At 40.9% G+C, this 137,315-nt stretch overlaps 8 protein-coding genes across 10 annotated transcripts; 1 reads left to right on the top strand and 7 right to left on the bottom strand.

Annotated features, from left to right (window-relative positions):
- Nucleotides 1–16,190: 16,190 nt before the first annotated feature.
- Nucleotides 16,191–37,397, top strand: cplx2a (complexin 2a). Its single transcript, XM_084379343.1, has 4 exons — nt 16,191–16,474; nt 17,839–17,923; nt 32,624–32,802; nt 35,680–37,397. The coding sequence occupies exons 2-4, from the start codon at nt 17,893–17,895 to the stop codon at nt 35,869–35,871; spliced, it is 402 nt and encodes a 133-aa protein (XP_084235469.1). The 5' UTR covers nt 16,191–16,474; nt 17,839–17,892; the 3' UTR covers nt 35,872–37,397.
- Nucleotides 37,398–38,410: 1,013 nt separating this feature from the next.
- On the bottom strand, nt 38,411–60,746 carry tmod1 (tropomodulin 1). Of its 2 annotated transcripts, XM_084366750.1 has the most exons (13): nt 60,476–60,746; nt 55,311–55,389; nt 55,104–55,187; nt 54,653–54,789; nt 50,430–50,586; nt 48,658–48,774; nt 46,045–46,134; nt 44,577–44,707; nt 44,174–44,281; nt 43,592–43,735; nt 43,109–43,253; nt 42,439–42,538; nt 38,411–40,978 (listed from the first exon to the last, which is right to left on the bottom strand). In XM_084366750.1, exons 4-13 carry the CDS (start codon nt 54,773–54,775, stop codon nt 40,960–40,962), a joined length of 1,134 nt encoding a protein of 377 aa, XP_084222876.1. In that variant the 5' UTR covers nt 54,776–54,789; nt 55,104–55,187; nt 55,311–55,389; nt 60,476–60,746; the 3' UTR covers nt 38,411–40,959. The 2 variants fall into 2 exon arrangements, with proteins under 2 accessions (XP_084222876.1, XP_084222877.1); XM_084366751.1 differs by lacking the exon at nt 42,439–42,538.
- A 1,130-nt stretch (nt 60,747–61,876) lies between these two features.
- tdrd7a (tudor domain containing 7 a) lies at nt 61,877–75,559 on the bottom strand. Its single transcript, XM_084341445.1, has 22 exons — nt 75,280–75,559; nt 73,725–73,943; nt 73,325–73,469; nt 73,060–73,177; nt 72,335–72,427; nt 71,922–71,962; nt 71,254–71,291; nt 70,532–70,696; nt 69,506–70,240; nt 69,158–69,345; nt 68,741–68,933; nt 68,314–68,425; nt 67,935–68,146; nt 67,536–67,670; nt 65,719–65,802; nt 65,417–65,551; nt 65,121–65,231; nt 64,132–64,315; nt 63,806–63,951; nt 63,370–63,563; nt 62,737–62,897; nt 61,877–62,635 (listed from the first exon to the last, which is right to left on the bottom strand). The coding sequence occupies exons 2-22, from the start codon at nt 73,926–73,928 to the stop codon at nt 62,403–62,405; spliced, it is 3,627 nt and encodes a 1,208-aa protein (XP_084197571.1). The 5' UTR covers nt 73,929–73,943; nt 75,280–75,559; the 3' UTR covers nt 61,877–62,402.
- Nucleotides 75,560–76,100: 541 nt separating this feature from the next.
- stra6l (STRA6-like) lies at nt 76,101–83,847 on the bottom strand. The gene is made up of 18 exons (XM_084373600.1): nt 83,767–83,847; nt 83,470–83,542; nt 81,962–82,062; nt 81,635–81,765; nt 81,407–81,527; nt 81,140–81,185; nt 80,812–80,937; nt 80,362–80,435; nt 80,106–80,214; nt 79,841–79,994; nt 79,531–79,606; nt 79,338–79,419; nt 78,834–78,882; nt 78,606–78,723; nt 78,393–78,512; nt 77,906–78,069; nt 76,671–76,814; nt 76,101–76,373 (listed from the first exon to the last, which is right to left on the bottom strand). The coding sequence occupies exons 1-18, from the start codon at nt 83,790–83,792 to the stop codon at nt 76,132–76,134; spliced, it is 1,956 nt and encodes a 651-aa protein (XP_084229726.1). The 5' UTR covers nt 83,793–83,847; the 3' UTR covers nt 76,101–76,131.
- Nucleotides 83,848–84,341: 494 nt separating this feature from the next.
- Nucleotides 84,342–87,479, bottom strand: LOC311270569 (putative pancreatic secretory proteinase inhibitor). Its single transcript, XM_084375523.1, has 4 exons — nt 87,408–87,479; nt 86,714–86,742; nt 86,423–86,532; nt 84,342–84,509 (listed from the first exon to the last, which is right to left on the bottom strand). The coding sequence occupies exons 1-4, from the start codon at nt 87,460–87,462 to the stop codon at nt 84,464–84,466; spliced, it is 240 nt and encodes a 79-aa protein (XP_084231649.1). The 5' UTR covers nt 87,463–87,479; the 3' UTR covers nt 84,342–84,463.
- Nucleotides 87,480–89,129: 1,650 nt separating this feature from the next.
- LOC311270693 (phospholipid-transporting ATPase ABCA1-like) lies at nt 89,130–90,457 on the bottom strand. The gene is made up of 5 exons (XM_084375768.1): nt 90,404–90,457; nt 90,172–90,278; nt 89,735–89,876; nt 89,430–89,508; nt 89,130–89,209 (listed from the first exon to the last, which is right to left on the bottom strand). Exons 2-5 carry the CDS (start codon nt 90,225–90,227, stop codon nt 89,145–89,147), a joined length of 342 nt encoding a protein of 113 aa, XP_084231894.1. The 5' UTR covers nt 90,228–90,278; nt 90,404–90,457; the 3' UTR covers nt 89,130–89,144.
- Nucleotides 90,458–90,781: 324 nt separating this feature from the next.
- LOC311270733 (putative pancreatic secretory proteinase inhibitor) lies at nt 90,782–93,188 on the bottom strand. Its single transcript, XM_084375855.1, has 4 exons — nt 93,119–93,188; nt 92,888–92,919; nt 92,595–92,704; nt 90,782–90,927 (listed from the first exon to the last, which is right to left on the bottom strand). Exons 1-4 carry the CDS (start codon nt 93,171–93,173, stop codon nt 90,882–90,884), a joined length of 243 nt encoding a protein of 80 aa, XP_084231981.1. The 5' UTR covers nt 93,174–93,188; the 3' UTR covers nt 90,782–90,881.
- A 290-nt stretch (nt 93,189–93,478) lies between these two features.
- Nucleotides 93,479–134,626, bottom strand: LOC311250420 (phospholipid-transporting ATPase ABCA1-like). Of its 2 annotated transcripts, none has more exons than XM_084342097.1 (49): nt 134,435–134,626; nt 130,289–130,397; nt 128,629–128,722; nt 127,147–127,288; nt 126,808–126,926; nt 122,024–122,145; nt 118,183–118,374; nt 116,035–116,124; nt 110,993–111,236; nt 110,762–110,901; nt 110,551–110,667; nt 108,983–109,177; nt 107,238–107,446; nt 106,976–107,152; nt 106,672–106,894; nt 106,169–106,390; nt 105,722–105,926; nt 105,485–105,598; nt 105,169–105,343; nt 104,922–105,053; nt 104,659–104,798; nt 104,374–104,511; nt 104,045–104,274; nt 103,794–103,866; nt 103,493–103,695; nt 103,332–103,383; nt 103,098–103,211; nt 102,696–102,844; nt 102,457–102,581; nt 101,858–101,956; nt 101,549–101,738; nt 101,295–101,389; nt 101,156–101,188; nt 100,942–101,047; nt 100,605–100,679; nt 99,865–100,034; nt 99,575–99,752; nt 99,299–99,414; nt 99,050–99,194; nt 98,797–98,920; nt 98,550–98,679; nt 98,178–98,361; nt 97,952–98,058; nt 97,517–97,658; nt 97,157–97,291; nt 96,943–97,046; nt 96,728–96,820; nt 96,364–96,607; nt 93,479–96,270 (listed from the first exon to the last, which is right to left on the bottom strand). In XM_084342097.1, the coding sequence occupies exons 2-49, from the start codon at nt 130,352–130,354 to the stop codon at nt 96,127–96,129; spliced, it is 6,816 nt and encodes a 2,271-aa protein (XP_084198223.1). In that variant the 5' UTR covers nt 130,355–130,397; nt 134,435–134,626; the 3' UTR covers nt 93,479–96,126. The 2 variants fall into 2 exon arrangements, with proteins under 2 accessions (XP_084198223.1, XP_084198224.1); XM_084342098.1 differs by having other exon boundaries at nt 103,107–103,211.
- Between the last annotated feature and the right edge of the window lie 2,689 nt (nt 134,627–137,315).

Raw genomic sequence — 137,315 nt, 5'->3', positions numbered from 1 at the left:
GACAACAGCAAACAAACACGGCAGATAAACAAAATCCCATCCAGACACACAGATTATCAATTGTTAACTGCTCAGCAACGGCTTTATCTTCCTTCCTTTTAATGTACTGTCCTCTCTTTTTTCTTTGGTCCCCACTTTCTTTAACACTGTTCCTGCTGCATTATTGATGAAGAGATAATGAGGAGGGAAACTGAAAGCAATTGGCAATAAAAGGAAACACTGACAGTCAAACGTTCTTTTTACTAAAGGAGAAATGGTGATTTTGTTCCTTCCTCAGAATCTTATTCTCATCAGGAGATGCACACATGTTCATTATCACATTTGATTATCAGATGGGTCAAGTATAAAAACTGCTAACTCAGAATTACTGTCAGACATTTTTAGAGGTGAACAGCAACTCTGCGACGCTGGCATAGAATGGGCTGCGACTGCTTTCAGTATTAGATTAATTAAATTTAGAAGAGAAAAGAAACTTTAATGATCCCTCAGGGGAAAACTGATCAAGTTTCACAGTACAAAGCAAAGTAAGACAGACCGCAGATAGCAAAGTTTTTGTCCCTTTGGAGCAGTTTGGCATTTGGGTGTTTCGCTGCTATGAGTAAATTATGTTACACAATGACATTTTTAGTAAGCTGTTTTTCAGTGGGGAGTTTTGCTGTAGAGAGACTTCAGATGCTGCCATTCTCCAAGAATCAATGCTATGAAAAAATCACAATACTGTCCATTTGGTGGCTGAATGTTTAGTATGGAATTGGCCACATGCATAAAGGATGTACAGCAAAAAATATCTTGTACCACAAGTTAGTAAAAGTTTGAAAAACAAATATAAAAGACAGAAAATTCCCCAAACTGCCTTATAAAATCTCTCAATTTTGTGAGATGTTGAGCTGATTTTTGGGGAGTGCTGCAGCCCCCTCAGCACCCCGACTTCCCATGTACATGTCTGACTCACATAGTGTTTTCTAGTTCTAGTATCAGACCAGGACAGTTATGAAGATATGAAACTGGCTGTTTAAAAACCAACCCAGTGTGTGTTTCACTTCTTTATTGAAGGACGCCATCTGTATTACCATTAATAGTATTTTGTACATCAATTCCTCATTCAGAGACAGTTTTTCATTGCAGAGAGGACAGATTAAACAGCTTGTATACCAGCATACCTCGAGCCAATAACTGATGATTTATAATTTACAACATCATCTCTCAGGGGATTCCCTCCACCCATATGAACAAACTGTATTTCCATCATACCATGCAAAGAACTCGATGCACTCCTACATGTTGTCCACAGGGGGGCAGCAGTGTGACCAGAGTGCTGCTCTCATTGCCATGACTGCAATGCAAGCCAAGGTCTCTTTCAAGGGCACACATCATATCTGCAAAGTCACATGTAAAGCAGGGAGAGGCTGTATGGGCGTTTTCAGCTGGAGCAGACAAGAGTAATACAGAGCAGGAGAAAAAGCTTTCAGTCTGGACAGATTCGTTAAATAGGTGAAACACTGACACAGTAGTTCACCTGTAGTTGTTTGAGGTTGAAACTTTAAATAAGAGCAGGAAGAAATTATAAGAGCAGACAAGTATAGCCAAAGGGTGTTTAGCAAAACTGCTGGCATGAATGACTTGTTTAACCATATTTTCTGGATGACCAACGGACGTAATGGTTGCTGCTTGTTTTGTCGTAAATGTGTTTTTCGGCCAGGGAAATGGCAGAATTCTCACTGTGCTGTTTGTAATTAAAATTTGTGGGCTGTTAGAAATAATGATGCACAGTTTTCTCAGGTAGAGAGTGTACTGTACTGAGAGCGAGCAAGAGGGCCATCATAACTCTCCCCCAGCCTTACCTTTTTATAGTCATCAAATATGCATGGTCCCCTCCGAGAGTACATATAATGTATTCGCAGATCTCCGCTGCACTGGAAAGCGTGCTATCAGCAGTTTGTGTGTGTTTGCGTGTGAGTGTGTGTTTCTGTGTGTGGGTGCGTCTACAGGATGAGACACAAAACATAATCAATAAACACTGAATCATTGTCTTCTGGAAGAAGGGAGTTACAAAGGAGAGACGGAGAGAGTCTCCTCGGCATGTTCTCATCTGTCCACAATATTGTGTTTTTAACACATTTAAGCCGGAATTAGACACGTTTTTTGTTTTGATGTATCATTATGAAGGAATAAAAGGCTTTAGAGTCATGATGACACCAGCAGCGTTTAGATTGGTTCCCTATAAACCTTGCTTTCACTATGGTGTCTCCGCCGGGCAAGAAATCTCATGGGAAAAAAATGAAGGCTGACTGGTACCATTTCTATCTGCCTTCAGGTCTCCTTTACGACTAAATGAATGAATAAACTCATGTTTTGTCCTGTGTTGGTGGTAGTTGCTACTCCGAGGAAAATGGAGCTGCCTTTGCGATAGCGGCACCAACACAAAAGGTTATTTTCAGATTGCTACCTCAAAGCTATTATAGTCCCAATCATTGTTGGTATTTTTGGTAGTGAGTGTTTCTCTCCCCATAAAAACCTGCCGTTTCTTGTTTCCCCAGGGTCCAACATACATCCAGAATGAAGAAGCACAGAAGTGATTTTTCCATCCGTCTATTCAATCACCGTGTTTGACCATCTGCCAGCCCCAGCAGTGGAGGAAATATAAAGATCATTTTAGTAAAGTAAGAACGCAAGGCAAAAATACTAAATTTCAAGTAAAAATCATGAATTAAAATTTCACTTAATACAACTGGATGTATTACTTACACTTCCATAGCACTGAGATAAGGGTTTGTAGTTTGAATTGTGATTTTTACCATTGTTCTTTTCTTTGGACGGTAGACAGGCCGTTAGCAGTAGCCATATTGCTAACACTGTCTTTGCAGCAGCACTGCCAACAGTAACACCACAGGGAAACACCAGAAGGAGGGAAAATCAAAAAGTCTGCCTTGGTATAGTATAGAAGAAGAATAGACAACGCAGTAGTTGCCCCAAGGGATTACATTGCAGCCGTGTCGTTGCTGCCTGCTGAGGCGATCTACTGGACGCCTCCAAACCTTTTGGTAAGTATGATTCATTTTCACAACAAAACATGTAAATATAGGCCTCAAAAAGGGCTTTGAACATACAGGAATCCCCCCTTAAGTTCCCGATTGCATCACTGTTTATTACATCAAAATGGTGCCTCCATCCAACCACACCTCACTAAATCTTCACCATCGTATGTTTGCCAGCCGACATAACTGTAAACTAAAATACGAGAGAAGCGCTCAATACGGCAAGAAATCAAATGCTTTTCCTTGCTCGCTCACTCCCTCTCTTTCATCCTATGGCAATGGACATATGGGACACACACACACACACACACACACATCACACACACATGGGCACACATTGACACACCCTTTCTCATTGGACACGAGCCATTGGTGGTTACTGCAAGACTGCTCTGTCAGCGCAATCTTTATCACCAAGGGATGAAAAGGCCTTGGGATGGTTGCACCTCATGAAGCCACTAACTGTGACCCGCTGAATATTGATCACTGCACCGAGGTCTACTTTAATCAGCACCACACACACACACGCACACACACAGACACAGTTACCTGTGCCCATTATGTGTATTGCTGATCCAGAGCCTCCTTCTCACTATTATATAAGAGCCTGCAGCTATAGCTAGATAGATAGATAGATAGATAGATAGGTAGGTAGGTAGGTAGGTAGGTAGGTAGATAGATTTAGTTTATTGTAAATAATTACCTTATAAAATAACATTTTCATTGTTACGTATTCTTTTCATGAATAGTAATTTGTATCATTTTGTTTATGAAAGCACTCTGCAAAGATATTTAACATCTCATTATAATGAGTCTCAGGAATATGGGTGCTAATGTGACTAGTTTATCCCGCCAAGTTGGACAACAGAGGGTTTTCTAATTTAAGGAACACCGCTTTCAGCCAAACACTCTCGGCTATTAATTAGGATGACTTCACAGAACAGCCAACAAACGTACGCGCACACACACAAACACACACACACACACACAGACAGAAACACACACAAACACACACACACTTTCCTGTGTCTCTTTTCTGTGCTCTTTCTAAACTTGTTGGCTCTTTCTTTGATGCTCCCTTGGTCAGGGTACACACACACACACACACACACACACACACACATTCATATACGCTTAGATGCACACACACATACACACACAGACACAAACACATACACAAACACGAGTAAGCACTCTAAAAGCTGGCGGTGGTGGGTCTCATATCTCATGCATCACTCTCCAGGCTGGCTCTTCTACGTTTTCTTTTCTCACCTAAATCAGAAGTCTGTTCAGCTCTGCAGTCTGTCCAGCTTTTCTACTCCACCATCGGTTCAGACAAAACCAGGTTGGACACTTCAAGTGTGCTTTTATTTTAGGTGAAAAAAAAAGTCCTGTCTCATTTGTCTCCATTGAATAGCCATGAAAGATAAGATTTGGGCTCAAAAGCTAAAAGTCATCTTTCCTTTTTGCTGCCAAGCTTCCAGTTGCTCTGCAGAATTAACAGAACGCCAAACCTTCCCTCTAATAGGAGACATTTACTGTCAACAAACCTCGCAACAATATCACAAGATGTGTCTTATTTTCACGCTTTTCGCTTTTATCACTGATTGTACAAAATTGTTTTTCCTCTTGTGGAATAAAAGTGCAGACCTTGATCTGTTCAGCACCTTGTGAGCAAACGACAATCACCTCTGCTCGTTTACCTCAAAGGAGCATCTGTTTGGACAGGGCCGACCTGTCAGAGGTGCTCTGCAGGAAACTGCCTCCAGTGCAGTTTGTCTCCGCAGGCGAACACGACTCTTTGGTCCAGGTCCAACTCTCCATGCTTCCTTTGTTACTCAATGGGGGGTGCGTGACAAGAGTGTATCACTTTATGACAATAGGCTAAAGTAAGCATTCACAGCTGAGCGAGCTTAGGTAGATTGCAAATTGACAAAACGTAATTTTAAATTTGTGACACAGTTTTGTCATTTGAGCTGGTTAAAGCTGTGTGTCAAAAACATTGATCATGTGAATTATTGTTTCAGCCAAGTACAAATCCCACGACTTAACACTTAAAGTGTAAGCGCTCTTTTCCTCTTTCTTTTCTCTTTTCTTTTCTCATTTCTTGCATTTTTTCATCAGTTGGCCTGTTTAGTATATAAGTCGTCACAGAGAGTGCTGGAATTGGGAGCTGTCCCTGTGTGACCACCTCCACACTGTAATGAATTGCTGTAAATTTACTGTGGCTTTACAACACTATCTAGTATCTCCTAATAATTATAAAATACTGTTTAATATTCATCCTTTGCAAGTAAAATAACAGTTAATGCAGTGTAGTGTAATCCAGTATACAGTTATATACAATAAAAAATAAATTACAGTAGATACACTGTAAGAAAAGGTGAAATTCTTTACAGTGCAACATTAAAAGCGTGTTTGTTTTTGCTACTATGACGACAAAGGTTGCCTGACAATGGATCTGCTCTACACAGAGGTTAATGGGAAGAACTGGAACATGTACAGTCTATTTGTGTGAAGATTGAAGAGAGCCAGTCGATTGTTCAGTCTGCCTCTGCATTTTATTGTGTCCAATAAAACTGCCATCATGTCTCTGTGAAAGAATTACTAGAGCTATATTCAGGGAAATAAGTGCATCTAGGGACTGATTACATGAGTTCTTAAAATGTGTGTCTTTAGTCCTCCTTCAGATGGGTACAGAGGAGTGAGTTTAATCTGTTTATCAGTCACAGTAGCTTTTTTTGTCAGCTACTTTGGGTTACTAGAGCAGAGCAGTCCCATCTGTTTCAAGGCTGCAGGTTTTATACAAAAACTGTATCTTAAATCTAGTCAGAGAAATCAAAATCACTGCTGCTGCCGTCCACTGCACTACCTTCATGCTCATATTTGCTTGTGTGGTGGGCGTGAATCCAGCTCCCACCGTCCTGTCACGTTCCTCTCTTCCCTGCATTGCTCCGTGACAGTTCTACTGCACAAGCTTTCTAGGGCACGATGCGCTCCGCTCTGGATGCTTTCCAAGTGTTTTTGTAGAGGAGAGTGGGGGGCCCAGCCTCCTGCAGTATTTTATTCCTATTTCAGACAGGTACAGGGGGAAGATACAGGGGAGAGTGAAGGCAGGGAGAGAATTAGTACTGCTCATACCCTGCAGTCAAAATGTGTGGACAGTACAGTCCAGTGTCTGGACCACTGGGGTTACAGTGAGGACACAAACTTGCTTTGAGTCTGGAGCACCTGCATTTAGAGAGAGGTCCAGCCCTGGTAGCGTTTTTCCATCGACAGACGGCACAGACATACCTGCTGCACTGTAACCGTGCTGTGACTCAAGCTCCTTAAGCTGCGCCTTTCCTTTCCTTCCTGTCCCACTTATTAAGGCAAAGTAAGGAAATCTAGTAAAGCATATACAGTAACATCTCACTTGTATGTGTTTTTAAAACACAAGCAAGCATCGTCTCTTCACTCTGGAGTGTTTCCAGTCGTCACACTGAGATGCTTCCTTCACCACCTCTTCGGCCTGCTGTTGGACCTCAGGGAGCGAGTGATCTCTTGACACCACAATATGGCAACCTCTGATGTCACACTTAAGCGAAAACCTGTGATTCTTATATTGAATTGAGCGTAAAGTCTGTATGCTGCTGTGTGAGGTTATGACAGTATCTGTAGACCTGGGATGGATAAAATCTTTCCAAAGACAATAATGTCTGACTCATTCCCCAGTTAAGAATTTAGAGAAAGTACATGGAGGCCAAAGCAGTTAACAAAATTAAAAAATAAGATGAAAACTAAGCTAAGAAATAAAAAGCAGAAATTAAGAGATACCAAGTAATACATTTTGTGATGAAAAAGTTGAAATTACGAGATCAGAAAGTCATTATTATGAAATAAAAAGTTTAAATTATAATATGAAAATTCAGTCTCATAATTTTTATTTGGACCTTGAAATTTTTTTCTTTCATCAAGGCTACGTTTCTGTAATTTTCTTTTTCTTTAACTGGCTGAAATGGACTTCTGTACAACTAAGACCGGACTTTTCCTTGAAATTAGTTTGGACATTTACTCCAAACTGTCTGGAGTGTGCAAGGGTTGGTGACGTCACGATGAACATGATGAATACACACAAACAAAACCCATTTAAATGAAAGAATCCTTTGCAAAAATGTCCACACACAAAAACCTTTTAGGCTTTATGATGACAAAAAGCTAAATCTTATGTAGCAAGACGTGGTGGTGATGGAACACAGCTGTCTCAGATGTGAAAAATATCTTCCATTATTTCAAAACGTTATCAGCTCAATGCATCTAAATGAGAATAAATGACTACACAGGAGATGTTGTCTGTCATTCCCTTCAGCGGCTTTGACTGACAGTGTAGAAAAGGACACAACGCTTCACTGAGTGCAGTTTTGCGTTGGGACACCACGATGTTCCAAGTAAATTTGCAGGTATGAGAGTAAGAGAAGAGGAATGACTGGGATCACAATTCTCAAACACCAATTACACCCCTTGCGCCTTCTTCTTAGCCCTACCCCTCTGTTTTGTGCTTTTCTACCTGGGATTGTTGGGATAGAGGGGTATTAGGGCTAAGTGTTAGGGCTATGTTTCAATGTGTTATTGTCCTTTTCTTAATGACGAGCATAAAGCAATCACTTTTAGTTTTCTGATGTCTTGGTAGCTAACTAGCTAGCAAGGTAACGTTACATTGTTTGAGCATGACAGTTTAACGTTTTTACAGATTTCAATATTGCTCCCCCTTCGATGGCACAAGATGATCGAAATTTAGCTGTAGTCCAGCGAAATTAGGAAAGTAGGAGCACAGTGCCAAAAAACACTATAGTGGCGAGGCAATGAAGCAACGTTTTGTTTTATTTGATGGCTTGATTAAAGCGTGAAGCTGTGAATGAATAAAGAGCATCCATGCTTTTCTACCTCCATCAGATAAATGGCAAACGGCACTGTGATACTACAAGGACACAGTAACACAAGAGAAATCACCACAGCTGAAGACGAAATGTCCGGTCATGCCTGTTTACGTAAAAGTCATCGATGCCAACTGATGATATATGAGGGTCTTGTTGTCCTTCTTCATAGGGGGAGATTGCAATCACTTTCCCGTGTAATTCTGTTCTGAGGGGCAAGGGGGCACTGGAAAACGAAGGGTAGGGGTAAATACTGGAAATGGCATTGGGCCTTGGATTGCTTTGAGGAGCAATAAACTGTAAAGTTAAGGATGAACTAACATAAATGTGGCAATAATCATTCTTTCTCATCAGATGGCTCAATGTAATGGTTTAATATTAAATACACACCAGGTCACTGTGTTATTCTAGTTTTATCCGCGCACAGTTAATTCTCTTGTCGACATGCACGATGGCATCACCTGTGGTGGTTGGAAGATGTGGGACTTACCTGAAAAGCCCATAAAGTCAGCTTGGTATTCAATTATTCTGCAAGCTATTCAGTCATATGGCATTTATATAGCGCACTGTAAATCCTTGAGTCAGTCAGTCAGCCAGTCAGTCGGTCAGTCACTTATTCAGCCTTTCAGTCAGTCAGTCTGCTCACTGCATGAAGCCGTGAAGCTGTGATGCCTTTACGCATTGCAGCAGTACACACCTCCCTCTGTCTGGGACTTCAGAGGTCCTCTACGGGTTGATGGACACACACACACGCGCACACACACACATGCACACACACACACGCACGAACACACACAAACACACAATTACATGCAATCCCTTCGCCTCCCCTCCCTCCTTCTTTTCCTCCCTTCGCCTCCTGCTTTTCCCTCTTTCAGTGTCTCTGGGGACCTCAGAGTGCAGCAGGAATGATGGACAGCCGACTAATATCCAAAGCTAACGACTCCTCCCCTCTGACTTCACAGAATGGCCTGACAGAGGCCAGTGTGCCCTTCACATGGAGGAATATGACCCACAGTGAAGAGGAGACATTGTTGACAATACAGCTTTAAAGCAGCTTCTGTGAAATCATTAATATTGTAATCTGTTATTTAAAATATTAATAATCTGCCTCTGCGTTAGAGACAAAGACATTTGAAATTTTAAAGTCATCAACAGGACATCACGTCACCATCACAGAGAGGTTGAAATGCTCACGTTAAATCGTTTTCACTTCTATAACATCACATCACACCACATATTTTTAAAATTGCATAGTGTTGAGTCACATTTTCAGATCAAGAACCACAAAAGTTTTTTTCTAAAAAGTGACGTGGATCACACAAGCACCAAGGGGTGATGTATGAATCCTTTGTGCTTAGTCTGCAAGGGAACAGGATGAAAGCAGGGACGTTATAGCAAGGATGTTGAGTTTAACCCTGTCAGCTCAGCTTCAAGGACGTTTGTGGAATTATCTTCACGAGCAGGGGAGCAAAGATCAATGCAGTGTGTTCACCTAGTCAGCCATGGGGAGGGTTCATTTGAAGAACAGAACTTGTAAATGATCTACTGTTAAAACAGTGTCTCAGAAAGCAAATAGTCTTTGCCCAAAATGTGTTATGTGAAAGACACATCAGGCAGCAGAATGTTAATTAATTGCAGTGGACAATGGTTCAGATGAATTGACAGATAATGATGGACAAAACAGACCCAGTGGCCTAATGGATAAGGCATCAGCCTCCGGAGCTGGGGATTGTGGGTTCGAGTCCCACCTGGGTTATATGATGTTCAAATATTAAAGTATTACACTGATGATGTGAGCAAATGCAACAACATAGATCAAAAGCAGCGCAGGCTGCCAGTCCTCTGACTGTGTCTACGTGTGAAACTACAGGCTTTTATTTGACAAGTAACCACAGCGCTTCAACATCTGTAAGTGTGTCACCACTGGATACTTTTCAGGAGCCCTTGAGACAATTAAGATTTGTTTGTTGTGACTAAAAACTGCCGAAATTTTGACAGCAGTTAGGACATCTCCATCCATGTTTGTGGTGACTAAAGCAGGTGTGACCAAACGATTTTGCATTTTGCTTTGCATGTCTGGCCGCATTAATAGTTTATTGCTTTCTATTGAAGAACATTTCTTCTTTCTCCTGCAGTCATTAGACAACATGTACACAGATGAAGTTTACAGACACTACTGAGTGAGCATGCGCACAAAGAATGTATGTAAAATAATACGATGGAGCATTTAGGGACAATATTCGACCTTTGAAATTACATAAAGTAGTTCATTCTAATTGAGGTGTTTCTGTGTAAATGTGCACAGAAATAATTTTCAACATTTTTGGTCCCTCGCTGGTCCTACATGTGTGATAGTCAGCTGTGCGTTATTGTATGATTAACGGTTTTTCCACGCATCAGACCTCAAAGGATGTTTTTGGCTGCCGCTGCACACGTAGTTCATCCTCTGAATAATCTTTCTCCGTGTACTTCAGACAATTCAAAGCTTCAAAGTGCCCGTGTCCCCGTGGCTTTCAGCTGACATTCTGCTGGCTTGCATATTACATCACAATGAACGGGATTTGATACATGTCCCTTATATATCCTCGGCAGTTGATACTTCATGAATCAGAGGTGGTATAGGGGCCATGTGGTGAGACAGCTGGCTTTGTCAGCACAACTGTCCTTTATGTGCAGAGGTGACTGCTAAATGAGAGACTGTACACGTTTTACCCTTTGTTTATGGAAAAATAAGATTAAAGAGACTAATATTAGCACAAATATAACAGACAATTCAAGCACCCAGGTTCCAATCCAGAAAATAGGTCTAATGCTATGCCACTAATGGCAGGTAACTTAGAATGCAGGCATTCAAAAGGATTTCAAAAGGATTTCAAAAACCCATTCACCGAGGATCTACTGATGCAGACACCTAAATCGCTGCCTTTTTGCTACAGCCTGCCTCCAGAAATGGCACAGCGGTACTAAGATGCTGTCCTGTGACATAATCCACCTTTCATTTGACTGCAGCAGCGCCGTCAGGCAGAAGTTCAGCATCCAATAGTGTGCTGTATTTCAATATCAGCTCCTCTTTGTCCCGGGGCAACAGATTCAGCAGAGCTGATGCAGGTAAGTATTTCCACAATGGCCATTTGCGCAAATAGAGGGAGGTGAACTAGAAATACTAACCCAGTTGGGAAAAGATCCAGTCTGGGCTTAAAATACATGTTTTGTGGTCGTCACAAACACAGCTGGAAATTGTCTCAAGGGCTCCCTAAAAATATCCACTGGTGTCAGGCTTAGAAAAAGTTGAAATGCCGTGGTCCCTTGCCTGCAACTCCACTACGATTTCATGGTCCTGTCATTTTAATTTCATTGTATATGTGTTTTCTAGGTTTTTGTGGTGTCTTTTGCCCTGTTTCCAGTGTTCTGCTTTCCCTCCTGTTTTCTTGTGCTCCTCATTAGCCTGATTTGCCCTCCAAACCTGTCTTGTACCTGTCTATTTGCCCTACCTGTTCCCTGTGTTCCTCCCCTGTCTGCTCTCCCTCCACACCCCTCTTGCATCTCCATCATTAGCCCAGCCTTGTTCCCAGTGCCCTCCCCATCAGCTCCTTCCCTGTTCTTAGTGTTTTTCCACTTATTACCCTCGCCTGTTTTCTTCACCTCTCTCCACCTGCACCTCATCCCCCTCGTTAATTTAGATTGTATATATGTCCAGCCTTTAGTTTGATCTTTGTCGAGTCATCTGTTGTGTTTTCCTGATGTTTCTTCATGTATATGCCCGTTCCTCGTGTGCTGTGTTTGAGAATCAGCTTCATGAATTGCACTTCCTGCCTGCCGTGTCGGATATTTGGTGCACCTTCTCTGCTTCATTGTGACACACCATCCCCTCCACCTCCCGTCTGGGCTGAGAAAATGTCACTAGTTGCGTCGCCCTAACTTTAGACCAGAGAAAGGAGTAATTTCTTTAGGCTCATGCACTTCACTGGTACAGTGTTTTGGTGTGTAAAGGTGGACTGCTGCCCACCATACTGGTGCTACAAAAGGTTTTTAGCTCCAAAATCTTTATCCTTTCTGTAAATTATCAATTTCATATATGTTACAATTGTATTTACGTCAAAATATTCTAAAATAGATGCCTGAATTTATGAAGAGAGCAAGAAAAACAGAACCACAGCTGTGTTTTCATGTGACAGCAGTGCTATGTTAATTTGCCCTTTTTTGAATGGCATGCAGTCCCTGTGGAGCTCTGCCATACATATTTTGGTATAAAATGCTAATGCGGTTTTCAAATGGCCTTCATTGTAATTGTTTGTGTGTTTCATAGGTTGCCACAGCATCAGTGTATTCACAGTGTATTCACAGTGTGTTCACTGCAGTGGCACGAGGCATAAACTAGTAACTTTTTCTCCTTTGGCACACACTCATGGTAACTCATTACTTGGAATGAGGCCACATGCTGACATGTGGACAATTAAAGAAAAAAACAACACTTTGAGCTCCTGTTGTGAGACTAACAAAGACTGAACAAACAACAATAAGATCAGATCACGTTGCACAAAGGGACGGAACAGTACGTGGTGCCAGATTACCACCTGGCTGTTTGAATACTGTGCTATTAAAAGTGCAAAGTGTCCACAGAGGCGCAGAATGAAATGTTGATAAAATCATAATAGTTTAATGCAGATTTGGAAAACTCAACTTTCTCATTGCCTCATGGGGTGGTCAGGGATTTATAAAGGAAGAGATGTGAAGCTACACCGGGAGAGGGGAATATTTTTGGTCATACTCGACCTCGAAACAATCGTACAGTACATTTGGGTCAAGAGCAAAAATGGCCAACTACTATCCTAAAAACCAAGAGAGTATAAATCATACGCACACAAAAAAATAAACAAAATTATACTGTAGTGATGGTGGACAGTTGGAGGACAACAGCGACAGTGTGTGTGTATGTGTGTGTGAGCATTCTCGTGCTGTTGTTGTTTCCAAGCCTTTCTAGGCCATAAACAAGGTGATGGATGGTTGTGCCAGAGTGTGTTGACTGGACACGGGCTCCAGCGTCTTGATTAATTGATGGGAGATGCAGCAGTTTAAGCTCCCCTTGGTCCTCTCCGTGCTCTCTGCGTGTCTGCCTCACCATGTGTGTGAAGTGTGACAACGTCACTACAGTATGAGGTAAAAAGCAAGGGCATTGTAAGCACTTGCAGGGGCAGGGAGGGCTTATTTTAGAGCCGGGCTTCTAGTCGAGCCTCAGAAACAAGGTTAGGTTAAGTGATTAGTGTTCTTTGTCCCTTAAATGTGTCCTCTATCTGCTGGCGTTGCTCTATTTCTGAACGAGGTAGTTGAATGGTACCGTCGTTAGCTGTTACACCTACCATAGCACATCTGGATTTTCTTGGTGTGAGGTTGTTTTGGAATATTTCTGCCCCCTGGAGGCCAATAACCAGTTCGTCAAGCTTTAAGTATTAAAGGGGACCTTTTATTCTCATTTCCAGCTCTATGTTTTTATTCCGGGACTTCGCTGACTTAGCTTTGCATGATTCACTGTTCAAAAATATTTATTTAATTGGCCCTTTGTGCAGCACCTCAGTTCTGTCTGACACAAGCTGATTTAGCCTCCGTCCCTAAAAGCCTGCTTTCTTCTGATTGGCCAACTTCTGGAAGCCTGCCGAGGGGCAGCACTCATAGATTTTAATAGAACCGAGACAGCACTGCACCGCTCAGCCTTGCCTCCAATTTTGTCCAGGGGCCACTCGCGGTATTGCAGCTAAAAATTCCCCCTGCAGCCCAAAAAACATTCCCCCTCAGCATAAAAGAGACAACTCTAAAACTGTAAACCACTTATTTCCATGTCAAACTAAAGGAAGTTCATCAAAATTGTGTCTTTTAATTGTCCATTAGCAGACAAAAGCTACACGGAGCCAACATTACATAGATAGTTTAGGCCAAAACTTCTGTTTGTTTGTTTGTTTGTTTGTTTGGTTGGTTTTCTCTGTCAAATAAATGTGAGAAATGAAGCGGATCCAAAAAATATAACCCTTAGAAAGGCAGTAATCCTTTAAAAACACTGACAACAGGTGACGCATCCATTTTGGGGAAAATCTAATGCTGCCTTCTGTGGGTAGCTGCAGCATCACATTATATGCTGCAGTCTTCCCCAGCCTGCCAAGAAAATATCTTCAAGGGACTGTTGAAACAGCTGACATTACACCACAGTATCTTAGGTCTGCCAGTGGAAAATGAAATATAAAGGTGTCAAATATCTTACTGTAATATCTTTAACTTTCCATAAACCTGTCCCCCCAGCCATATTATTAAAACTATTTCCAAGCCTTGTCATTGTGACTCATGATTTTAGAAAGAGGACTTGAGGATAGAGATGACTATTGATTGATTGATTTTATTTGAAAGACAGCAGCTCTGCCAGGGCAGGAATTGCTTACATTAAAGGAAAAGTCAGGATAACAAATAAAGCCAGAGGGGTTATTTCCATTAAGTTTCCTTCGGGGCTCGGGGTTTGCAGACGAGGGGTCAAGATGGCAGATGTGACGAGGCAAGAATGACACAAAAGCAATACAATCATTACCGCTGCCCAGACTGCCACTCAGCAAGCTATTAATTGTATTAACAAAGTCAGCCTCTACCTCAGTGCTTCATTTGGCAATACTTGGCACTCATTTAACTAAACTAATTCAATTCTGTACATCAGAAAAATACATTAAAATGTAAGAAAAAACTTCATGACCCCCTTTAGGATTTTATGTAAAAGTATGTACATAATAATTAAAATGAACAAGCTACATTTATACCAAACCAATATCTATAAATAAAATAAAGACACCTTGTTCAGATATAAGATCCTACTCTGAATAACCTCCCAGTCACCTGTCTGACTCCTCAGGATTACAGAAGATCTACAGGATTTGTAGACATGAACACAAATTATAAGTTGTTTTTGTGACTTTCAACACAACTGTCTTTGCGCAGACTTTGGGACTCTATCTCAGGCCTCCTTCTTCTCTTCCAGCGTTTTTCATCTCTTGGTAGTCTCAGCCGTCACAGGGAACGCTGGAATTGGTAGCATACAGTGGTCCAATGCCTCTGGAGGAACCAGAACAGGAAGATCCTGCTCTCTGTGTTCCCCCGAGCAGACAGGACCGCCTCTTTACGGAGTTCTCTGTCCTGATTGGATAAAGTGGGCAGAGATAGCAGAAAATGTCTTTTCTCCTTCCTCTTTTACTGCATGAGTGGGTGGAGGAGAGTCATGGCTTACTTACCAAACACTCTATAACAGCGATTACTGTTGCAATATAGAGCTATTCAATCGTCTTTTAATAAGAAAATAACGCTTATAGCAGCTTTAAGTTAAGGAACATTTTCAGGCTGTGAAACAGTCGTGACATTTGATCTATAGGATTCACTTTGTTAAGGTTAGGGAGAGATCTGGATTTTGGTTCATAAAAGTCTGTTCTGGAAGTACTGAAGAAATGTAATCTTCAGGATTGTACACATAAAACAATTTTGTGCCCATGTACGTACACAAATCCAACACCTTAAATTTTGCCACATCAAACTGCCACGACCTACTGGGTTGTGAGTTAACAACTTCTGCTGAACATGTGGCCAAAACAATCAAACATCGCCGCTTTAAACGCCATGTGTGCGAATATTTTTGTCAGTAGTTTAAGGAGTTTCATGTCAAAAATTGTCGCAGATTCTCATGTATTAATCGCCTTTTTTATCAGCTGTTTTAAGTCGTTCAACTCTCGCCTTAGCGCCTCGCCGCTCCACAACAGTCACTAACGTTAGCTTAAAAATGGAGTCTGCGAAGGTAAACAAACGCCCGGCTTCGAGCACAGCACAGATGCTCCACGGAGCCCCTTTAAACATCATGCCATTTCAACTGCATTTATAAAAACGGTGTGTTTTTCATTTATAAACATTTTTCTTTCCTCTTAGAAAAACCCCCACACATCTTTCAGAAGACAATTAAAGCAACCTTGAGCCTTAAAGGCATGGCTTAATGAGACAAGAGCTAATACATTAGGAGCTGAGAGGAGGGTGCTGATTGGCTGCTTTACATGTTGTCCTCTGTTGTGATTCCCTGCAGTTGCACGAGTTTATTTGGACATTTAAAAGCACTTTTGAGTGTTTATCCCTTGTTGAAACGGTGAAAAATGAACCAGGAGCTCGACTGGAGTGATATCACATTGGTGGGCTCCCTCTCTCCCTCCCCCTCCCTCCCCCCCTCTCTCCCTCTGCATGCTCTCATCTCGTCCTGCAGGAATACACTCTCTTCCTCCGCCGCTGCAGCCCGACTCTGACACAACCGGCATGTCTGCAAACTGAGACACACACACACACACATACAGACACACACACACGCACAGAGGCACAAACCCGCCCGTGAGACGCACAACTTGTGATTTCTTTCACCCCGCTGAAGGAGAAGAAGAAGAAGGAGAAGGAGAGTGGACTGCGACGGGAGCTTTTTTTTCTTTCTTGGAGGGATATAAAGACTTGGAGGAGGATCAAAACAAGGTATGTCCGATCGGGCGAAGACAGGGGTGTTTGTGAGGGGCTTTACTGTGGGTAGCGACGGGACCGGATGGTGAGAGGTTGGTGCACTGGGGTTAAAAGATGCTGATGCTTCCTCACGCAGCCTCCGGAGCAAACTGGCTTCTGAATATCTGCAGTAATTTGACAGAGAGCACACACTGTACAGAAACGCTGCACCGCACCAGTGTCGGTGTGTTAATACTGTAAAGGGTTCATGCGAGGAGAAGATGCTGCTGCTGCTGCTGCTGCAGATGATGATGATGATGATGAAGAAGAGAACCAGGAAATGATTTAAAGACGCTCAGCTGCATGCTGCAGATTCCACTTTGGGCGAATGAAAACGAGTCGGGGACGAAACAGCGACATAATAATGAGTGCGGCAAGTTTTGAGGAGGATTTATTTTTTTTCTTCCCTCCCCTGCTTTCGTTTACTGCAATGGCAGCAGCAGAAATGGTCGATATAAAGTCATTCTTCAGCTCTGCAACTGTCATAGAAATATCAGTGGAATGTAATAATAACAGGAGATGTATTTTTTTTTAAATCATCAAAAAGCATCCTAAAGTCTGCAAACTCAGAGTCCCAGAAGTCATATTATAGAAAGAAATGCAAGATTTCTTCATAAATTGAATCCCTGAGTTATTGAAATCCCATCACAAGTACTACAAGATCATACTAGGGGAGAAAATGTCATAACGCTCATTATAAAGTCGCATATCAGAACTACAGTTGACGTAGAGTCAGGCTGGAAAGCATATTTTAAAAGTCCTTTTCTCTCAGACTGTGTCGAGCGATGCCCTCTGAGGCCCGTCTCCTGACACGAAATCATGCCTCCGCTTGCTCATCCTTGACCCCGTCTTTGTTCGCCCCCTTTTTTCTTTTATTTCCACAAGGACACATGACAGCCAAGCCAGGCAGCGTCAGCATAAATCCACACAAGATGGAGTGTTGGTTGTAAATCGAGGATGCAGGTGCCTCCACAAAAGTCAGGACACCGTGTACTTGAGGGTAAAGCCACCTTAACCCGGTTTAATCACCCTGTTTTGTTCTCAAGAGCAGAGGTGATCACATTCTGGGGCTCAGGAAGTAGAGCTAAAGGGATCGCACATCTGTGACGATATTGTGATTGTCCTAAAAAGTAGAAGAAGTTGTGTGTTTGGTGGGCTGGTTTTGCGGGTCCTTTGTCTGGAGGTCGTTTCTTGTCCGCATCGCTCCTCATCATCATCATCACCGTCCTCCCCCCATCCCATCAAACTCTTGTATATGAAAACCGCTGGAGTGAAACTGCATGTCCTAACAGTGGTATTCATGCAGTCACAGCTTGTGTATTCTGTCCCCCCGGCTGCAGGTCTGTCCCTGATAACGTGACCACTGAAGGAGGAGAACACAGAACTGCTTCATCATGAATTTTGTAATGAAAGCTGCGCTGGGAGGTGAGTAGTGTGCCGGGCTGGAGGTTGATTTAACAGCACTGCAGTGTAAAGGATTTAAAGGGCTGTTCAGCGGCAGAAGTACTGTGCTAGTACTGGGCCGGTAGTGATGGGGATGGTGGGATGGGATAATCCATCCTGCACCAAACTCCTGACTTCAAGCATCAGCTGCGCAGTCCCCCTCTCCCCCTCTCCCTCCCTCTCTCTCTCTCTCTCCTTTTTTCTCTCTACATCCATCTTTTAAAAACCTCTCAGGGCAGGGCATGACTTCTTTAAAAAATAATGTCCTGTGGGTCAAGTCCTTGAATGTCACAACCCGACACGACCAGGATTACGGAAACCTGTTCATGCTTTCTACATTTCTGCTTTTCTAGAAAAGCGACTGATGATTCCCTAAAAGTGTATCAAATCTCTGCCAGAGAGGTAACGACTGCTGCAGATGAAATACGACAGAGGCAGCAGCAGCAGCAGTAGTACGTCTTCTCATGTTCTAACAACAGACCTGTCAAGTGGGAAACCTTGCGTATCCAAAATGACACCTTGTCTTATTTTTAGCTTGATCTTTCACACATTTTTGAGCTCACTCAGAGGAATCTGAAGAGGTGTGTATAAGCACAAGAGGTGCTTAATTTTCTCCTAATCCTCATAATGAGGGAAAAAAAAGCGAGTTGTCACCAGGCAGCCTAAGCAAGCTGTTGGTGTCTTCTCAGGCAAGAGAAATAGAGAGGGGCTATTTTGCCAAGAACTATGCAAGACTTTTTGTCCTTTAAAGCCTCCAGGTATTATCCTTTAGAATATTATCTTAGCTATTATTTGCCCCCTAATTAGTCCTCACTATAACCCTGTAATCCATCCTCCTTGTCAGCTATAGCTTCAAGAGGAACGGCAGGAAAGTGGTACCGGTAGTTATAATGCAGCAGTCACACACACACCGGTCAGCCATGCATGATGCTGAGCTGTTGTTGTCCACGTTACAGAGCTGTTAGGCAGTTACAGTTGTGGGATGTGGAGTTGAAGCTGAGCCTCCTCATTGGGATGCAGGGGATGCCGGCGCTGCCTCGCTCTGCATAGCTGCTGTACCTCGAGTCTGCGCTATGAATTCTTAAATCAACTGCACCGCATTGGATGCTGGTTTCACTCCGCAGAAGTCGGGCTGCGCTCCGCCTGCGGACTTTGGGAATAGATTTGGCAGTGTGGGTGTTTGCCTTGTGTGTGTGTGTGTACTCTGCCTGTGCTGGAGAGATGTTTTATAGATATTGTATAGGACAGAGTGTGTGTGTGTACTGCATCTCCAGGCGAGATGAATTATGGACGCTGCACAGGCCGACTTCAGGGTATAGATTTTTGTGTATGAGAGAAAGACAAGAAAGGGAGAGAGGATGCAAGAGAGAGAAAGTGCTGATATGTGTCTGATAATCAATATGTATGCCTATCGGGGTGATTATTCTGCTGTCAGTACATTTCAGACATCGTTGCAGGAGCCAGAGCTGTCTTTGGTTCCGGTCCATGCTGACTGATTGGGACACAGTGACCTCTTTCCACAGAAGTGTCTGTAAAAATGCTGACGGCGCACCGGATCTTTAAAGCACCCCGAGGGGGAAAGAAAAAATCAGATAATGAAAGAAAACAATTAGCCAGGTAATCAATCTGCTAAGCTATCAATCTGATGGTCAGGCCTGTCAGTCAATACGTCAATGTTAGTGAAATCTGTTAAATCAATTAGGCTGCGTTATTGGGCGTGCCTGAGGTTTAATGTCTAAGCTGCGCACCATGTAACTGTAACGTCCTCGGTTTTAACTCTGACTGTGGACGTTTGATGCATGGCTTTTCCTTCACACTAAAGATTTGTATATGGTTCTCCTGCCGCCACTTTTAGTAGCCACACTAGCATAGCTTTATGGATGGCAGCTTCCTGGTCTACTCACTTGATTTTTTTACCCCAGCATACAGTTTCTTAATCAGTTTATGGTCTCAATCGTTAGTTTCAAGTCTTCTTCAATGAATTATGATCCCATTTAGAGTGAAGTAGGTGATAACCACAGTCCCAAAAAAAACAAGATGGTGACAGCCAAAATCGAGACTTCAAAATGGCAGTCTACAAGCCAGTGGGTGACGTCACTGTGGGTTTACACCTAATTCAGGCTGGAATATCTTGAACTATGAGACACAGAAATCATGAGCTCCAACACAGAAACTGCCAGGGATCAGATGTTATGGCCTGTTGTTACCTTGCTCTTTTCCACCCTGTAACTGTTTTGCTTCTGTTTGGATTTGGATTTGCTACATCGTCGCTGAGTGTTTAGCTGAGCATGTTCGGTGATGAGTGTGTGGATGTCTGTGAAAGAGATGCTGCCAGTGCATTAACTAATCCTCCAAGGCTTCTTTGGTTACAGATACTTGGAAGCAATGTATAACTGAGATGATTCAGCAGGACTCAAATCCAGAGTCATACGTCTGCAGAGTTCAGATGTTTGGTGGATGGTTCTTACTGCAGTAGCCAACAGAGATGATAAAATATTTTATTGTGGGTTGTGATTAAAAAAAAACACTGACAATATGATAATCGTGAACATCCTCACATGAATAACATGAGCTGTCTAGCTCACTGATTAACAGTCCTATATTGGTTTCGTGATTTATTTTGAGTCTACCTAAGCCGGTCACCATGGCTGAGGGCTCGGCTTGCACATTGTATCCCCCAGAAAAACAAGTTAGATCGGATCTGTGTAAATAAGGATTCCAAACTAAAAAAATCATCAGGGAGATGAAGTTACCACCATTTTTTTTTTTTTAATCCTAATCCAAATATCCGTTATCTGTCTCCTTGATAACTAATAATCGTTAATAATCATGAAAAAACACATCGGTCAACCCCTAGTTTGGATTGAAGAGGTCCTTTTGTTCCCATCATCTCCATTTGTACTTTGTGTCATGAATATAGAATAACTAACTGTGTGCTTCACTCCCAAGCTGGCTTTCCCCTGCCCTCTCATACACATAGCACTTTGAGCAAAAGAAGATTTTTGTTGCCAGGTTTTCTCCTGTGCCTTAATTGCTGTCACCGTTTGGCTTTTTCTGAACTAAAATGTCCAAACAAGAACTAACACCTTGCACCTTGCTCTCTTTTGTTAGCATTTCAACAGGCGTAGACATAGGCAACATGTCAATAATGGGCCCCTCGTATATGTAACCACTTGTTAATGTTGACCCAACTTGTAGACAAAGTAGGTGTGAAATTATAATGTACTGTACCTTCGGCTCCCTACATTATATTTTGTGAGTCGCCGCTGTAGCACACAGGTGCTTACCTCCGGAACAAAGATGATTAAATCGTGCTTCATTTTACAGTTGGGATTATTATTCATCAATCGAGCGCTGTTGTTATTATACACAGTGTTTGCACCTTACCTTAAACTCAGGACCCACTGAGGTTTCTTTGTGCATTGATTGCTTCTGCTCCTGAGTGCTCCGGCGCTGACTCAGCACTTGCCAACTCCTTAAACTAAAGTTAGTTTGACAGAATAGAGGGGGGCTGTCAAGTGAGGTAGTCATTATTCCCGAGGTATTGAGCTCAATCAAACCGTGAAGGCCCCAGGCAGCAGTCAAACCCTGACTATCTCAGCAGAAAAGTCAGCGCTATACAGCCAATAAGTTAATGGTAAGGTTCAATTACCAAATTAACAAACATTTAAAGGAGACCTATTATGCTTTTTTCAGTTTGTTGCTTTCCTTCAGTTTTTTATATACCGCAACAGTGGCTCCTCTCTCCCAATGAAAACACTGCTCCTGAAACGTCTCGTCAGTAGTCCCGCCTTTGATTCTGTGACTTTGTGACATCACACTACATCACGGAGTCACACATTTGCATAATTTATGCCTAGCAGCTAGTTCAGCACGTAAGAATTGATTTAGCACAGCTGCTCTGTTGTTGTTGTTAGTGGTGCTGGGTCAGACATTTGTGAGCTGACCAATCAGAGCAGACTGGGTATTCAGGAGGAGGGGCCTTAAAGAGACAGGAGCTAAAACAGAGCGTTTCAGAAGGCAGAAGGGGAATACAGTACTGTTGGACTGGACAGTATTTGAAAACTGATGTGTTTTTTGAGCCTTAACGCGTGTAAACCTACTTAAGTAGTAACCCAAAATTAAAACTATGAAACTGAAAATGAGCATAATGTCTCTTTTAACTTTCGTTTTATGTTTCATTAAATGGTGTGGCTTGGCGAACATTTTTTATACTTTTAAAAACCATTAATAACTTATTAGCAGATACATTTTTAGACATAACGTCGAGTTAAATCTGTTGAGAAATATGTTTGAGCTTATGTTCTTGTGAAAGGGGTTCTTTATGGAGTTCCTCATAGTCGGTGTTGTTAAGACTCTGAAAGCCCCTCAAGGCAAATTTGAGGTTTTGTGATTTGGCAGACATAAGTAAAAAAAAAAATTGACTCAACTTGGATAAAGAGGGGAGACAGTTGTCTCAAATGAAGAAGCAGATATGAATAGGATCACTGACTCATTCTCTCTCCATGCCGACACCAGAAGTGGTAAAATGTATCTGCTCTCTGGATAAGATGGGTGTACGAATGGCTTGTTAGTACTGTGCTGTAGATACTTAAAACAACGTATGACAGTGAGTGGCCTATTCCTGAATTGTTAATCCTAATCTCAATACAAACTCTTGCCAACGTTTTTTGTTTCGCAAAATGATGCAGAAATGATGTGCTTGTAAAGAGCTTCTTTTTTGAGAAGCTTGTCACTGCTGCAACTCGCAAACGATAAAAGACAGAGACGACAAGTGAACTTGAATAGACCCCACTATGCTCTGTGTTTGGCATTATTTTTTAATTGCTGCTCTCCACGGTTTACTACTTTGTAATGAAAATAAAAGGCAGCTGGCTCGCCAAATTTTAGTTTTTGAGTGTAGTCGGGCTGTTCTGCTTGACAAGAAATCAAACAATACGAGTGATAGTATTCTATATATTTACCTAATGTTTTCAAATCTTGTGAAAAGACTAAACGCTGTTCAACTAAAGCCTGATATATCTTACTGTTTTTATATTCATGGTGCCACAGACCTCTACTTTAGAACATACTCTTTTATTTACAACTGATAATAGTCCCTATCAAATATTTACTCCTGTTTGAGAAACCCTAGCTAAAAAAAACACAGTACCCAGCTAGATTAGGAAATTTACTTTTTAAAAATGAAACTATATATTCTCTATATTGTAAACAAAATGGGAATATACTTGCTGATACAATCTGAAGTATAATATCAGTTTTATGTTTTCAATTAGACAGTACTTTCAAAAGTTTACCATATTTTTTTGTGATCATTATTATACCTCCACCGAGCTTCACTTACATTTGATCACATGTCGACATGTAGGCTTAACAGTGTGTCAGCAAGTCCATCAATTCCCTCTAATGGGAGACATTTTCAATGGTTAAGTGTGACAAAGCTGTGTGATCTGAGGTGAAATGAAAACCGAAGACACCTTGAGATGTTCTTCCTTCACCTCTTCTCCTCAAAGTGCAGATAATCACATTTAGCTCACTCTAATGTGATTGGCTGAGGGAATCAGGTCTTCATTGCTTGATTGGTTGCACATGCACGGACGCACGCACTCACGCACGCACAGACACACACACACACACACACACACACACACACACGCACGCACACACACACACACACACACACACACACACACACACACACACACACACACACTTCCCCCTTTCTTGTGCATTACTCCAGCAAATCAAATTCAATTCATCAAATTGACCTTGAGCTCCTCCTAGAGTACAGAGTGTGTGTGTGTGTGTGTGTGTGTGTGTGTGTGTGTGTGTGCGTGTGTGTGTGTGACTACACGTGTGTGTTTGACAGTGTGTCCATAGTCTATAAATAATGCATTCAAACATCTACAGTAAGTCACGAATGAGAGATACTGACAGAGAGAACGAGAGGAAAGACGAGTTGTATTAGAACCCTGGTGTCTATGAGCTTATTATATGGAGCATTTCTGTTAGTATACTACTGGTATACTAGTATACTACTATATAAATACATATCAAATACACTAAAACCTAATTTATCTACAACATTTGACTTCTGATGAAGAAATGCCTCCAGAAAATGAAAGAGAGCAGGTTCAGCACTGATTGCTTTTTTTTAAATGATTGACAGGGCTTATAATGTCGTGACCAAACATGGCAGGTTCGACTAAATATCACTGATGAGACTGAAATTACACTGCGAACAGGAGCCTTTCCCAAACGAAATCGAGAGATAAACAACGTGTAGATAAAGAAATCCGTGGTTAACCTACTCTCTGAAGTGTGTCCTTTCATTTTCTGGAGGCATTTCTTCACCAGAAGTCATACGACGCAGATATGTTGGGTTTTAGTGTGTTTGTCCATGCATCGCCCATAGACTTCAATAAAGCTGTCACCACAGTTGATTCACAAGCTTGCAGCCTTCTTCTTTTCTGCCTTTGTTGGTGCATTGATATGTTTCTGTGCATGTTACTGCCACCAACTGTCAATCAGTGGAATAGCGTAAGACTGACGTCAGGAATGTATAGCATATTACGTTGCCTCCATGCTTGCCTTTGTCCATGTGCAATAAAAACAAAATGTGAACATACTCATGAAAACAGTGGTCAAAATCTCCACAGGGTACCTTTATGCCAATAGCAGTGCAAAAATGACCAAGATTGGCTCACCGTGATGAACCATTTTTCTACCCTGCCAGTTGAGAAACACTGTAACTTATTGCTGCGGTGTCAGCGAGTCCTGTGCTGCAGGGAACCAGTAGCGGTTTGATGACAGTGACTCAGACATTGGACACCATGTTTCAAAAAATAAAAACAGCTACAAAAAAGCAAAAGGCATCTCTCTCCTGCCCTGACACATACTGTGCGTCAGAATATTTAAGACCTCTTTAGGACCACATGTCAGCAGCGCCAGCAGTGGTGAATCCCAAGCTTTGACAGCAGAAACTGTTGGCTGTTTTCACTTTATTACAGAGGCAGAGAGCGGCCATGCTCGCAAATATTCTTTTAATGCTGTTACATTGTGAATGAAGTACTTTGTTATCTCGATATAACGAGATAATCAACCCGTCATCACAAGAAAACACAGGGTATTTTACTCTTATTACCTCAGGGTTGGGGTTCAACAGCAGTGTATTAAGTCCAGTTTTGAATCCACTCATTGAATTCAAGTCCCTTAATGTGTCTTCTAAATCTAATTAGGCAGAAATATAAATATAACGGACCATAAAACTTTGTTTGACATTGAAATAACAAATTCCCAAATTCGAGGACTTTGCATCTTTAAAGTCTTAGTAGTAGTAGTAGTAGTATTTATTTAATACTATAATGTTGCTGCTGCAAAGAAAGTTAATAAAACAACCCATGTGTTTTAAACTGGGTCAGGAGAATGAGCTTGCATTCGTGAACTTCACTCCCATTGCAATATAAAGCTGTCTCACTGCATGTGCAGAGTACATTGTGCAGAGCCGCTCCACCTGAGGGAAATGTAAGCGAACTCAAACAGCCACCAATTATACAGCGTAACAACAGTGAGCACACTTTCTCCTCCTTTTCTTCAAATTTCTCCCTCTGCTGTTAAAATAAGCCGTGTTGAGACAATGGTTTCTGTCCTGAAGGCCAAGCCTAGATCTTTACACTCATCCGCTTTCCCACCACACTCTGGATTTAGAGAGGGATTTGCCTGAGAACCTCGAGTAGGGAAAAGAGCAGATAAGTACTGTTTATCTGATTCTGTCAAAAGTTCAAGCACTGGGAGAGTTAGCCAAGGTTAGCCTTCTTTCCTTCCCTCTCTCAAGACTTTGGATTTAACAAAGATTTGTGAAAAGAACTTCCAGAAGGAAAGGATTAAGAGATGACACCTTTTATCTAAGCAGTGAAGCAATGGCAATTTCAAGTATCGAGAAAAGAATCGCAGTATCACTGTATCTCTGCTGGCAAAGTTGGACGGAGGTTGTTGCCGAGGCAAAAAGTCTTTGGTGGGTGGACAAAAAACTCTCATCCCAGATGATCTGTATGTTTGTTTATTCAGTGGTATCATCGTGTTACATTCATGTGTAGGCAAAACCAGTGTTAAAGACCTCCGAGACGCCAACATAGCATATTAGGGCTGCAACTAATGATTATTATCATGAATTCCTTGTTGATTCTTCTGTCAAGTATTTTCTCAATTAATCAATCAGTTGTTTATGTCAAAAAATGGGGAAAGATGTGGCTCAGTGTGTCCAGTGGTGGACTGTTTGAGGGGCTAGGGCCAAAACAATAAATAAAAAGGTCACCGGCTGTATGCCGTTGGGCACCCCAGAGGGCACTTCATCATGTTTTATTTACCATCGGGGCATCCAAGAGGGCACTTTGGTAGGGTTTTTAGCATTGGGGGACCACCAGTGGGTGTTTCTGAGATCCCAAGATGACATCCTGAAATGTCTTGTTTTGTCCACAAATAGCGGACATTCAGTTGACTCTCATGAAGGATTATTTACATTTATGAAGGTGGAATGAAGGATTTTTTAATTTTTCTTCTAAAATTACTCAAACCAATTAAACATTGTAGCTAATTGGCATTTTATTTTGTCAATAAATCAAATTCCGTACGAATACCTGAGCAATCTGTCGTTGGATTGAAACGATGAAAGTTGTCTCATCTGTTTCAATGCAGATTATGCAAAAATGACAAAAGCAGGGTTAAAGTCCAACCTGTCAGCTTTCCATTACAGGCTTTTATCAGCCTATTATATATTGAGTGTCAATCCGACAACTACTACAACCTAATGCTATATATATGCCGGGATAAAGTGCAGAGACACTTTAATCAAAAACATAGCTCGACACAGCTTATGTGATGCCGGAGAGCTTAATAGAATTATTCTGGTTTGAAAAGACATTGCTGTATCTCTAAAATGGTTCACAAAGCAGGAGCCGGGATCATACATAGCTCAATATAACTCTGGGCTTTGTCTCACAGGATCCTCTTTTTTTTTTTTTTTTCCTTCTTCTTCTTCTTCTTCTTCAAATTTGAACAAAGACAATCTGAATGTGCTAATAAGATTTTGTGAAACCAGACCCAGTTTGTTTTCGTTTGGCAGAATGTAGTTAAAAAGAGGAACTGGAGGGGCTTTTTCTGGGCCGTGCAGGGTAAGGGAATCGTTTTACAATGAGGCTTAGTTGCTTGTGAGTCATCGCTCCACTTACAGGACTCAATAGCCGTGTTTACACGGACTCTGTAGAAGATGTTCAGGTATGCAGATCACAAGCTGATCCTGAATAATGTTTGCAGTGTGTTAGATAAGCTCCTTCTCTGGCCCAGAGAAATCTGAATATATCTGGGATATTATGATGTTGATGAGGATATTGATGCGTGTAAACATTAAAGGAAAAGTTCACCCAAAAAGGAAAATGACTCACGTCGATGGAAAGTCAGGTTTCGTAGAACATTTCTGGAGCTTCACAGCAAAACAGTGTTGCAGCATTCTCTTAAACAAATGAAGTAGATGGGGACTTATCTCCATACAGCTCGTCTGGCATAGTCTAAGTCGCCAGAGGCCCCAAGATCCACAACTGATATGACGAGATGTAATTCACTCACTGGACACATGATTGAGCTCATGCAACTGCTCGAAAAAATGTGCATGCTAACACTTTTAGCTTAGCAGCTACAGCACAGATTTCATCTTTACAAAGGGTGTAAATAACATCTCTTCAAACCAATTTGGGATTTTGAGGCTTCCTGAGACTTGGATTAGGCCGGATGAGCTGTATGGAGCCATTTTATCATTCTTTTCAGTTGTTTAGGAGAATACTGCCACGCTGTTTTGTTGTGAAGCTCTTGAAATGTCCATGAAACTTTGCTCGACTTTCCATCGGCATGGGGGTGAGGAGTTAATGAGTGAATTTACACTTTTGGTTAAACTCATCCTCATCAAGTTTTATTTGGATTTCCACTGTAGGGGCAAGGTTAAAGGAAAGGAGTGTAACAGTGGATAGTATACCATGTCTCAGCTGCAAACACTGATTCTTAATTGGTCCAATTTCTATTCCTCCTCCCGTGTTTGCAGCAGCTGACCTAAACTAGAATGCAAGCTGTTTCCTAATGCAATTAAGATAAAACAGGCTCTATTCAGTATGTGTTGATGCGGGCGAGTGGGGATTAAAGTTGCCAAGAAACAGTCCACAGTAACACTTTAACTGGGATATGAGCCGCTATCTCAGATACCTTTTGCATGTAAATGTTATCATTAATGCAAAGTCACAGCAGATATCGTGCATACATAATGTGCACACACACCCCGTTATACATGGACATACTGCGATATACATGTGCGTTCACACACACATGAAAAGAAACCGCATGAGAACTCATGCGTGAGAGCCTAAAATGGAACCAGGCAATTATTTATGTGCATATGTGCATATATGGACACTCACTGTATATGCTCTTTAGATCACTTCCTCCCCCTCTTGCTCTCTGAGTGTCTCTCACACGCACACCTCTGTAAGAGAGCAGGGATAATGTATCAGATATTGCTATGTCAGCTTCCCTGTGCTGTTAATTAATGCTGATCCAGCGATACCTGAGTTTGCTTTGGATTTCTCTCTTTCTGTCTGAATTTCTTTCTAATCCGTCAAGTGGCTCAATAATGTGATTGATCGCTCATTTAATTTTTTTTCTATTCAGTTTCCATCTTTGGTGCCGAGCCCTCATTGCTGTGATGTGATCTGCACCTGTCCTGAACAGTGGAGCCTGTACACGGCTGTAAACTGCACGGACTGTAGATACAATTTAGATCTCCATTGGTGGCCATCTTCTTTATCTCTTCAGCCATTTTGGCTCCAATGCTGTCCCATTTTTTCACTGTGTATTACAAACTATGGACGTACAGTATTTTACAATGGCTGAAGTATCAAAGACACTTTTGTTTTCAAAATGTGTAACTCCAACTGTGAATGAGGTGTTTTCTCCCTTCTGTTCATGGTGAAAGTTATTTTAAACAGGAAGTCACTTTCAGTACTTTTTCTGAACACCTTTTCATTTAGATTAAACATTTGTTGTCTGCTGTAATCAAAGTAAAAATATAAGAATAAACCTAAAATATATGATATAATATTAGTAAATAATGCAGCTTTTTCTCATTTAACTAGACTAAGACAGTTTTTAATTTGATTTGAAATGAGTGTGCTGCATAGTCACCAGTATAGAAACAAAAGGCTCCAGAAGTTGTAATTGTACAGATCTCATTCTCTTCTTATAGTCTGCAGTTTCCCTAATGTTTTAATTTGTTTTTCTCCCTGTTCATTCTCTCCTTCATTGCTCTCGCACTCATCTCTTCCCACTTCATCCTTTCCTCTCCTCTGTCTCTCCTGTCTTTTATCTCTCCGCATTTTGCTGCAGTTTCTTTTTTTTTTTTTAATGCTGATGAATCAAAATACTAACGATACCTGGGGGCAGCTGCAGAATGAAGGAGAGCTCTGTCTTTCTTTCTTTATTTCCGTGTTGCTTGCCTTCTCTCCTCAGATGCCCCTTGTCTGCCTCTTAACCTCCTCCTCCTCCTCCTCCTGTCCTCACTCTCTTTCATCCTTTCCTTTACACCTATCTTCCTCTTCTTTTCTCCTCCTTTCAGTTTGTCACTTTCCTCTTGACACCCCCTCCATTTTTCCCTCCCTCCATCTCTTCAACCGTCTCTCCCTCTCCCTCTCGGTCCCACAGAAACTGCTGGGTAATCCCACTAACTGGAACAGCTCAGTTAATTGGACTTAATAGTTTCTGACAGATTCTCTCCCTCTCCTCATGCTCCCCTTGTTTTTCTAAATATGTCTGGTTTTGTCATAATTTCAGCAGCAGTATACTGACTCCTTATCTCCCTTGTCCTTCTTCCCTCTTTTCTTTTTTCCCTCCTCTTCACTGCTTATCTGCTCCCCCTGCCTTTGCCCAAATCCTTCAGACCACTGGCTTCTCTTCATCTGTTTCTCTTGTGTTGATGCTTGGTGACAGGTTCCCTCGTTTCTCTTATTCTTTCATTTGCAACAGTCAGCATTTTTCAGCCTTGGCATCACGAGGCATTACTTCATGGGATGTTTAACTCCTACAGGGGGTGAATTGTTGCGTAATAGTCAAAACTCATATTCGTAACGTATGCTCTCTTATCACATATTGCACAGCAAGTCTGCACGTTAATGTGATCTAATTTGTGTTTCTCAGTGCTAGAGAAGTATGGTTAACAATGCATACTGCTTAATCTGATGAGACTCTGCTCAATTTTGAGATTTCAAGCTGTTTTGCCTCCACATGTCTTCTTTCAGCCTAGGGGGGAAAATGTGTCCTAAAACGCACGTTCAGATTCTTATTTTAGTTACGATTTGTTTTCTGAAAATAACCTCATTTGCATATTTAAACATGAAATAATCATGAAGCTTGTAGTACAAAATATAATTGTCTGCAACAAATCAACCCCGCGCTGGAGATTGCCGTGGCCAGAGGCATTATGTTTTCGAGCTGTCCATCCGTTCTATTCTTGTGAATGTGATATCTCGAGTAGGCCTTGAGGGAATTTCTTCAAACTTGTCATAAACATCCACTGTCACAGTTACACAGAAAGTTCCCCTATGCAAGACACACAGGCAGGCAGGTAGTATAACAAAAAGTGAGCTTTAATCAGCTTAATGCCCCAAATCCAAAAGCGCAAACAGTTAAAAAGCAGGCGACGAAAACTGGCAACAAAAGGCAGGCAAAGGAAAAAATCAAAGCAAGACAAAAACTGAAGACAAACCAGAGAACTATGAGGGACAAACCAGGAACACAGGGAACACACAAGGACAAGGGAACAGGCAAGGGAACTAACAAAGAGAGAGGGAACAACACAGGCTTAAATTCAAACTAAACTAACGAAGGGATGAGGTGCAGGTGGAGAGACACTGGGAACAGAGAAGTGCTAACAAGGATGATGTGAGACAGGTGTGGAGGGACAGTCCTGCTGGGGAGGAACACAGGAGGGGAACAGAACACCGGGAACACTCTTATGGTGAGCAGGAAGTAGAAAGTGACAAGACATAAGAGGATATAAACTACGAAATAAATCAGGAAATAACCAACCAAAAACAAAACTACCACATCCACTTGGACTCAAGGTTGAACTGATGAGTTGTTGGCAGTCAAAGGTCAAAGGTCACTAAGACCTCACAAAACACATTTTTTGCAATAACTCACCAATTCGAGATGATCAAGATGATTTTGACGCAATTTCACAAAAATGTCTAACAGGATAAAATGATGAAGTGAAGACATTTTATATCCAAAAGGTCAAAGGTCAACCACACTATGAAATCATAATGTTCTGCAAAAAATGTTCCGTCTATTATTCAACACCCAAGTCTAGGAATAGCAACTTGACTTGTGCGCGGAGGCATACAACTGCAAGGTGGTAATTCTAGTTTCTCCTATTGCTCAAAAATCCCACTTGAACCTGCTAAGATCAGGCTTATGTGTGCAATGGGAGTGTGTACACTCGGCATTTACTCTCGGGTCAGTTGACTCTGCACTGATGTATTTCCCACTGTGCGAAGCGATGGCGCGTTGTCAACATTCGGTGGTGCCGCGTAAATAAGGAAGGAATTTGGGTAAAATGTACAAACCGGTGATCAACATCACTGGCCTTTAGAAAACTTAGTAGTTAAAAAAATATTTGTCTTAAGTCAAGTCAAGTCAAGTCACAATTTATTTATAAAGCACATTTAAAACAACCTCAGTCGACCAAAGCGCTGTACAATTGCAAAAGCACAACTTAATGCACTGATCAACTGGTGAGGTTGGCACAGTTTGACGCACAAAAAGACCTGATCCACACCCCCTCCCTCTGATATCATGGCAGAAGGAAAACACATTTCTTCAGCTAAAGGGCCACTCAGCACCTCAGCGCTCCCCCACCTCCAGTTAGGAAACCATTAAAGCTGTAGCCACCGTTGAGGACACTGAGGTCATGTCTTCATTATTGTTTCTGGCTGTTTTAATGACTAACTTGCATTCAACAACATGACACAAATTACACATTTTTTAAGGCAGATTGCTGAGATGGAGTTTGAAACAACAATTAGACCTTCATGTATACAGATAAAATTCACAGAAATTATATTTGAAGTTAAAGGTAAACCCAAGGTGTGAAATAGATATTAGGTAAAATGTTTGGAGGGTGGGGTTGCACTGCATGGGGGAATGACAGTCTTGGCTATGGCAGTGGAAACCATTTGTTTTGCATGCATGAGTGAAAAGAGCTGCAATAGGCCACTTCTTTTCCAAACCATGGTGGTGCTATGCAGGTAGCAGAGTGGACACTGGGCATGTTCCCAGTATGGAGTGTCTCCAATCAGCCTGTCTACAGGGTGGAGTCACCAGCACGTGTTGAGTCACATATTTAAAAACAGAATCATTTTATTTTTCACACACTGAACCGTACAAGTGGAACGTGCAATGAATGAGATAGTAAAATATAATACAATGTAAATATATGAGGATAACAGATGTCAATTTACCTGCTTGTCTTGTGTCTGTCTGTCTTGTTCCTCTTTATGTGTCTTACAGACCAACTTGATAGTTTGATCCACAGCTGTCACTGTGCCTCATGTAATTCTTGTTTTTTTCACTTCCTGTCTTTCTCAGGAGGACCTCCTGATGTGGGCAAAATGCTGGGTGGGGAGGAGAAGGAGGAGGACCCCGACGCAGCGAAGAAAGAGGAGGAGCGACAGGAGGCGCTGAGGCAGCAGGAGGAAGAGAGGAAGGCCAAATATGCCAAGATGGAGGCTGAGAGGGAAAGCATGAGGCAAGGCATCAGGGATAAGGTATAAGACACTAATACTCCACTGGTCATTTCAAGTTTACATTTCTGCAGTTGTGTGAGACACCGAGCAAACGAGACCAGCGTTTCAACATTTGTGCGAAACCACTGGTTAGTTTTGCACAAGAGACCATCGTGCAAGACAGCGTTTTGACATTTAAAAGCGTGAAACCGCTGGATTTTATTTGATTTTTTTAACAGGAGGCCACTTTTCGAGACAGTGTTTTAATATTTTAAAAAGCATGAACTGGATGGTTTTACCCAGAGACCGCTGTTTGAGATGGTGTTTTGACATTTGCAGACAATTAGCACAGCGTTGTCACAACATAAAAAAATGAAAACTGAACATTAAGAAATGTGAAGATGCAACATAAAGAAATGAACAGTTGCAACGTATCCCTGGTTTGCAGAAATGTACAATGCCAACATTTGTTTTGTCAGTGGGGTCTTTAACCCAACACAAGGAACCAAGTCAGTCAGTTTGCATCAGGAATCCAGCCACCAACACAAAGAAAAACCAAAAAGAGAATACATATAAGATTCATTTTCTAACAATGGATGCTCACAGAAATGCGAAATCGAAAAGGGAGTGAAAGAAAACAGAGAAGCGAGAGTAAAAATTTAAAATTGTGTCACATTCATGTGAGAAGCTTTGATGGTTTTGGATGCCGGATCTTCAAAAGGCTTCACATCTTGGTTGCATGACAGCAAAACTCTTTTTATAACAGACCTGTGTTTGAATAATCGCACTATTTTTGTTTGCTTTTATGTTATTTTTAACTCAGATCAGTGGAGCGGCAGGAAGGAGCTGGAAGAGTAGGAGAAAGTCGTAGATAAACAAAATGAGGAGCCGTGATCAGTTAGAATACATTTGAATGTTCAGACGGATGCGGGTGAGTCAGAGAGAGGGGTGCTGTGAAAACGCTAACTGCTATCCAAGACAACCTTTATGCACAACTTCTTGTTCAGTGAACGCTTTAGGTACAAGTGTAACAACAGGATGTTAATTGTACAATGTGATATTTATGCATCGTGATGCTGTTGTCTTGATATACTTTTTTTTTTTTGCACGTCTTCGAACTTTGCCTTCTCAATCAGCATTAGTACAATGTGTGTTTTATTGTCTCCCGTGGGCGAGGCTGCTGTCAGCGTAAGTGCGTACTCGGACAGTGTTTGCTTTAGGTTCTGCTGTGATTGTAAAGCCTGCAGTGTGCCCACTTCACTGCAGAGCCAGTGTGACAGACAGGCAGTCTGTGGGTGGGGCAGGTCTGAGGGGAATACTGTGAATCAGCGGGATGAAAAGCGTCTCTCCTCCCCTGGCTCCTCACCTCCTCTATTCTTCTCAGGTTCTCCCAGAGGAGAACAAAGAGCGAGGAACATCTCCCAGAGCGCTCGTTACTGAAAGGTTTGCTGTCAGCTTCCTCCACCGCTTTATCCCGTTGTGCCGGATACAGCGAGAAATGTCCATATTATAGCTGAATTCTGTGTTCAGACTAGAGTATGACAGACGACAGAGCGAATAGTGTCGTATGTAAAGCTGTTTTTTTCCAGTTGTTTGGAAATTTAAAGTCACTGACATTGTTAGCAGAGCTGCCACCTGACAAATGAGATCAGTAACATCTTAGTATTTCACTCCACTCCCTAATGCAAGCTGTCATCGTGATATATTATTTCTTTAAAAAGCGCACAGTCTTACGTTTTCCCTCAAATTCTGGCTGTAGCAACGGGGAACGCTGACTCCATATTACCATCTTTTGTCGATGCATCTTTGGCAGCAACAGTTTTCAAAGCTGATTTTTCTTGTGCGCCTTTGTCAAACAAATAAATGCAGCAAAACGTTGACATGCGCTGTCAAAAGCAGTCAAGACATGCGCCCTGCTTTTGACATATTCCAAGCTGACAGACCCAGACAATGAGGGCTAGCACCTACTCAAAAACAAAAACAGGAGAAGGCGCCATGGGATGGATGACTCGCAGTACATGAGCATTAAATCGTAATCGTAATAACGGACTTTCCTGGAAATGCTGACATATCTGACTTGGTGCCTAAAATACAGAATTAAAGTCAAATATAATACGTACAGGGTTATATTGTCATGCCTTAACACACACACACACTTCTGTATTACATCCTCTGCTTACAGTATGATGCTACGAGCAAAACTGTTGGCTCAGCACAAGTTGGTGTCACGCCTTTCAGGTCAGAAGGCAACTCAATTCTTAAAGCTGCAATAATAGATGGTTTTGGTCACTTGGGGAAAGAAGAACAAGCTCCAAAAAAAGACATAAAAGGAAGAGTGCTAGAATATACAGAGTTGTAAGTGCAGGCACTACAGTCAACACTGCAGGTCATGTGACACGCTTGGACTCGGAAAGCAACCACCACATAAGAAAGTGTCAAATGAAAAAAAGATATTTTGAAATAACTTGTTGTGTGTTCCCAGTTTTGGCCATTAGGTGTAATAGAAATTTGAAAGGCATGAACATCTAAATTATTTTCATCACATTCATGTATGCAGGCAGTCAGCTGGCTTGTTAGCAATACCACTTGATAATGTTATTAGCTATATCATTAGCTTAACCATAGCTTTACCTCTGGTTCTGATTACATTTAAGCTTTCAAAATCATTTGTGATGTTCATTTTCTTGCTTACAAAAGCATCATGAACGTTTGCCTTGAGCCCAGAGCTTAATCGAAAATCCAATTGAAAAATCCTGTTCGCTTTTTTCTCGAGGGAACCAGGGCGGTGTTTACTTCCGGGCCGGCCTACAAAAATATCCCTGCAGCACTCAATTATGGTGTTTTTCTTAACCGGCATTTCCTTTGCATTCTTCACTCTTCTAATTTCCAAATATGTGTTTTTTTGTGACCGACTACCAGTACGGCTTAAAAAAGCGCGAGGAGGCTGAAGCCGAGGCCGCAGCCGCCGCGGAGGAGACCGCAGCTGGCAGCTTGACTCGACCCAAGAAGGCCGTGCCGGCCGGCTGCGGTGACGAGGAGGAAGAGGAAAGCATCATGGACCAAGTGATGAAATACCTGCCAGGCCCACTGCAAGACATGCTGAAGAAGTAGGCTAGCCTGCTAGCTAATGCTAACGTTATCTAGCTTTGTTCATAGGCTACATTCACAAGGTTGGCTTAAATCAGGGTTTATTTTCCTGTTCACATGACAGGTATGGACTTTGCTCTGTAACTACATCAAGTAAAGTTTAATCTTGTGTGACATTTTGGTGTTTGGACAAACGGCGGGAAAATTAAGCTGATGTGAACCAGCAGTGTGAATTGTAGCCATTAGACTTAGCTAGGTTGACCAGCCAGGTGAACGTTAGCTTAGACTGAGGTTAGCGATGTTACACAAATGAAGCTAACAGCAAGCAGAGGGGCTAAAAAACACTATGTTAGATGGTTTATCCTTCTAGTCGGAGACGTTTTAAACTCTTTTTCTCTCCTCTGTGATAGCTGCAGAGCTCTCTGGCAGCGCGGAAAAATAATATCCCTGTTCACTCAATTTGTACATAAATACAGTACGTTACAGGCCTCAAGGTGGGCAAACAATCATTAAAATATTATATGAAATTATTATACTAACTGTGTGTCTGTCTCTAAAATAAAAAAAAAAATGTGATAACTTGATAAGCCATATTTTAAAAAGGAAATTTAAAGACTACTGTTGTGTGCTCCTAAAGCTACTGTTTTGTGTTCGACCATGTCCAAATTTTATGTCAAACTTTTTGCACACAGTGTGACACATCCTCTGTCGGACCTGTTGTCTATCTCCCCCACACACTCCCCCGACGCCCAACATCAAAGTGTAACGACATTCATGTAGTGTAGTGTTTAAAAAAAATGTTTCTACTCCCCCTGTTCAGTGCGTCTCCTTCTTATGTCTTGCATGCCATTTGTCTGGTTTGTTGTGTGGATATGTACCAACTCACCCCCCCGCCCCCTTTTATTCCTCTTCTTTATCATGCAAAAAATATTATGGCAATAACTCCTTAGTTTGAGTGTGTTTTCACTACCATGTCGATATAACCGTCAGTAATATCAGTAATTAAAAGAAAATGATATGTATGCATTCAGGAGATTTCATTTACAGGTTTTCTTTTTCTGTTGTCTCGTTGTTTTGATGAAGAATGACCGTGTAGCCGTTCATACAACAGCCAAAACCTTAAGCTTTCAGCCATAAAACCAGAACTTACAGTATATATACTATTACTATCAGGATCTAATACTAGGGAGAGAGTACTGAATGAATCTGTATGAATAAATAGGACATATGTATTTGTGATTTTTAAGCTCTAATAAGCAGTATTAACTTGAAAAGTGGACGACAAGTCTGGATTTTGCATCATGTGAGGAATTGTGAGAAGAGACATCACTCACACAAGCACACACACACACACACAGTCATAACACACACACACACACACACACACACAAAAAGACGTCATGAAGTGATGCTTTATTCAGTTGTACTTATCGTTGGTTTAGGTGTGAGAATGAGCTGCTGAGGGTGATGTGGAATGCCACGAGCAATAAAGGATTATCATGTATGTTTCTGCCTGAGATTCAATAAAAACTTAAAACCTTGTTCACAGACATTAAAGACGTGTCATCTTCTGTTCTCTGTGATGTCCACTACATTTATCTGATAACTTTAATTAGTGGTTACTTTGCTGATTGCTTCCTGTGCCAAAGCCAAAGAAGCACATTCTTAAATTACTTTATTTTTTATCTGCAATGAGATATAATAATAAAAAAACACTGTAAAACAAAACATTGATTCCTATAATCAGAAGAATGTTGAATTTAGGGTCAGGCTGATAATCAGTCGACCCATAGTGTTCAGTATAGCATAGATATATGTATAATTTACTTTTACTTGGACCTTTAATGCTTAAAGGGGCACTGTGTAGTTTTAGAGAAGAAACTCAGAATTTTAATATTTACAATATTGATTATGTTATCATACAATCATACTCATAAATATTTCTCTTTTCCATAACTGAATAAACAAGCTGTTCTCAGAGAAAAATAAGGTCCCCAGAACACTGTTTGAAGCTAGAAAGGTGGCAGGGTCCGCCAAATATAAACAAAGTAAATGAAATTGTGTTGTCCTTTAGGGTTAGCTTATTTATTAATTATTATATATTATTAGTATTTATTAAGTTTATTCAGCCATGAAAACAAAGAGTTGGTGTACTTGTTACTTAGTGTAAATCGATGAAGATGTTTTTCTTCTTTTTTCAAGAAAATTACCTTTGATACTCGAGTTCATTTAATATCAGACTTTTAGTCAGGTACTATTTGTAGAGGTGAACAGTGACAGTGAGAGAGCTGATGCAACTATGTTTCATCATTGGGTAAAAGCTCTCTCTGCATAGTAAAAAATACATTTAATGAAGGTCATTAAAAGCGAAATACTTAAGTTAGCAGAGGTGCAGCTCTGTTGGTGCTCTGAAGAGGGCGAGAGAGGGAGAGATGAACTGACTTGGTGTATTTCTTCCATTCTGCCACAGAGAGTCACTGTTGTCTTTACATGTAAGAACACTGCACCGGTTTAATATCCAACCAACTGCAATCAGTTCAAGAACAAAGACATAATGGAAATGTTACTTTCAAGCTTTATTTATTTCATAAACAAAAATTCAACCAACAAAGGTGAACTACCTAACAAAACACAGAGTCAAGCACTAAAATATCAGAAAACACGAGACAGAAGAAAAGAACAGGACACACAAAGACTGTGAGTGGCAGGAGTCCTCGTCCTCTTTTACTTTTGCACTCAGCGACTTTTTGTTTTTTACAAATGTTTACATCCATAACTCCCACAGCACTGACGAGAAAGTAACAAAGCAGTGATATTAAATAACATTAAACGGGTTATCTAACCCTTAAACATGCTGTCGACTGTATCTCTGAGCGTCAGTATCAGGAAACATAGATGGTAAAGTTTTACCTTCGAGTCTGCAACTGCTAGTTTAAACATTCTCATGTAGGAAATACCAATTTTATTTTCAGTCATTATAAAGAGTGCAGACCATTTCCTGCGATTTTAACTGAAGCTGTTTTATTTTCAGACAGCAACATATTAGCTCTAGTTCCTCATTATATAGCAGCTAACCCCTCTTTATCTCATTGTGCTGTTGATTGTGAAAAAATCCCATCAAGTGCTGCAAAATGTACAGCAGAGTTTATCACTGGAGGACATAAACAGGCACATACATGTTTTGCCCCTCGATGAAAACATTTTGATTTAGCATTTTTGGTTGATTTGAGACCCGTCACAGATAACAAGCATTTAGAAACTGTAAAGAGTCTGCCAACATTTGTTTTAATAAAACACAAATGGATCTGTGTAATCTGACAGCTGTAAAGACATGAGAGGTTTCCTGTGTTTATAATCTCTGTCTACCATGCATTACTGAAATACTCCAGACCTGGATTGAGGCGTTAATGTGAAACTTGTAATACACAGTTAAGTCAACAGTACCACCCATTTCATATTAAACCACACATCTTAGCTCCAGTAAATAAAAATACACAAACACAAACAGTCAACAAACCAGACCTGGTTGAGAGTTAGGAACACTCAAACACTCAAAGATACCTGAAGATGCATCCTAGATAACGAGGTGGTTCTCATTGGGTACTTTACAGCGGATTCATAGAATATCTAATTTCCTAACTTTTTAGCTTCGACTTATCATTCTGACGTAAATATTGATTGCACAGTGTAATGGCGGGAACAAATTACACCATCAGCGTATATTTTGTTTATGTCTGCGTAAGACTTCTGATGGTTGGTTCCAGCTTCTGACAAGGTTTGTCAGCAAATAGTGTTACACCTCGGTATCAAGTGGTTTCTGTGCTTCGTCAGTGATCAGCAGTCTTGGTAGTTGCCAGTTTGGGAAAAAACAAATAAAAGAATGGCTGAGCTCTGTTATCAATAACACCTTTAATACAACCTGATGTTTAACTCTGCCTTTCATCGCACTGATATCCTGGTTTCTCGGTCAACTTGGGATTCTTATGGTTGTTTTTTGCTTGGGACAGTAGCCAGACTGCTAGCGGTAGCGGTTGCTAAGTGGGGGGTTTGAAAAGTTATCTATTTCTACTTTAAGTAAATATCATTTCTGGGACCGCGCCACAGGGACTGGTAATGTAAATGCTGGATAATGTAACAGAGCATAAATTGTCATTTGCAGAGACATTTTCACACAAGCGATTTCACGATCCAGCAGCATCAATCCCAGTTCGGCAAAGTATTTGAACGGCTTCTGACTCTCAATCAGGTCTGTCACAAATAAATATATTCTGTATATAGCGACAAATCTCACAGTAGCCAGGTTTAAAGATCTATCTGTTACTGACGAGTCTGTATAGCTTAGTATCTGAGGACAGTCAGCCACTAAAATACTGTTTGGACCGAATACAAAAAAGACCATGACATCAGATTTTGACATTCATGTGAAATCCAATATGACAGTATTTCTCTGAGGTTTCTTTTAGGCCTATCAAATTAAAAAAGGACATTATCTTTTGTGTATAATTGGTAGAAAATACCTTGTATGCCAACATCAGTAACTTTGAGGAACAACAGTAATGACAGCACAACTCATTTACAGCATAATAATAATAATTAGAATTCAACTCATCAATAGAAACAGGGATTTGTAAAACCCTCATTAAAAACCAGCCCCCTTTATTAAGGAATCCAGACACTTGAGGAGATACTAAAGGATTCAAGATGACAAGGTAAGCTTTGTCTGGTTAGTGGCTACAAAGAGCTAGAGCGAATGTTCAAGCCTGGAGCCCGGGTCAAAATTCAAACTTCAGAGCACAAAAATAAGCTGACAGTGTCACTTTTTACATGCACTGAAAGCTCAGAAGGACACTGTTGATGAATCCCATCTGATCCTTCAATATCTACTAAAGTCTAAGTCTGGAAAGTAGAAAGAGTTCTGAGATTTACTCCGAACTCCAAAACAATTGAACCTGACATGGTCTTCTGGGTAGGCCATCGATGGCGTGAGGCTGAAGAGGGTGACAACACTTGGTTTGGTAAAATGGTAGGGGGGTCGAAGAGGGGGAACAGAGGGTTGAGAGTATCCCTGGTTTCTACACATTCGTCCGACACTTGGGGAAGATGGGTCCTCCCTCAAGCCTTCTCTTTCTTACTGTAGATGGAGAGAAGGTGGAGGGACACAGGAGAGGGAGAAAAGAGAGGACGAAGGACGAGAAACAAGGAGAAAGAGAAGAATTAGATAAACAGAATGCAAGAAGGTGGTTCATCATCACTATTAACAATGACTTTATTGCTAAAGCAGAGCAAATAAGGCCGGCCTTATTTGCTTTACATGAGAAAAGCAAAGACAGGCAGCTGAAAGAAAGTAAGACAGGAGCATTAAAGTTACAGCACTTTGTCTGACAGCAGCTCTTGAAGGGAAAAAAAACACAAGACAAAGGTAAGACATGGATATGAGCAGGACTGGACTAACACGATATGGGGCCCTGGGACAAAAATGAGGTGAGGGCCCCAACTGAGCCCCTCTCTACCCCTGCTGTCTGTGTATCGTTTGGGCACCAGATAATGACAATATACACTGAGACAATAAGGTAAAACTAGATTTGAACTTGTGGATTTAATCTGTTTTAGCATTGTACTCCTTTAAAACTGTATGACACATGGTGGAAAGATTAAAAAAAAAAAAATCAAAACAGCAGCTAATGACGTGTGTACCCGCTCGCCCCACGTCTCTGGATCTGCTCATGAGGAGATGAGGAGCAGGCTTCAGAGGTCTGGTAAGCTCTAACTCTACAAAGCCAGATTTTTTCATTTTTAAACGTCTTTTTTAGCCCAAACTAAAACTCCTGATCAAATCAAATGATTCACAATCACAGTGAACCTGGAGAGTGTTTGTGTCCCAGGGCAGGTGCCCACTGTTCCAGGCTAGCAATCCATCTTTGTGTAAGAGATGTGTTTAAAAGAGTAGAAGACAGGACAGAGGCTGAGCAGAGGAAGGTGAATGCCTCCAGATGATGCAGGAACAGTAGAAACAGCAGGTCATAAGAAGAATAATTATCAAACAAAAGTAAAAAGGCCAAGGAGAAACTGTTAGACTGAAATTATTACTGGGAAAGTGATGCAAAAAGTATAACTGGGAAATGAACGACAGAAGTAGAATTGAGAAATGAATCTTATCTGCTGTTTATTCTTCTGTATATCAAAATATGGGTTTTTTCATTATTTTTTCTTCTGTTGAGCGAAAGCTGAGTGTTTATTGGTATCCCACAATCTCATTCTTTCAATGTTCAAGACTTCAATATTGTCCCATTTGTTAAATTGTTGGGCAGAGGTTCCTAAACTTTCACGGGGAAATGCAGACAAAAAGTGGCAACAAAAAAAAATATTATGACAATGGTGGACTGCAGCTACGTTTCGGAGACACTGTCCGGGGTTGGAGTGCAGAGAGACGACTACAAGATGAAGAAGGAAAGTGATGAAGCAACAGAAACTCTCAGAGGAGTACGACAGGCGGTGGCAGCGCTTTCCGGTGGTCTGGGAAAGAACCAGGTGATGTTGGCAGAAGAAAGGCAAGGCTGAGCGCTGTTTGTGCTCCTGTTTGTTTTTTTGTACTTAGTCTTAGACTTGAACTTTTTCCCGAAGGCCCTCTCCAGCTCGGGGACTGACAGAGTGAGGGTGAAGGAGCCGTCTGACTCGGACCTGACGACCCGGGCTTAACGTGGGGGAGGAAAGCATTATGATACAAACATTTAACTTCAGGTGGTTTGTAACAAAACACAAGCAGCCTGTAAAAGCATTAGAAACAACACAGTCCATACACAGTATGTAAATGTAATCCTATTTCTTAACTTAATCTAATGTGAATAACAACGACTGTTTCTTCCACTAGTTTCATTTTGTCCTCTCTCATGCACACAGACTCTTTTCTTAGTGCTGATGTCATGACTTAAGAAGCCGCTGTTTTGATTGGCTGTGGCTTTCTGGCCGTACTACTGAGTTACCGGCCGATGATATCACTCTGACTCTTCTGTTGAGGGTCTGATTAAACTAGGACCTGAGGAGATATAGTGAAGATTAAGTGTCAGCACTGACGCACATAACAACCAACGCTGCCAGACACAATACAACTGAAACCACGGGAGTCCAGTCCATGAAGATATGTCACGTTCCCCAATCAGTTCTTTTGGAGCAGGTATACAGTGCGTGTTTTTTTTCCCACGACTCATTGCTGCATTTGTTTTTTTTTTAAATGCACATGTGTGTCTGTGTGTGTGTAACCCACCCAGGTCGTTGTTGTTCATCATGGCATTGGAGCCTCGGAGGCGCGGGCCCTGCTGAGTGAAATGATATCCAAACTTCAACAGCGTGGTGTTTTTCTCCAGCATGCTGGCTATCTCCATCTCCACCTTGTTTCCTAACGGCTGGCTCTGGAGGTGGATACAAGAAGAGATACAGAGATGAATTAAAAGCTGGTAAAGGTAAGGGTAATTATGTTACAGAGCTGGAGTGCCACAACATAGGAAGGAAGCCAGGACAAAGATGGAAGGTGCAGCAAAAAAAAAAAAAAGCATCATTCAACAAGATGAACTCAAGAGCAAACAGTGAGTCACACATGTACAACTATGCAGTATGACACATCACATTACAATCAGGGGGTGCATTAGACTGAAGTGGCAAAGATGGCCTGTGTATACAACCTGACACACTCACATTTTCATGCATGGTTCGTGTGTGTGAGTCTGCATGCACTCTGTGCAGCTGGTACCTGATTGTCTATCTTCAGCTCCTGTAGTGTGGTGTTTCGCTGCAGGGACTCTATAAGGGCCAGGATTCCAGTCCCTGTGATGAAGTTGGACTCGACGTTCAGGCTCTTCAGCGTCGTGTTAACATTCAACATCTCTGCCAATGCCTGCGGAAACACACAGACGCACACGCTGTCACTTGAAGCCATTTGCTTCATGTTCTTGTCAAAACGAGGTGAATGTCAATATGAAATGTTTTTGAGACTGAATGTCTTATTAGATAGTAAAAAAACTGTATAGTGGCAGAGGGTTTACAAGCACATGAGGTATTAGGAAGGCAAAAAAGACAGAAAAAGAAATGACTATCCCTCTTTTTATTTGTTGCATTAAAATAAAGAGTCCCTCAGGTTGTATCTAAAAAAGATTGAAGACAGAAAAGTGTTAATAACAAAATGATACTATGAACAGTTCGACCCACAGATCAATTAAACTAATCAAAACCATTAAAAGAAAGAGTATTTTAACGTTCAGAGGAACGGAGCAATAAATCTGCTAAAATGGCTTCTGTGCAGCATTTTGTGTTAAATGTTAGAGCTGTGACTCACAAATGCTACGGGGTCGTTGCTTCTGGTTCCTACGATACTGAACCTCTCCACCACAGTGTTCTTCATCAGAGCCTCAGCGTACGCCTTCAGAGTCTTGATGGGGATTTTCTGGGAACAGAAAGACACAGCATCACTAATGTTACATGATTTATTCATCATTTATGATCCAAAACAGCCAAAAGGTTACGAGTCAAATAAGTTTCCATTTACATGATGATTCATCACTAATGGGACGACCATGAGATTAGACATTAGATTAGGTTTTTACTGCAATTTGCACAGATATACTGTGCAAGTCAGTTTATAACAAGAAGCTAGTTTAATTTAAATTATTTAATCATTTAATCATTTAATCAGCTTCTTCTAGACAGCTCTTCTTCTGCCAAATGTTAAACACTCTTACCCTGATGTTGTTGAGGTTGACCTCCACCAGGTCAGGGTCGTTCCTCTTTATTCTCAACAGGGTCTCTTCTACGTCAGTGGCGTTGGGCTCTTCATCAGGGACTGGTTTATACTGAGTGCACTGGATCACACCTGTAACACATTTAAACAACACGCTGTCATGTACAGCAGGATACAGTTACTGTAGTCTCACTGTGTCTCACAACAGTCATTTAAACATGCTTGTGGCTCCACACATGTCTTTATTGAGAATTTATATTGTACTTCATTGGACACCATCAGGACAGTTGAATGCTTTAGACTCATCTACCTGCAGTCCTTGCCAACCAAAGTTGTGAAGAAGTTTCCTTAAAGAAGTTTTTTAACTGTAGGTAATCCATCACTTTGAACACGGGGGTTTATCATAGCATGCAGCACAGACTGGTTAATTAATCTGCACAAGAAGCCATTTTACCACACAAGTTTATCAGAACTTTGCTTCCACAGCAGCAGATGTGATGTTGAGTGTGATGGATTACATAACTCAAGCAAAAAAGTTTCTCAATATGGATGGTGTTGCAGCGAAATTAATATTTAACCAAAAGTATACTTTTGAAAGTTGGCAGTGACAGAACATGTAAAAATACTTATTGTTCAGGCTTACTGAAGCAAGAAATGTGTGTTTTATTTCTTGCATCAGTGAATTGTGATGTTTTTAGCCATGAAATCATCTTGGACCAACATTTTAGTGAGTATTTTTATTTTCTGTGCAGTATCAGATGAGGAAAAAGATGAAAATCTGTGAAACAACGCTCAAACAATAACTAAAAAAAGGCTCATTGTTCACTCTTTCATGTACTGTCCCGTGTATCAGGACTGGAGTTTATAGCTGCCTCCCTTTATGAGACACGGTCATATTTGGAAGTCAGATGTTCGGCCTCTGTCTCTGTTTAGAGCTGGACGAGAATCTATAGGTTGAGCCACCGTGCAGTGTAAACAATGGCTCATTAACATGTGTGCGTGTGTGCGCGTGTGATAAAAGTAATATCAGAATACAGTTTACACAGTGTAATGGAAGATAAACAGACAGATCATCTGTGTTATTCCTGGAGGGGAGATCGGACGATGTACAGTTTTATCTGCTTATTGACTTAGTTTTGATCAGTGTAGCTGTATTTGTACAAGACTGTGCCTATCATCTTTGGTCAAATAAACCAACATTCTGCCAACATGAGATCATTTCACTGGATTCCAGTCCAAGTCCACTCGCTTCAACATTTTTCTTGAATGAGGTCATTTTTTTCTTCAAACTTGTTGACTGCTCTGCTTTATTTTCAGACGATTTTACTTGTTGTTTTTTTTAAAAAACTGCTGCACTGATTGTATCTGTGATTGAACCAAGTGACGACAGGTCAGGAATAAAAGATTTGATAGGTGGATTTGATGAAAGATTTGGTACGTGTGTGCAGGCGTGTGTGTACTGTACGTACTGTTGAGGCCTTGCTTGTTGACTATGGTGCTGCTGGCCAGGGCTTCATAGTACTGCTGGTTACTCATCAGGGTGTGCATGCCGAGGATGGCTGGAAGACAGAGAGAGAGACAGAGACAGAGAGATGCTGAAAAAGAGTCAACAGATTTCATGAATGTCTCGTTACAGCCACACAATGGACCACCATGCTAATGCAGACAGCGCATGAGCACTTGCAGCATACCAAGCAAGTCAAACCTGACCTTATCTTCAAGCACTTGTACACTGCAAAGTTTCAGGTGCAGCAGTTTAGGTGGTAACATGTCCTGGCTGACTACAGATCAGTGTGATACTCCACCTGCTGCATCGTAACTAGATGTCAAGTTTGTGATAAATTTCAACTTGAGGAATCCGACTCGTGTCCCTGCAGCAGAGACTCGCACCGCAAACGTTCTGTGGTTGCCAAGATTAAAAATCTTTGGAGAATGATCTTGTTTTAAAAGTAATTATTAGTAAGTATCTGTCGCTGGTATGTCCTTAAACTGATCATGAATATGAGTCAGGAGTGTTGTGCTTCGATTAGACAGGAAATCTTAATTATGAGTAATTTACTGTTAAAACAAGCTGCATCAGATAGAATGATGCCACATAAATACTCTTACACTAAAAAAATAAAAACTTGTTTCCAGTAACAATATAATCATACTCTAGCAGTATTAAAGGGTAGCTTCACCATTTTTACATGTTAAAGGTTGCACTGTGGGTAATGTCCAGGTTCTAAGAAGCAGTCCACTGACACTGTTGGTCTCTTTATGGACAATTTAAAATCAAATGATCAATACTGAACCAGAGATATCGCCTTTTTAATTCCACACCATCTCCTTTCTTTTCAAAACCTGGCGCTTACATTACCCACAATGCAATTTAGCCTCTGGGTGACATCACTGGGAGTAATTTCTCAGATTGCATGCAGCTTCCTCCAGACTTTAAACTACTTTTACACATATGCAGTAGTACTCCCCAAGACCTGTAAACGCACTTTATTGTGTAAAATTGGTTGAATAACCCTTGGAGTAATTTTCAACTTAGAAATTGCCTTTTTGTGCAATTTGGCGCCCCCCACAGTTTCTGAGTGCAACCCCTGATGAGCAGGTCGGCTCCTTGCATGGCAGCCTCTGCAAAGTCCATTTACAAATTAATCTGATCTAAAAACTAGCAATTTCCACTTATTTCAAGCCTTTAAACATTTATCAGAGGCAACTTACTTCTGGACTGAATCAGCGTCTTTGTTTCTTGTCAGGTAAAAGTTTCTTGCTGCGTGGACAGATAGTTTCACTCGTATTAAATCATTTTCCCTTCTTGTTTTTTATCTTTCCTTTCTTGCTGTGTGAAATATGCTTTAAGCCCGAGCAGCTGCACTGAGGGCCCAGTTTACAAGAGACAATTTAGCAAGAATTATCACCTCATCTGTTTGTCAGAGACACATCGAGGGCATGAGAACAGTTTGCAGAGACATAAACAGTTGGAGAACACACGCTGCTCTTAGTAGATGTAACACGGTACCTTTGACAACTGCAGGGACTCCTTGTGCTCCGAAACTATTTCTAATTTTCAGCTTCGGCTCAAAGCGTTTGATTACAGACTTCTGCCATGCTAGCAAAGGTAATAGAGACTCTTGTAGTGGTTAAAACTAAATGTGTTTACATACTGTAATAGATCCATCCAGAACAACACTATTAAGACTATAAATAATGAGTTCAGCAACTGAAAAAACATCTTGTGATCCCTCTTCATGACTCTTTAAAATAAATGTCTTCGGACATTTATATGTTATATATGTTAAAACGTTTCTACATGCAGCAAAATATTTGCCACAGTGATGAAATTTGCCATACATTACAGAATCCATGAAAAGTCCCGTGTAATGCATGTACATCAGAGAGGTTTCTCTGAACATCTCCTCAACACAAGCCGACAACATGAACATGACAGAGGACCGGACTTGTTCCATGCAAACGCTGCGTGCAGTCTACAGATACCCTGGATGGTGTTCAGCTAGCGAACAGAGATATCCAGCAGGGATGGAGGAGGTGGAGGAGATGGAGGGGCTGATGGAGGGTTGAAAGGGGAGGATGGAGGGAAGGTGGAGGGAGCGCTAGAGGAAATGAAGAAGATCTGGATTAAGGAAAAGTGAGTGAATGAGGGGAAGAAGAGGCCATGGTAGTGAGAGAAGATGAAGATAAAGGATAATCAGACACCTGCACAGTCATTATCAAATCCATGTGAAGAGCATTCCTCCAGATGCTTTGATGTGAGTATGTGGATGTGTTTGTGTGCCTCGTTTTTGTTAGAACGTTTAGTTTCCAAAGATCGATCTGTATTGTTTTAACATTAAACACATAAAAATCAGATTATATTCCCCCTAATTCTGTAGTATATTCTAAATTGCCTTCACCAACTGTAAAACTATGGTGAAAGTACTAAGGTGGAACAACTTTTTGATGCACGACCACAAAATCCAGGTAAAAACACTCATGTACTTCTTAAAAAGCTTTGCATAAATTTGGTGAAAAAGAGATAAAACTGAAACCAATATCTTCTGTGAGGAGATGTGAGGAGGGTGTGAGTGTATTACCTGCGATATCACACAGTTCAGCATCAGAAGCACTGGCCAGGGCCTCTTCCAGCTCCGGCTCCAGAGTCACACTCTCTATCATGGGGTCCACCCTCTTTTTAGGCACCCAGGCTTTCCCTGCAACATGAATGAGGAGATTTAATACAAAGAAACACACTATAAGTACTACTATCACGAGCATCAAACCCTCAGCTGATGACATTTTCTAAATTAAAAGTCCCCTCTGAAATCTACCGTATTCTCTATCAGGACATAATATTTGCCGAAATTATAATAAAGCGCTTGCTCAACCAGAAAAAGCACTTCTGATAATAATAATAATAATAATAATAATATAATACAGTATACCATGAATCTGTGATATCTCATACTGTTGCAACCCAACACAGCAGACATCTTGACTTGTCATAGAAGGAAAAGCACAGGTGTGACTAATAACATTAACGATGACTTTGCTGTATAAAAGTGTCCCAGTAAGTCAGGACAGTGTGACAGTGAGTCAGCATGACCCTGAAACTGAGGCTCTCATCACTAATCACTCCATTATGACCTGACTGCTGCATCTGACACAGCCCAGTAGTCACACACACAATATATCAAACCATGACGGATAACTCTTAAAATACAGTATATACAGTAGTATATATTTCAAATGTAAACGACAAAGTAAGAGTTAAGTGTCACAAATAGATCACTGTCCAAACTAGCTCTCTTACATAACAGCTGAGCCATCTGAGGTGAGTATAACCTCAGGCAGGCTGTCGTCACCGTGTCTGACTGTAACGACCCAGAGATTTGTGTCTTCACTGATACGTCTGCTGTGTGTGTGTGTGTGTGTGTGTGTGTGTGTGTGTGTGGTCAGCTCCTCAAGTTTCAGTCAGACATTTTTTGACCCCGACATCAACACAGACAGCCAGCAGCACAGAAGGGAGATTTGCCCGAAGCACCGAGAGGCTTTTATAGTCACCTGTGTCCTCTCTCTGTCCAGATCACATCACTGCATCCTTCTACACTGTTAAAGCTGAGACACAATCAAACCAAGCGATGGAGCAAACTGTGTTGTTCTGTTTCGCAGCTTACTGGATGTTCCACAAGAAGAGCTACGAATGAATGCCTTGCTCAATGGTTTTCACATTACAATGTAAATGTAAAGGATGTACTTTTTAAATGTTTAACTAATTATATTATCATCAAATGAGCGGCATAGATTTGTCTAAAAATTACAAAAATATCCTTTATCGTAATTATTCCTGGGACAATATATCGTCCAACAAACAGTAGTTATCATGACAGGTGTAATGACACCAGCAAAGATGACAAGAGTGACAGCAGGGAAACCTTCTAGAGTTTCATAGAGATGTCCGGTATCTCTCACCCTCTATCACACACCTCTGTGTGCACACTAGACTGGGACTGGCCTCACAAGGCCTGGAGAGTGCTGGTGTCGTGGAGCCGATCACTCTTTGGGGAAAAAATCCTCCTACTCATGGATACCTGAGATTCTTATTACAGACTTCTGACTTTAGGGTTTGTCATGACACCTTTTACTGCTTGTGGCCAAGTTTAGGCCATGATTAATTTAAAAATATTAAAGTATTTTTTTATTTCTTATTATTTTCCAGCATCCTCAGCTCACATGCTTGGATAACTCACTTACCTAGAATATTTAGGGAAACTAAACAGTGCTAGCATCAAATGTTCTTATCATCTGTTCACGCCACAGTTTTTGACCCACACCTTCTCATCTTTACAATGAGAAAACCAGTCCTTACCCCTCTTCTCTCCTGTGAAAGGGACCAGGTCTTCTTTGTCAGGATGCTCTTTGGCCTGTTTCTCCAGGTGAGCCAGCAGGTTGTCTCTCTGAAACGTTCCTGTCGGAGCTTTCTTTGTCTGGTCCTTCTGCCGCATCCCAGCCGGCAACAATGCGTTCTAGACAAAATAAGAGAAAATACATAGTTTAAAGGGCTTGCATGGTGTATTCTGGGAAAAAATGTAAACTTTTATGTGAATTGGTATCCCTTCTGTCTCCCTATTACAGTAAAGTCCTGTAATACCTTACAACATCAGTGCAGAACAGTGAAGAACAAATTACTTCAGGATTCCCTCTTTGCTACAGTGATAGCCCTGATAAATAACTCTGTTTTATATCACCAGGTACTCTTTTTGAGCAGCACTCCAGTCAGGGTTGAGAAACAAATCTTTGATTTTACATCGTGTGTTGTGACTCAGAGTAAATATTTTGACATAAACACTAATTAACAGTTAAAAATGCATGAAAAAACATTAAATTTACGTTCTTGTTTTTTTTCCTTTCCTTCGGTTTGTTATAAGTTTTCGGGCACCTAAAAGGATTTGAAGGTTAAAAGCCTGACGTCCATCCCAATGGACGGTACAAGTGAAGCTAACTGGAAGCTAAAAACATGACAAAGCTGACCGGAGACAGTGAGTGTTGCTGGCACAGGCATGTATGAGCTGACCAATCAGAGGAGAGGGGCCTTAAAGAGACAGGGGCTCTCAGACAGAGGGGGAATACAGTGCTGCAGCACTGGTCAGTAAGACAAAACTGATGTGTTTTTTAAGCACCCAAGCATGTAAACCTATTCTAGTAGTAAAATAAAATTATGAACCTGAAAATCAGCATAATATGTCTCCTTTAAGTCAGTGCAGTTATACATTTAAAATAGCACAATCCAATATGATGATGTACCAGGTATCTACTTAAATAAGAATAAACACCAAATGCATTAAATTAGCCAGGACGTGCAGGGTTCAATAGTAATTGTAAAATAAAAAGTGTGAGAATAAAGACTTGCTTCTCGTGAATTTATATTTATAAACAATACTATAGAATTAAAACTAAACAGATGGTTTATTTGAATTCAATTTTGCAACAATTTTCAGCAAAACAAAAATACCACCAAAGTATTACAGTGTTATAGCAAAGTGAGTTATACAGTACATAGAGATGGTCGTAGTGTATTTTTGCTCTGTTCAGTGCACCAACACATTTCCCAGAGCTTCGCTGCTCACCATGTTATTTTCAACCTAAAGCAACATTAAAAAGCAGGCTCTTACAAGTAGTGCTACTTATAGCTTCATATCTTATCAGCCCTCTCAGCACTCAGAGGCCTCTCTCTCCTCATAGCTCGCTGTCTCTCTCACTCTCTTTAGCTCTCACTCTTATTCCTCTTGCTTCAGTCTCTCTTGGAGCAACAAAAGAATAATAATGCCAAAGCAGCAAGCGATTTTCGAAAGTATACCAAACAATTCACACCTCATTTACATGAATGTTTGGTTTGAAATATACTCTTTAGAAGTAAAATAATAATCTCTTCCCATCTCATTCAGCTTTTCCATTAGTGGTCTTTAAATGTTCACGTGACTTACAGTAGTATTTATAGTAAAGCCAGGAGCATATCGCACCACCACTGCTGAGCTTTTTATGTCACACGTTCTTTCAGCTGTAGATAACAGGCACTCATGCAGCCCCAGCATGTTATTTTTACCAGCATGAGACTCTACCTTTCTCTGCTGTCCCTTCTAACTGTACTTATCTCTAAGGCCAACTTTGAAAGCTAGGGTAGGTAATGTGAAATTATCCTTATATCCCATCTAAAATGAATAAATCCTGTATCTACGGCTGTTGCAGGCCTCTAATAAGCCCATCCAATCATTTAATTTGTACAAACAATCTTAACATTAACGTTAGCTAACTGCTAACTAGTAGCCTGCGTTTTTAAAACTTGTTTTTATAGAAATATTGTCATGTTAGTCATCATCTCTAACACCGTCATCCTCCTCAATTACAACAAGCTCCTGCATAAGAGGTGCACATGTAATCATGTAATCCCTAATATTCACTGGCATTTTTGCTTCGGTTTGGTCTCAAACAACTCTTTAGCTGATAAAAGCTCCACTATGTTCACTTGCTGCAAACTTTATCTCTTGGTTGAAAGAAGCTGCCTGTTCCTACTGGGGAGAAAATTCAGTTGAGAGTGAACCAAAACAGTAAAACTACTGTCAGTAAAACCGAAACAAGGAGCTGAAAGACACTGAAATGCTCATTAAAATATTCATTTGTAAAGCTTTCAGTTATGTAAATTTTTACTTTTGTGTGAATTTTCCATAATTTGGGAAATGTTACATAAATTCTAGGTAAATAATATTTTTTTAACTTATTCAGTTTTAAAAAAGGAATTAACGCTCCAATCTCAGAGTTCAAGTTACAGCCACAAGAGCGAGACCACGGCGTTCGAGAAAGAGTAAACAGTGTGAACCAGTCCGAGCTGTAGTTAGTCACTGGATGACTGTGAAACTGTACTCCCCGTACTAAAAACACAAAATGTTCCCCTAATGATTGACACTAAATTTATCTCACTACAATCACAGCAGGCTGCAGCTGGCAGACATGTTGTTTTTTTGGTCCAACATTATGGGGCTTTTTCAATGACTTACTGGAACTGATGTCAGAAGCCTTGCTGGAAGTTTTCAGTGCGTTTCAAAGCGAAGGGGCACTTAACTGTTGTGTAACAGGTTACCCTCATAAACAGGCACAAACAAGGCAAGCACGCACGCACTGCCTCTCACTGCTCCTTCTGTTTACGTCATGGAGTCCCGCCAGTCACTCACTGGCATCAGTTGCTCTCTCTCTCTCTCTCTCTCTCTAACACACACACACACACACACATGCGCGCACACACACACACACACACACACACACACACACACACACACACACACACACACACACACACACACACACACACACACACACACACACACACACACACACACACACACACACACACTCAGTCCTGCACATTATACCCTTCCTGTCATCCCCTTGGCATTGCGGGGGAATCCAGTCTCTTTATGAGCAGTTGCACATTCATCAGAAAGCTATTACAGCTGCTGTCACCAACTCGACCCATGATGCACCGCTGAGGGTACGAAGCTGTCAGTGGGTGCATCAAATGCAGAAATAAACACATCATAAAAAGCAACGGAAACTAAACACGAGTACAACTGTTGGACTGGATCTACTGTTGCACCATGACTATGCCTTGCACAGACTGCAATTTATACAAACAGAAAAACTGTAAATGATACAAACACTTTCCGTCAGTTGACTAATTGACCAATCAGCTAATCAGTTTAGCACATAACATAAATACACCTGTACGCAGTGTCTAAATCTACAACTGCTTCTCTTACATTCTGTTTATATTCTTCGTGTCTGTCTGTTTGTTTGTTTGTCCGTTGGTTTGTCAGCAGGATTACACAAAAACTACTTTACAGATTTCTATGAAACTTGGATGGAGGATGAGTCTTGACCCAGAATAGGCCCGATTTAGGTGGCTGGTATCTATGAGTGAGGACAGAGGGGACTGTTGGGCCTCGGCTCTCTACTGAGAGCCATTCTAGTTTGTCATCTGTAACGATTCTGGGCCAAATGATGTCCACCATTAAAAAACAATATAAAAGTTTCTACTATTGGTCAACATTGACAGTTTCATTTGGATGCAAGATTTCTCCCATTGCCCTGCCTTTAAATATCTCATTCATCACTAACATACACACGTAGACTGTGAGTTGTTGTATAAATTTCACACATCTTAGTTTGATTACAACCGGACGATATAAACTCTACTCTGCCTTACGGTAACTGCCTGTTAGGAGACTTTGGCTGGCTTTGTCTACACAATTTTCAAAGCACAGTCCATCAGCTGCCACTGACTAATACTGTGGTAACCATTATTTACATTACACACATTTGCTCGTGCGTATGTTCAACAGCATTAAAACGCACTAAAACAGTTTAACAGGCTTAAAACAGCAGTTTAGATGAGAGCACATGGACATGTAGTTAATGCACAGCACGGTGCAGCACGTTACATAAAGAGGCTCTGTTAAGCCTGTATGGCCACATAACTCTCCACTGACACCAACATAGTGACAGAAACTGCTCCATATGGAATTTAAATTATAAACTCACATCCGGATCCAGCTCCTCTAACTCATCCTCTAATCGCTGCAGCTCTTCCTCCGATAGTTTCTTCAGCAGCTCGTCCTCGTCTATGTCTCTGTACTTATCCATCTCCTTCTTCATCACCGACATGGCGGACAGCACACCTGGAAACATGGACAGCGTCACTTCAGCACGACATGCAAGAAGTGCTAGGATAAAAAATGTTTACCTTACTGAAATATCACTAACATTAACTGGATTGGACTGATTTTATTTATATACCTTACACTTACGTTTCTTGTAGTACCAAATTGCTTGAGGTTATGTCATTAGTTATCAAACAAACTTTTAAAAATCATTATCTCTTGTATTCTCTCGGCAAGGTTTTCATTCCTGAGACGTGTCAGTGCTGCCAAGGTAAATGTACACTGTACAAACACACAGAGGGATCTGAGAGGTATGTAAATGGGCCCCTCACCTCAATAACTCCTCCAAAAGAGAAAGACAAAATGCAGGAGATCAGGAGCCTGCAGGACCCTGGGGTTTCAGAGAAAATGGATATCTGTGGATGGAAACAGCAGAGAGAGAGTGAATCAAATGAATGCAGCAACAACAAGACTTTCCAAAAGGAAAAAATCACATGCAACATCAGTGTCGGTTGATCTAAAAACTTGACTGTACTCACCTCAATGACCCCCAGCTCAGGGGTAAAATAACAGGAAAGGCAGCCAAGTGCCCGTAGCGCTCCTGGGAAAGAGAGAAACCTGGATGGAGGAAGAGGCACAGAGTGAAGAGGGATTAATAGCTCTCAGAATTCAAAAAGCAATAGATACACTAAGTCAACTGTGGAGAAGCATCATATTTCCCTATTACTTCTCATTTTTCCTGTCTCCATTTCTCCCCTAAGTATCTGACAGGGTGACTACTGAAGGCCGGGAAAGATAATCTGGTTATAAACTGTGTTTTTCATTTTTTAAGCCACGTTGTAAAAACTGTTTTTCAGTTTTCAGCGGCTCCTCATTGAAACACCACGTCTGAAATACTTGTGAAAGAACGTAACCTTTACAGGCCAGCTGATGCTGTTTTCACTGCAGATGCACTGAAGAGTCATTTTTCCATTTCTCATTCTTCCACTGTTTAAATTGCACATGGAAGCGTTTGGCTAGCTGGGAGAAGATTCATTACAAGCTCCACATTTCCTGATAAGGCAACTTGTGTCATTTTAACCACACCTCATGGATTTCTCCGGGGTAGCTGGTCTTAAAGGAATAGTGTGACACTTCAGTACATTTATTCACTTATTTTGTCTTAAGCAGAGAAGACTGATAGGCTGCCACTCACTTATTTGTACATATGAAGCTACAGCTAGCAGCCAGTTAGCTTAGCTGAGCATAAAGACTGAAAACAGGGAGCTATATGTGTTACTACATAATGTGAGCTATGGTTCAGTCAGTGTTCTGGCCATTTATTTATGGAAAGCAGAACTCAAAATTTACAGAAGTAGAGGACGGCCATAGGTGCAATTATTTTGTCAGCCGTTATCTCAAGTTTATGAGAAAATAATGATGTTATCTCAAGATAAAAAAGCTGTTCTGCTCATTATACCGGTTAATTCATCACAATTTCTCGAGATAAAGGTGCAATATGTAAGAAATTTGGTTGAAACACAAAACTTATAAAAGTATCAACAGAATATGAAGGAATAATCCTAGTTTTTGACATTGTGACATCTGCGTATTGTGCTGCAAAGAATGTTACCATGCTAACCAGCCTGGTCCATATATCCTGTCCCAGTCTGGACTGGACTGCTAGCTGCACAGCTAACTTAGCAAACTAGCTAGTGGCAGTTACAGTTGGCAGCCATTAACCGTTCCTTTGATGTGCTGTCCAGCTATTTGTTTTGAGCATTAATTGCACCTTTAAAAAAAAGAAATGCGCCTACGTCGTTCTCTGCTTTTTAAAAAATGAGAACACTTGATTAAGATGAAAGACAAAACAACGTTATTTACTGACTGGATTATTGCTTTGTAGCAGTGGCGTTGGTTCTCTGGCGTTTGCCTCATTTAATACTTAAGAGACATTGGGAAACCTACACAAGGCTGTTTGAAAAAGGCTAAAAACAATGACAGTGTGACTTGCTACATAAGCTAAATTATTTTCATATTATTCCAACAGCAGATAAGCCTTTAACTTGCACTATGACATTAAACCTGTTCTGTGTAAACTCACTCTCCATGTCCTCTCAGAATTACATCCTGCTGCGGACCTGTCCGCCGTCAATCATTGTAAGAAGTGCAGTTCTGCTTTATTTCTCGACAGAAAAGTGTCTTCGTATCTTGTCCGGAAAAGTTTTTTCTAGTTTCCTTCTCTGACAGTGTGGACAGACTGTTTTCCCGTCTCTAATTCTACATATAACAAGAGTCTTGGCTGAAGGACCAGATGACTGGCGATGGATGAGCTGCAGCCGAACATTTGTGGGTCAAGGCACCACACGCTCGGCATACATGCTGCCTCTAAGCCCTGGTTCCTCACAACTATGGGTCAGGGGTTTGAAATGTGTGGTGAGCTGCTGCTGATAGACGTCCACATGACAACACTAATTATAACTTCACTGAGCCTGCATCAAAGGATGAGCATGTTCTCAAATTAGGCAGCAGAAAGGCTTATAGACTCTAATAAGCGCAATCGTTAAGTGCAAATGTTTCTTTTTGATCGTAAGTATGTCAGCAAGTGTGTTTTGGACAACCTCCTAAAAGGTGGGGTCAAGCGTGCCGTTCTTTTGTTCTGCTTTCTCTAAGCTTCATGACAAGACAAGTTTCCAAAACCAAAGATGAAGAACTGGGCTGAACGCCAAAGAACGCTGCAAGTCTGTTGGAAGTCGAGGCCGACCAGCTCTCATGATATCAAACAGACCCGTGCCTGTATTTATAACGTTTCTACAAGCTTCTGCTTCATTGGAGGACATTTATTGGGCAGAAAAGGAGAGACGACTAAAGACGACCTGCGTCAGTATGTACCCTGTAAAGTCATAAACACGTGACTTGACCCTTGACCTTCTAGACCAGGCTTGTCCAGTCCTCAAGCCTCTAAGAATAGCAGCACTGATACAGGATCATTAATCAAGTCGGATGTGTTTAAAACCTCCAAACTGATGCTACGGGGCAACTGGTCTCGGCACAGCCACAATTTAAATGATCTGTTTTTCAACCAAATTACACATTTCAGCGAGTCCTGTCTAGCAAAGTGCTTTAACGGCAATTTCTTTGTGAGGAGAGAAGTTTTTTCAGCCGTGAAATACACATAAATCTCTGTAAAACTCACACGTGCTCTCAGAGTCGCCAAAAACTCTCACAGCCAATAAATCAGCACATAAAAAACGTCGAGAGCACGGCAGTGGACTTTCAGACGCTTCAGTGGATGACTTCCTGTCTTGAAACAGCTTAAACTGTCATGAAATAAACGACATGTACGGTGAGTGTGAATGTTTCGCTTCAAGTTTCCTAAGTTTGGCAAGTCCAAGATATGCTGCCGTCTTCTCTAATCCTAAATCAAACTCAGTAAATATAGGAGCTCGAACCAGGCGGCCCGCTTTCCTCCACACGTGTACATACTTGAATCTCTATTCATTATGTTTTTATTCATACCTGGCTCTGTAATACCTTGCTCTCTAAGATGCGCGATTGGACTAATGAATTATTGGATAGATATTGGAAATTTTATATTATCTGGTATTTATCGGAATCTGTGAAATTACAGCCGATAATATGAAGCCGAACTGCTTTCATTGACTTAACAAGTGCAGCACACAGTCCACAGTAGGTGGCAGTAAGTTGGTCTGTGATCCACCGATAGATGCAGAAGAAAAAGGCACAGCTCGCCGTTTTAGCGTGAGGTGTGGAAAAAGTAGTTTATGGACTTCTTTTTAAAAATACATAAACGTGAAATTATCGGTAAATGTATCTGTATTGGCCAAGAGAAGCAGGCAATTATCAGTATGACAAAAATCAAATCATGCATCTCAATAGATGAATGTAACAAACCTTCACATGACGACCATTTTACTCTGACGTCACGCTCAGGGTGGGGAGCTTGAATGATGGGTCAATGCTGTGCTGCTGTTTTCACAGCACTATCAAAAACTAGTGTGAGCTAGTGAGTGGTTGAATGCTAACGTTAGCTGTTGTTCAACAGAAGTTAATTGGTTATCAGTTAAATATGTTGTTTTGCCTTGAACATACGGCCCGAAGTCCCTCCAGATTTTCAATATCCACTGTCTTCCGAGTTGCTGTTAAATCAGTGGTGGAAGTGGTGAATTAATAAAAACGTGTCCGATTCCTTACGTTTATAGGACGTGCAACCTTTAACTCAGCCATACAACATCTGAGCTTCCCACCCTGAGAGTGTATTAAATGTGGTAAACCTTTGAATTCTAACCAGATGATGGGTCAAATAATAATCTTTTACCTCCCGGTAACAAAACATGACCACAATAATCCACAAGGATAGGTGTATTTACAGCCTCCATCACACTTTATGCTATCTATCCTCAGTGATACAGGAAGTCAGGCCTTATTGTGACATGTGCACGTTGTCTGTCTGAGCTATTTTGCAGCATCGCAGTTGTTAGAATTGCACAGATCTCTGAAATGACCCAGAAGAAAACAGCTGACAGGCAACTGGTCTGCTCTGCTCTGCCCCATGTGTGGCACAGATAAGCTGCAGGACTGTCTCTGCTGTGACAGTAACAAGGGTTTCCACTTGATACTGATACAGCACACAGATACCAAAATAGATTAGCACACTCCAGAAAGTTTCTATTCACTATGAAGTTACCATTTATCCTACAGTTATATGTCAAATTAGCCACGATCAAACATGTCATTGTCAGACATTGTCTCTTTCTACCAACTTCCAGTGCTGAGGACAGTGAACCCATCAGTGATCAGGGACCAGTAAGGCGTTGTATATCATGAGGTGTGTAATGAGGCGCCCACAGCTGATATGCTGCTTGGACCTGAGGTCAGGACATCTGTGCATTCTGCAGAGGTCAAAATGTCACATGTGTATCACTTCACCAACCAGAGCGTAGATACTGATATGAAACATTACTAACCCAAAAGATGAAGAACAGACTGACGGATGATGTTTAGGTGGTGAAACAGTGTGCAACAATGAGTCAATGACAAAGACTGAGACAGCTCCTGTAGACAGATGACCAAAGATGCTATATCGCCCACATGCGAGAGTTTGCAGCGCTACGCTACACATGACTAAGAGGAAAACCATCACTTTACCATGCAGCAGAGGTGACAAGGCCCTACAGTGATGCATGTAGGTCACAGAGGAACTGACATCCAACATGTCAGCAGACAACTGTGGCATCTCAAAACACTTGTTGACTGAAATCCAGGTTATGCAAGCTGGTTTTATTTTCTCTCAGTGACGAGCCCTGAACTTACACAGAAACTTTAACTAAAGTTTGAGCAATAGACAGGAGGAATCATGAGAAGTAGAACAGGCCCAGTTATTATACATTCACTGACTGGATTACTGGAAACTTCACAGTGAATTAGTTATAATCTCGATCTGTGCAGGACTTTGGTGTGAGGACTTGCAGTGTGCATTACAGCAGCTAATAAACAATCTCCACTAACAATGACATTTATAAAAAGAAAAAAAAAACTATTCTTGTTTTCCTGGAGAAGCCCACACTCTTCTATGACCTCACTGAACTTTAGTTTCTCCAACTAACTTAAAAAGTGCTGTACATTATTTTCACGCTGGTAGGTGATCTTCTCTAATTTGCCTGTTTTACAGCCCGCAGGATAATTTCTGCATGTATTTTCGTACCTCCTCCGGCGCTATTTATAGCCGGACGGTCCCGCTGGGTGACAGCAACGAATACTTTGACCAGATATGGTTTCCTTCAGAGCCGCCTGGAGTCGCACTGCGCGGTCCGCTCTGCTGCGGCCGCACAAGCCGGGAATCCGCACAAAAAACTGCGCTACACGAAACCGTCCATGACCCGCAGATAATCCTCAATTCAGCAGCTTTCAGCGCGCTCGCCGAGTTTCCTCCCCCGTCCCTGGTCGTGTCGCAGCGGGTTTGTGTGGAGGCTGAATCTCATCTCCCGCAAAGGGCAAAGTAAACTTATGGGGAGAGATCCTCCTCCTCCTCCTCCTCTTCCTCCCCCCCAACACGGCTGCCCTGTCACTCCAGTGATGTCATCAAGTGCAACTACATCCATTGTCGGACAGCACTTCCGTCTCATAATTGTTAACATTTTAGTGTCATTTTGACCCGCTGGAGATTGTTTGTTTATGACACACTGACAGGATGTTAGATGCAGCAGTGGAGGTGAAATACTAACACAGGCCAGAATAACCAATCTGTATGGAAGTTCATTTCTGCCAGTTAAAGAAAAGAACATTTATGAAAACTTAGACTTGATTAAAATGACAGAAGAAAAAGTAGAAATTATGAGACAAAAGTTATACTTGATATTAAAACTAATAATTATGGGATAGACGACAAAAATTCAAAATTACGAGTTATCAAGACAAAAGTAATAAATGTTGACTTTTTAATCTCTTAATTCTAATTTACTTCAGCAATATTTTTTTTTTTCCATCAAGTTTTCATCGTTTTTTCTTTAACTGGCAGAAAATGGCTTCCATACAATTACATGTTAAAGTCCCTCGCAAAAAGAATTAAAAAAAAACAAAAAACTCCAACGTATGAAAAAGTGGAGCAGTAAGTATCAGTAAAACGCACAGCTGTATGACCACCATCCATTATTATCTGCTCTTCAGCCATGAACCACGTTTGTGTTGCAACCCACCTTCCAATCCAACAACCAAGTGAAATACTAATTTATATAGCAAAAAACAGTGTTTTTGTTGTTTGTATTAGTTAGTGGATATACTCAATTTTCTATTAAAATGAAATTAAAGTGTGCTAAAAAGAAAGAAGGAAGGTCAGTGTGTCAATTGACATAGTTCATTCAACACACATTCACTACTGGTGGGTTATACTGATTTGTTATTTGCTACTTGACAGCACATTTGGTGTTAAAGTAAAATATTAAAATCCATTTTGAGAGAATGATACTTCACTCAAAAGCTCTTAAATTCGCTGGCAGTTCATCCTGAGATACCAGCTCACATTGTCAGAAAAACTGCAACAACCACCGTTTCAAAAGCTTCGAGACAAAGAAAACCCTGCTTTGGCTCTATGTTTTAATAGAAGAAATCCTCGTGAACAGCTTTTTATTTGAAACAAACACAACAAATATTACAACTTGTTCTTTTCAGCCAAATACCACAGGATAATATTAACCAAGGCGTTCCCATCAGTGGTGTTTTAACAGCAATGTAGATTAATGCAGATGCAGTTATGTCCGTTAGATTAATGTAAAAATGTTAGTACACAAAAGTAATTGTAAAATGAGACAAACCACTGCATGCATAAGGAACAAACAAAACAAATTAGATGAGGGAATAGCGTTGTGAATAATACACAGAACAAACCATGCAACACAGAGATGACTTAAATTGAAGGACCAAAGGAAATGCTGATGAATGAAAGTGAGCTGGGTTGTTTCAAAATGATTACCTGAAAGAAAGTGTCTTTTGGCCTCCAAAACTTCACTTCGCACTGTCACCATTGTTAGAAAATGAAAAGATCCAGAAAAACAATCATTGGTTCAAAAATACATTTTGGGAGATCGACATGCAGTCCCAGAGTCAGCTGGCTGGTTCGTTTCCCAACACGCATCCTAGGCTGCTGAAGACAAGTCACCGCCGATGTCAGCCATGATGCTGTGAATCCATAGGTCCCTGGCCTCCACTGTAGTGTCCACCAGGTAAACTGTCAGCCTGCGTTCCCACAGCTCACCTTTAACCTCTGACAGCTCCCGCACACTCTCCACCTGGGCCACCAGTGCACGGTTCTCCACATGGTTCCTGAATAACATGGAGGCTTCCTCTGTCCACTGTTGCTGTGTCATACCTGTGGAACCAACAGGAGAGGGTATCAGTGCTCCACCTTGTGTTATCAAACATTACATTGCCTTTATGCGTTTCAATTTACTGAAACAGAATCCGACTCACCTGCCAGTTGTGCAGGGATGGCCTGGAAGGGCAGCTGTCTGAACTCCTCCACCAGGGGCTGGAGCAGAGAGCTTTGGACCAGCTCATGTTTTCCGTGGTCCAACTCGTAGATGGAAACCAACCCATTGGTCAGAATCCCCTTCACCTGCACGCGGTGCCAACTAGATAGGAGCAGGCAAAAGTTAAGCCATCAGACAATAGCATCGTCTTTTTTTTTTTTTTTACATTTTGTTAATCGGCACAAAATAGACAGGTTATCACCAATAATTTCTGAGATATATGCAATCAGTGCACAGGCAATCAAGGATAAGCAAGATATTCATATAGGAATAACTGCTATCAGTATGAATGCATTATCCTAAAGCATTATGCTGTTAAAATGTTTCCTTGTATGTAAAGTTTAACGGCAAAATGCTCCAAGATCTTATCAGACCATCTACTGTTTAAGGAGCCCCTGTGGTTTAATTATGAGATTTCTATCATGTGTTAATTTGACTTCTTGTGGTCATAATAATGTAAATGTTACATAAAGGATGTTAGCATGACTACTACTTTCATAGTCCCTGATGAAAGAACATAGTAGGTAAGCTATATGGCAGATTTGCGTCAGGTGTAAACACATTGATCACCGACTTCTTGTCTATTTTGGCTGCGTAGACCTCTCCTTTCTTCACATTGGTGGCGGTGTTGGTCTTCCACGTCTGGTTATAATAGAGGATCATCTCCCCCATCAACACGACCAGCTTATGCAGATCCTGCCATTGCTGCAGCACAAAGTGACCAGGGTGGCAGGCCACTGGCACGAAGACATCCATGTTCTGACCGGGCTGAAAGAAGGAGGTGTGTTACTGTTAATTGTTCCTTACAATGCTTACTAGTAGTCTGGTGACAGTGTAGACATGAATATCTATTCTATATCTGCTGACTGTTAATATTGTGACAACCTAACAAAACAGCTTTAGATTTTATGCACACATTTACGAATTATGAATCATAATATGGGAGAAGACAGACCACAACATACATGCATAAGTGGGCCACTAGAGAAAGTCTGTCCAGCTCCACATACCTGGGGGAGCTCCAGCGGGGGAGGCAGCGGAAGTGGCTGCATCGTGGTTTTGGTGGTCGTGTCTGGTAGAGGTGAGTTTCCTGCTCTGTCAACAGGTTGCCCAGAGAGGCTGCCAAGAGTCAACCTCTCCAGTAAAGCACTGTAAGCTAGAAACGTGGAAAAACAGGAATGCAAAACACCCTCAATTAATGTTGAGTTAGCACTATACATAAAACCCCATAAAACTCTTTGGAGGAGGTTTGACCAGACTTGTTTACGTATGCAAATACTGACTGTTGGTGGGAACCGCCCCAAAAGGCACTTTCTGTTGTGATGCGCAGTTATACCTGTATCCATGCTGCTGTTACTGCTGGTGACTGCGTTGTTGTTGTTCCGTGTTGTGAGTTTGTGCCACAGCTCTGACTGGGCCAGCTGATGGTTGAGGCTTTTGTCCAGCTGCTGACTGTCAGTGCCGATGAACAGGTACATATAGACCAGCCAGTCCCCTTTGTGCTGCTCCAATTTCAAGATCTCAAATGAGGAAGAGATGGAGAAAAAACAAAAAGGCACATGTACACAAACTTAGAGTGACCTTGAGGCCGTTGAGATTGTTTCACGCTGTTCTCTAACAAGGCCGTACTCGTAAGCTTGATTTGCAGTGTTTATATTTGGGATATTTGGAGCGACATCAACAAAACTGCTGCTGCTCCACACACCCTGTCAGTATGCTTCAAATAGTCAAGCCTTTATAATCAACATACACTGAGTGGCCACTTTATTAGGTACACCTTTTTAATAGACTACTACCCCTTATGCCTCCAGAACAGGCTGATTCCACAAGGTGCTGCAAACATCCCTGTGAGCATCAAACAGTTAAAGCGGATTTGTAAGCTGCACGTTCATGCTGCGATTGTCCTGTTCAACCACATCTCTATTGAACTGAGATCTGATTACCGTGGAGGCCACTGGAGTACACTGAACTCATCTTCATGTTGGTGAAACGAGGTTGAGATGACGCGTGCTTTGTGACACTGATTTCAACCCATCTGGTATTAACAAACATTCCATTGTTGAAATCACTTTGATCACATTTCTTTCCAATTTGGAAATTTTATCTGAACAACAACTGAACCTCTCTATCATGTCATTTTTATGCAGAGCTGCTGCCACATGAATACAAGATATTTGCATTAATGGGAGGAGAAGTGTGACTGAGAAAGTGGCCACTGAGTTTAATTTCCTGCTTTATTTGTTGCATGTTTGTGCTGTGGCAGCAATCATTGTGGGAAATAGAGTTGTGGGAATATTGAATTTAGATGTGTTAACTGTATGTTACCTTCATTTTACAGTCGTCAGAGCGCAGGACAATCTCCTTTACCCACAGAACAGCCTCAGGGCTCCAGTCCCCCTGTGGAACGGTGAGGTCAGCCAGGCGACATTTGGTAGCCTGAAGAAAGCAACAAAAACAAGTACAGATGTTTGGAACATGGGTTCAAAACAAATAAAACATTGTTGAAGTACCATAGATAAGAGTTTCAAATCCATGAAGAGCAAAGGATTCTTCTCCATCTACTGAACTGGTTGAGTAAGGTGCAACTACTCCCACAACAGGAGCACACACAAACAACTGACCTGTGGTGGGATGACTATGAATTGTTTGAGGAAAAGAGGGGGGAACTCTCTGAGAGCTGTGACCTCTACAGTTGCTGGAACACCCAAGTCAATGAAGAGGATCTCCATCACTCTGTTGCCGTACATGGTGGTGATCTGAAAACAAGAGCAACAACATGTGAGTGAGTGGGTGCCAGAGACATTTGACTTGAAACTGTCTGCTCAACTAAACAATATCCCAGTACTTTCAATGTCCAAATTTATTTAAGGCTTTTAATTTTAAGCTTTTAAAAGGAAATACATTTGATTGACGCTGTTCTTACCTCCACTCTGGACCACTTTCCTTTGTAGCGGGCGAGACAGAACTTGCCACTGTAGGGTCTAGACACCAGGGACTCAGGAGTCACCTGGAAGGAACAATTACTAGTTATGAAAACTATAAAAAACCCTATACAAGAGAGAAAATAAAGACAGGTAATAAACAACAGCAATCTGTGAACACCAGACCAATACGTTTCACAGCATCGACTGGGGAGAGGTCAAAGTCATCGACCAGAAGTAAGTGGACAGCCAGAGAGAGAGAGATCAAGGAGGCCATAATGTATGCATTGGGAATCAGTGAATTTTACTTAACATCACTTTTATGTAGCCACATCCCAGTCAGGGACATCAGCTGGCAGCTGCTGATCATTCCCTGTCAATTGCCTATTTTAACATTTTTGATTGGGTTGTAGCATCAACTGCAACATGCTCAAAAGGTCAGAGATTTACAACAACAGTGTTTTGTTTGTGATGCAGTTTGGGTTTACTATTGATCTAAATATTTGGATAAAGTTATCCCTGCTTTTATCAGATCACATCTCAATGACTGTAAAACACTGTTTGCCTGCCTCTGTCAACACAAGCTCAGCTCTTAAGAACAAGGTGTAGAGCCCAACCTACAGGTCGGATTTTATAAAGCATTAACCAAATACTTTCCCCGTGATAACGAGTTAATTTCATTAGTTTTCTCGAGATCTCGAGTTATTATCTCGAAATAACAACTGCCATTTTCCCGAGATAAAGATATAATTAATTCGAGATAACGGGATAATTCTCTCAAGATAACGAAACTCTGTTTTCCCGAGATAACAATATTAATTCGAGATCTCGAGATAATGACTGTGATATGATAGGCCTGAGATTATGGAGATGCCCGGGACCTCGTAGCTGGTCTGCTATGTAGTTAACAACGACATCAGGCTCACTTTAGATTGCGCCGCTGATATAGCTGAAGCCTCGCTAACCGTCTTTTTAGATTACGCACACTAATGTGTATATTATCTGTAATAGCATAATGCTATTCAAGCCTGTGTCAGGCCTTGATTGAAAAGATATGTGATGCTGTGATCGATGCTCCTGCTCCTCTGAATGATGTTTCCTGCAATGATTTAATATCTCAAGATCTCAAATTAATTATATCATTATCTCGGGAAAACAAAGTTTTGTTATCTCGAGATCTCGAGAAAATTATCCCGTTATCACTGGAAAACGGCAGTTGTTATTTCGAGATAATAAATTGAGATCTCGAGAAAACAAATGAAATTAACTCGTTATCACGGGAAAACGGAGGAAATAAAATGTATGAATGCATGGCCCTTTAGGGCTTCCGTACAAAAGTGATATTAAAACTACACTGTTGGTATTCTTTATACCTACCTATCAAATAATATAATTCAATTCACTGTAAACCTAAACATTTTGTACAACACTGTTAAACCAACATTATGAAGAAATTGTCATTTGTGCGATTTTGAGCCCCCCACAGTTTTTGTCATAAATATAAATCCCAGGTCTGTAAAAGGTTGTCAGACATAATGTAGGTGCTAACTACAAACAAAACTCACTACATCATAACTATGTTATGTGTTGAAAACATATGTTGAAGTAAACATGTATGTAACGCTGTTATCCTCCCCTCTCTCTGAAGTTACATAGTGCAGAAACAAGTGATGGGGAGGCGGAGTGGCTGAGACAGAGACACCATTCTCCCCATTACAAGACACTGTACCATCAACATGTTTTTGAAGCTGTTATTTTAGGCAGCCTGTCTGTTAGTACTAAAATGGAGATATTCATGAACTCCTAAAGTCTTGTCTACCTGGGAGGTAAAGATGGCCTCTGTTTCCTCCAGCAACTTGCCGAGTCTTGCAACTCCTCTGGAGGGCAGCTGACAGTGGATGATACTATCTGTACACACATTTGTGACACACACGTCCTGATAGGTGGCATTCACCTAGAGGCGACAGAAACATTCATGTTAGATAATAACGGGGAGAGTGATGTCAGTGAAGACCTCACAATCTGTTGGTTTTAAGTGCAACTGAATAAAACTCTACTACTTGTGTCTACTGTACATCAACATGAGAACAGTACAAAAGCACCACTCGCTAGTACAGCAGAGCCAAATAAAAAATATGAGAAAGTGCTCTTCCACTGGCATTTAATTGGCTTCATACATGCAGCACACTACACATGTAGTTAGCGCCACCCTTCTTACAGTCAGAGGGTTGTCCATGGTCTTGTCCCGCAGAGCCTTCAGGCAGGTGGCGTTGATGTTGACGTCATCATCCTGAGAAGTGTCGTACAGCACTGCCAAGGGCATCTCTCCCTGCTGACACGGCTCTAATGCCTCCATCAGCAGGATCTTTCCAACCGCCAACTTGTCTAAGGAGGACACCACCAGTGGATGGGAGCTAAATGCCTCTAGACCTGGGAGGTAAGGAAGGTAAAGACAGGTGGGAAGATGAGGGATGAGGGAGAGGATCAGGGCTATTAGTGACCCCTGACTCATGTTGTCCACTGGCCAATGTAAACATTTTGTCTGTTCTGTTGTAACATCTTTGATCCACATCAGTTACATAAGAAAAAGTCTGCACCTGCAAGTCTAACATTAGTAGCCTGGAATGGCAGTGATAAGAAGTCCTGGTGCAGCTCCAGCAGATTAGTCCCACTGGTTTCCACAGAGAAGCCGTGGTCTAAATAGTACACCTGGCAAACAGACACACAACAGTTCATTTCTACAAAAACACAGAACCACACCGCTTGAGATTTTGCATGGATTTGTGTTTTAAAATGATGAATCTGTTTGAAACTGATTAACATACATTGTTAGTAAAAACAAATCGACAACTACCTACAAACAACTCAATCTTTATTTGTGTAGCGCCAATTCACAACAAAAGTCATCTCATGACACTAATACATTGGACTTATAAAGCGCTTTTCTGAACACTCAAAGACACTTAACAAAGAAAACAAACATTGAGCAGGTCTACAAGCTATTTAACTAACTAAACAAGTTACCTTGACCTTGTCACAGCCCATAACCTCCATGACCTGCGCTCTGGCAAGCTCGTCTCCATCCTCCCCTCTGACTGCTACCAGCTGACCAACAACAGGGTTAGACAGAGTGTGGTGCGAAGAGCTTCGGCTGTAGAAGGAGTGCATGGCTTCCTCCATGGCCTCCTGGGCATTGGAGTAGCTCTCACCTACATATCTGAATGGACAGACAAACATTAGTCCTCGAACACCGTAGCCTAGATGTTGCATTAGCAAATCAAATGTGAGTGGTTGCTCATATTTCACTCCTCACAAAGCTTTGAGGTTGTTTTTTTTTTAGTAGGTGGACTACTCTTCTGTTCCTGTACCTGTGTTAAAAATAATGCTGTTTCCAGCTTCAGGGACTATTACATTCATGTCTAACAATAATGTGTGCCTCACCTTATAGTAACAGCATTGCTGTTCTTGGCATCAGTAATCAGCACAGAGGGGTACTGCTCTGACGGACGAACCAGAGGAGGTGGCATCACAGAACCCACGACCTCCAGACCAGAAGGAAGAGGATGGCGACTGCACTCCTGACCGTCTGTGGCTTCCATGTGTGCACTGTTGTAGATATACAGGATGGCCTGACCACAGGACAGAGAATCAATGACAAACACGTTAATAAATACAAATATTTAAACACAATAACCAGCAGATTAATCAATAATGAAATTAATTGTTTGTTGCAGCCCTTTTGTACATTGTGTTAACTCTGGTACAAGCTGTGCAACCTCATTCACTTACCTTCTTTTTGTTGTGTGGTATGGGGTACTCCACAGTGCATATATCCAGCAAGAGGGACAAGTTATCCAGAATCTCTTCAGGGAACGGCACCTTGTAAGTGTCCATAAAGAGTTTGGGCAAAGCATGGGCCCACAGACCATGACTGTTCTTTGACAGAAGCTCCTTTATTCTCTGACGCACCTCAGCTGGCACGACGACAGTGGAAGATTTTATGGGGGAGCAAGGGGCAGAATCGGAAGTAGGGGAGAAGGTGACCTTCAAAAGGGGTAAAATGTCAGAGCCGGTTTGCAAGGGGGAAGCCAGTGGTGGAGCATTTTGTTTGGGGTTGAGAGTAGCTGTAGGCAAGTTGTGATTATCTTTACATCCACCATTGGCATTAATTGCAAGATTGATACATGTGGGCAGCCAGGGAGCAAGAGCTGGGTTGAGGGCAGGGCTGCGCAGTGTGACCGATGACAACAGCTTGCCTGAAGAGGCAGTGACAGGTTGTGAAGGAAAAATGAAGTTGGGCTTAGCCAAGGGGGAAGCTGTAAGTTTAGGAACATGGAAAGAAGGGACATGAGTGGAAGGCTGTTCAGTTGATGAGGGAGGTGATGAAATGGGTGTGGTGATGGTGCCCGAATCAGTGGCTGATTTTGGCGGAGTGGTGATTCGTTGAGGGACAGTGGAAGGTTTAGGAGGCTGAGGAGGGTAGATGAGGCAGTCAGTTCGGTGGGTGCTGGAAGATTTCTCAACCTGTGAAGGCCAGATGAGCCGGACACAGAGAAGAGAAGGAAAGAGACTTTAACTCCAGTCAACTACTGTTGAGGTTGGGTACAGGTTCGGGGGGGGGGAAAAAAAACAGTAAATGAACATACATCTACAATTGGAAAAAACAACCACTGTTATCAACTTGTGTATTTAAACAGCATCAGATAATTCCCCCCCCAAAAGATAGATGAGGCATTATACCTATGAGGCTTCACAATACCTACTTTATTTGACTGGGGGTATAACTATTGGCACAAATAAAAGTTCCTGACTCACCACACAGATGTCTGTCCACTTTTCCAAATCTGTAAGTGCCTGAGGGTGGAGCTCCTGACTGAACATTTCTCTGTAGACCACCGACAGTTTAGACATCCACAATCCACTGCAGTATTTCTGCAGGAGCTGACTTACTCTGCTCTGCACCAGCTCCTCACTATATGACTGAGGAAAATCACAATTCAAATAAATAAAACAGAAACTACAAATTACAAAATAAACTAATAATTAAAAAGGGATGACAGAAAATGACTGCAGTTACATCAGTGATTGGGGGTGTGGCATGAGTGCTGCATACATAAACACAGGATTGACGTATTAAAAGGCAAACACTGACAAATTTTCTGCTCGTCTAATGTAGGACTTCATTACAATCCTTCAGGGTGCTACCAGCCAGAAGCAACAATTCATTGAATGTCATTTTTTTAACAGCAGTAGGTCTATGCAGTTAAATTTGGAGCTTTTATAGGGGAGTAATAAGGAAAACACATAATGCAATGCGGTGCAATTCAAATCAAATCAAATCAAATCAAATCAAATTTTATTTGTATAGCCCAAATTCACAAATCACAGTTTGCCTCAGAGGGCTTTACAATCTGTACAGAGACGACACCCTCTGTCCTTCGACCCTCGATTCGAGTGAGGAAAAGCTTGCCCCCTTCAGTTGTACGCTGTCATGTCATTTTGTGCAGAATAGAAACACAGAACATTTCTGTCTGTACCTGGGATTGGTTAGGTGTCGACACCTCAGCAGGCTTCTCTGTGAAAAGTTATGCAATGTAGAAGGTTAACAAGTGCTGATGTCAGTAACAGGATGCAGCAGATTAATTCAGCAGATAGTCATTTTTTGTTGTGATCAGTGTTTTACAAAATTAATATGATAAACTGGTCTGCAATTACTTCCTCAATGACAAGTGAAAAAGTTATCAGTGCTGTCTTTTACTCCCCAGCGATTGGACAATATAACAACTAAGCTGATCTGCTGGATTATCACTAGGGCCAATAAAGAGTTTTTTTTTGTTTCAAATCGATCGGCTATATGAAGCACAATTTATCTGATCCCATGTTTATTGTGATGCTGTGTTATCCTGGCTCCACTAGCTGTCAAACAAATCAAAATAAAATAAAGTAAAATTGCCAAGGGTATTGAGTTATCTTGGACAATATAGAAATTGTAAAGGGGTATTTTTTCATATTGAATTATCTATTTTAGGCCATGTGCAGCTGTACTATGAAAGACAAGTATTGGATATGTACAGGGTGAAAAACCTGGAAATATTAAACAATATATGATAAAAAAAAACACCTTGTTGAATGAATAATCCAGCTATTTCAACCCTGATTTATATTCAAAGATGATGAGGATACACACCAAGAAGGTCCCACATACCTTTGGGCATCTGGTGGCAGTTTGAAAAGCTGATCTTCTTTCTGTTGGCAACATAGCAGTATTTAAAGCATAATGTGCTTCATGTCATTCAATACAAACATCTTGCTGAAGTTCTTGATACAATAATAAGTTAATACAGGTTGGTCCAGTGGTTCTTGCTTCAATAAATTTAAGGGTTCCTATTAAAATATATTCAAAAATGTCTTCCCATCTCACTGCTAACACATTAAATGAACCATGACCAATATTTTTAGCATTACATACTATTAAAAAGTGGTGCTAGCAAGCTAACCTGTATATGTGTGTAGTTTTGATTTGTAAACTCAAAATATATATATAGCTGTCAAAAATTAACACTGTATATAGAAGAACCAGGTTAGCTGCATAAGGTTTGCCTGCATGTGTACATTAACCTTTCAGGCACGGCACACTGTTTTACAGCTGGTTGCGGAGCCGGCACTCTGTGCTGAACAGGGGTAGTGGAGCTCAACGTTGGGTCCAACTGCCTGATGTTTAAGGGAAACAAATGCAGCAACATTGGTTAATTCATTTCTCAATTCACTTAAAAGGAAACTCAACCAATTTTACACATTAAAAAGTGTGTTAACAGGTCTTGGGGAGTTCTACTGCATATGTGAAAAAAGTAGTATAAAGCATTTTGGGGCTCCAGAGGAAGCTGCACGTAATCTGATAAATTGACAATGATGTCATTTAGTGGCTATGTTGTATTGTGGGTAATGTAGGAGCCAGGTTTTGAAAAAGGGAAGAGGAATGTGTGGATTAAATGTGATATCGCTGATTCTGCTACATGATTTTGATCATTCGTTATTGAGCTGTTCATTATGCATTTAAGCCATTAAGTGAAATCACTGGATGCAATTTCTCAAATACATGCAGGTTCCTCTGGAGCCACAAAATGCTTTACACTACTTTTTTCACATATGCAGTGGTGCTCCCCAAGACCTATAAACACACTTTAATGTGTGAAAAGTGGTAGAGTGAGAAGTTAAAGCACAGACAAAAGATTAAACACTATTTAGGATTACAAAAACTGATATGCAAGAAAAAAGGGTTATAACTGAAGAATATCACTAATAGCAGCTACAGCAGATATCTATTGACAGCAGATATTGGTCACCTGTAGTCTCCTGAGGACCTGCAGCCTTTGTAGTTGAGTTTATGGGGCCGCGTATAGTTAGCTATCCAGTTAGAGGCATCACCAGATGAGGGTTGGCGGAGAGAAGACCTTGGCCTCACTAGAAGCAGTGTGAGGTCAGAGTGAAACAAAGGGTGGTGGGTTACAGGCAAAGTTGTTCAGAATGTGTTGCTACTCTCTTAGTACGAAGGCTTTTGCAGAGACAGAGCCCTGAAGTAAGAAACAAAGCTGTTTGTGTGTCTCCTACCATTGAGCATGTATGGGTTGGAAGGTTTGAACCTCATCCTGCAATTGACCACTTGGGAGCGGCCAGATTTCTTGGAGCTCTTCTGTCTGGCGACCAACTCAGCAATGTGGGCTGTCTCTTGACACACTGCAGCAAAGCATTTAATCTACAAAGCAGGTTCATTGTTACACTTAGAAATTCATAAAATTGTTAAGTAAAATTCAGCACACTTCTGAGGATTGAGCTAAATCTTAGGAAGTACAAACTTTTCTTTTGAGATTTTCAATTCTGTGTTCATGCTAGCTGCCCGTACAATACATGAATGTAAAAATATATCAATCACACCATGTCAGGCAAAGTAAAATCACAACTCGGTCAGACAATATCATTCTTTTTTAAAAAAAAAGAAAACAGTCCTCACCTCACCCATGCAGTACTCAATGCGGACCACGGATGGGATGCTTCGGAGGTAGTCCTCGAGTTTTGAGTAGCCCAGCTTCTTCAGCGGGATGCTCTCTCCGCACAGATCTTTGTATTCTGACTGGAGTCTATACATAGACACGCCAGTCTTGCTGGACTGGAGCACAGACCGCAACATTTTTTTGATGGACTCGCTGTCCGACATACTGGTAAGTTTACACTGAAACAAAAACAGCACAGAAAATATAACTCAGTATGGTTTTGAACTGCACAAGTACACCAACAACATCTGAAGGATCAATCAAAAGGCGATGTTGCTGTACTTTTAACGCCCTGATAACTGTTCCCAAAGCATTGTGTCATTATCATTGGGAACAAGCTACGCTCAACCTGTAAGTGCTACGTTCCTTTTAACTTTTGGAGACAATATGATACAAAAGTAACACGACTCCAAGTAAAGTGCTTCAACATTGTATGGGAGTTTGTGAAGGTACTTCACATTTTGACAGTCGATTCATCCGTTCATTAACATTGTTAAGAAAATTTAAAAGCATAACATTAGAGAAAGGGAGCCTGTGACATTTATGGCAAAATGCAAGCTGTGACAGTCAAACCTGACAATGAATAATTTGTGTAGCTATGAGCCAGTTATTTAATCTTGGATAGATGCAGGATATTTTCTCCCCCCGAAATAATTCCAATGTGAACAAAACGTTCATATTAAGCCACTTTGTTGTCAACACATTCCTACGGAGCCCCCATGGTGTCAGTCCAGAAAAAAAAAGCTCTGTACTAAACTGAGGGAACCGATTACTAAACTGTGCGCACAGTTTACTAAACTGAGGGAACAGATTACTAAACTGTGCACAGTTTAATAAACTGAGGGAACAGATTGATACACTTGGCAACCCATGCCTACAGATATGTCGTCAGCTACTTCTTTTCAACATTGCGACCACACCGCACCTCACAGGTAAGTCAATGTATCAATATTAACGAGTAGCCTTACAGGTAATGCTATATTGTGTTTAACATTGTACATTGACCGCTTTCGTAACGTTGCATTTATTGTGTTTGTCACGTCAAACGCATCTTTCAGTTGGAGGCAAGTTTAGCAATCTGTTCCCTCAGTTTAGTACAGGGCTTTTTTTTTCTCGACTGACACCAGGGGGGCTCCGTACATTCCTGATTACTTTTGTAGTTGACGTTATTTGTGAAAGCCGAGATTAAACACTGAAGTGTAGCAGTTCAGGACAATAGAGACTAGAATCAAGATAATCAAACAACAAATTCGTGAATCTTGGACATTCATTTTCGGACTCAGCGTCCACGGAGGCATCAGGCCCTGTCCGTCCTCCGGCTATCGCCAAACTGATCGTCGCGAGATGGTCGATGTGGGCGTTAGCTAACAGCTAACAGCCCGTTTGCAGCTAGCACCTAGCCATAAAATAAAGTTTATTTCGGCCCACAATTAACCCGTCACCAACTAGAAAAAAAACATTTGCGACGTGAGCTTACATTTATTAAAAATAAAGATGTTTCCATGTTTGCCTTACCTGTAACTTTAGCCTGCTAACGGTAGCCAAACTGCTAGACTCTTCTTCCGCAGCGTTTAAAATCACGCACACGCCCACACATGTTCAGAAGGTCACTGCCAATGTTGACTTTAAATGTGCCTCAAACTTATCTAATGAACAACTGATACCACGTTTTAGTTGATCAAGCAACTTGTGAATCTTCTAGAAAGGGTCGTTGGATTAATTTTCTTTTAGCTGAAAGCTTTTTAGGATGTTGTAAACGTTAAGTCAACGTTCTTCTTCGTTGGTTTAAGAGCGGTTTGCATCCGAAATGTTGCATTACCGCCCCCTACTGCTGGAAAGTGAGACTCAGTTTTCCATTTTTAAAACAAACAAATACAAACAAACAAATAAAAATGCCCTAATAAATAAATAAATAAATCAATAGGCCTTCACAAATAAATAAATAAATAGGTCTTCATAAATAAATAAACACATTTCCCCACCCCTCATCCAACTCTCTGTCAGCCATTAAGAGCATTATAGGCCCACTTATACCACACAGTGAATCACATCAATGCAGCTGTCCCACTTTTTTTTATTTCAAACTCGAATAATTTGCTTGCCATTGTACAGGTTCTCAAAATGACTATAAATCAAATGCCAATGGTGTGAATTACAAATGATAAATGCTCCCTCTGACCTGATGGAATAGTGACCAATTAATTGAACACATAAACAACATTATATCTTGTTAGTCAGATGTTGTTCCTCGTTTTGTTTTTGGGTTTGTTTGTTTTTTTTGGTCCTTTTGAAAACACCACAGTGTCCCTTGGACATCATGGAAATCCTCTAAAAAAAAAAAAGATCAGAATCGAAGAAAATGTTTCTTTAACAGTCTTCTGCCGGTATGACATCAAACTCTGGTAGTGACTGTGACGCTGCTTGGTGACTCTGTGTTTGAGAGGCCATGACCCAAGCCTGCAACACTGCATCTGAGTGTGGAGATGATGATGTCCGTCGCGATGAAGATAAGGAGACGTGGTGCTTTCTGAGCAGGATCAGACGAGGGTTCCTCAGTAAGGTGTAAAGCAGCATCCAACGCCTCCTGGCCCGACTATTTACAGGGGTTTCTGAAAATAAATTAGAAGTTAGTAAACTGAAAATAAGGAAAAAATAAACATGCAAATGATAAAAAAAAAAAAAAAAAGATATTCTGATAAAACATATAAATCTCTGTATAAGATGAAATTTTGCAGGATCAAACAAAACTGCAACAAAGTGCATTTCAAAAGGTAATTTAAAAGAAGATACTGGAGAGGTGGATGCAGTAATCATAGAGTGAATGATTATTCATGTAAGAGCTCTACACACACCCACAAACCAACCCATCCACCCCCACACACACACATACACACACACACACTGACCAGATGGCGTGTTGCTGAATGTTGAATATGAAGATGCAGCGTGTCTCTCCAGCGTGTTGGAGACCAGCAGCTGGCAGAAACACACCATGACTGGATTGTTATGATAGTGGTCAGCAAAGATCATCCCAACCCAAGTGCTGTAGCCTGGAACATGCAAGGCATAGGCCTACTGTTAGATCCACACACTATGGATAGGAGATAACACTGTAGCAATTTAACAATATGTGTTTGAGGAGGACGCACAACTGAGGAAAAAAATAGTTAACTGATGTATACATATGAATTCTACACTTTAATATAAAGTTTATCACACTTGTCAAGATCAACAAACGCAACAAAGGTCGTTCGCCCTGCTTCAATTAACAGCTCTAAATGCTTCTGAAGTTAATCTCATAAAAGATAGATTAGTTTTGATATTTTACATTTTCCAGCTGTCTAGTTTTCTCTTTTTCTTTCTTTTTTCTCTATTTCTCTCTTGAAATAGCTTCTAAAATTGTTCATTTCCGGCACTAATCATCATCCATGACTGAAACATTTTTCTAAATTTAATAATCCAGGTTGAATAATAAAAAAAAGATACATATCTACATTTCTCTACAGTTATCACACTATTACTATATTTTTTGTCTTAAAGGGTAATTCCACCAATTTTACTGCTGCATATGTTAAAGCAGTAGAAAGTAGTGGCTAAATTGCATTGTGGGTAATGTAGTAATCTGGTCCAGTACTGCACTCATCTAACAATGTTGGAGTCATTATGGACAGTTTCAAAACAAATGATCACAATCAATACAGCAGAACCAGAGAAATCAGCTGTTTATTCCACACATTATTTTTCCTTTACAAAACATGGCATACATTACCCACCATGCAACTTAACCACTGAGTGACATCACTGGAGGCAATTTATCAGATTACATGCAGCTTCTTCTGGAGCCACAAAAGGCTTTATACTACTTTTTTTCACATATGCAGTTTTTCACATATGCAGTAATACTTGCCAAGACCTGTAATTGGTGGAGTTACCCTTTAAGACACACAGCAACTCCGCTGATACACTGTGAAATGCTGCCATCTGCTGGAAGATGTGGATGCAAGCAGGTTAATACCAGTATCACTAACAGTATTTATATAGTATAGTTGTTTTATGGTGGTAAATCTTGAAATATGCAATATATCCTTTAAACATTATTTCACTTTTGTCTCACATGAATCTCAGTTGAAGTTGAGCTTACCGGCATCCATGCCTTCATATCCTCTCTGCATTATGGTCCGGTCTATGCGTGACACCAGCCACGTTCCTGCCAGAATGCTGCTCAGCAACCTCAGTATGCAGTTGCCGATCCCCATCACCACATTGTAGAAAAAGAAGAAGTAGTTGAAGCAGTGGAAAGCCTTCCTGAAGAGGAGGAAGAGAAACTGTGATTCCAGGTTACTGTACAGTGCAGGTTTACTTTAAAATATATTCACTTGTTACTCTTAAGGGGATTGTTGACACTGTTAAACACCATGATAGATGTTTTCTGTATCTGCTTGTTTCAGCGAGTCATTGAAGCTACTTCACTCTATTAAGTAAGAGAGAAAGTTTTATGACTTCATTATCTCATTTGGCCTTTATCACCAGCACTTCCCTTTTCAACAGTCACTGTTTGCTGACATGGGACCTTTGTTTCAGTGTGATGGTTTTATCACTTACGTAAGATGTAGATATAGGTCACCCACCTGTTGTTGAGAGCCAGAGGTTTTTCTTTATCAGTGGGAGACATTTTGTCCTGGAGGAAGAAGATCTGAACCAGAACTACCTGGAGAATCACCAGGGCGATCACCAGGGCGATGGTCAGGCTGAGAGACACAGGAGAAATAAAAATCAATCAGCCACTTGGTCTGATCTAACCACCCATTATATATCAGCAACCACAAGGAAAGCAGCCTTACACTGTAATTCCCACGTTGCTGAGCATGGTCAGTACTCTGCCATGCTGTATAGGAATAACCACAGCATAGACAAACAGCATGGCAAACAGGAAGTGGACAAAATGGACAATCAGGTAGCCTGAAGGGGAAACGCAGTAGAGACATCCTTATTAGCTTATGTAATCAAGACTATTCTGTGTGATAGGACAAAAACAATTATTCATGTTTTTAAGAAAATGAATAACTTACCCCACAACGTAAATGCTATTTGCCAACCAGAGTATCTTGTGATGGAAGCCTGTGAAAATTCAATGAGAAAATGCAATCCTAAAGTCTATTGAGCAAAAGTGTGTGTGTGTGTGTGTGTGTGTGTCCTTTACATATTCAAACATTCAAATACATGCTCACACATTTGAATAGTTCAGACTTGCAGACATGTGTGTATGCGAGAGCCTGTTTCTGCACGTACAATTAGCCAGAATTCCCGTCAAGATGCCTGAGAGCCATTTGTGATAATTATGAAGCGTTTTGGCAAAGCTGGCGGGGTGCAGCGGCCTTATGGTTCCACAATATGAGGACCACACAGATCATACACTGTGATGAACACACACATTTTGACCTATCAACACAGTTATACTAGGGCTGATCTCACACTTGTAAGCTGATTTTGAGTGAAACAAGTGAAATTTGATTTGCACTAGAATTACTGCCATCTGCTGAACGTGTGTGTGTGTGTTTGTGCGCATTACTTACTACACTGACAGCTGAGCTAGGGTTGTGAAACTTCTCAGGAAGAAACCCCTTCTGCCCTCTCCACAGTCTCTTCAAGTGTTTTCTGTGTGGACAGTTACACAATGACACTTATTTATGTCGGGTTTTATTATAACTTGTTGTAATATCGTCCAAACTCTTGAAATCTACAGTTTTTAGTTAAACTTTCTCTTACCTGTAACATGCCAAGACGTGGAGGGTGTAGGCTACTGAGTTGAGACTAGCAAAGATGGTGGTAGCGAGCCAAGACTCTGGAATAAAAGACATCACAATAAGGCTTAACTTGTTTCACACGGTTTTTAGGACCATAAATAAACAACCACAAATCATTCATGTTCCAAAATCGATTACAAAAATGTGATTTGTTTGATTTATCAGTGAGGAGTTGATTTTTGGCTCATTCTTATGAGAAATGTTCAGAATCCGGAAGGAGGAAGCCGGACAGAACTGTCCACAAGGAACATGAATCATGCAGACCAACTCACTCCTGGCCACGTCGATGAACTCCTCCAGCTGTGGTATCATCGGTGCCAGAGCTTCAGTCTGGTTACAAGAAGTCACCAGGTATTCTAGTGTCTGCTTCCACCTCTCTACTCGGTCAAAAGCCACATTACTGACGCTGTAGTCGGCCAGGGTCATCTGCAAAATGCAATAAGACAAATTTGTAGATGTTTGAGTCATCACTTTCCAGAGCAAAGAGTTTGGATGAGACATTTGGTTCGACATAATGAAAGGGCTGTCTCATTATACCGTATACAGGCCTATGAGGGATATAATGGCAGTGCCGATGATCCTGTTTGGGAACTTGAAGTGGGGGTCCCACTCATACACTCTTCTCTGGAACCAGCTGAGGGGCTCACTGCGACACAGAAAGGAGGGTCAAACCTGATTGTGGGTGTGTGTCTTCATGACTGTGTGTTGCTGCCTTCAAGTGCTATCTGAAATCTGGTAAATCTGTCTACACTTAACAGTTTTTTGTAAACAACCGACAGAACTGAAAATCTACCTGTGTGCAGGTGGTTTCCTCAGCAGGCTCTTAACATGTTGCACCTGGTGCTGCTCAATCAGCTCCTCAGGGTCCTGGCAGCAGATGCAGTTTATTATCGAGGGGGAAAAAAACAGGAAAAAGATTCAAGATGTATTTATTTTATCATTCTACAACTGGATTATTTAACGTGAAGTAATGGTAGATTTTTAGTCACACTCCTGTACCTTCAATTAAATATTTATGTATTTTTAAAATATTTGATATTGATATTGATATTCTAGGTGAATCCTGGCAAAGGATTAGTCCTCACACTCACATTGTCACATGATTTGGTGTGTAAATGTTTACAACAACAGGACAATAAAACAGGATAAAGATGAGAACAAATAAAAGCAAAAAAAAAAGGATGAATAAAAGAGGAAAAAAACAGCAAGAATCATTTCAATCATTTTACGCCGGCACGCTGACCTCTGTTTCCAGTTGCAGATGAATTCGAACAGCTTTAACCAATATGTAGATAAATCGTCCCAAGAGGAAGACGAGGGAGAGGATGCAGGGCCACTGGACAACAATCTTCTGGTGTTTACCCAGAATCTTTAAAATCATACACAAAGTTATTCATTTGTCCATTTTCTCCATGATATTCAACAAAGTACCCACAGGCAAGTCTTCATAAAGAGCCTCATTCATTTAGCTGCAGGCTGAAACAATAATCTGGACGGAGGAGGCTGGTTACTTGGTCACAAGCCACACAGCAACAAGCACTATTGCACTTTGATGAGTTTTACTCACCTACCTTACCACTGGGACAGGTGAATGTATCCCAGACCATAATGATGATCCTACAAACAAGCACAGAGACACAAAATAAACCCACTCATCTGTCCATCTACAGCCCAAAGTCTTTCATATATTGTGAAAGTGTTTCTTTATCATTTTGTGTGAAGTAACCCTCATTTTACAAAGTTGTGTAAAAGAAACAAACTATTGAAATAAACCTTTTGTTGTTCTAATCCACATTGTGAAACATGTATGTCTGGATTTATAATGAATAAACATTTACCAGCACAGAGAGTACAGTATTCCCAGCACTGCCCCAGCTGCTCTGCAAGGCGTGGACAGACAGGCAAAGAAGGGGAAATAGACTAGGCCCACCTCTAATGCTCCGATCAGAAACACGATAGCTGAAGGATGAGAATCGGGAAACACCACATCAGTCAACATGATTAGATCTTGTATCTGCAGGGTTTGAATATAGAGCCTGTATCACAGTGTTCAACAATGGGAGTACCTCTGGCCCAAGCTGGGAGAGTGAAGGGGATGTAGCCTTCAGAGAAGAGCAGCAGGACGCTGGAGGACACGGCACCGAATGCAAACCCATAGGACCAACGATTACTGAGGCTGCCTATAGTGTCTAAAGGACTGGGACACAGTCATGACAAAAACTATAAACACACACAAAAGCACACGGCTGCTTAAAGTAGCCTGATACATGAGAGTAAGAAGAGGATGGATGTTAGATAATCCAGACTGTTGCCTATGACAACAAGGAAACATTATTCATATTGCTGTTACTTTATCTCCTGACACGTAGTTGTTATTGCTGCCGTTGACTTACATCACAATGGCAAAACGTCCTCCCAGGAAGGGCAGCCTGCGGTCGATGCCCAGTGTTTTAGCTCTCTTCTGGAGGAATGAGAGTATCCCTGTGATGAACACCTGCAGGACAAGAAATCAATACAAACTTCAACAGAAGCTTTGTTTGCATCACTGCAGCTGTCGGCTTTTTGTTGATTTTAAAAGGGGGGGATGGGCCCGGTTTGTTTTATTCATGACTAGCGAGCTAGTTTCTTTAGGTTTCAGAGTCACAGTCAGGAGATTTTACCTTGCACAAACCGCAGTAGATGCATCCTCTGGTCACCAACAAGTTGATCGATACTGTGTGTCCGAGGTGGCAGAGTCATCCACTGAATTGAGGGCTGACTTTGTAAAATGTCGGTCTCATATCTGAACCTTATACTTTGCATCACCAGCTTGGCAAGTGTCCTATCAAAGCAGCGTTGATCATGCAGCTGTTTCTTCAAACTCATTCACTGAAGGTGTTGTAGTAACACCTGTGTTGTGTTTAAGGTCTGGAACTGAAGAAGAGAATTGTAGCTCCAACTTAAAAAACACAACTTCAGTTGGTAACACACAATAAATTGTGTTAATCTAACTTGTTAACTTAAATTACATTAATGTGTGTTATCAACTGAGGCAGTTTTTGAAAGTCAGTGAGTACACTTTTTTCAGCGTGGTTGTACACTGGAAAAAATGTTTTTGGATGAAATTAACAAGTTTAATTTTTGCCATAAAGAAAGATAGCTCTGATAATTCTCTTTTTCAGTGTGTAGTGTAATTATATTTCTAGACATCCTCTGTTATGTGATTACAGAAACTTAAAATGCTGTTTTCCAGAGTAATAACAAACAACACTTCATAACAATGGTACAAATCATAAACTTAAGTAATGACTAACTAACGCGTGACCTAGATGATTTGGTGAATAAACTGACATAGGATGTATCATAAAGTCCTGTTGCTCAACATTAACAAGTTATATAGTTACTATAACCTGAGGAGATCATTAAGGAATGCTGATTCACAGATTTACTTCATACACGAGTTGAAATGCTTAAAGTTAGCTGGATTTCATTTACATAAATGTTTATTCACGTCACAGTATTAGTGTATTTATGTTTAAAAAGCAAATGTTTACATCCTGCATCTGTTAAAATCATCACGAGTCATGCGTTAGTTAATCATTAGTTAAGGATATGATTCTGCCCTTACTATAAACTGTAACCAAAAATGCATAAAGCATCAGCATGTGCTGCTAAATTTCCGTTTTCCTCGTTGTCATGCGAAAATTAAACAACTTTATGGTTCATTTTTCAGTAAAACTGAGTGAGCACACATTTATTGTTGAGAAAATTAACCTTTTTCTTAAACTGAGCAAACCATTTTAAGCCCATTTGACCACCTGACAAATACAGTGTCTCAAAGCTGTTATTTTTTGGTCAAGACAAGTTGACATTCTGGATATACATGGTTTCATATCGCAGGTTAAATCGATGGACAACTCACTGCTGGTATGAGCGAAACATGCAGGAAGAGTTCCATAGAGATGCCATTCTGACAGTCCTGAACTCTGTCGACCCTGGAGACACAGTGACAATGCAAACAGGATTTTATAGTGAAAGTAGGCAGAAATGAATGGGATGGATTGAACTAGCTCAGGTTCAGGTTCACTGTTGCTCTGTCTTGATACAAAACTGCTCGTGAACTCTGCGAAACATTCACCCGTCGACTGACAGTAACAACGTACAGAGCTGCATCGTAACGTCAGCAGCAGGGAGCAGAGTATTTACAGTCCGTACTTACTCAGGTTCCACTTGGGTTGTTATCATCGTCAGGTCACTGAAGTCTTAAAGGCTCTGTCTCTGCTCTGCCGTAAAGACTGAGGAAGCAACTGAATTCATACCACTTCTCTGTTTCCTGGTTTCAGTCATGTGACTCACACAGTTGACCTTTGACCTCAGGATTCAACACTTTATTTCTCTCTGTAGTTTCATGTCCACTGTCCCGGTGTGTCGCTCTGTGCTTTTGTCATCTTCATGACACACACCACACACACACACACGCCTGAACATTATTGACCGCTGTGTTACTCAGTCTAAGATGTGCAAATATTGCCTCCCGACACAGATAACCAACCGATCATTCACCTCCTGCCTCCACAAAACAAAGGAAAGCTTTCAGATTATGTTACCTGAAAACATTTCCTTTCCTTTTTATTACCTCCATTGCAAAAAAAAAAATAAAATAAAATGCATTCACTAGCTTCCTTTTCTTGATTTATTTAATTTGTAGCATCAGTTTTACTCATTTATGCATGATTCAGACTTCCTATCACTGCCAGACTTAAAATAAAAGGAAATGTCAGACGGTTGTTTACTGCTGATTGATGTTTATTGCTCATCGTAATGACACAAACATTTAGGACAGCTGGGATCCGATGTTGGGTTGATAATCAGATCCCGATTGGTCACCTTAGTGGTGACATCATCTCCTGGGCAGGTCAGCAGCTCGTCTCCTTGGCGATCAAAATGTCCATCTTGGTTCTTCTGCAGAGAGGATCAGAACACGTCACCGCTGTGATTCAATCTGTTTTGCACAGCTGGGAATCAACCTCAGTGAAAATGATATCAAATATTGTGATGAAACCACCAAATCACGAAGAAAACTTGAATTCTAGTTGACCCTAAACAGAGAGCACATGGTGGCAAAGTACTAAGTATAGTTCCTTAGATATCCCCTCTATCAACTCTGAAGTGGCATCTAGTCTGGACGCACAATTAACAATACTTGAACTTAGGAGTGCTTTAATGTCTATGCAGAATGGCCTCCACGGTTTCCCTGCTGAATTTTTAAAAACATTTTCAGATACACTGTCCCCACTACTACTTAACATGCTTAATGAATCACTGCAAAGTGGCTTACTCCGTCTCACATTACGTCAGGCTACTATCTCTCTTATATTAAAGAAGGATACAGATCCACTGTCCTGTAGTAATAATCGCCCTATCTCTCTGCTTTGTGCAGACGTCAAACTACTAGCTAAAATGCAAGCTAGGTGAGGGGTTACCCTTCCAACTATCATCGCCGCAGACCAAGCAGGGTTTGTAAAGAACAGACATTCCTTTCATAATGTCAGGCAACTATTTGGTATGCTGTATTCACCCACAACCTCTGACACCCCTGAGCTGGTCGTTTCAATGGATGCTGAAAGGCTTTTGACCGCGTGGAGTGGCCTTACCTGTTTTACACATCGAAACGTTTTGGCTTTGGCAATACATTTATATCATGGATTAAGCTTTTATATATACATCCCCTCTTGCTTGTGTCCGCACAAATAATGACTTCGCTGACTATTTCTCCCTTGAACGTGGTACCCGACAGGGCTGCCACTCTCTCCATTGCTGTTTGCTATTGCCATTGAACCTCTAGCAGCAGCCCTCAGGTCCAGTCAGATGCCGGCCATCTCAAGAGGTGGCATAGAACATAAATTGTCCCTATACGCTGATGACCTTTTGGTCTTTCTTTCCCACCCAGACAAATCTATCCCCCTAGTACTATCCGTGTTGAAAGAATTTGGGCATATCTCAGGTTATAAATTAAATCTTCATAAAAGTGAATTTATGCCAGTCATTGCTGCGGCCACAGCCTATCCCCTGTCAAAGTATCCATTCAGAACATCTCTGGAGCACTTCAAATGTTTGGGTGTTTGTGTAACTAAAAACTATTCAGAACTATTTAAATCTAACTTTTAAATGTAGTGGAGGGGAAGTACTAAATGTACTTAATTACATTCCATCACTGCAAAGTATAAACCGTTGTTATGAACTAAAAGAAACAAGCTCTACAGTAAACATTTCTCAGTGATTTACAGTGTGCATGTTTAAAATGTATTTGTCTTATTATCTATCTAGTTTTCTTGTTTATTTATTTAGCGTTGGCACTAATGTAACACACGGCAATAAAGATTATTTGAATTTGATAAGAAATCACACCTCATTAACTTATTGTGTCTGGATGTAGAAGCACATTTGGGCAACAGTGGAGAGATAAAGTGATAAATGCCATCAATGAGGATTTTTATATACAAAGTCAGACAGAAAGAGACAGAGAGCACTGTTATTTACTTTACATAAAAGTCCAAAACAGAAAACATATGTGTCCTTTAATAAAGCTTCTTTGTGATTCAAAGAGGTTTGTATGCAATGCTGCAAGATCTCATGAAATTTAGTGCTTTTTCATGATTTGCTCACCAGAGACGTGACCAGTGTTTTCTAGCAGTGACTAATGAGCCCCAGCTCATTTCCAGTCTAGGACATGAATAATAGGCTGAACTGGAAAGCGTCCAGTTATTTGAATCAGCTGCTGTTTCACCACCAGGGGGCGACTCGGTCACTTTATCCTCCATAAAGTTGACTTTAGGTGAGAATGCTGTGAGGGTGCAGCAGCTGTGTGTACTCACTGTCTCTGGTCACACAGGCTGCACTCGTTGCCGTAGGTGTTTCCATCGCTGCCGCACACCGGTTCGTAGTGCCGGGGGCACACCATGAGCTCCATCTCGGGACAGGAAGGCTGCGAGAACATAAAACAACTTACCAGAAGAAAACTCATTCACCATAGTACGTGTTTAAAATGACTTGTTTACACACTTATTATCCTCTTTAATCATGATCAAAACACACTCTTATATGCACACACACACACACACACACACACACACACACACACACAGCAATAAGTCAAGATGCAGCACCTTCCTCGGGAGTCCAGACGCCTCAGAATCTATAAAGAGAGCAGATGACTGATAAAACCATACATGTTGGAATAATAAACTCCTGTTTATGAGCTAGTGAGTAAGCAACCCACCTGATACAGACACAAAAATATCATCCTCATGCAAAAGTGACTTTACAGCCGAGAATAGATATTTTCTATAGAGTTATTTCTGATCTGTTCTGGTTAACACACTACAAGTAGAGTATATGAGTGCCTACTAGGGCTGCACACATCTTGTTTTCCAGATATAAAGGACGCATTTGTTTGGCACAGACCCCAACAAACATTGCATTGTCATGATTGTATTAGTTTTCCCACTAATCGTGAATCAAATCACAATGATAACATCTGTCAAAATGTTTTTATTTACCATATTGTTCACCTATAGCGCTGCTATGTAATATGACATACATATAATTTTAATGTACAATGCTTATAATAAGCATGCAAACAAGTATTATATAATTCTGTTTCACCTCAACATCAATGTGTTGTTTTCTGTAACTAAATCTCCTCTGACCCATGTTGTAACACCACCAACATGAAACCTTAAAGGCACAATATGTAGAGAAAGTGTTAAAAATGGCTCTATACTCCTTTATCTTGATCTATAACACCCACTTTACCATAAATGTATAAAATACCTCAAACTGAGAGTGTTTCTTTGTTACCTGCAGCCACACAGAACAGCAGAAGTCCCAGAAAAACAGCTCTTCCAGTCATCATGTTGGTGGATGAATAACTTCAGTGACTGAAACCACTGTGTGTGTTTTTTTGCTAGCAGTAGATTATGTGTGTGTGTGTGTGTGTGGGAGCATTAACACACACGCCCACACAGACAGTAAACACATCTTTTGTTCAATCATTAGCTACAAACTTCCATCTGTCAAACCTTTGGTCACTGCTGCAGCAACACAAACGCAAAAATAATCAAATCAGGAGTCGTTTTTTTTCTCAAAATGTATGATTTTTTTATTTTTTAATGCAAAGAGTAACTATACACAATGAGTAACAGACCCAAACAGCTGTTTAATACTTAAAAATGTAAACAAATAATATTGAGCACGAGAAGAGAAATATCACCATCTTACTGTCCTGCATGTCTCTTTATCTCACTGCCTCTTTTCACTCATTTCTCTCAATCATGTAAGCCTCCGTCCTCTATTTCAAGTGTCAAAAAAATGCTTTGACGCAATGTTGCAGCTTCATTTCAAGCTTCAAATGTCTTATTTGCCAAATCTCTTACTTCTACGTCTCTGACACTACAGGCTATAAAGTGCTCACATTTAGCTGAGGGTGAGTCTGAACACCCACAGCAGTGATTAGATCCCCGAGATGACGGAAACCCCTTCCATGATTTTATATGACACAGAGCACCCTTAATGACAATCTGTCATTAAATTAAACCCTGGATATGATTTTTTTTTTGGAATATAAAGCATTACAAGCACAACTCTAATAGACGTGGCCCCTGTTTTATGTGTAGTCTGGCCGTTGGACTAACTCTGGAATCTCACTCATCAAGTTACACTTTGACACAGATAATAAAAAGATAAGAAATAGAATAGACTTGTTTATACATAATATTTGCAATATGATAAGTGTAATTATACACAGTGTGGGCAGTGTACAACCACCAGCTCTTTGGTCTTCCCGGTGTTGAGCTGGAGGTGGCTCCGCTGGCACCAGTCTACGAAGTTAAGTTAATAAGTTAATAAGTTAATAAGTTCTCTGTAGGCTCTGTCGTCCCCGTCCCTGATGAGGCCGGTGATAGCAGAGTCGTCAGAGAACTTTTGTAGATGGCGGTGGGGTGATTGGTGGCAGAAGTCTGCAGTGTACAGGGTGAACAGGAAAGGGTCCAGGACTGTTCCCTGCGGGGCCCCCGTACTGCAGACGACTGTGTCCGACACACAGTCCCGAGTCCTCACATACTGTGGCCGGTTGGTGAGGTAGTCGAGGATCCAGGACGTGAGGTGTTGGTCCACCCCGTGAGCTCCAGCTTGTCCCCCAAAAGTGCAGGCTGTATAGTGTTGAAAGCACTGGAGAAATCAAAGAACATGATCCTCACAGTGCTTCCAGGCTTTTCCAGGTGAGACAGTGATCTGTCCAGGAGGAAGATGATAGCGTCATCCACTCCAATGCCAGGCTGGTAGGCAAACTGGAGTGGGTCCATGAAAGGACCCACCAGAGGGCGGAGATGGACAAGGACCAGCCGCTCCAGGGTCTTCATCAGGTGTGAAGTGAGAGCAACTGGTCTGTAGCTGTTGAAGTCCTTTGGGTGAGGGGTCTTTGGTACTGATACCACGCAGGAGGTTTTCCACAGCAGTGGCACTTTTCTCAGCTTCAGGCTCATGTTGAAGAGGTACTCCACAATCCTGCACAGCTGGTCTGCACAGGACTTGAGGAGCCTAGAGCTGATCCCGTCTGGACCTGTGGCCTTCTTCACCTTCATCTTCCTCAGTTCGTTCTTCACCTGGATAGTGGAGACGGACAGTGGAGCAGAGGGGCTGAGTGTCGGGTGGGGGAGGTGGGTGAATGTCAGGGGGGCAGTGGGGGGAGTATGCAACATGAAAGCAGTGGAAAGGGAGGTAGAGGTGAGAATGGGGCAGTAAAAAGGGGGGGGTGGGGGGGTGGAAGAGGTGGGGGGCAGCAGAGATGACTGGGCCGGGGGAGGGGTGGGTGTCTGGTCAAACCTATTGAAGAACTATAGCTGCCCGCTGCCTTGTCCACATATTTGATCAAGCCAAGCTTCCGGATGCCCCACTCTGCCACCTGGTGGACAGGATAAGGTTTGTGAGTGAGTGTCAACCATCTTCTTTTGAAACAATAACACTGAGGATTAATGATCTGTTTATTTGCATAGACCAATATTCTATATAATGCCTCAGCAGACTACAATACCAAATGATGAGCCTAATTTATATCTAAATGACCAAAACAATCTGTCATAGTAAATACAGTCGGTCCATATATATGTGTCCATGCGTGTGTTACTGACCTCACAGACTTCCTTCTCAGGCACGCCCCTCAGGATGGCGTAAAACTCGAGGTGTTCTCTTCCGGTCAGCAGGTCGTTGATGGCATCAAACTGAGGACAGTAGCCCATGTTCTGATGCACCTCATCTATCTCTGTGTTCACACTGGAGACAGTTTAAGAGTGTTTAGTTTCATAGAAAGCAAAACATTTTAAAGAAAGCTAATTTAAGTTCCAGTGTAAACCAGCTTGTTGAAGATCAATTACACTTTACATTATCTTAACATCTTATTCTGCCACTATTCAATATTTATTTCAAGTATCTTAATTACATCACTGATGCCAAGAATATATCATGGTGTTCACTACCTCTTGACAGTCTGGTTTGCTGAATAAACTTGAAGATTATATGAATTTAAATACAAATGACTGGATGTTTTGTTTATTTTGAGGCATTTTACCTTTTGCCAGCCAGGTAAGCCTCTCCACCGGTGACCACAGAGTCTCCCGTCAGCATTTTAAAGGTGCTGGTTTTGCCTGCGCCATTCACCCCCAGCAAACCAAAGCACTGAAGGAGAGGAGACATGATATGAGCTTAACCTTCTCATCCTGTTACAAACACAACTTTAATGACAGACAAACTTTTTATCAGTAAAATAAAAGAAAGCCTGTTTTTTTTTTTCTGTCCCGTACCTCTCCAGGGGGGATGCCAACACACAGCCGGTCCACAGTCCTTAGTCTAAGATGTGTAAATATTGGCTCCCAATACAGATAACCAACCGATATTTCACCTCCTGCCTCCACAAAACAAAGGAATGCTTTCAGATTATGTTACCTGAATATTTCCTTTCTTTATTTACTTTCCTTTTTATTACCTCCATTGCAAAAAAAGAAATAAAAATGCATTCACTAGCTTCCTTTTCTTGATTTATTTAATTTGTAGCATCAGTTTGACTCATTTATGCCTGACTCAGACTTCCTATCACTGCCAGACTTAGATTTGGATTTTAATGAACTAAATAAAAGGAAATGTCAGACGGTTGTTTACTGCTGATTGATGTTTATTGTTCATCGTAATGACACAAACATTTAGGACAGCTGGGATCCGATGTTGGGTTGATAATCAGATCCCGATTGGTCACCTTAGTGGTGACATCATCTCCTGGGCAGGTCAGCAGCTCGTCTCCTTGGCGACCAAAATGTCCATCTTGGTTGTTCTGCAGAGAGGATCAGAACACGTCACCGCTGTGATTCAATCTGTTTTGCACAGCTGGGAATCAACGTCAGTGAAAATGATATCAAATATTGTGATGAAACCACCAAATCACGAAGAAAACTTGAATTCTAGTTGACCCTAAACAGAGAGTACATGGTGGCAAAGTACCATGCAACCATGACTGATATAAAACTAAGGAAAATGTTGACAGTGTGCAGAATAAATGGGCAGATCTTGTCTGTGGAACCAGGCTGTCACAGGCAGAACAGGCCACCCAGGGAGGCCAGGCTGTGTCCATTTTGTCATAAAAGAGAGGCTGAGACAGAATCTCTCTTCTTATTATCGTAGTATAAAAATCTGAGAGGGGTTATCTTTGAAAAAATAGACAACATACTATATTCTGTGTTTCTCAATTTCCCTGACCCTCAGAAAGAGGAGAAAAGAAAACTGGGGAGAAAGGTCAGTGGGTAGTATTAGCTGCAAGATATCAGTGTTGTAAAATGTAGCCAAAAGTCATACTTGAGTAAGAGTAATGATATTGTGTTAAAATATTACTTCAAAAGTGAAAGTCACCTTTGCAAAATGTATTTGATTAAAAGTCGTTAAGTCTCTGCTATTACATGTACAAAAGTAAAAGTAAAATATACATATATTTACATGTATGTACTGCGTGTGCTATGTAGTAAGCGGTTAACCGATAATCATTGGATCCAATATTCAGCATTTTTGTGATTATTGGAATCAGTGTTTTTTGTTTTTTTTAAGTCAGATTGCTGATAAAATAAATTCATTCAAAAATACACTGATCTGGCTCTCATGCAGCCTGCAATCTGCAAAGTAACTAGTAACTAAAGTTATCAAATTCATGTAGCATTTGCCTTTAAATGTAGTGGAGGGGAAGTATAAAGTAGCAGAAAATTTAAATACTCAAGTAAAGTACAAATACTTCAAAACTGTACTTAATGCTGGTGCTTGAGTAAATGTACTTAATTAGATTCCGTCACTATTTCTCAGTGATTTACAGTGTGCATGTTTAAAATGTATTTGTCTTATTATCTATCTAGTTTTCTCATTTATTTATTTAGCGTTGGCACTAATGTAACACACATGGAAATAAAGATGATTTGAATTTGATAAGAAATCACACCTCATATTAACTCGTTGTGTCTGGATGTAGAAGCACATTTGAGCAACAGTGGAGAGGTAAATATAAAGTGATAAATGCCATCAATGAGGATTTTTATATACACTACATTGTGTGTAGGGATTAAAGACAGACTATCAGAAGTCAAACAGAAAGAAACAAAGAGCACTGTTATTTCCTTACGTAAAAGTCCAAAACAGAAAACATATGTGTCCTTTAATAAAGCTTCTTTGTGATTCAAAGAGGTTTTTTATGCAATGCTGCAAGATCTCATGAAATTTAGTGCTTTTTCATGATTTGCTCACCAGATATGTGACCAGCGTTTTCTAGCAGTGACTAATGAGCCCCAGCTCATTTCCAGACCGGGACATGAATAATAGGCTGAACTGGAAAGCGTCCAGTTATTTGAATCAGCTGCTGTTTCACCACCAGGGGGCGACTCAGTCACTTTATCCTCCATAAAGTTGACTTTAGTTGACCTAATGTGTGAAAGCTGTGAGGGTGCAGCAGCTGTGTGTACTCACTGTCTGTGGGCACAAAGGGTGCACTCGTTGGCGTAGGTGTTTCCATCACTGCCGCACACCGGAGCGAGGTTCAGGGGGCACGCCACGATCTCCATCTCAGGACAGGAAGGCTGCGAGAACATAAAACATCTTACCTGTCATCACCTGAGAAGATGTTTAAAATGACATGAATTCACACTATTTATCCTCTTTAATCATGATCAAAACACACTCTTGTATCCACACCCACACACACACACACACACACACACACACACACAAAGACACACACAGCGATAAGTCAGATGCAGCACCTTCCTCAGGAGTCCAGACTGCTTGTCAGAATCTATAAAGAGAGCAGATGACTGATGAAACCATACATGTTAATTGACTCCATACCTCATGAATCATCAACATGAAACCTTAAAGGCACAACATGTAGAGAAACTGTTAAAAATTGCTCTATACCCCTTTATCTTGATCTATAACACCCACTTTACCATAAATGTATAAAGTACCTCAAACTGAGAGTGTTTCTTTGTTACCTGCAGCCACACAGAACAGCAGAAGTCCCAGAAAAACAGCTCTTCCAGTCATCATGTTGGTGGATGAATAACTCAGAGTGACTGAAACCACTGTGTGTTTTTGCTAGCAGTAGATTTTGTGTGTGTGTGTGTGTGTGTGTGTGTGTGTGTGCGTGGGAGCACAGCAGGTGACACACAAAAACACATGCACGCTCTAGAAACTTATAGCGAGCATTAACACACACGCCCACACAGACAGTAAACACATCTTTTGTTCAATCATTAGCTACAAACTTCCATCTGTCAAACCTTTGGTCACTGCTGCAGCAACACAAACGCAAAAATAATCAAATCAGGAGTCGTTTTTTTTCTCAAAATGTATGATTTTTTAATTTTTTAATGCAAAGAGTAACTATACACAATGAGTAACAGACCCAAACAGCTGTTTAATACTTAAAAATGTAAACAAATAATATTGAGCACGAGAAGAGAAATATCACCATCTTACTGTCCTGCATGTCTCTTTATCTCACTGCCTCTTTTCACTCATTTCTCTCAATCATGTAAGCCTCCGTTCTCTATTTCAAGTGTCAAAAAAATGTTTTGACGCAGTGTTGCAGCTTCATTTCGTCTGAATTATATCTGTGTTCCAGTGCAGACATTTGATTTGAAATGTCTTATTTGCCAAATCTCTTACTTCTACATCTCTGACACTACAGGCTATAAAGTGCTCACATTTAGCTGAGGGTGAGTCTGAACACCCACAGCAGTGATTAGATCCCCGAGATGACGGAAACCCATTCCATGATTTTATATGACACAGAGCACCCTTAATGACAATCTGTCATTAAATTAAACCCTGGATATGATCTTTTTTTTTTTGGAATATAAAGCATTACAAGCACAACTCTAATAGACGTGGTCCCTGTTTTATGTGTAGTCTGGCCTTTGGACTAACTTTGGAAAGTCTAAAATCGGAGTTACTGGCGGTACAGTCAGTGCTGCAGCTTATGTGGACAAAACTGAAAGATTGGAATTTGGCAACATCACCAGGAAATAGCAAAAACTTGCAGTCTGATGGAGACTGAATGAGGGAGAACAAATTTCACATGAAATATGCTTTTTGTTCTCAACAACAAAGGAGAATTTCTGTGAGCTGATGGATAAAGAACTGAAACAAAAGCACAACTTAAAACTTTACAAAACCTCCTTGAGATTATGCTGGTTGATCAAAGGTACATATTCAGCTCCATTTGGCACAGTTAATGTTTGTTCATTCCACTGGTAACATTTTTTTTCACTTGACATCACAAGATACTGCTGCCACTGTACATAATATCCACATCAGTGATGGCTCAGGTCTCAAACACTTCCATCGTGCCCTCACACAGTGCATGTATAAAAGCACACATTACAAGAAAAGTTGCCATCTTTAGACCCCATACAAGCAGAGTAGCTGTGGACCTGTTTTCTCCGTGTATGGGAGCTACAGTTTTGCCCACAGGAACATCTCCATCTCACTCATCAAGTTACACTTTGACACAGATTTTCCTTTTTTTTTTTTACAACAGAATCTGAACTCCACATATACGTTATTTGGCGGTAAACCGACAACAATAATGAAGCACAATTCAGTCGTCTCCAGTCCTTTACAAGCTGAGCTGACGGCATGCTCTGGCACACACACACACACACACAGAAGTGCTGATAGTCCAGGTGTGTGGCCCAGTGGAAAGCATGCAGTATATATTTCCAATGAACTTTCAGAAACACCGGTCCAAAATTGTCTGCAATCTTCAGCTTTCTGTCGAAGTCACAACTGCCAGTTTGTGACGGTTCTCCTGCGTCCGTTCTGATTGGCCTTTAGTTCCATTTAAAGAGGGCAGGACAAGTAAAACAAGCCAGTATAGTAGGCTGCGTCATGTACAGACATCAAGCAACCACACATTTTTTTTTTTGTTTTTGACAATGAAGGACACAATTTCTTAACAAAAAAAGAGGAAACTGTCAAGTTTCAGTCATCACCTTCACAAAAAGCTGATGTTTTGTGCTTTGACGCATGTTGGAATCTGTCTTATACATTCCTTAGCAGCCTACATACATTGTTGTTGTTTTTAAATGGAGTGCTCGGATTTCTCTCTCCACCATGATACAGTATAGGCACTGTGCTGGACAATGTCAAGGACACCAAGAACAACAAATATAAAAGACAACTTGGTTATCAATCTTAATTGTTATCCAAACAAAAAACTCCAAAGAGGTTAGCTTCATCTATTAGAATTAAATTACCTTAAAAAATCAAATTAGTAAAAATAATCATGTTGCATGATTGTGACTTAAATTAACTGGATTGTAAATGCTTCTTTTGCATTATAAAACAACTGCGCTTGGTAACGAAGAGCGACAAAGAGGTTTGACCCTGATAAAAAAGTAGTCAGTCCATCAAGCAGTTGGCAGTGAATGATCAGAACCTTTTCTGTTGCTGTTTCACGCTACAATACAGAGTAGCACACACACACGCCCCCCTGACTACTGCTCACTACTTTTAGGACAGGGGATGTATCTACTAGAGATATTTCCTTCTATCATCCCAGATGCCGTGTCCACTGAGTGAGTAGCAGGTCTACAGGCTTTCAAGTCTGACACAGCATCATAATCCTGCTGTCGCTTCAAGTGTTTCTTTCTTTCTGTCTGTCCGTCTTAGTGAAGGAGAAGCACCAGTCTCCAACCCTCACAGGAATTTCTTTTCATCTTAAATATATTTCTATATATTTCTTGCATTGATTTGCATTGAGTTTTCATTGTTTCAGTGTCTGTCACGATACCTGCAGTCTCTGCCTTTTCAAGAGGCTGTGCGCTGAAGTGCAGGTCCACTGAGAAAATGATAACAATTAAAAAATACTAAAAAATAGAAAAAAAAACAAAAATTTAACATAGTCTGTCTCCCCCGCTGGTTAGTGGTCCATATTTTGTGTGTTGGGGGAGGGTGGGTGAAGCTAAGCAACACCCACTGATGGTATGTTGTGGAATCAGACGCAGCTCTCCCTGGTCTTGTTGTCCGTGAGGAAAGAGTTTAGCTGGGAAATGTCCACTACCACAGCGTCCCGCTTGTTCAGATGGACGTCTTTCAAATGGTCCTCATCACTTTGGTCCTTGGCGAAATTTACAAACACCTGCAGGAAGGAAGAGAAGAGGAGGCAGGATTTAGATTTAGCGTAAACATTAGTCATAATCTAGTTGCAGTCTGAGTCTTGAGACTTGCTTACTTGGTCTAGAGTAGTCTGGGAGACGGAGTAGTCCTCTATGCTGAGCGCCTCCTTGTTCGTAGAGAGCAGGGAGAAGATGCGGGCGAGGGAGGTGAGGGAGGAGGGCAGCTGGTACTGCAGCATGTTGCGGTGTTTCTCCTTCAGTGTGCTGCCAGGGAGCTCCCGCTCGATGAACTCCATCACCGGCCGGAGGTCTGGGTCAGGGCCAGCCACCCGCAGGATGATGGTGTAGCCATCACCAAACCTGGTAGGAGCATGACGAAGCACATTTCATTCACCGGATCTGTTTAAGTGATAATCTTTCTCATTTCTTCTGTGTGTGAGCCTACTGTATGTGCAATGCGATTGTGGCGTGAATTCCCACCTGTTTTTGAGATGTTGCACACTGCCCAAACAGCGGAACCTGCCGTTGACCATGATGGCCATTCTTGTGCAAAGTGCTTCACACTCTTCCATGCTGCAAAAAACACATGAACACACCAGGATGAGCTCAGTCTCAGAGTTAATACACAAACTATAGGCAATGACATGTTAATATAGAATGATATGGTTCAGTTGATTGAACAGATGTAATCTAACCTGTGTGAGGTCAGGACTACAGATCGTCCCTCTTTGATGATGCTCAGGATTGCGTTCCACAGAGCACGGCGAGCTTTAGGATCCATGCCTGTAGTTGGTTCATCCTGTAAACAGGAAACATCAGATATTCAGATGCTGCTACAATGATCACGCTGATGCTGTATGCTACAATAATTCAGAAGTATTTGTGTATGTTTGAACATGTTCCACTCACCAGAAACACTACAGGTGGTCCTCCTATGAGAGCAATGGCGGTGGACAGTTTCCTCATGTTTCCTCCACTATAGCTGCCCGCTGCCTTGTCCACATATTTGATCAAGCCAAGCTTCCGGATGCCCCACTCTGCCACCTGGTGGACAGGATAAGATTTGTGAGTGAGTGTCAACCATCTTCTTTTGAAACAATAATACTGAGGATAAATGATCTGTTTATTTGCATAGACCAATATTCTATATAATGCCTCAGCAGACTACAATACCAAATGATGAGCCTAATTTATATCTAAATGACAAAAAACAATCTGTCATAGTAAATACAGTCGGTCCATATATATGTGTCCATGCGTGTTACTGACCTCACAGACTTCCTTCTCAGGCACGCCCCTCAGGATGGCGTAAAACTCGAGGTGTTCTCTTCCGGTCAGCAGGTCGTTGATGGCATCAAACTGAGGACAGTAGCCCATGTTCTGATGCACCTCATCTATCTCTGTGTTCACACTGGAGACAGTTTAAGAGTGTTTAGTTTCATAGAAAGCAAAACATTTTAAAGAAAGCTAATTTAAGTTCCAGTGTAAACCAGCTTGTTGAAGAAGATCAATTACACTTTACATTATCTTAACATCTTATTCTGCCACGATTCAATATTTAAGTATCTTAATTACATCACTGATGCCAAGAATATATCATGGTGTTCACTACCTCTTGACAGTCTGGTTTGCTGAATAAACTTGAAGATTATATGAATTTAAATACAAATGATTGGATGTTTTGTTTATTTTGAGGCATTTTACCTTTTGCCAGCCAGGTAAGCCTCTCCACCGGTAACCACAGAGTCTCCCGTCAGCATTTTAAAGGTGCTGGTTTTGCCTGCGCCATTCACCCCCAGCAAACCAAAGCACTGAAGGAGAGGAGAGACATGATATTAGCTTAACCTTCTCATCCTGTTACGAACATTAATGACACATTTTTTATCAGTTAAATAAAAGAAAGCCTGGTGTATTTTTTTCTGCCCCGTACCTCTCCAGGGGGGATGCCAACACACAGCCGGTCCACTGCCGGCTTCTGTTTACGCTTGTAAATCTTGGTGAGCTGTCTGAGCTCAAGGATGTCTGACTGTCCTGCTCCGCTCAGGATCCTCTGTCGCTCTCTGGCCACGTCCTCGTCTTCTTCTCCGATAGGTTTCAGATGACTGGTGGACGACCTAGATGGACAGAGATGGACGGGGGGTCACATTAAACACAGGGTTTAGTTGATTTCTTCACCCAGAGGGGATTCAAATCCAAATCCCCCTATTATTTTGACTTATGACGTTTTAGTCATGGATACTCTGTTATGAGGAAATCTCTAGAGAGGCTGTTTTCTTCACATTTAAGTTAAAGGATCACTAACCTCGCTTTGAAGCAGAAGCGGTACTGGATGAGGACAGTGATGACAAAGAAGATCACGCCCTCTATGGCCATTGCAAACAGGTTCTTTCCCACCATGTCCCAGGCCAGAGGAGAGCGGAACCGGTTCTCACCTTCAGAAACACAAATAGAACCACAGATCAGACATTTTAAACACATCTAGAAAATTTATTTTTGCTTCCTTGCCAAAACATAAGTATATATTTGTAGGAGAGGTCTGCTGAAATTACCAAATCTCTCCAAGGCGTCAGCCATTGCCTGATTCTTCACCATGTCAATCAGTCCTCTACCCAGACAAAAGTGAGGGAAGATGAGGAACACGTTCTTCAGGATGTCGTTGATACCACCGATTTCCTTAAATGGGAACAAAGACAGCTCCTAATTAAAGCATTCAGGGGTAAAGCATTCATTCTCAATTATTTCTTAGTTTACATTCAAAAGCATCCCTTTCTCAGACAATCTGAACGAAAATAACTTATTTACATTGCTTCCAAACAGCTCCAGAACAAATGTGGAGACGCTGCCGTTGATTCCTATCAGTATGTTAACGCTGGTCAGGACCACGTAGGCCGTGCTGGGGATCTTGAAGAAGAACGAGGCTGGGTACATCAGAGGGGTGATGGACCATCTGTGAAGAGATACAGAGATAATTTTAGATGAGAAGGGGTTAGAGAAATAGAGAAAATAAATGAAAGGAACAGCTAAACAAGCTGAGTGTATGTCAAAATGTACCCGTAGAGCAGCAGCAGCAGGGCCAGCACAGGTAGATTGGTGGAAGAGACGTAGGCGTCTTGTTGGAAACACACAAAGATGATGATGACCAGTGTTGCTGGGACGATGTAGTTACACTGCAAGAGGTGAAGGAGAGGAGGAGGGTGAAAAAGAGGCTTTGGTACATTTTAAGTTATAAGATTAGATAACTATATTATGTCCTGATCAATTTGGACTTTTCCCCTTTAATTTCTAATTTAGTTAAGACAGAAGCCAAGTTCATCTGAAATGTCTTACCATATCCCAGACAAAGTTGGCCAGCCAGTAGAGGAAAGGCTGCACTCCACTGATGAACTGCATGTGTTTGGCCTTGTTCACTCTCTCCTGGATGAGGAAGACTACAAAGCTGGCGGGGACAAAGGACATGGCGAAGATCACGCAGATGGAAACCAGCACATCCACTGATGTCGTCATCCTGAGGGAGGGAGAACAGATCAAAGGAAGCAATGGAAGTGAAGTCTCTCAGAAAAGGTCAAAGAAATGTTATAACTGTTTATACACCTCTCTGTAACAACAGTAATACTCACAGTGCGACCTGTGACAGCTGTTCCTTGGTGAGGTTGAGCGGGTGATTGTGGGCAGTGATGCCAAACTTTGTGGGGTCTTTGCCACCTTTAAGACTTGCCCGCAGGATGCCGTTGTTCATCACGTTGAGGAAAGAACCAATGCTGTGCCAGCCCTTGTTGTTGAACCAGATCTGGGAAGAGAGGGAGGCGGACTTTTAGTTTCTGTACCCTCAGAGGACATACAATGCCAGCTAGGAGTAAATTAGTAGCTTGGTGATCAGCTGAATGCCGCAAGTCTGTGAGGGAGAAAAGATTACAGTGTGTCTTGAGTAAATATATATTTTCCCTTCTGCTCTGACTCCCGCTTCAGCTTTTCTTTCTTATGTCTTTCCAGGTTTATGGTTGCTTTTCTTTTTGAAAAATTAAAGCTCCTTTAGTTTGTGGTTCTGGATAAAAGTATGACTGAAATGTGAAATTGTAATGTGTAACATTCAAAGTTGGTCATCAACATTGTCCTAAACAAAGAAAAGTTATTCAAAACTAAGAAAAACTAAATTCATGAATAAGAAAGAAAAAACTAAATGGGCAACAAATTAAAATATTATACAATCAAATTAGACAATATTAATCAAATGCGTGAAGCGTGTCCACATGGGTATAACAGCTGCATTGCTTGAGAATTTGGTGAGGAAAGCTCGACGGCGACCTACAGTGCCACGTGCTGTTGTATAACCGGTGTGTTTGCGCGTGGGTGTGCTAACCTTGACGTTATTCTTGGTGTCCAATCCTTGGATAAAACTGGAGAGACTCTGAAAGAAACGATCGGCTGCAGTTCCCTGGAGGGTGGGTAAGGCAGAAACAGAGAAAGAGGATAGGGGAGGGAGAGAAGCTTCATTAGCACATGTAAACTGGGTAAACTGACATTGTTCGAACCTGCAATAATACATGTTTAGTTCCACTACAGCTCAAATTATAAAGAAATTAAAATGAGTCACTGTATACAGCACTAGCTGAAACCAAAGTAGTAAAACCAACCACATTATTCAGCTTTTCTTGTGTATTGGCGCAGTAAAATAATAATGTAATGACATCTCTTACTCTCTCAAGATGGAAGCGTCTCCTCAGCTCAGCTATCGCATCATCGATTTCATCCGTGTGGGACAGAAGCTGAGAACTTCTGGCGCCCAACGAGAATCCACCGTATCTGCATGGAGAACAATCCTTTTAATCTCAGCACAGGACAGAGCAGAGAGCTGCTCGGCTCAATATTATTGACAAATCAGCTCAAGATGGATCATGTCTTATAACCTACCTGAACTCATTGACCCAAATCTTGTTCTTCAGGCTGTAAGAGAAGAAAAAAAAAAATGATTCAATGTTTAACACATCATCTAATAAGTTATAAAACAATGAACTCGCACAAATATCAGTGTGTGTAAAATGACTGTTACCTCTTTCCAATGATCTGAGCGTAGGTTTTAACCAGATAGTCCGAGACGTTTCTGCCAGTCAGATTCTGAAGAGTGTCTTTGTCACTGATCTTCATCTGGATACACAAACACACAAAACACTTCATTAACATTTGCCTTTTATTATATCAGTTTACTTTCATTTTTGTGTGTAAGCAAGGTTGATAGTGTCTTCGTTGTAAGGTTATATGATTAACACTTAAGTCTTGACCTTCTAATTGTTTGGTGTCACTGACCTGTGGTGGTGGAAGTCCGCCGGCACCTGCGGGACACTCTGGAAGCATCCTCTTGCGTCCTCCACAGCTGCACTCACACAGGGGAGAGGGGTTCTCCATGGACCAGTTGCCTTTGTCGAACATCTCCTTCAGACTTTGAGAGACTTGCGGGACTGACCACTCATCCTCAACTGCCGTACAGGGAATGTCCCTGGAGCACAGAAAGAGATAAGTTTCCATTTAATTTCAAATCTATATTTTATGCATATGTGTACACAACCATAATGTGATCTATTCAAATGTGTATTAACTTTTCTTCTGCAAACTTACGATATGGGTTCTCCTTCCATGCAACGTGTTCCAAATCCCGGTTTTTCTGTCAGAGCTCCCAGTAGTTTGTTGGTGTGAGGGTCCTCAGGTAAGTCATTACTACAAATCAACAGAGAACAAGTTGCCTTTAATAAGACATTCTGATAATCCATAAATGTGAGAAAACAGCATTTCTTGAATCGTCCTGAAGTGTAAATAGACGATGAGCTGAACACTACTAATAATAGACTGACATTTAAAATGGCTTTATCATCAATTTCTCATAATGCCAGTGTATGAGTTTCACAGCTACTTCACAGTAGTTGCACAATAGTACAACTGCAGTTCAGCACTCTAAGCCGGTGAGTTTAAAAATACATCAGTTAGGTAACATGCAAACATAAATACAGTTAGGTAACCTTTACATCTTTAATGGGTTGTGCACTTTGGTGATGGAAATAACATGTTTATTTCCTTTTCTTGACAGAAAAACAGAATGATGTGACTGAGGTGAATATAAGGTTAAAAAGTGCTTAGCTGGTGTAATGTGAAGAATGTACACAATGAGCAGAATTTTTTAAAGTTAAGTTTGTGAGAAGAAAGTCAATGCATTGTCTCACCTGATGAAGGTGAACTGTTCTCCATACATGCCGGGATCCAGAGCCAGACTTGGGTACTTTCCAAATGGAGGAACAATCAGACTGAACACCAGGGCAATACACACAAACACCGCCGGAAGAACAATCTGAAAAAACAAAACATCATGAAAATGCATTAAAATTGTGTTGATGTAAAGCAGAAAGACCCACATCGACATGTCTATTTAGAGTATGTGTGTATGAAAACAGCATCAGTATACCTGAGCAAAGAAGCCTTTCCTGGAGCGCCGAGCATAGAGGAATCGTTTCCAGAGCAGTGCAACAAACTGCTGTCTCTTCAGACTCCAGCCTTTGACCTGGTACGAACCTTTGCCATCTGTTCCACTGAGCCAGTCGGTCTCCCGGGATTCTGCGCACAGAGATGGTGATACACGTGAGCAAACTTGCAAAATGAAGTCTGTGTCCTGATTTTGTAAGTTTATCGAATGCCTGCAATTGCAATTTTCCTGGCACAGAGCACCAAATGTCTATGTTTTGCAATATAAATCTGCTTTTTCTCCATCAAAAATCTGAGATGTGACATATCTGTCAAAGAGTAACAGCAATGATAGCAATTGAAATTATGCTATCATTGCACTGCATGCTGGGTAGTGCAGTTCTACCTGGGTCACCTTCAGAGTCGTTAAAGTCAAAGTCGTCCTCAGTGAAGGGCTTCAGGCAGCTCTGGTGGTCTCCAAATGCATGATGGCGACGAATTCTGGTTGGCACGACTCCATCTGCAGCCACAGGAGGATGGACATGTTCATTTAAACTAGTTGATCTTCAAATCTTCCGTTTTGTTTAAAGGTAACTAAGGATTTATTCCACTAATTCTCAAATAAAGGTGCAAATCTCACCTGAAAGCTCAACAGCATCCACTCCACTGTCCTCAGCCACTTTCAGGAAAATCTGCAGAGTTGGAAGAGATACGATTAATACATGGGCAGAAGCATTAAAACAATAAGTCAAGCAGAAAATAAAAGGCCAGACACAAGGGTGTGTTAATGCTGCTCCTCACCTCCTCCAGGGTGGTATCAGATATTCCATAGCTGGATATTCCCAGGTCGGTGAGTCTGTCATCCAGCTCGTGGAAGAGCTCTACAAAGGCTCCGTCTTTAGCTGACTGATAGGGCAAGACATAAGTGAGCTCGTGGCCAAGGTCCTCAACCAGGCGAGCCTCAGAGACATGCTTGAATATCACGTTGGAGATAAGGGACACATCTGTAGGGAAGAAATCAGCAGAAAGAATGACAGGTTAGTTAATTTTACAGGAAGAAACGTATCTAGCTTTGAAGTAGCCAAAGTGTGTCAGTTCTTACCAATGGTAGTGGTTTCACTTTCTGGTTCGCTGCCCAGACCAGCATCTGAACTGCTCTGTGATACACTGTCCTCCTGAAGCAAAGGCAAAGAGAGTAAACAGTTAAGTGAAAGACAGACTCAATAAAACATCTCCTTTCTTCATGATAAGAATCTCTCACTAGCTGAGACAAATTAACTTTCTGCGCTGGAAGTAAACTCCTTCTCTTGCATCTTTTAAAAAAACACCTGCTCCTCTTGATGTCTCTCTTACCTTCTCGTTCTTCTTGCTGTAGGAGACGGTGCTGGCAGAATTCCTGCAGGACTGAAGTGTCAGGTCATAGTCTCTCTTGACCAGGGTCAGATAGTAGCCCGTGCCAAGTTGGGTCTTCAGGAAGAGCGAGGAGCCTACGCAGCACAGCTTGCCGTGGGAAATGATGGCAATGCGGTCACCCAGGATGTCAGCCTCGTCCATGTGGTGAGTGGACAGGATGATGGTGCGACCTGACAGAGGAACAAACACATTCAGCAGAATTAAAACATCATACTATATATCCAAAATAACTATGAAATGACCAAGAGTAAATTATCAGTTGTATTTACCTTGTCTGTATTTAAGCAGCAGGTCCCAGATGCCCCTGCGAGCATAGGGATCGACCCCAGCAGTAGGTTCATCCAGGATTACAACCTTTGAGCCTCCAACAAAAGCCAGGGCCACTGACAGCTTTCTCTGCATCCCTCCTACAAAGACAACAGGAAGAAAACGTCAGAATGATAAACTTTAATATCTAATTACTATCTTAATGGAAATTCCCCTTCAATTCAAATATTACTTGTGAAACCACTACAAGGAAAAAAAAAACAAAGCAGTAAAATAATCAAACTGACCAGACAGTGTGCTGGTGCGAGACGCTCGTTTGTGAGGCAATCCGACATCGTTCACAATTTGTTCCATCTCAGCCTTCACCTTCTCCTCTGGCAGGCCCTTCAGACGGGCGTAAAACCAGATGTGTTCCTCCACTGTCAGCCTGGTTTACAACAAATTACACAAATTTACACAATTACCAAAACGTAAGTGGGAACAAATGAGCACAGAATTCAGTTTTTGAATTAAAGACATTCGGATACTGAGATCTTGACTGTATACGTACATGCTGAAAAGTACGTTGTGTTGGGGACAGACACCCAGATTCTGCCTGATGGTGCTCAGTTCAGTGCGGATGTCCTTGCCGAGGATGTAGGCTGTGCCAGAGGTGGGTGGAAATAGTCCTGTCAGGATTGACCTATGAGAAAAGCAGCAGGGACACAACAGTCACCATCAATCGCCATCTCAACAGAGTAGATTAGTGACAAAGGTGTATTTTAGATGTACTGCAGGTAATTTGTGTATTATCTTACATTGTTGTGGTCTTGCCAGCTCCATTGTGTCCGAGGAAGGAGGTTATCTGTCCGTTATAGAACCTCAGGGACAGCCCGTCTACTGCCAGTTTGTTCCCGTGGCTGTAGACCTTCACCAGATTCTCGATGTAAACACCTGGCTCGATGTGGCCCGGCTCCTCCTCAATACACACAGCTGTGGATAAAATAAAGTCAAGGAAAACAACGTTTTAATTACAATGTTAATTACAATTAATGTTTGTAAAGACACATAAACAGAAAAACAAGTAAGTATGTATATGTAAATATGTAATGTATTGATGATTATGATTTGTACCGTCAGCGTTGCCCTTCTTTGACAGAGGGGTGGAGAGGTTATTGTTCTCTTTTTCTCCACACCAGTATGTCCTAGTGAAAGGGAAATACCAAGGCCTGGGGATCCCGTATTGACCTGTAATAGAACAGTGAATGTTTTTGATTTCAGTCCTGTTCACTATAACAACCACAAAAAACTATTTAACTGTAAATCATTGATTTAAGGAAAAAAACACACACAACTTTATTCATGACTCACCAGGGAAAACAGCTTCGATGTACCAGGTCATTACTCCGTAGAGCACGGCGTCAAACAGCATGAGGGAGATAGAGGTGGTCAGGTTGTAGCTGTCTTCCTCCAGAGGGCTGGCCAGCAGGTTCGACCACTGGATACCGACCCCCTGCTCCTCGAACAGGGCAAAGTACTCACAGCCAAAACCAAAAGCCACAGGAGACAGCAGACTCTGGGAGGAGAACAGAGAAGCCAGAGATAAGTGGAGAGAAAGATAATAATTCTAGAAAGCATGCACATGATTTTTTGGAACGTGTCGGTCCATTTGACGCAATAATGGAGACCATTTTTAATTCTCTATTTGAATTTGAAAGTACATATGAGGGTGAAATCTCAATAAACTCACACTTAACACAAAATACTGACTATTCATGTCTGTATTGACTTGTATATAATTCAATTTCTTCCACGCACCACTACAACTTTTGCTCCAAAGCCCACGTAGTCTTGCCAGGCGACACACAGGACATAGGGCAGGTAGAGGGTGAAGTATATAATGCCACCGCAGGCAGCTGCCAAGTTGGCGCGAGAGAACAGGGTGCTGATGAGGAAACACTGCATGATCGTCACGACGCCGAAGGATCCCAGGAAAAGAAACACCACCCCTGGGTCACTGTAGGGCAGCAGGTTTCCCATCTGAGAAGGGAGGAAGGGAAAAGAATAAAAAAGAAAGAGAATTAAATAGTTTTCTGGTTACAGCAGGATGATATCACTTGTTTTCCACAAACTGATGACATTTTTAGACAATGAAGTGTTGTGATCATGGAAAACTTTTATTATTGAGTTAAATGTTGAGTATAAACATCAGCAATAATCAGTTGAGTGAGTTCACTTGTTTTCTACAATTTGCTGACATTCCTGCATGATGACAGAGTGTATGCACGTGTATGTGTGTGTGTGTCTGTGGCAACACCAACCTTCAGTAACATCACCAACAAGCCGGCGCTGATCAGGAGCGGGATTAAACTGCTGATGAACCAGCTGAGCCACAGGATGCCGTTGTTCAGTCCCATGATCCTCATGGTCTCCTTGAGCCGAGCCTCCTTCTCGTAAACCACACCCTTTATGATGATCGCCACTGAGTACATCCACGCCAAGGTCATGAAGAGAGGCATTGAGCGACTCATCACCCGCAGGAAACTGTGAAAAAAAAATTCAGATCTGGTTATGTAACTTTTAAAGTAAGGTGCAATTTGTTTTTTACTTTTCAAGGTCACTTACATGTCATCAACATAGCAGGGGTAAGGCATCTGCTGAATGTAGATGCCCGTCTTTTCCTTGGTGCCTGTGACAGCTCTGATGATTCCTTGCTCAATGACGTCCTGCAGGTAAGAAAACCCACCCCAGATGTAGCGAAGGTCCTCAAAGGGGTCTGCCCTGGGACCGGGGTCCCAATATCTGCAAAGGAAGATGAAAATCAGTAAGAACATACTAAAACTGCAAAGGAGCTGAGGTCAAATATTAGTTGGACACAGCCTCTTACCCGTCTTTAATCTTGTTTGTCCTCTCCACATTATCAATGTCCATGCGGATCTTATAGTTGACGTTAGGAGGCAAGTCAGGGCTGTTGCTATGGGCGATGTCAGGAAACACGATTCCAGCCCAGAACTTTTGGTTGTTCAGAAGACCCATGGACTTGTTGACCAGTCTCTCCTCATTCGCTACTGGCTCCAGTTTGTCCAGGTTCACACACTGAGAACAAAAAATAGAGGCATATTTTACTCTGAGAGTCTGACAAGCAGTAGAGCTGAATTTGCATGAGTTGTTGTGAAGTTTAAATTGTGTCTGAAGGTCTGAGTCATCTAGTTAACAAAAAACCCGTAAGAACATCTTTTCCTGACAGAAGTTCTGAATTGGAGCATCTCTTTATCACTTAAAATGTTAAAAGTTGACCAGACAGACACTTAACAGATGCAAACTAACTAATCAACTCTTAAACTCAGATCATAAAAATACGACCACTACACCTATTACACAAACTCATGTGGATTGGGTAGACACAAAGTAACCACAGTTGTTGAGACATCCTGTAGATAAGCCTCTCACATACTCTCACATATCTGACATAAGCTGACTTGTACCTCATCTCTCCACACTGTGTGAGAAGCCATTGAGTTCAGAAAGCATAATGAAAACACATTATGGGCACCTCTAATGCTTTAGCCAGGACAGGCTTATCAGACGCGAAAGGCCTTGACATAGTTTTTAGTGTGAGGAAAGTCTTTTAACACACATTATATGATCTCTTCAATGGGTGAGACACAGTCAGCGGGCCAGTGGGTCAAGGAATGAAATGTCATGGTGTTTACTTGGTGTTTGACCTCAAGTTGAGGTTTTAAATTCTGTCTTTGTAAATGATTAGTACTGTTTTTCTCCATGTTATTGCATTATCTATAACGGCATGAGGGAATGCGAAGACTAAAAAGAGTCACTAAGGTCAGGAGGTGGATTCAAACCCATAAAATCATTAGTTTTAGTCATCAGTCTGTGGAATGGAAAACATCATTATTTATTTAGCTAATCTAATCACCATATATAGTTTAGCAGTACATCACAAGGCCATTAGTTCACATTTACTACTGAACCTTAATGTTTACTTTGTAGACCTCTCAATCAAGATTGACCATTCACTATGCCATGAACATTGATTAACATTTTGCAGGGGTCTAGAAGTGGTTGTTTATCTCTGATGCTTGGCTCTGGCACACTGACCCACTACGCAGAGGCAGGAAGCAGTGACACACTCAGCATGGCAATAATTCAATTTGATGAGGGGAGGAAGGGGAAAGAACATTTGATTTTAAGTCTTTAAATAGCTGTGCCAGGAGCTAAATTCAGTTCAAAGTGCATTAAAAAGCAATAGAAGATACTCAAAGATTTTATAATGACCTATTTGGGCAAGTGGCATTTAACCTATTTCCCCACTAGCTTTTCTTTGCATCTTGACCTAAATGGAAGATATTGGATAACCTGTATTTTACAGACACAACTTAAAACCCGTACAAAGAAGTGTACTGCGTTACTGAAAACAAGGGCAGCTACACAGTTATATAATTACACATGTCTGAATAAACAGACTGACTTTGTTATGTAAACACATCATATCATGCTCTACATTATTTTCCATGAAAATTAAAATTGGTCTGATTTTATGTGTTTCCTAGCAAAAATGACATTTTCTATTCTTCGTCATGTGTTTAATGATGCATCAAGCACTAACGCACTAACCTCCATGAAGCGTGAGATGGTCTGTATGGCCTGGTCGGTTTCGTTAAAGACTTCTCTCCAGGTATAGGCCGATCCCGCAGATCTCTGGTCCTCTGATGCCTTGGAAAGGAAGGCCGACACATCTGACACACGCCACTCAGTCCCACTGAGCTGGGCGTTCAAGAATGCAGCACTGGCATTATTCTGGAGCAGGGTCTAAGAAAAAGGAAGGTTTTTATTGTTTATTATAGAGAGTCATGGTAGAAAAGAATAAAAACCTAAAATGTTAAATAGGATACAGATAAAGAAAAAAAATGACATTTACAAGCAGCTCAGTCTTACTGTCACAAGACCTTACAATCCTTATTAACCTTCTTTCTCTTGCTTTAAAATGTATGTCAAAGAACAGTGAAAAATAACTGTTGAATAATCACTCTCTGCCTTTAGGCTTGTTTGGTTTTAAGACCTTTTTTCCTGATGCACCCTGCGGTATGATTGTGTATCTCCTTGTGATGCCTGTGACCTATTTTACTGTCATTAGATTTCCTGAGATCCCTATTCAAGGCTTTTTTCAAAGTATTATCTCTGCTCAATTATCTCGGCATTCAGCCATTTTCCTGTAACCCAGACAGAGAAAACTATTTCATGGCAGACAGTAGTAGCAGCAGAGACAGCCATATACTCAAATACCTTATATAACAGCACACTGTTAGTGGAACAAAATAAAACTGATGAGAGCTTTAAATGTTTTAAACTAATCGCAATAAATGGGTGTTCACATGGCACCTGCAAAAATATATTGAACAACAACATAAAGTTGATGCGCTCAGCAAATATCTCTGGCATGAGGTTATTTTACAGTTACACCTTTCACCACTAGGTGGAAGTGGTGCTTATGCAGTTTACAGAAGAAAAATGGAAGTTGAGAAAAAAGAAAGAAAGAGGAAGAGCCATGTTGTGAACTACACGCCATCTGATAGATACTTTTTCCTCACGAACATGATGGTAAATTGGTCATTCTGGTAGAGTGACTGTATTTTTATAGCCATTAAACTAGACAGAACAAGTAGTCCAGTGTGCAAGAAAACCAACACTTTGTGTGCACGTCCCTGTTTAATGTGATCAGAGAGGAAAAAATATTGTTTTTCTTTGAGGTTGCAGACTGCTGCCAGACCCACATTTTATTACCACTCTGACAATTCCACTATGATTTGTTTTAAATAATTGAGTTTTATGGATGACACTTTGCCCCTTTCAGCTGAATTATCTGTCTGTATATCTCTCACCTTACGTTCACCAGCCAATATAAAAAAATTACTTCTCTTTGACTCCTCCTTCTCCACAGTTACAAGAACTTTTATCATCTTGCAAAGGCCCCATAATAGGTCAAACCAATTTTGTGACATTCAGGGTCAGTCAGAAATCTTGTAGACCTATACTGAAGTAGTCTGGGTGGTCACATTAGACACATAATTACACTTCAGTCAGAGATGCAGAGATTTCTCTCTTTAAACCCTTAATGTAAACAGGAAGAACACAGAGACCCTATGACGTCTGTTCGTGTGTGTTATCAGCGCATACACACTCACCCTGACCATGTCCATTTCCTCGCTATTCTCGATGAAGTTCCAAAGTTTGGGCCTCATCTCCTCCCACATTCCACCGAGGTCCCTCAGCACGCCGAGCTCCTGGAAGGTCTTATTAACCTGCGACACACACAAATGCACTCAGTCTCATTTAATGGTTCTTTATTTATGATTCTGATTAGGGATTAGAGATTAGAGAGGTCTGTTGTTGTACCTCGTGGATGATTCTCTGTGTGGCTGGAGTATCTGGGGTGTACAGGATCTTCCCCATGAGCAGAGGCTTCAGAGCTCTCCAGATCATCCTGGAAATGGGGCTGGACTCGAGGCTTCGCATCATGTTGTTACAATAGGGAGCTGGAGAATAAACACAGACATTCTCAATCTTGAACCTTGTCTGGCAAGAATTTTTAAAAAAAGGTTGTTTCCAGTTACTTAAGACACATACTGGAAGAGTTGTCATAAGCGGAGAGAGGTTCGCTGTCGCTGTCGTTGCCATGGTTTCCGAAGAGGGCCTTGTAGTTGTTGTCTTCATACCAGTTGAGAGACTTGATTTTGAGGCCGCCTCCCTCGGGGTGTCCACAGACGATTCGTGACACAGCCTGGTACATCTGGTTTGGGGAGCCTGTGGCATTTGCAGTCAGATACAGGATCTCCTTACGCATATCTTTCCAACTCTTCATATTGGAAAGCTGGAGGGAGGGGGAGACACATGGAGAATTGTTAAAACGGTGACATTTTGGGATAAGTGGCTGCCGGAGGCGTCTTACTGTCTTACATGCTTGTAGGTGATTAAAGTACATGGATTATGAATAGCTGCACTTTTTTTTTTATTTTTCCCAACTGCATCATATACGGTAAATAACTGTGAGATGTGAAAATGATATCTTCATTTAAGGCGATCATCTTTCATAACAGGGGGAGCTTATATACACCCCGTTTGTGTGACACTGCATGTTTGAAGTTATTAAAGGTTATCATCTGCACTATGAGTGGTATTCTAGACATGGAAGTCAAGTGTTGCATTGCGGGGTGGAGACACTTAGCACTTAGCCGTCTGCCTGACTAAGATAAATTTAACTGCTGTTCCCAGTCCTATCTCCCCCGCTCTGTGTGCACGTGTGTGTGTGTGTGTGTGTGTGTGTGTGTGTGGTTTTGCATTTCTCTCCAGAGGACAGGTCAGATAACACATGAGATGTAATTTGGTGTGTTGCTTAGATGTTATCACACAGTTTCCTACATAAAAAGTACGACAATGTATATTCTTGGAGTTTCTTAGAATGTAAATATTGTCACTGGTGTTAATAGTTTTACCTCTCCACTGTGTTTCTTTAAAAAAAAAAATGTCAATGCTGTAGGCTTGGGGGCACTGTAATACTGTTGCTCTGTTATGACGGCAGTGTATTGGTACTGCTGCTTCTCAGCTACTATTAACAGTCATATTATAGTTCAGTATTGTTGCCAATGACTAAAAGAGAAATAAAAGGTCAAAGCCAAATTGTGACTGTGACATTTTTTTAATGAAAACTAAATCATTAACTCTTTAATTAAGTATTTTTGCTGAAGATGAGCAAAAAGTTTTAATGGTAGTCTTCTTAAGTAATATGCTTCGGTAGAATTATGCTTGCTTACAGGAAAAGTAACTTTATCAACCATCAAGTTGGTGTTACGTCAGTCTGAAGGGAGCAGGGAGTTCATTGTGGTTCACACGGAGGTTACTATGGGTCAAAAGACAAGTCGCCACAAGTTCCCAGTTAATGTCTCCAAACTGGTCAACTGCGCATATAATTATGTCACCAACTCGTGATACGGAAGGAATGAAAGAAGGGGTGTTGTGTTTTTCATGCAAGTAAAACAAACAAGGGGTGGAAGAAGAGGGGAGCTTTTGTCTCTAAAGTTTGAAATGCAGGAGGTTATACTTGGGCTGAAGTGTGAGGGACGAAGGCTGAGGAAATCACACCTTTTTTCTGAGGTGAATATGTTAGGAGGTCAGAGATAGATAGATAGAGAAAGAAAGAAATAAAAGAAAGAAAGAAAGAAAGAAAGAAAGAAAGAAAATCATATGCGCTTGCAGCAGAGAAGGCAGGAGAGGGAGGTGTGAGAACAAAGAGAGGTTACTTTCGGTCGTCCTCCTAATAGGCAAACCTCCGCAGGCTCCACAAGCAGAGCGCTATTATACTGACAACTGTTGAGTACACACTCACTGACATATAAACACACATGCACGCACTAACACACAAATGAGAGGATCAGAAGATCAACAGAAGATCCTGACACGTCATTCATCGCTGTATCAGAACAAATAACACTGTTTTCTCCATCAAGTCAGTTTAATGTCAAATCACCTGTCTACAGCATGTTATTCTTATTCTGCCCGTCAACATATACTCAACACTTTTTTCCAACAAAGAGACAGTGAGACTGAGAGCGCTGCTGCATCTCAGATCATAGATGCACGTTCTGTACACAGCTGCTCTGCAGATGAGCCTGCTGCCACATCAAACACATGCTTTCTGGGTCTTTGTGTTAGTGGTTTTCCTGTATGGCTGTCGATGTGTGCTAACGTGTTAAAAAGCTGTGCATGTGTGTGTTACATATGTACTTGTAAATATGTGTCCTCATCTCTTCACACCAGCTGCGAAAGCAGAGCGATGGCTGACGGAAACCTCAAAAACCATTTATTTCCTCTGTTTCGGTGTCAAGTGCTCGCACACAAACACATCTCATAAAGTAGGGGTATTTTTTGTCTGTGTGTAAATGACTCTCTCTGTCTGCCAAAAATGAACATGACTGTGCATGGTCCAAGTGGGTGAGGTTTCATTTGCCTTTGCTGAAAACGTTTTTTGTGTGACTGAGTCTATGTGTCATTTCCCTCGAGGGATGATGCCCATGTTAACTTAGATGACTAGGTGGAAACACACACACGCACACACAGATGGGCAGGCAGCAGACGAGGATCGTCCCAGAGTAACCTCGTAGCAGAGCCTGCTTGAGGTTACTAAAGTTCAAATTCACGCTCTGGTACACAGCTATTTAGATCAGGACAGCTCAGAGGCTAATCATAAATTAATTGTTAATATGAAATTGTAGATTTTTAACTAAATCCAAACCAGGTTGTGCCCTGAAAATTATGATTCCTGCTGTAAACAAACAAGACTAAAAAAATATTGGTGATGAGCATCTGCCTTACATAAAAGGAATCCTAAAAAAGAATATTAAAATGTTTTGGTTCTGATCGGGTCAAAATGAAACATCTTTGTACTCTTGACCATAGAAGACGATCAGTTAAATTTAGAGAATCTAATTGTTTTCCCTCTAGATATCAGGTTGTAGTTTTCTCAATGATAGTGATCAGGCTTCGAAACAGAGAGGTTACTATAGTTTATTCACTCCCTCCCTGCCTCTTTGCTTAGCAACCGCTTGAGCTACTTATTGCAAACAATACAAAGACGATAAATGTCACTAATGCTTCCTGGAAGCATGTTGATTATAAATTAGAAATAATTATTCAAAAAGAATTGGTTTGCTGGGCTTGTCAGGGAAGGAAACGAATTACCCTTTTCCCCCTTTATTACCACCTATAATAATGCAGGCTTTAGTATATGTTGTTGTAATAGCCTGGGAATGAGTGCGAGTCCAGATTATTAGAGTTCAAATCGGTGTACTGCCAGCCTCCAGAGCTAAACAAAGTAATCCACTTACAAACAGAGAAAAGGGTTAAAGAGTGTACAGCAACTAAATAGGATTTAATGACCGTAAATCAAGAACGTGGATGGCTGCTGGACAAGATTGATCAGCTATGAATAAGGAATAAGTAAAGGATATTCTATTGTTCACAGGTTACTTCACTCTGACGATGAAGATAATGTAAGTTTTTGTAAGGATCTTTGTGAGAGCAGTGAGGACAATCTGCAATTGCTTCATATACAATGCAAGTGCAACTAAACTTGAACTTTCTATAACATGTCTGTCAAAGTGCATACAAAGTTGGATTTTTACATAATCGCACCACTGGCAGAATTTTTATGTGGCTCTTTACATGGCTGAAAATGTTAAAATAAGCTTTTTCTTGACTACTGAGAAGACATTTGAAAATGCATTATTGCTGTGGTTCTTTTTGCCCTCCAACAGTGATAAGCCCCGGTTTGAAACACAGGCTGCAGATGATTACTGGTTAGGGAGGAGAGGTTACATGAGTGCATCTATCCACTCTGCCAGCCGTCTACCAACCAGCTGAGCAAACCCATATAATCTGCTTCTAACAAAGTAATACATCCTGAAGAGGAATGATTTCTGTTCACGAAAGAATAATCAGATTAAATAGATGCTCTTTCAGTGAACACGCCACTGTGTGTTTACATCATACCTGAAGTATCAGTGGCCTAAAATAAACATAAGGTCTCCACAGGAGAACAAAAGATCGACAAGAGCATTTCAGACACAAACAAAATGGTGGTGGAACCTGGGAGAAAGTTATGCAAGATTTTTTTGGGTTGATATTCTTCCACTTTGGATGTCTGTTAATCATTGCCCTCTCACACAATAGAGCTAAAAAGATAAAATTGGTGGAATATTGGAGAAAGCACAAACAACAAAAGAGAAAAGACGAAATCTGTGACGTTTTTACAGGTGTTTAGACAGGAAGCACTTTCACACCCGTAAATCTACACACACACACACACACACACACACACACACACACACACAATTGTACACATACAGCTGGGTCTGTGTTTAGCCAACTCAGCAGCACCCTGAGATAAAGGAGCATGTGTCATGTTGTGTTGTGTTGTGTTGTGCCGTCTGTGTTTTTGCACCACGAACTGCTGCTTCTCTCCTTTCTCACTACATTCCACCTGCTCAGACTGGGTTACATTAGCTTGGGTCAGCATGCCAGTGCAAGAGAGTGAGAGAGCGAGAGTGTGCATGTGTTTGCGCGCATGTGATCCTATACTGGTTGTGTATGCGAGGCAGTGAAGACACCTGGTTGTTGGCTGAGTAAGGCTCTCATGCCACCACCTACAGGAACATTTCACACAGCCACTTTTTTCTTATTAAAGCTTGAGAAAGAAACTTTTTTGTAGAGCTTTTATGATTTATACTGTAGTTTGTTAAGGTGAGGTGAAATCTAGCTTCAAAAAAGGGGAAAATCAAAGCTAAAATTCCTTAATTAACATTGTTGAACGTTGAAAAACAGAACCCATACCAACACATGACAACTTGCTGAACTTAAGGACTTTGAAGCAAGTTTGCTTTATTACTACGAGCGACTTGTGTGTAAAATAAACTAAATAACTTTGCAGAAAGCGGATTCTCGGTAGAAAATTGATTTTATCTACAAACATTACTACTGAAGTCTGAACTTTGGAAACAAATACTTCAGTCGTCCTGTTTGTATCTGTTGTAACATGCGTGGGTTTGTTCTCAGTGTATGTGTATGTGTGTAAGTGTATGTGTGTGCGTGTGCGTGTGCGTGTGTGGTGTACTTACCTCCACGGCCAGTGCTCCCAGGTTCTCCAGAAGATAATCGGTTGCAGCTGAGACTTCCTGAACGACTTTGGGGTTGGACTTCACATCCTTCTGTTTGAGAGAAAGGGCACCTTTACTAAAGTGCAGAGATGTTACACTTTTCTTTTGTGTGTGCATAATTAATACATCCTGTAAAAAGAAATTGAAACAGGTAATAAAACTAAATTGATGTTCAGGGGAAGAAGGAGGCCAAGGTGCTCATAAAAAGTTCTCAAAATACAAACAAATCTTGTAGTCATATTATATTAACATATGTGCTATCTTCCTACTTATTCATTTAGTATTAATTGTGAAACTTCTCTTTAGTTTTCCTTTGTATATTTTCTCACATATGACATTTCGAAGGAAAAGGCTCATCACAGAGGCAAAGAAAGATGAGAAGGGAAATAAAAGTTGCGGTAAAGGAGAAGTGGGAGAGAAGGATGAGGAAAAACATTGGGGTCAAAGGTGAGTGAAGAGGGGAGCCGAGAAAGAACAACAGGTCAGGCTTTGACCCCCTGTGTTCCCGTCACTCAAACTGCTGTGTGTGTGAGTGTGTGTGTGTGTGTGTGTGTGTGTGTGTGTGTGTGTGTGTGTTCTCATCTATCACGCTATGCTGTCAGCTGCTGGAACGCCTGACACTCGATAAAGCACAGGTGTCGCTGAAGACAGAACAGCCGTCAAGGAAGAGAGAAAGATACTGTAGCTTTCTAGTATGTTCACTCTCTCGTTTGCTCACTCGCCTGCCTCATTTTCTATTTATCGCTCGCTGTCTTACACACACATGCACCCCCATAGAGTAACTTTTGGGAGAAAGCTGAGTTATGTATGCTCTCACTTTAAATGTAATTTTGTCACTTTTAGACAGGAATTTCCATCCATGCATCAAAGTTGATCAAAATCTAGAGTTTTGTATAGAGAACAAGTGTTTTGGGGTGAATCAGGTCCACAGTGAGCAAGACAATGATTTCATTCTCATATCAAGAGACTTAAAGGCAGCTTTTCTAATCTCTTTAACAGCGCAGCAAACACAGCAAGGCTCTGGGTTACAGAGCATTGCTGACTCAATTTTTACTTAAAGACACACTCTGTTTTTCTTCGTTTGACTGTTTCTTCCTCTATAATCAGAACTACAGCACACAATGTTTGTTTCACCTTTTGCCATCCTTCACCATCGTGACTCACATTATTGTCACGGGTTTTATGGGTAGGGGGCAGGCTGTTCGGGAAGATAAATTGGAGGAGAGGTGACGCTGATGGGGAACAGAGGCGATGAGAGGGAGGGAAAATGAGTAGAAGAAAACAAGGGAAAGTTTCATAGTAAGCAGAAAAGACAAGGGATCAGGGATTTACTTCAAATGGGTGAATAAAAGGAAGTCTGGCTCTGACTGGCGATTTAATGCCAGACCTATACAAACAGTGATTCCTCATGTCACATAACGTTAGTCTCACTGTCAATGGTTCCCATTTAGCAGTCACAGTAAAATTACCTCCAAAGACAGTTACAACAAGTCTCTGAAGTGAAGAGGAAGCCATCCACCATGTAGATGTGTATGTGTATTTGTATCTGTGTGTGCACTTGTCCATGATGTCCCATATTCTGTAAACACCCAAGTTGTTAAAAAGTAAAAAAAAATAGCAAAACCTCTTAGTGATTCTTCTTATAAAACAGAAGAGAAAATCTGTTATTTTAAAAACAATATAGTATGAGCCCCTGTTGACTGCAGAATACTGCATTTATGGCAATATCTATGGTGACACAAACTCATCTTGCTTATGTTGGAGGACACAAAACTGTCTAGCAGTGAAGTAACACAGGTCAGTGATGTTATAATGTTTGTTACAGTGAAAAGGGAAGAGTGTGTCTTCCTGACCAAGAGGACAAGATACAGAGTCCTGGTGAAACATGTCAGCAAAATTGTGAAAAAGAATGGTCGACCTGACTGACTGGGAGGCCAACAGAATGATAAATTGATGTTCTCAGGTTTGACGTTGTGTCATCACCAACAAGGTGCAGGGCCAAAACTATGAAAATAAGATCCATGTTGTTAAGAGTATTTGATTATTATTTTTGATCGGGATGTTAAAACTACAACTGGTTGGTGTGTTTGACTCAATGGATAAACTTACCCAAATCGGTTTGAGGAAATCCAAATTGGACAGGAAGTGGCTTTGCGCCTTGTTTAGCCAATCACTAGAGGACTTGCAGATAATTTCTTGAGTCAGTTGGGAGACATTACGGTCGGCAATGTGAACAAACTCCTCCAGGGGTGTGGTGTTACAGAGGTCTCTCAGATGGAAACCAAAACCTTTAGTCAGCACCTGCACAGAGAACAAAGACGGTTGATCAGAAAAATTGGAGAAATACAAAAACATGTGTACTACATGCCATGAGAGGATAGATGAGAGAAAAAATATCCAGTTTGATTGTTTGGGGTCAATAAAGGGACCGATCTCCTTGTTTGACTTTGAAACATACAACAACAGAACAGTGGTCCTGCCAATAAACGTTCATAGATGGTCCGGTAAATTATTTCTATTTCTCTTCCAAGAAACACTTGCTCACTTTGCCTTCGCAAGCAACATTGCATCAGTGTGTGGTGAGTAACACTGTTTCATCACAGAGGTCCCTTGCTAGGGGTTCTTGACTCTGTAAAAATTGTCATGTCTCAGCTTAGAAACATCCTGACCATGAGAACAAAACAATGATGTTCACGGAAAGATATTGCCGAGGGAGAGATATGTTATGAATGTCGAATGGGCTGGGGCTAGCCAAGGACATCTTCTGGAAAGCTTTTTGACGAAACACGTAATAAAAATAAAACTCTACCCGCAGAGAATCATCTTTGTCATTGGTTGTGAATGCAGGAGGCATTCACAACATATGTTCTTCTACGCACGGAATTCTTTATTTTTATTTTTTTTATTATTATATCTTCCGGGTCAGAAAGTTTGGCCCTTAACTCCTTCAACATTTTTCAACGTATTCACTCCATTCAAAAACCAAAATATTCATCTCAATTGGGAATCGACCGCGTCTATTTTTCTCATTCATATCATTCATAGTTTCCGAGATATTCAGCGTTTTCCGGCCATTTTTTCCCATTCAAGCAGATTACGGAATGTTCAAAAAATCCCACATTTCACACTTTTTCAAGCATTTTCAAAACTCATCTAGTCATTCACACTTCAAGATAGAAACTCCATTCAAACTCTGAAATATTCCACTATTTGTCTACATTCAAGCCTGTATTCATCTTTCTCACAGCATTCATACTTTTTGCACAGTCGCAGTTCAAACATCGGTAACGTTTCAGATTTTTGCATTGGTGTGTATTGGGTGGATCACACTTTTTCAAGCATTTTCAAAGCTCAGCTAATCATTCACACTTCCAGATAGAAACTCCATTCAAACTTTGAAATATTCAACTATTTGTCTACATTCAAGCCTGTATTCATCTTTCTCACAGCATTCATACTTTTTGCACAGTCGCAGTTCAAACATCGGTAACTTTTCAGGCACTTTCAGATTTTTGCATTGGTGTGTATGGGGTGGAATGTTGAGAGCCAGAGTGGAGGAGCCAACTGACAGAGTGGGAAGCACCTCAAAAAAATTCAGAAAATCTCGTCTTCAACTCGCGCTTGCATCCACAATTTTCACTCCAGCAGAAAAATAACCACATCAGCTTGTAGGAAAATTCGTGCCGGTCGCTAGAGTGGTTCTCTGGAGCCAATCGGACAAAAACTCTTGGCTCAGTGGGCGTTTAACTGAAAGCAACACCGACCAACTGCCGCATCAAGTCCCATGTAATTGATAGGAAAAAAATCTGGAGGCAGGCAAACACATCCACTTTTCTGAACTGCTCCAGAAGACACATTTTTGACCACACACACACAAAAATTTCACAAAATGTTGACAAGACTCTCATAGTTTTGACCATATCATTATTTGAGTGATAGCAGTTACTGTTTTGGAGGGAGAAGCATGTTAATGTGAGGTAAACCTCAGCAGAAATCACTATTAAATCAACTCCCACAGTCCGTTGCCGCGACCACCCTGGTTACCGTCACTGTGGCAACCGAGATAGAGAGACAGATTTATCAATGAGTCAGTTTACTACACCCAGTGTATTACAGAGTATATTTCCCAACATTTCAACTATATTTAACTATTATCTTTTCATTAATTCAAGCCAGAATCTCCATCTAAATATTGAAATGTTCCCAATCACTGACACATTGACATTTATTTAACGTTTCAGTCCCATTCAGAGTATTTGATCCATTCTCACTGTAACATCTCTTCATACTCCTGTTTGGCTCACAGCTTATATTCTATTTTTAATCCTTCATTCTCACCCAACTATTAGGAAGCTTCATTGTCTTCAGAAGAGACTTCAAATAAATTCAAGCCACCAATTCAGTTTGGCCTTAGCTTTTCAACAAACCCTAAATTATTTCACAGTTTTTAGATATTCTGGACATTATTCAAAGTTTTCAAAGCCAGCAGTCCGCATTTGGCGTCAGCTCTTCAAAAACCTTCAAATATTCAACATATTTCATATATTCTGGACATTATTCAAAGTTTTCAACGTCACCATTGCGCATTTGGCGTCAGCTCTTCAAAAACCTTCAAATATTCAACATATTTCATATATTCTGGACATTATTCAAAGTTTTCAACGTCACCATTGCGCATTTGGCGTTTGCTTCTCAACAGGGTGCATTCACAACCGCAAGTTCTTCAGGACTTGCCTTCTCTAGTTTAAAATAAAACTTCTCCCCTCTCATTTTTCATAGGGTTAAAGACACTGAAGAGGAAGCACAGCTGCGCACATGCAAGCAAAGTAACAGAATGCTGTATCCTATGTCCCTGGACAGAGGCTCTGTTCTGTGTTCTGTGTGTGTGTGTGTGAGAGAGTGTGTGAGTGAGAGACGAAGACGAAGAGCGAGCGGGGAGCACACTGACTTATCATCTAAATGTCCTTGACCAGTCTGTGTTATGCCATCATGTCTGTCAGACTACAAATTGTAACACACACACACACACACACACACACACACACACACACACACACACACACACACACACACACTGTGATAATCTTTTCATTGGGAAAAACATCAGGGCTTACAGCAGTGAGTTTGGAGGATTGGGAATCATACTAATCATCCCAGAGAACCCCAAACATATTTTTCCCTTTAGATATTTTTGCTTTCATGTATCTCACTGCTGTTATTCCATACAAGCTTCCTTTAATTTTCACCCCTCTCCTTAAATAATGTTCCGAACATCCCTCCTGGACTAATGGATAGTCATCCTCTCTAATCAATAGATGTCTGGGACAGACTGATGGGTAGAACAGAATCAGATGGTGTAATGTGAATTTGTCTTTGAGCCTCTGTGTCTGCACGTGAGGAGAAATGGGGGCAGGGGGAAAGGGAGGAGAGGCAGGCATGTGACACCAGCCATCCAATTGTAAAGCAGGGATGATGTGGTGGGCTGGGTTGGGGGCTGTTGTTGAGGTGGGTAGCTGAATCAGTCAATGTATGTGTGTGACATTGGGGATGGGGGTGATCATCACGTCGTCATGAAAAGAAGAAAAAGAAAAGAGAGAAAGGGCAGAGGAGATAACAAGGATATGACAAGAAGAAGAGCTTGATTTTTTGTTCTTGTGGGAAAAAAAACATAAGGAAGAGGCAGACGGGGGCTTTTGGTGCCCGACAACCTCTATATCCCCCACCCACAGTGATTTTTCTGCTGGGTATTAAGGGCTTAGCTGTGCCACAGCAGAGTCCTATGGCCCAACAGATACTGTCAAGCCAAGGTCATTGGATTCATGCACAAGCACTGTGGCCAGGGGGGTGTGATTATCTCATACTTGAAAACAACACAGAAAACAACTTTACACACAAAACAATATTGTACTGTTTGCTTTGGTTCTGAGGAACTACAAGCATGAAACTCTACCTTTTCCAGATTGACGTCAGCCTCCACGATCTGCTTCAGCGCGTGACGAGGAAGTGAGGCATTGTGGTGAAGGAAGTGGGAAAGGGTCTCATCATCTCGCAAAAAGTCCTTCAGCTTGAAACCTAGAAAAAACATAGAAGCATTGACTCAACCAAGTGTGAGACATAGACGCTTTTAAAACAAGACGTTTTTATTTGCTGGTTGATATTGATACCAGGATTCACAGCTGTGTTCCCAGCGTGATATACAGTAAAATTAATTTATTTTCCACAATAAAGTGGGGCTGCAAACCACTTTCTCATGCAATTTCATGTCATAAAATACATCCTATAACCTCCATCCTATCCTAACTATTCTGACAAGAAAATCTACCAAATTCCCAGATTTTCCTTGTCCTCAGTATCCCTCATAAAATTCCTTAACATTACAGAAATTATATCCAGTGGAAACCCCCAGAGCAAGAGCTCCATGATTTAATGCTCAGTGACAACAACAACATGCAATATACCAAGGATTAGTGGACTCAAACTGAGCTCATAAATATACATCACTTAATTAAAGGATTGTTTCCAAATCAAATGATATATTTGAATACTTCACAAACACAGACACACACTGTCCTCTCTGCATTCTCCCTGAGAACTTTTTGTACTTTTGCTGCATTCCAAAAAGGTCAAAACCATTTCTGAAACTGGCCTGAGTCAGCTGTGTGGTTGCGCGCACACACACACACACACACACACACACACACACACACACACACACACACACACACACACACACACGCAGCTCACTTCTCCTCAGCTCTGGGTTTTGTTCTCAGGCCGGGTTACTACAGGGCGTTCCACTTTAGTCCAGATACTGGTCTTCCTTCCTTTCTCCTCTCTCTCAAATTTTTGCCATCTCGACCTTTCACCTATTTTTCTGTACCCTGAATGGCTTTTTGCTCATTTTTCTCCTGACTAGACCTTGGCTGAAACTAGTTGCGAGGAATCATGCAGAGAGAACAGGAATAGCTCCTGTTGCCCTTCGGCTGCTGCAGCTCAGCAGACTGTTATTTTGGTTATTAACATCTGTTAATGTGCGCTGTTGTGTAACAGCATACTTTTATGTTATCATGGCTTGATGCATCAAATTTAACTGATTATTTCCTCTACTGCCCTGGATTATCAAGATGAATTTTTTTTAGAAAGCCTGAATGGTAACTGCTCTGCTCTTGTCTAGTCTGTTCGCAGCCTTAAAAAAATAGGTTTTGATGGATTATTTTAAAATGTCTTCCTGCTTCCCTTCCCTCTAGTCCTCCCTTCATCTCCAGTAAATCTTTTTGTACTTGCTATCATTTATAGCTATCAGATGACCCCTCTACACACACACACACACACACACAGGAAATACTTTGCTTCGACTGAACTGAACATCTCTTGGGAGGAACTGAAAGAGAACAGTGTGTTTCTGTCTGTTGAGTGGGCACATGTGTGGTGTCGCTGTTACATATATTACCATTTCTGCTCTCCATGGGCCTCTGTGCATGTGTGGTGTGTGTGTGTGTGTGTGTGTGTGTGTGTGTGTGTGTGTGTGTGTGTGTGTGTGTGTGTGAATCATGCACCTGTGCCTGCATATGCTCCTGTGTGCTCTTAACTCTCAGGAGTGAACAACCAGGGAGTGCTAATAAGGTCTAATCAGTGTCCCAGTAGGAAGTCACAGCTCCCATGGTGCACTGCATCCAAAGGCCCATGAGGATAGACCAGACTGGATGGAGCAAACTTGTTAAAATGGAAAATCTAGCAGTCTTGCGTAGTAAGCAAAGGTGTTTACGTGTTTGTGTCTGTATTTTCACTTCCTTTTTCTATCTTAACTTTGTGTGTTTGTCTTTATTTGCACTGCTTAAGTGCTTTAAATCCCCTGAGTTATCAGGAACAATGTAACACGTAACAAACCTTGATTTATTTGTTTATGTGTGCTTTTCCTATGTTGGAGCCAGCTAGATACAAGGGTGAGCCCTACATTAACACTTACAAGTCTGTACATGCTCCCGTGGTGCCTATCATCAGACAATTTCACACCCTTAGCTACCAGTGTCATCACCGGTCAAACTGGTCCATGAGCAGGCTGTGATATGTTGAACCACATATTCCCAAATCCATTCTCCTCCTTTCAGTATAGTGCTTTTACTGCTCAGATAGGTTACGGTTAAAGTCAAGGTTGAAGTAGAGAATGGGCTGATGTTTATGGTCAAGGTGATAAGAAATCATCTCTTCCTTTTTAAAGAGAGGGGTACAAAAATCTGTGTGTGTGTGTGAACATTTCAGAAAAAAGGCAGCACGAGTAAATTCAGCAGGCCAAATCTCTGACACATCACTCCTTTGAGTCAAATGGAGTCTTTTAAAGCAGCCAACCAGATAAAATATGAAAGTGGTGAAAGGCTAAAAATGTAAGAAGTTCTCCTCTATTATGCAAATCCACTTTCAGCTTCACTTTTGCCAAGACAGGTAGGAAGATAAGAAAAAGCCTGTGGCGTATGAAAGGCTTGAGACTGATGATCAGAATGAATTTATCTGTTTGGTACTTAGAGAATCTTTCTCAGCTGAAAATTGTTGCATGACTCAGTTCTTCAAATTTCTACCTTTCATCTATCTGCCATGTGATTCTGCACTATCTCAAATGGAAATGCATTAAACCTGATTATATAAATATACATATCCTGCAGCTATCCTATCAGGAAAAAAGCTAATTCTTCTCCCTGGCCCCTCACAGTCCCCCTTCACTGTCAGTGTAAATCTCATTTGCTGACCCCGCAGGTTGCTGAATTATTAACTGCCACGTGAGGGGCTCCACCATCAGCTCTTTGATCCATGCTGTTATCATCATCACTCTGCATCAGCAACACTCTGTTTACCTTCTCCTGCATCATACATGATGGTACAGTGTGACATCAGTACATTCCCTCACGTGGATTGAAGATAGTGCAGAGTGGAATATGGGATTGAGCACTCTCAGACCGCTGTGCATTTCTAAATCAATTGTGATGAAGTGCACTTATGCACTGAAGTTTAAAATAACAAATGAGCCAAAAAGGGAAGAAAAAAAAATCAATGCAGACCCTTGGCTCTGTTCATTCCAGTGGAGATGTATTAAGCCACTGTGAGTAGTTGAGGTGAAAATCTATTACTGGGCTCTAAAATGAACTTCTAACAAGATGGACAGGAATGAACCAAAAAGAGAAGAGGATTCTTTATAATTAGAAATGAACACTATTTTTTCATTTGCTCTGACATGTAATCTCTCCTTTTTACAGGTCATGCTTTGCAGGGCCATTGCATAACATACTGTACCTCTGGGCTAACAGAGCAGACGGTAGCCAAAACAACAAGAAGCTTGATTGTTCTGCTTTGTTTCATAATTTCTGATGGTACACTCTGCTCAATTTACCCTCACATTGGGATCTGATGTGAAACCAACTAATACCCCTTTTTTATGGAAACTACATATCAGCAGCTGTAAGCAAGGAAATACTAATGGGCACCCAGTCTATTTACACTGCCTAATTTCAGTATATCAATTAAATGAGGTCAGTAGTTATGTTACTGCTGTTTACTGTTCCTGCACTCTGTCCTGTCATGCCCTTCCTTGTGTTTTGATCCACCATTTTATACAATTTACATGTTTTTTCATAACTCCATCACGTTTCCTTTTCATCCTGGTTGTCTGTGTACATGTGGTTGGCTGGAAAACAGAGATTGCTCCCACGTCAGAGAAATGGGTACTGAACCGAAATGAAAAAAATGTGTTTGTGTGACTTCTGCTCAAGTGAAGTAAAGTAAGTGCAGAGTTCAACACAGCCCTCTTTCCTATTTTCAGGTTGCTTTTGACCGACTCAGTGCAGTGGAGTCAACAGCAAGATGTTATTTTAGAAAGATGACCTTTCTCTGCTCATGACAGCCAGGGTCATGACGATCAATCTCTCCATCTCACTCTAAAATTTAAAGATGACTATTAAATGGATTAGCAAAATTGACAGCAGAACAGCTTGACCTTATCACATCCTGGTCCTACAGTGATGGTACAACAATTGCCAGGGTGGAGCACAATTTTCTGTTTTTCCTGTCTTGTACCACAACTAGCACATAATGGCGCGGCACAACGCCCAAAGGCCTCTGGGAGCTGGGCCCACCATGGCTGGCAGGCAGTGATAAGGAAGGGGGGCGTTACACTCTCAACACTGCTCTGAAGACTTCAGCTGCATCAGCTGTTACACTGCAAAAGTGACCATTTAAAATTTTTGATCTGCAATGATTTAAGCTTCATTCACATTGTGCTTATTGATTGTCATGCCTCAGTCCTTCTTTTTAATCCAAATCTAAAGAGATTACAGCTACAGTGGAAATTAGTATGTTTCACTTAACAACTTGTTAAAAACATTTTGGCAAAAGCTGGGGCTCTAGGTGGGACTGATTAAAAACAATGTCTTTGAATATTTCAAATAACTAAAAAATACACTTGTCAAGATTACATATTATACTTCTTGCTATTTTTGGGGAAACAGCATGTTTTCATAAACACATATATTTCCCAAGCTGAAGCTCAGAAGCATTAACAGCAACGTGTGAACAAACTGTAGGTGTGAGTCACTGCATAAGCAGTTGTGTAGGTGTGTTCCTTTCTGTTTATATGAGCAAGAAAAATGGATGACTGGGAAATCAATGTGAATGGGTGGGTGACTGAACTGGTCAATCAGTTGGTCATTCAAGAACTTTATATAACAGACATGAAAGGTATGTCCTTACGAGCAGTGTTCTTCTGCAGCTTCCCAAGGGCTCTCAACAGGCCTTTGTAGCCCTCGTAGCTTTTATCATTCTGGGTGTACAGCAGGATCTTCTTGGCGTCAGTGAACAGACGGGAGATTCTGGTGTTGTTCGCAGGGAGAAAGGGAGACTAAATTAGACACATCTCTTGAGAATTTAAGACCTAAGATGAGCTCTTCTCAATGTTGATAAAAAAGATTGGAAAACGTTAGTAGAAAATTAAACAAAAATCATTTGTGGAAAATGTTGAATTAGTGCTTTCTTTAAACAATTTGATTAAACTACTACTTGCTTAATCAGCAAAAGGGTCTTGTTACTCACATAGAGTCATTGAAGTTTCCCACCACCCCGGGACTCTCGCCAGGCGTAGGATTACGGAAGCAGGGGTTGTTGGCGTTACAGATGATGCCTTGTACCCAGGGAAGGGTACCTGCTGAGGGCATGGCCTTGTTAGGGAAATGGCCTGGAAAGGAAAGGGACAGCATATACTTATTATGATTAGTTTTAAATTTAGATTTAAGTATCAGTAAAATCAGAAAATGACATAATTGGGCCTCGCTGGAGAAAAGTGATCTCAGTTACTAGATATTCAATTTTTGCCTCACCAACAAACCTAAACCCTATGTATGACCTTTTATGTAAAAAATTACCTCTCTGTTATACCAACAGCTAAGAGGCCCTTTGGTTAAACTATTGCTAAATGTGTTGAACATTTGCAGAACTGGGAGCTTTCCAAAAGATTTGTGTTATGACATTGACAGGTTTTATAACTAATTATAACCACTGCCAGATAAACCACTGCCTTTAAAATCAGCTTTAAAAAGCATTGACATTATCTTTACAATTGTTTGTCCTCTTATCTGCTGACTTTACCGCTACTGCTGCAATCTACTGAAGTTAACGAGCTTTTATACTGGAAAGATAAGTATAAAGGGGGAGAGAGGGGAGTCAGGAGGTTGACCCAATTTTTGGGTTTTACTGGGTAAGAACCGTCTTGTGATACACTGTCATTTGCTTTTGCTCCAAATAAGGGATCTGGTTTAGTGTAAACAAAACCATCACATGCCAACTCATAATGATTATGTTTGACACTTGATTTGTCCAAAAGCAAGTGCATGTCAGTAACACCAACTTTATGTCTTCCACCTCTTCCATTCAAGGTGTCGAACCCAACTGAATGAACTAACTACACATAACGATACCAGTAGGATTTCAACAACTACCTCTGGAAACTCTTTCGCAGGTAACTGTTCTCCTTCTTAAAAGTGCTTTCGACCAGTGATAATCTTATTGAGTTGAAACGTGGTCAAAGTTGTGAAACCAGTTCTGCTGACGAATTAGATTGCAATTCCCTTTTCCAGGAGTTAAAGGTCCTGTGACATGTTCACACAGTGCAGGCAAATATTGACAAATCCAAAAGATCCTTATATGAGGATAACACGGAAACCTTGGATGAGGGACACGTTGATCTTACCAAGAACTAAAAGACAAACACCCTCTAACAACAGACGATTTCTGTAGCACAGTATAATAACGGGCTAACAATCATCAGGAGAGAATACTCCAGTGTGTTTGAGGTGAATATAAAATGGCAATAGATTAATACTTCCTAGCATGAAAAATCATAGATTCTCTTTTCTTGCGTACCATTTAATTATGTTGAGGAACACAACACTCAACATTTAATGCAGCATCTGCAAATGTAATCTATCTTAAACTTCATATGGTTGAAATCTGAAAGTCTCAAAAAAAGCTTTGGTAAAGTGCCCCCTTCCCTCCCCCAGTCTCTCCCTGTCTGCTTACATTCATGTTGCTCATAGGGTGGATAATGTATTCTGACTGAGATCAGGATGAAGAAGATGAAAAGGGGCCAGATGATCTCAATCAGCAGCTGGATCTAAGAAAGGAAGACAAAAAAGGATGATAATGTTGCGTTAATCAAGCAAATACAAGAAGAATGAATAAGAACTCATGAAACAAATTAGTTAGTCACCGCAAAACAGTGACAAGTTTAGCAGTTTTTGCATATTTTCAGTTCAAATAGGGTCATCTCAAATGCTTTAGAAATTATTTGTGTGTGTGTATGTGTGTGTGGAGGGGGTTGTCAGCTGTTGTCTTTTGCAAACAGTAATCCCACCATGAGTCTGGGAAGAGTATATGGGTTAATAAGGGGAGACAGAGCGAGACAGAGAGATAGAGGTCTGCGGGGGTTTAGAGGACTATGAGTTTGTCCATCTGTACCATATGGCCCCTCTACTTCAGCTGCCTGTGTCTCAGCCTTAACCAGCATGGCAGACATGCTGTGTGAGGATAAAGAATAAAGACACTGTCTTAGAAAACGCACTGCATCCCTCTATTGGAAGTAATTGGACTGATTGTCAAGCAGCCCTAGCTGTCACTTTAAGGAGAGGTTTCTGCTTGACCGTCAAATGGCTTAATTGTGTGCAGATGAGCCTCCTCACGTATAAAGAGTACACTGTGCTCCAGCTTGGAACTGAATTTGATTTACATAACTTTGAGTGTGTGGGCATCAACCAGCACAAGATGGTAACTGGACAATGGACTTGACATGTAAATGTGTCATCAACACATCGTTGACTGACTCACTGTAATCTGTAAACTATGATGCTTTTCAGTCCAAACTGCTCAGAGGAGAATTACATAATTTCCATTGTTGTGAGCTACATATGCACTGGAACCACAAAAATACACTTCTAAAAAGCCTTTGTAATGCCGTCATGGCTAGTCATGTGATGCTGGAAAAATCAACTCTGCCTATCCACAAAAACTGTGCCTAAGACAAATCATTCAGAGGAAATTATCCTTAAGGAAACACACCCCTCCATTTTGGTTTTTAGTCTGTGTTTGTATGACTAAAAATTGGCTTGCTTGCATTATTAGGACAGTTAACCCAAAGAAATGCAACATACGTTAATAATTCTGTCTAGCAGCATGTATAACTAAATACTTATGTGTACTGGGACTTGCAAATAAAAAATGTCATTATTAAAATATAAGTGCCAATAGGGCTGCACAATATGGTACAAAAATTTATATTGTGATTATTTTGATAGATAGTACAATTGCAATATGATTCATGGTAAGTGGGAATGGTCAGTTTTACATTATATATTATATATATATGTTATTATAATTTTTACATCTTTAAATTTGAAGAACAAGATTTGTAGATCATTGGCATCTCTGCAGCACTACAGTACTTCATTATAATGCTGTTTTTTTTATATTCTATCCTTATCAAATAGTTGCAGCCTCTGTAATTTCGATATTTCATTTGCAATTTTGATAATATTTTGATTAACTGTGCAACCCTAAGTGCTAGGTTGGATCATTAGGAATGGAAAACATATATTTTTAATTGAATAAAAAACAACAGATAAAGAAGCTGGATAAATATTTTACTGTGGACTATGAGACAGTAATTCGAAACACTCATACTTACAGTCTGTCTCCGTCGGTAGGTGAAGTTCTTCCAAAGCAGTAAACCCAGTTGAGTGGAGACTGCCATGTTGACGTCTTCCCAACCTCACTGAGCCCTCTCCTGCTCCTCGCTGTGGACAAAAAAAGACCAAGAGAGAGGGTCAACCACTGCAAACATGTACAACAGATAAAACCAGTAAAAAGACATTATATATTAATCACAGTCAGCTTTGTTTGTGTGGAAAAACTGTAATCCAGCACACATTGACGCACACAACCGATGTAAAAACAGAACAGAAAGTTGTTACAGAAGAAAATCGTAGCGTCAGAGAGAGTACTTTTCTTTAAGAAAAAAAAAACAAAAATAAAAATCCTCAAGGAAGAAAATCAAACAGGAGCCCAACAAACATTACCTGGCTGCGTATTACTATATTCTTAAAAATAAACAACTGTTAAAACAATACAGTGCAAAATACAGTAAATTACCCTAAAAAACAATGAATGACTGCTGACAAAAGATTCACCTGTTGTACAAAACTGTTTCACTCTGAAACGCAGCGCAGCCAAAAGTACAGCAACGCTCAGCAAATGGAAGTTGGCTGATGACTGAGAAAGGCTGCTAACTACTGCAGATTCAGGTCCACTTGATGTAGACTCATCAGTCCAAAGGTTAAGCTACAGTTCAACTGGGAGGATGAGTGGGTGGTGGGCAGTTTTCATGTGGTGAAAGTAGTCACAAATCTCTTTGTCAACACTATTTTCATCATGTTAACACCTCAGTATAACACACAATAGTACATTTAATCACTTTGGTCTCATGCTGTCCCCATTGTTCAATCTAAATCAAACAACTCATTGATTAAACAGTAATAGTGGGTTTGTTCAAAGTAATAAGTAGTCAATAAAGTAAATAAACTGATATACTCAACACTGAAGCTCAGTGTCGAGTGTATCAGATGAACTAAATTCAGCTTGTATGAAAAGCTGTGTGTTGCGCACACTATTTCATGTCTATTTGTTTATTCTATTTGTGGATTCAAAAGTCCATCGACTCATGTTACAACATGCTTGGATCGGACCACCAAGTCCATTATTTGAACAAAGAACTCAGAGAAGACCAAAGTACACAAAATATTTCTTGCAGTTCTGTGATTTTGTTTCATTTTGCACAGATTGCTTAGTTAAATGTAAGTTAAAAAAAAAGAAGCCCCACAAATTAGAAACATCAGGAGTTATCCAGCTCTATTTGCAATCCAGTTTTCTGAGACAGACACAGAGTTAAAATCAGGTCAGCCACTCAAGACTGAGACCCTTAAATCCTTCAGTAAGGCCGTCATGGTTTACAGTATTTGAGGAAAATATAGGTTGGGTTCTTGGCATTTATGCAATCTAAAAAAGGGACTCTGTATAATGATGAACATTTAACAAACTCCATGTTCACCAAGAGCTAATTAGAATGGGTACAGTGAGTACATCAATGTTCCATGTCCATACCGTATTTCACAGGTATTAGTATTATTATAGCTGTTGTTTTAGTGGTTTGTTATGGAAGAGTTGAAATCTGAAAGACAAAGGCTTAAGAATGTCCTTACAGAATAAAGCTAATTGGATGTCAGACACATCACGAGTACACAGTGATGATCAAGTCAAGTCATTAATCCAGTTTTTGTGGTTTTACACCACATTTTCTCTAATCATAGTGACACATTAATCACATCCAACCACGTCAGCAGTATCAACTTACTAAGAGGCCGAAACAAATTCACAGCATCACTGCCAGAATATATGCCTACTAGCACTAAATCATTGCAAGTGGGGATGGCCAAAAAGACAACACAGATGTTTACGACATTTTACTTTTTTTGCCAGTAACTCAGCGGCATTGCACAAATTTTCCACAGTTACATGCAACTGGCTGTATTAAGCAAATCCACTGGAATGTATGAAATGTCGCAATAAAAAACTAACAGGAACTTTGGGATCAACAAACAACACAGTGACCCAGGTACAATATCTGCTGTCCTACGGGTACATCTGTTTTCTCTCCGTGAGTCACTTGATTTAAATGCAGCACTCACGGCACATATTTAACTGTTTCATTGACAAACAATGTAAAATACCTGCTGCAGGCTTACTGAAAGAGACACAATAAGAACAAACAGATGTTCACCGACTACGCAAGTGAACATTTGATTGATGGGAAAGCAGATCAGCTGGACACAATATGAAACTCTTCAACAACGCTGGAAGCAACATTAATGCCTATATTTCTGCAGGCTTAAAGACAATAAGACCATTAGCACAGGCTTATCCTGATCAGAAATTAACATTTTCTTTTCTTTTACAGAAGATTAAAAAAAATTTCTGATATGTCTTCCACTACACTACAGCAAATATCCTATAAAATAATGAGCTAAAAAACACCACCTCCATATTGTAGTCTGCAATGTTTCTCTCTGTGTGTGTGGGTGGACAACAGTGTATACAATTTACACCTTCGTCACATTTGGCACACACTGAATGGATGGAATGGATTTTTCCCTTCTTTCCCCCTAATTACATTCCCAAACGACAAAAACTGAAAGAAATTGTGGCTGTTTAAACCGTCCACCTTCATTTGAGGATGTATATCTTTTCAAAGCAACATGTTTACATGTTTACTGCCTATCACAGGACTTGATTTCATGACCTTGCATTAGCTTTATTCCACTTGTGTTTTCTGTGGGCTAATAAAACAATCATAGCTTTGGTCGTTTTTGTCGAGTTTTTCCTCCGTGAACTGTCTGATTTTGTTAAACACGGTGGTTCAAACAACAGCGTATGCAGAGAGGAGAGAGGCTGAGCAGCACAAATGGTGCAGAGCCAGGGCGCCTCTAGTGGCACAAAAATCTCTTTTTTTAATACTTGTTTACCATCAATCCTTGCTCACGTGTTATAACGCACTCATACAGGATTTGTTTTTCCTCTCAACTCCATTGTCTCCATTCTTTTCCGAACACACTTGACGAATCACTGAGAATCAACCAAAAACTAATCAAAACCCGAACAGTTCATTTGTGCTTTTACGAAAAAAGACGATTTAAGAGCGTCGATGCTCTGCAAGACACATGTTTGCTTCCTCAAACCTCGAATGAGAGCAGAAAGCAAATGCATTTCATCGACGCTGCACCATCACTGCACACATGTACATTCACAAAAAGCGCTAAAATAATACATTACAGCGCTGACAACATATTGATAGAGAAAAACAGAATAAAAAAAAGTGAGGAATGAAAAACAATATAATGTTAATTGTCATACAGGGACATCTTTCACTCTGCGACTCAATGTCAACATTAGGACAGATTAGGAGAATTAATCGTCGTTTGACTGACTTATGTACTTATGTTTCATTGTTCTCTTAAAATAAGGTTACTGTCGGTCACTCAGCTGCGCGATGCTGGGCCACAGCAGCTTCAAGCTAACCAAAATGAGACTGCAAGTAAGATAAAGGTGCTTTCAGCATTAAGCTGCATCAAATGTGACTCAAATAATTACCATTAGGAACACAAAATATGACCTTTTGTAACCTTAAAAACAACAACTGTGCAGATTTAGAATGAAGAACGTTAAAGGTAAAGTGTACATTTGCTTTCTACTTGTCAAACTCCTCTGTAGAGACGATATTTGATACGAAATAAAAACGTTGCCACAAAGAGGCTTTTATTTTGGAAATACCTCACCGGAAGCTCTGTGTTTGCTCTAGCTAGCTTAACACTGGTCCTTGTCTCACGGTCGAAAAGATGATGATATACATCATAAAAGAGTAAAAAAACAGCAAATGCGATACTTGTCATTTTAGCCAAACAACGGCAATGTCTTTCACAAACAAACGTCCATTCACCGCATTGCAATTCTTGTTTAATTTTGAGACGTTAAAACGGAAAAAACTCGGCAAACAATTATCCAGCAGCAATTAGCATTCAAGACGAAAAATATTGTGGTTTCTGACCTTCGCTTACTCTTAAAGTCAAAAAAGAAAATTAAGCCGACAATAAATGTAGATATATTAATATAAAAATGTGACTTTACAGTTACACGGTGGGATACATCTCTTTGTTGATCCAACAAAGGAAGTCACAACCCCCCCCAAACTCCCTGACAATAAAATAAAAAACTCCAAACTCACCAACCAATCCTGAACGTGTGAATATCCACTCTTTCCCTTTTCATAAAGTGAATTCCCTTCTCCAAAACAAGTTATAACGGGAAAGTAAACTGTACTCCTCTACTGTTGCGGTCCTCCGTTTCTCTGAGTCTCAGTGTCTGACAAAACAGTTTTTTCCTCCGGCAGGGTTTTATACGGCTGCTCGCTGCGCAGCGGAGCGGCGGCAGAGGTAACTAACGGTCACCGTTTGATGCTGCGCCATATAAGGCAAGCACGTGCGGAGTCAAAACATCTCTTAAAGGGCCAGCGACACCTCAGCGCCTCCTCAGTGCGCGGTGCTGCTTTTCAATTACTGCCAAGCTCAAGATGAGTGCAGGGAAAATATTCAATTAGGCTACTACACATGCTATTTTTAGGCTAGGACTGCAGCTACCTAAAGTAGGCTACTAATAACCTGTTAGAGTAATCGTCATTATCATTACAACACGGGAGAAGAGTATTTAAAAAAAAAGTGTTATATGATATGATGATATATAAATGTTGATTTTATATTTCTATTTATTTCAGTATGTACTATATATATGTGTGTGTGTGTGTGTGTGTGTGTGTGTGTGTGTGTGTGTGTGTGTGTGTGTGTGTGTACACTCTGTCAGTCTTGTCTCTCCAATGTGTCCCACAAACCTCATTGGTCTCAAACCCTTGCTGACACCCTTCTCCTCTTTCCTCTTCCTAAAATGCGTTGCTATGTAGGTGAGAGGGTAAATGTGGTTATCTCTCTGTATATGTGTGTTAGCTCTGTGGCAGGTTAGAGGTTGTACTCCACATCTTGCCCCAATGTGTACTGGGGAAGGTTCCAGGCCTCAATGACCCTGAACAGGACAGGCGGCTTAAGAAAATGGATGGATGGAGGTTTGCTTGCTGCTGATTCATTTGCACTTGCTATCATCTATCAAACCGAGACTGAGACTGCAACAGGCAATGGACAGCGGGCCACTTGCAGTACACCAAAATTTCACGTCTCTGCCAGTTCCCTGGCAAGTTGAAAATTTGTTTCTGTGAGTAACATTTCTTGTGAAGGCCAAAGTGACAGAGTGTGGCTGTTTGATTTTAACCAATCAGTTGATTGAATAATTGTTTAAACAACAAAGTTCCCCCTGGGGATATTGATTAGATTTTCTTCCTGGGATTATCTTTTGAAATCAATTAAAGTACAATTAAGTATACAAATATATTGCTGAGAATTGTGGGGTTGTTGTCACTCCTGACCATTCATGTGCTTCAATTTGAAAATTACTTACCTGAGTACCTGAGCTTACAGAAGACTATGGCTCTCAGATGGCTACTTTTAACACAAAGACGTGCTAACACACGCACATTTGTAGTTGGTTTGCTGCTACATGAAAAAATGAATGCCCCTCTAACACCAGCTTTATATTAAACATAGTCACAATAACATTTCAAAGAATCAAGAAGAATTTGTACAACCATCATTGCGGTGTGAGTGTGTTCTCCTGCAAAAAGTTAAAATGCACTGTCTTGTTGTCCGCTCAGTGAGTGTAGCTGAACAATGACAGTTTATGGAGCATGGCCACTGGGGAACTGGGTCACTTTACTGTCTAACAAGCAACTGTAAACACTTTACTAGTCATCAGACCTCGATGTCTGGCTGGTTTATGTTTTTCTGACTGCATGGCTGACACCCATACCAGATTAAATAGCAGTGGTGAAGGAAGTATACAGGTTCTTTCCATCGCAAAAACATGAATCCCATACAATAAAAAATACTTTACAAAGAAAAGTCGCACTTTAATGTAACTGTCATTATTAAATGGTAAAATTATAGCTCATTAAGCATGAATTAATAGTTATTTGACTATTAACAAACAATGAAATGCTCTTTTAAACCATTTATTACCTAACTGTCAAGGTTGTATAAACACACTCAGTTGCAACTTTATGATGGCCATCCAAATAATGTTTACATATGAACTACATAGTATTTATAATCCATTTACAAAGTTTTATAACTTACTTATACTTTTTTTTACATTTCCCCACTGTTATACAGCTAAAAGGTGGTCTGGTAAGGACCTTGTTATAACAAGCATTTTCCCTTAATGATGATGAAGTGGGAGTCAAAAGGGAGAGGGAACAACGTTGAACAGTTTAACAACGCATGCTGATTATCACACATCCTCACATGGGTCGCACATCGTGAGGAGCAACACCTTTACTAAAAAGGAAAAAAAAAACTACTGCTGACCTCACACGAACACCATTGTGAACTTTTCAACTGCTCTCTTAACAAATCCTCAGAATAAAGAGCAGCTCTTCACCTCAACACTAATCCTATTTGTTTCCTGGTTATCTTTTGTTGATGTTTGAGGGAAGCTAGATGAGCCTCATGCACAGTCCGGACTTGCTGATGTACAGAGGACCTGACAACCATCTGGCAGTGATTATGTGCCTCCACTGTCTGTTCTCTTTGCTTAAGGGGGCAATTAGTTTAAATATAACACAGGTGATGGTGGACAGCTAAATCGCTCATTTTCTTTCCCATTTAAATCTGTAGATACCAAGTAGGGGAAAAAAGGGAAGATTATAAAGTTTTTTGCCAAATCACAGACCCCATTGCTTCTATTCTATTGCAGTATTCTACATTTTCTGCTTATTATTTACCCAGAAAAGATACATTATATTTATTGTCTCAAGCGACCTCAAGCAGACACAGTCAGAACCCTGTAGAGCACATGTTCTAATATACATTGCAACAAATGATTTGCAAGATTCAGCTGATTTTGCTTTAGTAATGAAGTGAATGTGAACATTTAACTGTGTTTGCTACAAAAAGTCCTGCCTGGCTCTGTCTGCTGAAACGAGATGAAACAAAAACTGGAGGAAA

The sequence above is a fragment of the Pagrus pagrus genome (assembly GCF_965226575.1).
Source record: "Pagrus pagrus genome assembly, chromosome: 2".
NCBI lineage: Eukaryota > Metazoa > Chordata > Actinopteri > Spariformes > Sparidae > Pagrus > Pagrus pagrus.
This window is presented reverse-complemented; position numbering and strand designations above follow the sequence as displayed.

Coding starts and splice junctions, on each gene's coding strand:
- LOC311250420 (XM_084342097.1), bottom strand. CDS start 130,354: ATGGCAGTCTCCACTCAACTGGGTTTACTGCTTTGGAAGAACTTCACC. Junction 126,927..127,146: donor GGAAACTTCAATGACTCTAT/GTGAGTAACAAG, acceptor GAACAACACCAG/AATCTCCCGTCTGTTCACTG. Junction 97,047..97,156: donor GACCACCTGTAGTGTTTCTG/GTGAGTGGAACA, acceptor TCCTGTTTACAG/GATGAACCAACTACAGGCAT.
- LOC311270733 (XM_084375855.1), bottom strand. CDS start 93,173: ATGATGACTGGAAGAGCTGTTTTTCTGGGACTTCTGCTGTTCTGTGTG. Junction 92,705..92,887: donor AGTCTGGACTCCTGAGGAAG/GTGCTGCATCTG, acceptor ATGTTCTCGCAG/CCTTCCTGTCCTGAGATGGA. Junction 90,928..92,594: donor ACCCTTTGTGCCCACAGACA/GTGAGTACACAC, acceptor TCCTCTCTGCAG/AACAACCAAGATGGACATTT.
- cplx2a (XM_084379343.1), top strand. CDS start 17,893: ATGAATTTTGTAATGAAAGCTGCGCTGGGAG. Junction 17,924..32,623: donor AATGAAAGCTGCGCTGGGAG/GTGAGTAGTGTG, acceptor TGTCTTTCTCAG/GAGGACCTCCTGATGTGGGC. Junction 32,803..35,679: donor GGCAAGGCATCAGGGATAAG/GTATAAGACACT, acceptor ACCGACTACCAG/TACGGCTTAAAAAAGCGCGA.
- tdrd7a (XM_084341445.1), bottom strand. CDS start 73,928: ATGTCGGACAGCGAGTCCATCAAAAAAATGTTGCGGTCTGTGCTCCAG. Junction 67,671..67,934: donor CCATGGACAACCCTCTGACT/GTAAGAAGGGTG, acceptor TGTCGCCTCTAG/GTGAATGCCACCTATCAGGA. Junction 62,898..63,369: donor GCAGCCAAAATAGACAAGAA/GTCGGTGATCAA, acceptor GCTCCTATCTAG/TTGGCACCGCGTGCAGGTGA.
- LOC311270569 (XM_084375523.1), bottom strand. CDS start 87,462: ATGATGACTGGAAGAGCTGTTTTTCTGGGACTTCTGCTGTTCTGTGTG. Junction 86,533..86,713: donor CGTCTGGACTCCCGAGGAAG/GTGCTGCATCTT, acceptor ATGTTCTCGCAG/CCTTCCTGTCCCGAGATGGA. Junction 84,510..86,422: donor AGCCTGTGTGACCAGAGACA/GTGAGTACACAC, acceptor TCCTCTCTGCAG/AAGAACCAAGATGGACATTT.
- stra6l (XM_084373600.1), bottom strand. CDS start 83,792: ATGATAACAACCCAAGTGGAACCTGA. Junction 80,938..81,139: donor TCACCTGTCCCAGTGGTAAG/GTAGGTGAGTAA, acceptor ATGATTTTAAAG/ATTCTGGGTAAACACCAGAA. Junction 78,883..79,337: donor CTAGCTCAGCTGTCAGTGTA/GTAAGTAATGCG, acceptor GAATTTTCACAG/GCTTCCATCACAAGATACTC.
- tmod1 (XM_084366750.1), bottom strand. CDS start 54,775: ATGTCGGTGATGAAGAAGGAGATGGATAAGTACAGAGACATAGACGAG. Junction 46,135..48,657: donor TGAACTGTGTGATATCGCAG/GTAATACACTCA, acceptor TCTGTCTTCCAG/CCATCCTCGGCATGCACACC. Junction 42,539..43,108: donor GATGAACAACAACGACCTGG/GTGGGTTACACA, acceptor CCCCACGTTAAG/CCCGGGTCGTCAGGTCCGAG.
- LOC311270693 (XM_084375768.1), bottom strand. CDS start 90,227: ATGCTGACGGGAGACTCTGTGGTCACCGGTGGAGAGGCTTACCTGGCT. Junction 89,509..89,734: donor CTGAGAAGGAAGTCTGTGAG/GTCAGTAACACA, acceptor CCTGTCCACCAG/GTGGCAGAGTGGGGCATCCG. Junction 89,210..89,429: donor CAGCTATAGTTCTTCAATAG/GTTTGACCAGAC, acceptor TCCACTATCCAG/GTGAAGAACGAACTGAGGAA.